General features: G+C 37.9%; 3 protein-coding genes across 3 annotated transcripts; all 3 read left to right on the top strand.

Moving 5' to 3' along the window:
- Positions 1–39853: 39853 nt before the first annotated feature.
- Positions 39854–78541, top strand: LOC122042406 (serine/threonine-protein kinase PBL34-like). Its single transcript, XM_042602516.1, has 5 exons — positions 39854–40265; positions 63093–63412; positions 63486–63621; positions 77920–78267; positions 78345–78541. Exons 1-5 carry the CDS (start codon positions 40136–40138, stop codon positions 78359–78361), a joined length of 951 nt encoding a protein of 316 aa, XP_042458450.1. The 5' UTR covers positions 39854–40135; the 3' UTR covers positions 78362–78541.
- A 1483-nt stretch (positions 78542–80024) lies between these two features.
- LOC122044021 (glycine-rich cell wall structural protein-like) lies at positions 80025–89141 on the top strand. Its single transcript, XM_042604569.1, has 2 exons — positions 80025–80305; positions 88667–89141. The coding sequence occupies exons 1-2, from the start codon at positions 80025–80027 to the stop codon at positions 89139–89141; spliced, it is 756 nt and encodes a 251-aa protein (XP_042460503.1).
- A 43-nt stretch (positions 89142–89184) lies between these two features.
- LOC122044022 lies at positions 89185–91114 on the top strand. Its single transcript, XM_042604570.1, has 2 exons — positions 89185–89208; positions 90797–91114. The coding sequence occupies exons 1-2, from the start codon at positions 89185–89187 to the stop codon at positions 91112–91114; spliced, it is 342 nt and encodes a 113-aa protein (XP_042460504.1).
- Positions 91115–144179: the final 53065 nt, after the last annotated feature.

The raw sequence follows: 144179 nt of genomic DNA on the forward strand, positions 1-144179 counted from the left end.
TAGTATGATGGACAATGGGTTGAAAGTCATCCTAAGAATCACAAATAACTTTTGGTCAGAACTCTAAATTTAGAATAATATTGATTCATCAAACAATACTATTTTAAATTAACCAACACCTCGAAACACCATGAATTTTGTATGCCACGATAGTGTGGACGTATACAAATTCAACATTTGTAAAATGAGGGTTTTAACCCATTAATTTTATTATCTTGTCAACCTAACTTTTTGACAAATAAAATTAATTGTTGGTATCCTTTGGTCACACGAATAATAGCAGTGACTCCGATGGGGAGGATACTATTAAACGTGCCTAAGTGTATACCATTACTTGATACTAAGTCCATTAATAAGATTGTGCCCCTTCCAATGGGGAAGATCACACGCTCTTAATTAACTTCCTATAGTCATCCAAAATGGAAGTTTGTTCTAGTGATCCACAAACAAGCTCATCCGATATGGAGGAAGGCACTCAGAGCCAACGCACAAGCTTGTTTGCATCACTTACAAACCAGTAATGGAGACCGTGGAATTTATTTAAAATCCCTCTCCCAGTTAGTTATTTATAAATGAGGAATTTTAACTATGCTTGCCTACTAAAACTGTATACTAACATACACACACAGCACAATATAAAAGCAATAAATAGAAAATCTAATTTTAAACTATTATGGCTTTTATCTATGGTTGTCCTCCGTGTGTTGTCATCCCAAGCTGCTGCCATATTTGGCCGCCACCACCGGGTCTAGATGTCGCATCCATCTTGCTCCTTGTTCCGCTGCGCCTCTGGTCCTCAAAAGGTTCCACGCCTTGCAAGATTCGATTCGCGATATAAATAGAATTTTACATTTTTCGATCCTATATTCCTCGAAGGAATGCACATGTAAACTAGATCGAACATAAAATAAAAATTTACATCCATCGATCCTATATTCCATAAAAGGAATGTACATGTAACTAGATCAAAAATAAAATCCTAATAAAAACTAAATACAACTCCTGCTGTATTTTATAATACAATCATGCACACACATATAAATTCCCTTGACATGTCTAAGGGTCCAATCACACACATAAAAAACTATAAGCCATAATAGTTGGATCCTGCATCCATAAAGTTAGCATATCCTACTATTAACCTGCCTAAATTATGTATGTTATGTGCATAATTAAACTAATACCAAATACACAGAGGCAAAAACCCTAGCTCTTATATCAATTGTTGGTTGCTACTCGGAAAACTTAATGGTTCCACTGTACAAAAATTTTGTACAAAGGTCTGAACCTTTTTCCTAGCTACCATGTGTTCTTTTAAATTAAACTTGGATCGCCTGCGGAACATAACACGTTTGATCCAAATTTAATCTATTTGATCTTTTAGGTTTTGACTTGGATCTCCTGCGGAACTTAACACGTTCGATCCAAATCACCTAGGTTATTAATTCCATTAAATATTAATTTCCAAAATTGGTTTCCAGTATTAACGTGACGAGGCACATGGCCTTCTTAGATATGGGAGCAGCCACCACCGACTAGACAAAACCTTTTAAGGAAAACTAATATTTAATTTCCTAAAATAACTTTAGGTCAACCGAAAAGAACAATCAAATCACAAGGAAAAGAAAAACAAAAGAACATTACATCGAAAACAAATTCGAAACACTAAAATCGTATGCCTCTTGTATTTGATATTATTTCCAAAAATAACTAGTATGATGCGGAAAAGAAAAATACTAGTTATACCTTCTAGAAAGACCTCTTGATCTTCTACCGTATTCCCCTTCTAACCTCGGACGTTGTGTGGGCAACGATCTCCCAAGATGAGGACCACCAAAACACCTTCTTCTCCTCCTTGCTAGGTTTGGCCAAATCAAAAGCTTCACCAAGGATGAAGAAAAACACCAACCAAAACCCAATGGATGAAAGCTTTCTCTCCTTCTTCTTCTTCTTCTCCAAGTAGTATCCGGCCACCACAAGAGCTCCAAGCAAGAGAGGGTTTCGGCCACCACAAAGAGGAAGAGATGAAGAGAGGATGACCGGCCACAACACCAAGGAAAAGAGGGAGAGAATAATAGAGGTTGTGTCACATGAAGGCACCCCAACCCCCTCTTTTATATTCCTTAGCTTTGGTAAATAAGGAAATTTAATTACAATAAAATTTCCTTAATTTTCCTTGACAATAATTAATTAAGAAAAATTAAATAAAATTTCCTAATCAATTTATCATGGCCGGACACATCAACAAGATCAAACAAGACAATTTCAATCAACAATTAAAATTCCTTATTTGTCTTTGGAAATTTTAAAAAATAAAATTTCCCTTTAAAATCCCTTCATGGTTGATAAAAGAAATTTCTATAATTTTAATTTTTCAACATGTGAATAATTTTTAAAGAGAAAAAATAAAATATCTTTCCTATCTACAAATAAGGAAAGAGATCTAATCTCTTTTCTTAATTTTTTGTAAAAGAGATATTTTAATTTTAATTCTCTTCAATAAATTATATCTTCCACATAAGAAAAATTTAAAATTAAAATTCTTTTAAATTTAATGGGGGCCGGCCACCTAAGCTTGGGTTCAAGCTAGGGTCGGCCACCCATGAACCAAGGCTTGGCCGGCCTTAGCTTGAACCATAATCTAGCTTGGCCGACCCCTTTATCATGGGTATGAAGGTGGGTATAGGTGGGTATAGTACTCTATAAATAAGAGGTTACGATAGGGACCGAGAGGAGGAATTGGTTTTGATCTCCCGATAAAATTAAGCATCCCGTGTTCGCCCCGAACACACAACTTAATTTTATCAATAATAATTCATTACACTAGAGAACTATTATTGAACTACCGCACCAATCCCAAATTACATTTTTGGGCTCCTTCTTATTATGAGTGTGTTAGTCTCCCTGTGTTTAAGATGTCGAATGCCCACTAATTAAGTGAGTTACTAACAACTCATTTAATTAATATCTTAATCCAAGAATAGTACTACTCAACCTTATCGTCATGTCGGAATAAGTCCACCTGCAGGGTTTAACATGATAATCTTTATGAGCTCATCTTGGGGACATTATTGTTAGGACCTTCGGATGCGGCTAGAGAGGGGGGGTGTAAATAGCCGACTCCAAATTTTCGTTTCTTCCTACAATTTAGGTTAGCGCAGCGGAAATACAATGTAGAAACGAAAGTGGAGAAGATCAAACCTCAAACACGATGATGTAACGAGGTTCGGAGATGATACTCCTACTCCTCGGCGTGTCCGTAAGGTGGACGAATCCTATCAATCCGTCGGTGGATGAGACCCCGGATAACCGGCTAATATGAACTCCTTCTGGGTGGAGAAACATCGCCACAATCTCTCTTGCAACAGCAAGAATGGAGTACAACCAATAGAGAAAGAAAACAAGAACAATATAAATGTAAAAACACTTTGCTTGCCTTCTCGTCGACTGGAGTTCGATGAAGCAGCAACTTCACGATGTCATCAGCAGCTGATCACCCAGTCGAGGGAAGCTCACACGAAGCTTCAGGAATAGGGAGCTCAGCAAAGCTCAGATCGCAAGAGTGAGGAACAAGAAGAAGAGTTTCGAGAGAGATCTTTCTTCTCTTGTAGCAGCCTTATATCCTGCACCTGTGAAGAAGACAAAGAGCAACACAGAAATCTAGCCGTTGTGTCGCAACGGCTAGGCCTGGACCGATCAGGCTCCAACCTGATCGGTCTGGGAGACTCCTGATCGGTCTGTGGACCGATCAGGCCCTAGGCTGATCGGTCCCCAGACCGATCAACCAACTCTCACAGAGAGTTGGCTTCGAAGTCTGATCGGTCTGTGGACCGATCAGACTATAGGTGGATCGGTCCACAGACCGATCCCCTCCTATCGCTCTCTGAAGTCCATCGCTTCCTGATCGGTCTACAGACCGATCAGTTAACCCACAGAAACATTCTGTTTGGTTACTGATCGGTCACCAGACCGATCCAGACAATCAGAGTATCACTGGATCGGTCACCAGACCGATCCAATGCCTTAGAGCTTCCCAGCCCTAAACCCTAAAGTCTTCCCGGTCTAGAGAACGAGCTACCGAGCCCTCTCTGACCTAGTCCGGAGAACGAGCTACCGAGCCCTCTCCGACTTCCACGTTAGGTCCAGAGAACGAGCTATCGAGCCCTCTCTGACTTAGTCCGGAGAACGAGCTACCGAGCCCTCTCCGACTTCATCCGGTCCAGAGAACGAGCTCCCGAGCCCTCTCCGACCTAGTCCGGAGAACGAGCTACCGAGCCCTCCGACTTCCTCCGGTCCGCAGAACGAGCTCCCGAGCCCTCTCGACCTAGTCCCGAGAACGAGCTACCGAGCCCTCTCGACTTCCACTTGCCAAGCCAAAACGAACCCTCTCGACCTAGTCCGAGAACGAGCTACCGAGCCCTCTCCGACTTCATCTCCGACTTAGTCCGGAGAACGAGCTACCGAGCCCTCTCCGACTTCATCCGGTCCAGAGAACGAGCTCCCGAGCCCTCTCCGACCTAGTCCGGAGAATGAGCTACCGAGCCCTCTCCGACTTCCTCCGGTCCAGAGAACGAGCTCCCGAGCCCTCTCTGACCTAGTCCGGAGAACGAGCTACCGAGCCCTCTCCGACTTCGTCCGGTCCAGAGAACGAGCTACCGAGCCCTCCCTGACCTAGTCCGGAGAACGAGCTACCGAGCCCTCCCTGACCTAGTCCGGAGAACGAGCTACCGAGCCCTCTCCGACTTCCTCATCTAGTCCAGAGAACGAGCTCCCGAGCCCTCTCTGACCTAGTTCGGAGAACGAGCTGCCGAGCCCTCTCCGACTTTGTCTGGTCCAGAGAACGAGCTCCCGAGCCCTCTCTGACCTGGTCCGGAGAACGAGCTGTCGATCCCTCTCCGACTTCCCATGCCAAGCTTCCATACTTTGGACTTTTCCCGTGCCAAGCTCCCTGCTTGGACTTTTCCGTGCCAAGTCTCCATACTTGGACTTTTCCCGTGCCAAGCTCCCTGTTTGGACTTTTCCGTGCCAAGTCTCCATACTTGGACTTTACCCGAATCAGGTCAACTCAAGTCGGGTCAACCAGGTCAACCTTGACCAAAGGTTGCACCCACAATCTCCCAAGTTTGTATTCTTGTCAAAACATCAAGATACAACTTTTCTCTTCTCGTCAAACATCAAAATACAACTCGAGTCAGGTCAACTCGAGTCGGGTCAACCAGGTCATCCTTGACCTAAGGTTGCACCAACAATCTCCCCCTTTTTGATGTTTGACAAAAACCATAATCAAGTTAGGTTAACCCGATAACCTAACTTAGGTTTTCCAATAGTTCTCCAATCAATGTTCTTCCTTGAACATTCTCCTCAAACTCCAATGTTCTTCCTTGAACATTCTCTAGACATTTCTCTCCCTTTTTGACACACATCAAAAAGAGTGAATCAAGGTTAAGAGTTTCTTCCTAATGAAAGTCCCATACCTTTCATTGAAACCCTTAATTTCCCCCTTGATACTAAAGACAATAATCAACTTAGTGATAATCCCATATCACTCATCCTCAGAAATCGAGTAAAAACTCCCCCTAAAAGTCAACTCCCCTTTGACCAATAGGTAAAACTCCCCCTAAAGGTCAACTCCCCCTTGACCATTGCACCAACAATGTCTTGGAGAGTTTCAATCCTTTAGAAATCTAAAATACCAACTTCCAGCTAAAATTTCAGACAATCAGTCGAAAATCAGCATTTTGGCACGCTCAGCCTTTTACTGGATCGGTCACCAGACCGATCCACACTTCCCTGGACCGATCAGAATCTTCTCTGATCGGTCCACAATTCTCTGATAAGAATTTCTAATTTTTCTCCCGAAATTCAGAAACCCCTAAAAATTACAGAAAATTCCAAAAATTATAAAATTTTGAGGATATATTCCTCATAACATATATTATCATGGAAAAATAGTTTTCTATGAAAATAACTTCCATTTTTAAATCTTGATACAAAGTTCGAAAGACTTTGAAATAGTTCAAGGTTAATCCATCTTTGTATCAACTTGCTCAATGATGAATGCTATCACTAGAAAAGCTTCATCAAGGTTTTTCAAGTCAATTTTGAAATGATTTTAAACCATTCAATTTAGGATCACAATCTTAGGGCTAAATGTACATGACTTGTACACAAGCTTTCCCTATGATCCTCAATTTAGAATTAGGCTCATCTAGGTACAAGAGCTATGCACCTTGATCCTAACTCATAATCCTAATATCTCACACACATCTAAGGTGTATCAAACACATCCAAGTCAATTTTGATGTGAGATATGGGTTTAGGTCATCTTAAGCTAAGTTCTCATGCATTTTCTAGACAACAATTTGATTTCCATATCAAATTGAGTTTTTATCCTTAAATCAATTTAATTAATCATAAATGCAAGAGATGATGACATGGCATAAAATAATATCATAAGTGGAAACATGTGCCAATGTCATGATGTCATGGCATAAAGTATGAAACTTAAATAAGGCATGACATATAACTAACATAAGCATTATCATGACATTTCAAATGATAGTAAATTAGATATGATGTCATGACATGGCATATGGCAAACAATATATGGCAAGTAACATATAAAGGCATAGAAAATACCTAATTCTAGCTTTAGTTGCCATTTTTGATAATTTTGATCATTTTGCCATAAATTCTATATTCCTAAGTGTAATAGATCTAAAATCATATACTAAAGATTTTTAGATCACTATGTGCCAATTAGATTGACCCTAGAAAATTTCTCAAGTGTGGTTGGCACATCCTAATCACCTTAGGAATAATTTTTAATTTCATTTTCAAGGCTTGGTTTACCTTGAAACTTCCTAAAATGCCACCTTTTGTTGGATCGAGACGCGCTAGAGGGGGCGGTGGCTATTTTCAACGATTATCGGAATCGTAAGAGTTAAAACGCAGCGGAATAAAGAAAACAAGCACACAAAGACAGGATAATTTACTTCGTTCGGAGCCTTGATCGACTCCTACTCGAAGGCCCGCGATCCTTGATCGCTTTCCGTGGGCAACAACTATAAGCTCGCAAAAACTATTACAAACTAATTACAATTCTAAGCAGTAAAAGATTATACCGACACCAAAAGACTAAATCTGAAGCTCCGGGGTGTCGAGGTGTCGTTGCAGCACTTCGGGATCGTCTCGTAGGCAGTTTGTAGCAAACAGTTCACTTGGAAGAAGATATTTCAAGCTGCTGGTCGAGATGTCCTTTTATTGGACGTTCAAGGCGCCTCCAGTGCCAGTCAAGGCGCCTTGAACCCCAAAACTTATCCCTGTTCCTGCGCTGTGATAACCTCCGTTGACTGTTTGCTTATCCCAACCTGAAGGCGCCTTCATCAAGGCTCCAAGGCGCCTTCAATGGTCCAAGGCGCCTTCAATACCTATGAAGGCGCCTCCAGCTCCACTTCGCAGCAAACTTCAAGTTTTGCACCCGAGGCGCCTCCAAGCTCCATGGAGGCGCCTCGGTACTGTTCATCCGAGGTTAATCTTTGCACTTTGGTCCCTGCAAGATATATTAATCCCAAATATACCCTGCAGCACAAAGTTAGCAGATAAAACATAATAGAAATATGATAAATATGAAGTTTGACAGTCAACGGACTGTCCGAGTCTGACTTCGGGTTTCCAACCGGAAACCCTAGGTCGACCCGACGCCTACTGTTCCCTCTACGGGGAACGCGTCCTCACCTACTCCCCTCAGGAGAGATTACCTGTTGCCAGTACGATCCTCCAGATCGACTGGACTTTTGCTCAGCACTCGACGCTTCCGGACTTTCTGCTGGACATCCCGGCTAGTCCAGTCTTTCACCTGATTCGCGACACCGGGACTTTTCACCTAGGGTTACCACCCCCTAGGACTTTTGCCTGAAGCCATCGACCGCCAAGACTTTCCGCATAGGGTTACCACCCCTATGACCTAGGGTTACCACCCCTAGGGTTTTCACCTGCCTAACCAAGCTAGGACTTTTGCCTAAGTATCACTTAGGACTTTCCTGCAAGCTCCATGAGCTGTTAGATACACCACCACTTAACTTTGAGCCCTTTGCCATAATCAAAACTCGGGTTCGATTATCTGGTCACTGCACCAACAATCTCCCCCTTTTTGATTATGACAATCTTGGTTCAAAGTTAAGTAAAACATAACTTTTAAATAAAGGAATAAATAATGAAAGTTAACCAGAAGCATCAATGCATAAAAAATTTAAAGTTTATGCTCCTCCTTTCATTCTTGATTTCTTAACTTTGACTTTTCTCTCCCCCTTTGACATAAATCAAAAAGAATTAAGAAGAGAGAAATAGTCTAGTTAATTGAAGCTCCCCCTAAAGGGTAGCATAGTTAAGTACTCAGACTTTTAAAAAAAATTTAGGTGAAGTACTTAGCTCAATTCATAAGGTGTTTGAAAAGAATTGTTGCATAGATAATTTAAATTTTAAATTAATGCCTTAATGAATTCTTTGAGTTTATGTGTCCAAGCATGAGTTAAATTAAATTATTTAACTTGATTGGGTATCAGAGCCCTAAAGGAATTTGTTTAGACTTAAAGTACTAGCATGACTCTGTTCATTCCCCCTTAATTGATGTCTTAATGAATTCTTTGGGTCTTAGAGTACAAACATAAGAAGAACTTTATTTTATCCTAATTCCAGCTCATCCATTCTAAATTATCAAACATGTGCAGCTTATTAAACATGTGCAGATTCTAAATTATCAAATATTTTTAAATTCTTTTAAATATTTTGACAGTAATTGAATTAATTTTAAAAGATTTTGAAAAGAATTTTCAAAAGATTTTTGAAATGAATTTTCAAAGGATGTTTAAATAAGTTTTTCAAAGATTTTTCAAATAATTTTTAAATAAGTTTTTCAAAGATTTTTCAAAGGATTTTTAGAATTAAGTTTAAAATGATTTTTCAAAGGATTTTTCAAGTCTTTTGAAATTAAGTTTAAAATGATTTTCAAAGGATTTTGAGATAAAAGATTTTTGAAATAATTTTTAAAAGATTTTTGAAATGATTTTGAAAGGAATTTTAAAAGACTTTTAAAATGATTTTTAAAGGATTTTTGAAATAATTTTAAAAGATTTTTGAAATAATTTTTAAAAGATTTTCAAATAATTTTTTAAAAGATTTTTGAAATGAAGTTTTATAAAATAATTTTGAAAGGAATTTTAAAAGACTTAAAATGATTTTTTAAAGGATTTTTGAAATAATTTTAAAAGATTTTTGAAATAATTTTAAAAGATTTTTGAAATAATTTTTAAAAGATTTTCAAATAATTTTTTAAAAGATTTTTGAAATGAAGTTTTATAAAATAATTTTGAAAGGAATTTTAAAAGACTTTTAAAATGATTTTTAAAGGATTTTTGAAATAATTTTAAAAGATTTTTGAAATAATTTTTAAAAGTTTTTTGAAATGATTTTGAAAGGAATTTTAAAAGACTTTTAAAATGATTTTTAAAGGATTTTTGAAATAATTTTAAAAGATTTTTGAAATAATTTTTAAAAGATTTTTGAAATGAAGTTTTAAAAGATTTTTGAAATGATTTTGAAAGGAATTTTAAAAGACTTTTAAAATGATTTTTAAAGGATTGTTGAAATAATTTTAAAAGATTTTTGAAATAATTTTTAAAAGATTTTTGAAATGAAGTTTTATAAAATAATTTTGAATTAACTTGATTTAAGTTAATTTTAGTTTTAATTTCTTAGTCATCTCACCCGATCTAAATTTTCAATCAGGTAGTCCTATAATTGTTGTGAGATGAATTGAGGTTCAGTTTAAGGGGTTGATTTAACTTTGTGTTAGATTCAGGTTTAGCTTTGGGTTCAACAAGTAAGCATTCTTTGGATAAACTTCTGGGCCATGGTGAGTCACAAGGAACTCATTAAAGTAACCATGCCTTCGAGGTTTTCCAAATAGTCCTACCCATTGAACTTAATACTAAAACTTGGTCTAACTAGTTAGGATCCATTTAAGGGTAGCTTCGGTCAGTTCCACTTGGCCAAATGCACCAGGTCGAAGCCATATCTTCCTAGACATGCGATGCCCAAGCTTCCCTAACGTACTATCATCCAAAAACTTCACCAGTGCTGTTAGTAAAGTTAAACCTAGCCTATTTTATCTAACCTTAATTACCCTGCCGGGTTGTCTACTCTTGTTTACCCATTTCGGGTAGATTAAGTTCGGTTACCCAGTCGGGTAGTTTAGTTGGGAGTGCCAGCTATTCTGGATCCTCCTTCTATTGAATTTAGAATTTTAAATTTTAAATTTTGAATTTTGAATTTAATTTCGAATTTTGAATTTTTGAATTTTTAATTTAATTTCGAATTTATAGTTTGAATTTTGAATTTTAATTTAATTTTGAATTTTAATTTGTAATTTGAATTTTGAATTTGATTTCGAATTTTGAATTTGTAATTTGTAATTTGTATTTTGAATTTAATTTCAAATTTTAATTTATAATTTGAATTTAATTTATTAAAATTGTTTTCCTTCTTGCTCCCCCTGGATCATAGCCTCGATATGGTCTATCGAGGTAGTGGACCTGATCCTTGGGGACCCAATATTGTCCAAGTCCAACTTGATTAACGAGGTTGGACTTGGGGACCCATGCTTGAATTATGTTCCTTTTATTTCTATTTACCAACGACAGATATGATCTATATTTAGTTTTGGGCTTGAATCCAAGTCCGGATTTGTTGTAAACGGCACGCTGTTTTCCAAGAATCAGATCCAAATTCTTGGAACCCAACGTGAAACGTTCTAACGTATCCTTGAGTTCTTTAATTTGAGTTTTCAAATTGGAATTTTCTTCCTCAAGTTGTTGGACTTGAGTTGAACTTCCAACTTGAACTGACTCAGTTAAAGAACTCGAGTCAGTCGCTTCCTTAAGGGCTATTACTTCCTTTTGGAGCGACTTAACTCGGATGTTGGATTTAGCCAATTTTTTAAGCAAATAAGGAACTAAATTTCTTAAGTCATCTATTTTAGTTTCGGCGAGAAAAGAACTTACAGTGGGGATCGGGCCTTCGGAAACGGATGCGGATCCGTGGCTTTGCTCGGACTCTGTTTCTGACTCGTTCTCGGCTTCGGACTCGAGTTCGGACTCGACTTCGTCAATTATGTTAGCCTGCGCCGGTAACGCGAGAAAGCTCGTTGGTTCTTCTTCCTTGTCAGTCTCGGATTCGTCTGACGACTCAGACCAGGTTGCTTTCAATGCCTTTCTTCTTTTCTTCTTGTTTGGGCAATCTGGCTTGTAGCGACCTTTTTGGTTACAGCCGTAGCAGGTGACATCTGATCTGTCCTTTGTGTTCATTTGAGTTGCCTTCTTCTACTTGCACATCTTCCGTACGAGTTTTATCAACTTGGAAATAACTTCGTCTTCATCTTCTGCGTCTGATTCATCGTCTTCGTCCTCTGATATTTTGGATTTGCGCCTTGACGTCGGTTCACGCGTTCTGCTAGTACCTGCAACCAAAGCAACACCTTTCTCGACCGGGCGTGCATTAGTGCAATTCTAATTCAGAAAACAATTCATCTAGTTTTATTGAGGATAAATCCTTGGAAACTTTGTAAGCATCAACCATGGATGCCCACAAAGTGTTCCTCGGAAAAGCACTTAGCGCGTACCTTATTACGTCGCGGTTTTCCACCTTTTGGCCAATCGCATGAAGCCCGTTGAGTAGGTCCCGGATGCGTGCGTGAAGCTGGTTCGCCGTCTCACCTTCCTGCATTTTAATATTATATAATTTATTTAAAATTAAATCACGCTTACTTACTTTAGCGTCTGACGTGCCCTCGTGCAGCTCGATTAGTTTGTTCCACAGCTCCTTCGCACTTGAAAATGGTCCAACTCTATTCAGTTCTTCTTTTGTCAACCCGCATTGCAACATACAGGTTGCTTTGGCATCAGCTTCGACCTTCTTTCTTATGCTGGTGTCCCAGTTAGTGCCGTCAAGTGGTAGCTCGAGACCGGTCTGGATGATGATCCACATCTCGACTTGCGTCTTGAGATGGTAGATCATCCGGTTCTTCCAATAGGTAAAGTCTTCGCCGGAGAAGAGCGGGGGGCGAGAAGTGCTAAAGCCTTCTTGGAATGCCATTTTAAAAGAACCTTGCACAAAAAAAATAGCAAACAAAATGTACCAGGACTTGATCCTGGATTAGCAGTGTGGTATGGAAGGATAGAAATAGAAGTTCACCAGTTTCGAGAAAAAATAATAAAATAATAATAAAATATTATTAAAAATATTTAAAAAATATTATTTCAAATTTCGCCAAATTCAATATTTTATCAATACTAATAAACCGTGAAAAGATGAAAATGAATTTTTTGAAAATAATTTTGGAGGAAAACGAAAGGCGTAAGGTTTATTTTTAACCTATAAACACGACAAAGCCACGAAAAATGCTTGAATGGTGGTTGCACCAGTTCAAAGCGACCCCGCTCTGATACCAATTGTTGGATCGAGATCGCGCTAGAGGGGGGGTGAATAGCGCTCGCGACTATTTCGTTCAATTATCAGAATCGTAAGGGTTAAAACGCAGCGGAATAAAGAAAACAAGCACACAGAGACATGTGAATTTACTTCGTTCGGAGCCTAAGGCGACTCCTACTCGAAGGCCCGCGATCCTTGATCGCTTTCCGTGGGCAACAACTATAAGCTCGTAAAACTATTACAAACTAATTACAATTCAAAGTAGTAAAAAGATTATACCGACAACAAAAGACTAAATCTGAAGCTCCGGGTTGTCGGGGTGTCGTTGCAGCACTTCGGGATCGTCTCGTAGGCAGCTTGTAGCAGAAAGTTCACTTGGAAGACGATCTCTCAAGCTGCTGGTCGAGATGTCCTTTTATTGGACGTTCAAGGCGCCTCCATTGCCAGTCAAGGCGCCTTGAACCCCAAAACTTATCCCTGTTCCTGTGCTGTGATAACCTCCGCTAACTGTTGCTTATCCCAACCTGAAGGCGCCTTCATCAAAGCTCCAAGGCGCCTTTAATGGTCCAAGGCGCCTTCAATCCCTATGAAGGCGCCTCCAGCTCCACTTCGCAGCCAGCTTCAGGTTTTGCACCCGAGGCGCCTCCAAGCTTCATGGAGGCGCCTCGGACACTGTTCATCCGAGTTTAATCTTTGCACTTTGGTCCCTGCAAGATACATTAATCCCAAATATACCCTGCAGCACAAAGTTAGCACATAAAACATAATAAAAGTGATAATGACAGTCTCCGGACTGTCCGAGTCTGACTTCGGGTTTCCAACCGGAAACCCTAGGTCGACGCCTACTGTTCCCTCTACGGGGAACGCGTCCTCACCTACTCCCCTCAGGAGAGATTACCTGTTGCCAGTACGATCCTCCAGATCGACTGGACTTTTGCTCAGCACTCGACGCTTCCGGACTTTCTGCTGGACATCCGCTTCCCGGCTAGTCCAGTCTTTCACCTGGTTCGCGACACCAGGACTTTTCACCTAGGGTTACCACCCCCTAGGACTTTTGCCTGAAGCCATCGACCTGCCAAGACTTTCCGCATAGGGTTACCACCCCCTATGACCTAGGGTTACCACCCCCTAGGGTTTTCACCTGCCTAACCGCAGCTAGGACTTTTGCCTAAGTATCACTTAGGACTTTCCTGCAAGCTCCATGAGCTTTGTTAGATAACACCACCACTTAACTTTGAGCCCTTTGCCATAATCAAAACTCAGGTTCGATTATCTGGTACTCACTGCACCAACACCTTTTGCCATGATTAGGTTAACTACCTATCCAACTAAGGTTGGCACACCCTAACCCATCTAGCATGATGGAATCACGCTCCTAGGAACCCAAAACTTATTCGAGCTCATTGGGTTCACTAAATATCCACTAGGGATGACTTCCCTAGCAACCCTCCTAATGACCCTCCTAGGCTTTAAAGCCTTGGTCATTTGGGACTCATCAAGATCAACTCTAGGGGTGACTCCCCTTGTGACCTTGGTGATGGTCTTCCTAGCCCTAGGTCTTGTTCCATAATCGAATGGAACATTATGATAAGTGGGCTTGACCACTTGAGACTTAGGTTTGTGACTCAAACCTCTCATGTCCTTGGGCTTTTGTTTTTGACCCTTAGACCCTAGAGTTGACTTCTCCAAATTCTTAAGGGCCTTTTCTAAAGTGTCAAGTCTTGACCTCAAGACTTGATTTTCCTTCTCTAATACCTCAAGTTTTAATTTGTCATTTTTCTTTGAGGTATTCCTAGGCATATGTCTAGTTGTTTTGGGATTCCTATCTAGGTTTTCCTTAACCTTAGATGAGTTAACTCTAGGGTTGGCATTTCTAGCATTGTCCTTATCTAGGCTAACATGTTTGGCACCTAAGGACATGTATCGGTTTCTATGGTTATCATGCTTATCATCATTGGCAATTGCAATAAAGCTACTAGCATGTTTCCTATTAGAATTGCAATAATATGCCTTAAAGGGTACCTTAGGGTTTGCCTTAGCTCCCCCCATAGATGTGCTTGGTCTCTTGTCCTTGTGAGGTTGCCTCCCCCTCGGACATTGGCTCCTATAATGTCCCCTTTGCTTGCATTGGAAGCACACCACGTGCTCCTTGCCCTTGCGTCTCGGGACTCCGGCTTCCTTGACCTTTGGCGCCGGTGGAGTCTTCCTAATCCTCTTTGGACATTTACTCTTGTAATGCCCATATTCCCTACACTCAAAGCACATTATATGTAATTTATTTGAAATTAAGTTGCTTGAGTTACCTAGGGTTGAGGATGGATATACGCTCTCTTCTTCATCCCTTCCGGAGGTGGAGGTTTCTTCTTGCACCAATCTTGATGAAGAACTCTCCTCCTCTTCTTCCTTAGATGTTGAGTAGCCCTCAACTTCTAATTCCATACCTCCATGATGTGAGCTACTTGGCTCACTTGACTCCTCTTCATGACTTGAATTGGAGCTCTCCTCATGGAACTTAGCCAAGTTGTTCCACAACTCCTTGGTATCGTTGTATCCACTTATCTTACACAAGATATCATTAGGTAATGAAAATTCAAGGATTTTCGTTACCTCGTCGTTGATTGTGGATTGGTGGATTTGTACTTTCGTCCACTTCTTCTTCTCGAGAGGTTCTCCCTTTTTATCCACCGGAGGAGTAAAACCTACTCATACACAATTCCAATTCACTAGGTTAGTCATAAGAAAATGCTTCATCCTTACCTTCCAATACACGAAGTCGTCGCGAACGTAGAAGGGTGGAATCGTGATGTCTTCTCCAAGTCGATCCATTCTCTAGCTTGTGCTCCCCCGGGTGTTAATCCGACGAAGAGCAACCTTGCTCTGATACCACTTGTTAGGACCTTCGGATGCGGCTAGAGAGGGGGGGTGTGAATAGCCGACCCCAAATTTTCGTTTCTTCCTACAATTTAGGTTAGCGTAGCGGAAATACAATGTAGAAACGAAAGTGGAGAAGATCAAACCTCAAACACGATGATGTAACGAGGTTCGGAGATGATACTCCTACTCCTCGGCGTGTCCGTAAGGTGGACGAATCCTATCAATCCGTCGGTGGATGAGACTCCGGATAACCGGCTAATATGAACTCCTTCTGGGTGGAGAAACCTCGCCACAATCTCTCTTGCAACAGCAAGAATGGAGTACAACCAATAGAGAAAGAAAACAAGAACAATATAAATGTAAAAACACTTTGCTTGCCTTCTCGTCGACTGGAGTTCGATGAAGCAGCAACTTCACAATGTCAACAGCAGCTGATCACCCAGTCGAGGGAAGCTCACACGAAGCTTCAGGAATAGGGAGCTCAGCAAAGCTCAGATCGCAAGAGTGAGGAAGAAGAACAACTGTTACTGTAGAGGCCCTCGACCTTGATATATATCCTGCACCTGCTGCACCTGTGAAGAAGACAAAGAGCAACATAGAAATCTAGCCGTTGTGTCGCAACGGCTAGGCCTGGACCGATCAGGCTCCAACCTGATCGGTCTGGGAGACTCCTGATCTGTCTGTGGACCGATCAAGCACTAGGCTGATCGGTCCCCAGACTGATCAACCAACTCTCACATAGAGTTGGCTTCAAAGTCTGATCGGTCTGTGGACCGATCAGACTATAGGTGGATCGGTCCACAGACCGATCCCCTCCTATCGCTCTCTGAAGTCCATCGCTTCCTGATCAGTCTACAGACCGATCAGTTAACCCACAGAAACATTCTGTTTGGTTACTGATCGGTCACTAGACCGATCCAGACAATCAGAGTATCACTGGATCGATCACCAGACCGATCCAATGCCTTAGAGCTTCCCAGCCCTAAACCCTAAAGTCTTCCCGGTCTAGAGAACGAGCTACCGAGCCCTCTCTGACCTAGTCTGGAGAACGAGCTACCGAGCCCTCTCCGACTTCCACGTTAGGTCCAGAGAACGAGCTACCGAGCCCTCTCTGACTTAGTCTGGAGAACAAGCTACCGAGCCCTCTCCGACTTCATCCGGTCCAGAGAACGAGCTCCCGACCCCTCTCCGACCTAGTCCAGAGAACGAGCTACCGAGCCCTCTCCGACTTCCTCCGGTTCAGAGAACGAGCTCCCGAGCCCTCTCTGACCTAGTCCGGAGAACGAGCTACCGAGCCCTCTCCGGTCCAGAGAACGAGCTCCCGAGCCCTCTCTGACCTAGTCCGGAGAACGAGCTACCGAGCCCTCTCCGACTTCGTCCGGTCCAGAGAACGAGCTACCGAGCCCTCTCTGACTTAGTCCGGAGAACGAGCTACCGAGCCCTCTCCGACTTCATCCGGTCCAGAGAACGAGCTCCCAAGCCCTCTCCGACCTAGTCCAGAGAACGAGCTATCGAGCCCTCTCCGACTTCCTCCGTTCCAGAGAACGAGCTCCCGAGCCCTCTCTGACCTAGTCCAGAAAACGAGCTACCGAGCCCTCTCTGACCTAGTCCGGAGAACGAGCTACCGAGCCCTCTCCGACTTCCTCATCTGGTTCAGAGAACGAGCTCCCGAGCCCTCTCTGACCTAGTTCAGAGAACGAGTTGCCGAGCCCTCTCCGACTTTATCTGGTCCAGAGAACGAGCTCCCGAGCCCTCTCTGACCTAGTCTGGAGAACGAGCTGCCGAGCCCTCTCCGACTTCCCATGCCAAGCTTCCATACTTTGGACTTTTCCCGTGCCAAGCTCCCTGCTTGGACTTTTCCGTGCCAAGTCTCCATACTTGGACTTTACCCGAATCAGGTCAACTCAAGTCGGGTCAACCTAGTCAACCTTGACCAAAAGTTGCACCCACAATCTCCCAAGTTTGTATTCTTGTCAAAACATCAAGATACAACTTTTCTCTTCTCGTCAAACATCAAAATACAACTCGAGTCAGGTCAACTCGAGTCGAGTCAACCAAGTCAACCTTGACCTAAGGTTTCACCAACAATTATCAACCTAGATTACTAGGACACAGTTTCCTTTTATAATCAACAACACACACTATAAGTGATATCATTTCCCAACTTATCAGGCTTATTGATTCATCGAACTAAATCTCACCCATTGATAAATTAAAGAAATAAATATCAAATATATGTGCTTGTTATTATATTAGGATTAAGAGCATACATTTCCATAATAACTGAGGTATTTGTTCCCTTATAAAGTTAGTATAAAAGAAACAACCTCAAATGGTCCTACTCAATACACTCTGAGTGTACTAGTGTAATTATATAGTTAAGATAAACTAATTCCTAATTACACTACGACCTTCCAATGGTTTGTTCCTTTCCATTTTAGTTGTGAGCTACTGTTTATAATTTATAAGGTACTGATAACATCCTCTTCTATATGTGACACCACATACTATGTTATCTACAATATAAATTAATTGAACAACTACAACTAAATGTAGACAATTTGATCAAATGTGATTCTTTATTTAAAATAAATGTTTATAAAAGCTTAGGTTTTCAGTATACACTCTAACAAAAAGGACTTATTCTAAGTCAATCCTATTATGTGGATAAGATTGTTAAAAAAATTCACTAAGGGTGATATTGCATTGACATGAACTTTGATAGATATAAGTCAATATCTATTGAAAAATTGAGAAAGAGTATCTCTCAGATATGATATTTTAGAGTGGTTGGAAAGTCTGATATACTCAATAAATTGTACATGATCAAATTTAGCTTATGTAGTAAGTAAACTAAGTAGATACACGAGTAATCTTGGCATGAATAACTAAAAAGGAATAACAAGAGTACTGAGGTACTTCAAGTGTACTCGTGATTATAGACTATATTATATGAGATATCTTATTATGATCGAAGGATACAACAATATAAATTAGATATCAAACATGAAAGACTTTAAATCTATGAGTGGATATTTATTCATTTTGGGAAGTGCATTTATTTCATGGAAATGTTTTAAGAAACTTATAATAATCAGATCTACGATAGAATTTGAATTTGTAGCCTTTGACAAATATGGAGAAAAAGATGAATGACTACGATAATTCTTAGATGACTAAAACTTATAATGACAAATTGTATAGATTACGATAGCTAATCGACAATTGGATGAGTACCAAATCATCTATATAATGGTAAGTCTAAACACATACATCATAAACATAATATCATTAGACAACTACTCTTAATATAACGACACAAATTTTCTCAATTAGAGTCCTAAAAGTAATTTAAAATATTTAAAAATGCTTTAGAAAAATTCTAGAGATTTTTAGAAATTTTTAGAGTATTTTTATGTAATTTTTGGAGGTCGTTTGGTATATTTACTAAACGAAAGAAGTTTTGACAAAAAAATGTCCAAGCCGAGATTTGAACCCGTGACCTCCGGCCGAACCAAGCTTTAAGCGGATCCGGCTGACCAAGTGGGCAAGCAGTTGTTACTTGATCAAATAAAGGAAGAATTTTATTTAAGAAGTAGAAGTTAATAAGGGGAAATAATAGGAAGAAAATGGTTGCAGCCGAGATTCGAACCCACGAGCCAAGTCCTAAGCAACGCGCGGCCGACCAAGTGTTCACGCGGCCGGATCTGTTTAGAAAAGATAGGAAAATTTACTTAAGGAAGATAACAGAATATTGGATTATAAAAGGGATGATTTAATGTTGGATTTGCCGTGACCTAGTTTTTCCCTCTCTTCTCCTTCTTCTCGCTCACGACAGCAGAATCCGGGCAGAACGGCAGAAAGCTAGGGTTTCTCGTCTCCGGTGCCGACCGAAGATCAATCCAAGGTTCCTTGTGGTCTCAAGACCCTCTCGTCAAGGAGAGCTCGTGGGCGCAAGGAAGAGCTGGGATCTCGAGCTCGCCGAAACTCTGGAAGTGGTTTTCGGTTGTGAGTCAAAGAACAAGAGGTAAGCGCTTCCTCACCTGCAGAAGAGTAGTTCGAATTCAGGTAGCTTCTTGTTTGGATTTCGAAGTATGTTTTAAGGAACTTTTATTTTTCGTGCTGGCTGCCATGAACCCTAAAGAAAGAAGGAGAATTTGTATAGGTTAGGCATGCAATTTAGATCCTTCTGCCTTATGATTGCATTTCAGATTTAGACGTTTCCTTTGCTTCTGATCAGTTTGTATTCGGCCTTCTGGATCTGGATTATTTTCTGTGTGACCATGATAAGCATGCTCAGATCAATAGGGAGTTTAAGGTCTTCGAATTTTGTTGCTCTATTAGAACATCAGCTGTGAACAAGTTACCATAGGTTTTTTTTTTGTTTTGTTGATGCCGTGGCACTGGGTGTGGGCAACAAATATGGTTTCAGCTTTCCAGTAGCCAAATCTTTGTTCTCTTTTATTGTCGTGGCACCTAGTATGAAGAACAATTAGGGTTTGAATTTATAGTAGCGACTTTCCATCAGATTTGTTGCTGGTGACTTGATGGGCATGCTCGGGTTGAATGGAAGCTAGCAAATCTTGTGTTTTCTTTTGTTGCCGTGGCACATAGCAGGGGGAACAATTACTACAGTGCAGTTTTGTTTTGTTATCATTTGTTTAACATGTTGTTAGATCCTTTTTGGCATTAGTTCTCTAACTGTAGTTTTGGTTCTTTTTAAGTTTTGTAGGTTAGCAATTCAGTACAATGTAAAGATTATATGTTCAGTGTAGATTTTCTTAAGTGTCTAGTTTCCTTAGAAGTGCAGAATTTTAGACTCCTTAAAGCATACCATCACCCTCACGTATCAGTTTCTTTTATAGTAGTAGCATCCTTTCCTTATGTGTTGCTGTGTTGGAAACAATTCAGGATGTATAGATTTATTAAGTGCATGTTTAAGTATGTCATCATTTTCATGTATCAACCCTTTGATAGCGGCGTCACCCCTTTCTTTGATACCATTCATTCTAGGATGCAGATTTGAGTTTCTTTATTCTAGCATGAGATTAGATATGTTTCCCTGCTACCATTTAAATAAGCGTATAGATTTAATTTCCTTGTTATCTCAATATGCATGAACGGTTTTATTTATAAGCATGCAGTTTTATTTAGCATCTCAGCGCAGTTTTATTAAGCATTTCAGCTCTAGATTTTGAGTTCCCTATCAGTATTTTGAGTTTAAGAAAGGTATAAGAAAGATAAAGAAAAGAAAGAAAAAGGCCAAGGCCTTAAGTAGATCCCAAAGTCAAGACTTTAGGGATTTTTGTCACGCGAGGTGCTTGTTAAAATGTCGAAGCATTATATATTAGAAATATTAAAAGATAACAAGTATTTTACTTTTATCAGTGGCACTGTGCTAGACTCTCAGTTGTCCTTGAGTTGGGCTCCCATAGTCGTCCCTAGGTTTAGATAACCTAGTATGCTGGACTCTCAGTTGTCCTTGGGTTGGGCTCCCATAGTCGTCCTTAGGTTTAGATAACCTAGTAAACCCTACTAGATTCGGGACCAGCTATCTCGGGTCTAGTTAGGGATGTGCGCATAGCAAGTACAGTTGTCTGACCCAAGAAGCAAGTTGATTATTATTTTGAAGTATTATAAGTATAAGCTTTTGAACAAGTAAAATAAGTTTTACATAGGTATAAAAGTATGAAAGAATAAGTTTATAAGAAAACGAAATAAGTTTCAAAAAGTGTTTGGAATTCAGCAAGTTTTAGTTTTCCTTCTGCTAGCATGTTATTCTAATTAGCTTTACATGTTTAGCATTCCAGTATGCATTATTCTTTTGCTATTGGATGAGCATGTGTAGTAGTTTCCTTAGAGTTTTCAGTTCTTGGATTTCAGTATGTTTACATGCATATTCGAGATTTTTGTGAGTTAGATAACGCTTACTAAGCATTTTGCTTATAGATTGCATTTCCTCTTACTGCAGATAAAGGAAGGCGACAAGGAGGTGCGGATGGTGTGTGATGCCAGGACTATGGGAGATGCTTGGGCATTTTTAAGTTTTCGCATTTTAGTGATTAATAAATATTTGAGATTGTATCTTATATTTCTTGTCATTGGAGATTATTTTATTTTAGATTGTATGCTGAGATCAGTTTGACACTTATTTAACTGTGTGGTTGTTTGATATATGTTCCAGCCGCCTGTGGCTGGAGTATACTATGTATGTATCTCATTTTATGGTCACCGGTACAGGGGAGATGCTGCCGAAATTTTTCGGTAGAGACTCCTCGTGGTTTCAATCATACCGGTTAAGTAGAGTTAGTAGTTAAGTAACGGTCATCCTTAGAGAGTAGTATAGTAAGAAGGGTGGTCGTTACACTTAACAGGAATTATCACTGTTGACTATATAAAGTCAAAAAATAACCTAGAATATTGGCTAACCAAAGGATTAAATAAAGTGATAGTTGACAACCTAACTATACCAACTAAGTAGATAACTATGGGAAACTACCCAATGGACCAGTGATATCTATAAAGGATGGAGAGTAAACCTACAACTTTTAATAATTTAATTGAGTAATGTGGATTATTTTTAAGTGATCACCTGTGCGAGAAAAAAAAATAAGATTATTTCAAAAGGAATTGAAAGACATAATTCTTAGAACTTCTAACATAACTAGGTGCATTTATGACCAAAAACAAATACATCTATGAGAATTGAGTTATATCAAAGAGAGTCCTGAGTGAGATATGTAAACACTTATACAAATAGTAGAACAGTTTAAGGACATCACATCTACTGGTCAACTAGTAAGTAAACATGTTTTATAAGAGAATGTTCAAAGGGTAAAATATACATGTTCTATACAAGACTCAACTATTGAATGTTATTAGACACTCTTTTTCCATTCATATAAGGGATTGTTGAAAATGTGAATGTAAATAAGAGAGGTGGATAGAAAGGTTTCCCATGTGCACGAGAGTTTAGTCTCACATGGGGAACTTCTAACCATTGAAGTTGTGAACATGTATGGGGAGAGACTCTCTTTCACTTGTGGGCCCGTAAGAGATGCAAATTCATGGCCCGAATTGCATTGAACTAAGGTGACATGTGTGTGAGAATGACCTGCGCGTGTCAAATGTTGAACCGATCAGGGTAAAATTTGACCAAGTGAATTAGCCAACGTTTTGTCACTCGAATCCTCCATTTTGCTACCTACTCATGTGTATAATAGATGCATTAATGTGTTAGAGTTGAAATGGTCAGATGTTAATGGTGAATTTATAACCACTTGGGCAGTATAATTATGGTCAACGACTGTCATTATGCCTTAGGCATTGAATAGTCTACTCGACCTTTCAATGTTGCTGAGGGTGAGAGCATCTATATATGGAGGCTACGACCTTGAGCAGAAGTAGTAGACGTATAAGAAAAAGAAACTTCATCTACCTTCATTTCCCTAGTTTCTTTCTCTTTGTCTTGCACATTGCTTGACAGTTTTTCTCATGATAACGTTTGGGTATTCACTCGGTTCACGACGAACAACCAGTGCTTAGTTGTGTTGGACCCCATGGTTGTTTTGATGTGATCAACCAAATTAGGTTGTGTCATGTTTAGTTTTGATCCTTGTGTCTAAGTGTGTAGGAGCTTAGGATCACAAGAAGCCGAGTGGAAGACGCAATTAGCAAGAAGAATAGTACGGGAAGGGAGCTGACGGGCTCAGTGCATCCGAGGGACGAAAGAGTTGCGGAAGAGTACACCGATGGATGAGAAGAATGTACACAACATTCAAGGGATGAGAAGCCGGAGCAGAAGCCTACTCGAGGAGAAGACCAGCAATTGAGTTCGAGTGAGCCCTATTTCGATTAGCCACAATCACCCAAGCGAACGGAGCAGTGGAAGATCCAAAGGAAGACTGGAACTATTTATACACTACAGGTGGAGGGTGCCCTCCATGAGGTATAGGAGGTACCCTCCATGAGGTATAGGAGGCGCCCTCCATAAGGTATAGGAGGCGCCCTCCATGCTTATGGAGGGCATCCTCGACCCAGTCTTTGTAGCCGTTTGGCAACAGATAAAACTTTATCTGCTGCCTCGCTGGAGGCACCCTCTAAGCCCCTTGGAGGCACCCTCAAGCAGTAAATAAAATTTTCCAGGGGCTATAAAAGGACCCCTGGACTTAGGAAAGATACAACAACTTTAGAACAACTAATGTAATCATTTCCTAGAGATTTTCTGAGCTTTTCAAAGAGTGAAGAGGCTTCTCCGCCTACAGAGAAGGAGATTTTTCTAGTAAAGCTTTGCAACCGCCTTGGATTAACAACCATGTAACCAAGTCAAATCTGTTTACCTCTTTTCTTTTTAATTAGTTGTTCATTTCAGTTTATTTTAATTGCGATATTGCTACTAATCTTGGTTGGAAAGAAAGGAAAGATTTTATTTTTTTTTCAGATGTTGCACCCTCTCACCGGCCCCGTCGCTGCGCCAACAAGTGGTATCAGAACCCAACCGCCTCAGAAGGACTAACCGCCGATTGAAGCATCAAGATCAAGACGATGGCCAGTACAAGCATTCATCCACCAAAGTTCGAGGGAGACTTCGCACAATGGAAATGATGGATGAAGGTATTCTTTAAAACAAATTTCGAAATTCTTTTAACAATGAAATATGGTTTTATAGTTTCAAAAGGCAAAGAAGAATATCAGTTGACAAAGAAGGAGCAAGCCGATTTCGTGGCGAATGGTAAAGCAGAATTCCATCTGCTCAACGTTCTTCCGCCCCAAGAGGTTAATCGAATCGGCAGTTATGCCTCAACAAAGGAATTTTGGGAGAAGTTCTTGGAACTGCACGAAGGAACTTCCGAAATGAAGCTTGCGAGACAGGACGTGCTCCGGAATCAACTGACGAACCTCCGGATGGAAGAAGGAGAGTCAGTAGCACAACTACACGGAAGAATCAAGGAGTTGATCACCGAACTAACAAACCTCAGAGAAACGGTAATGAATAGGGACGCACAAAGGTATGTGTTAAATGCGTTCCCAAGAACACCCGAACGGACAACTATAGTAGACTCCTACTATATCCAAGGATCTTGAGGTAAGTACTTTAGAAAGTCTTTTCTCTACTTTCGAATTACACGAATCTCAATGCACAGGATAAAAAAAAGGATCGAGTTAGAACGTTGCCCTGAAGGCAAGAACCAATGATTCAAACTCCGAAGAATCAATTGATAAAAATGAAGCAACGCTAATGGTAAGGAAGTTCAATAAATTTATTAAATATAATTAATTTAAATCACAGATGAGAAAGCAGTATCGAAAACAAAAGGACCGTCCAATTCTACAATTGCAATGAAGAAGGGCACACCAAAGATGACTGCCCAAAACTGAAGAACAAAGGCAAAGAAATGAATAAGAAGCCAGCTCGATCCAAACATAACCTCAAAGCAACGTGGGACGAGTCGTCATCCTCCGAATCTAAAATTGAAGCATACCTCGGACTAGCCCTAACGAAAATCCATCAAGAAGAAGATGAGACCAACTCAGAGATGAGCATAGATGAAGGGGGATAATCATTGGAAGAAAGCAACGATGAAGGGGAGCATCAGAAATTGAGGTAAGTGAGGTGCGTGCTCTATCTCCCAAATAGTCCTTTAAATTTATTAAAAGTTTTACTAAAGATCTAGTTAAACTAGAAAAGGAAAATGCTGAATTAAAATTGAATTTAGCAAAAGCATGTCCTCTACAATTGTATAATACTCTAAAATTAGAAAATGAAAAATTGAAATAGAAATCAAAAAATTGAAAATGATCATGCATGCTTGAATAACTTTCAAAAATCAAAACTTAGAATTTATGGTAAATTAAATTGGTATATTAGACATCACCAAGGTCAACTTAGAGAAATTTCCAGAGAATATGTACCTCCCCAAATTCTTAGTTAACCCAATAGGAAGGAACCTATATTGGGTTCCAAAGTCTTACTTAGATTAAACACTTTTCTAAGGCTTTCAGAAAAGATTAAATGTTTAAATTCTCTAAAAGGCTTTATTTAGAAGTGGTTGATGATCCAATAACCATGAAGGTTTAGTGCCTCGTCATAGCCTGGAAGTCGATTATTTTAATTGACAAACTGATAAGCTTGTGAAATTAAGATAATTGCTTTCAATGTTTGTCAATTTTTGAAAAACTCCATAAGTTAGAAATTGTTTTAAATTTCTTTTACTTGTTTTTATTGAATTAAGTTTTTTTTTTAAATCTCCATATTTTTTTGATGTGATTAAAGGAGGAGAAATAGGTACAAGTTTAGGAGGAGTTAGAATTTTTTTTTTCAAATTCTAAATTCAAATCAGTTTATTTTATACTTGGTGTTGCAATTTCTTTTATTGTAAACTTTATACTTAAAATGTTTTTTTACTACTTGTTTGCTATTACCCTAACTTGAACTTGGGTTGATGCACATCAAAAAGGGGGAGATTGTTGGACCCAATGGTTGTTTTGATGTGATCAACCAAGTTAGGTTGGGTCCTGTTTAGTTTTGATCCCTGTGTCTAAGTGTGCAGGAGATTAGGAGTACAAGAAGTCGAGTGGAAGATGCAGATAGCGAGAAGGATGACACGGGAAGGGAGTCGATGGGCTCGGTGCATCCAAGGGACGAAAGGACTGTGGAAAAGTACACCAGTGGACGAGAAGAATGTATGCAACGTTCGAAGGATGAGAAGCTGGAGCGGATGCCTGCTCGAGGAGAAGACTAGAAATTGGGTTCGGGTGAGCCCTATTTCGATTAGCTGCAATCACCTAAGCAAACAGAGCAGCGGAAGATCCAAAAGAAGGCTGGAACTATTTATACATTACAGGTGGAGGGCACCCTCCATGAGGGTATAGGAGGTGCCCTCCATGATGTATAGGAGGCACCCTCTATAAGGTATAGGAGGCGCCGTCCATAAGGTATGGGAGGCACCCTCCATGCTTATAGAGGGCGTCGTCGACCCAGTCTTTGTAGCTGTTTGATAGCGGATAAAGCTTTATCTGCTGCCTCACTGGAGGCACCCTCCAAGCCCCTTGGAGGCACCCTCAAGTAGTAGATAAGATTTTCCAGGAGCTATAAAAGAATCCCTAGACCTAAGAAAGATACAACAACTACTGTAATCATTTCCTAGAGATTTTTTGAGCTTTTCAAAGAGTGTAAGAGGTTTCTCCGCCTATAGAAAAAGAGATTTTTCTAGTAGAGGTTTGCAATCGCCTTGGATTAACAACCACCTAGGATATAACCAAGTCAAATCCGTTTGCCTCTTTTCTTTTTAATTAGTTGCTCATTTCAGTTTATTTTAATTGTGATATTTCTACTAATCTTGATTGGAAAGAATAGAAAGGTTTTATTTTTTTTTAGACGCTGCGCCCTCTCACCGGCCCCGCCACTATGCCAACAAGTTGTTTACATGGTCTTCCCATTATATCCTGGAAAATAAATGTCCAACATGGCCTCGAAGTACAATTAGAGAGAACAAATCTGTTTTAAAGAAAACTACGTCAAACACAAGCCTCAGTATCGTTCTCTCTTGACTCAGCGGTTAAGCAACGACAACCCACTCGACCGACTTGGTAGTCGGGCGATGCAACTACTCAACGTACACTCAGGAGCACTCACCCACTTGACAAAGTCGTATTAGGTGACTTGGCAACTCAGCAAGTTCGACATTCAGAACTCAACCATGTTAAACTCGACCAACTTGGACTCAACCAACTTGGCCAACTCGACACTTGGTAGCTTGGCTAACTTCGCACTCAGTAGCTTGGCCGACTTGACACTCGGTGACTCGACGCTAGGCTAGCTAGGGAAACTTGGAAGCTCAGCTAGCTCGGCACTCTTTGTGTAGTGCTAAAAAATTTCACTACTAACTCATATGCTCTAGTATTATGGTTAGTAGTAGTATTATGAATTTTATTCCATTATCATATTATTTAATTCATTTAAATTGTTTAATGATGAGTTCTTTTAGAATTTTAGTTTTGATGTTACGAGGCTTGAAATGAGAGGATCGGAACACCGGGTTAAACCTTAAGAAATTTTAAAAGTAGTGGGGATAAAATTAAAAAAGATCTTAAAACTTATTTCACAAATTAATGCTTAGAAGGGAGGATTATGAGAATTTGTAAAATTCAATAGCACTTTTATTAAAAAGTAACAACTTAGTCTCCTCCTTTACAAAGTTAACTAGTTGGCCAATTCACGAATGAATACAAAAGGGGAATAAGAAGCCAATCCTAGAACCCTTGGCCGCCCCCCCCCCCCCCCCCCTAAGTTTGTTTTCCCCATCAAATTTCAAGCTTCTAATTCAGAGATTCAGTGGTGTCTATGTATTCCCCAGCCTCCTTTGCCGCCTCGTGACTTCGTGGTTGTAAGTTATCTAAATAAAGGCAAGTACAAAGTTTTCTCTAGGCATTATTCATCCATATGTATTGAATGTTATGATTTATCCATTTTTCCTTCGTTTTAGACATAATATAATGTTAAACTTAATGTTTCATGATATTCCTTTCATGTCATGGCTGCTTAGGGTCCCCAAAAAGATGCTGGATTGCTGGTTTGCTGCTTGTGCATGACTAGTGAGTTTGTTTGAGTCATACATGCTACTTTCTTGGGTCTGCATGGTTAGGATCAAGTCCAGGTGATAGCCCTTTGAGTTAGGATCGTGTGGATTCAAACAGGGAGTGATTTGGCATAGAAATGAATAAGTTATGAATTTTATGGTGAGACCACTCAAACTACGTACGTCTTGTCAGGGCAGAATTGAGCAAGTCGAGTTTTTTGGGTTCCTAGGGGCAGCCGATTGACTTGGAATGATTATTTTGATTTTTAAGCATATTTTTATAATGTTCCAGTAATTATTTCAAAAATTTAGTTTGAAGTAAAAAAAGAGTTTTGAGATTTGAGGCGAGGAAAAATATTTTTGATAAGGAGACTTGAATGTAGTATTCTTTGACGGATATGGGGTCGAGAGTCGTCTCGTTTGGCCATATCAAATTGATGCGTAGTGGACTTCGGATAAGCACCAAGGTACCCTGCACTTGACAGGTATGGATTCTAGATGAGTACTGAGATGCCATACCAGCCTGGTACCATGGTTTGACAGATCTTGATCAAGCGACATGAGGTTGAGTAGTAAAAATCTGGGAGTTGATTTCATAAGAAATTTAGTTGAGAAAGTTCATTCATGCCTTCCAGTTCATAAACATTTACTTCAGTTCGTTTAGTTTAAAATAACATGTGATTGTATATTTAGTACTAGATATTTACGAATTTTGTACTTGTTGAGTCTTTAGACTCACTACGGTTGATTGGTGCAAGAGAGCACGAGCCAGAGGCAGAGGGGCAAGATTCTTGAGAGGACTGTATTATAGCAAGACACTCGACCCAGTGACCCTTACGTTTTCCGCATGATTTTCTTTTGGAGTTGTTGAGGGAGGTTAAAATAAAAAGAAATGTTTCCTTTTTTTTCTTTACGGTTGTCGCAATAATTTGGGTTTTGACTATTTCTTCATTAGGTTCAGATATTTATAGACTAAATAAATTATTTTATAAATTGTTTCAATTTCTGATATTTGTTTATGATGTGATGAAAATTAATATTCTATTTTCGTCCAAATCACTGTTTGCGTGAATAGTGATGTGATCAGTAACGTTTTAAAAAAAATATTTATTCATTTAAAACTTTAGGGCTTTACAGTTTGACTCGCTCGACTCGCCACTTGATAGCTGGGCTTAGCTTAGCTCGCCCATACAAGGCAGCTTAGCATCCTAGATAGTTTATCCTTCCCTACTTGACAACTTGATATTCTTAGCCCAAGTCATCTCGAAAGATAAATTTAAATTTAATTTCTATAATTTAAATTTGATAAATTCCCCATATCTCGACAATATCACCAACATGGCAAAGGGGAGAAGAAAAGTTAAGTTAGATAAAGGTGATACACTAAGGGGTAGGTATAGAATCTAAATTTAAGGAGGAGTTATCATATACTTCTTTTTTGTTCATTTTTCATCATCTAACTTAAATAGATTGTTAAATATAAAAAATAGAAAGATTGTTAGTGCAATTAGTTTTGATATTTTGGTAAAGACCTAAGTTAGATCATGTGTTTGATTATTTATATTAAGTGTGCAAGTGCAAAACACATGATGAAAGTGTTGTAGGTGTTATAAAGGAAGTTCCATTAGATCAAGGTTGATTGGATGTTTAGTAAATCAAAGTTTTGACATATCAAGATTGATTGGATGCTTGAAAAATTAATGAAAATTCTAATAGATCAAGGTTGACAAGATGCTTGATAGAAGAGGAAGATCCGAAAGCAACTCAAAGTCCTAGAGAAAGGCATGCTTCTATAAGTTTGATAGACTTCTTTTGTGCAAAGATGAGTGTGTGAGAGCACATATATCTACAGACTAATTGAGGGTTAGCTTATGTTGGTGCAGGAAGCATCCGACGATCGAACCTTAGTTTTGATAATGGCAAAGGATTCAAAGTTAAGTTAGTGTGTGATCTAACATGTTTGAATAAGTGTTTCAGGAAAGTCCTAGCTGCGGTTAGGCAAAGGGAAAATCCTAAGGGGTGGTAACCTTAGGTCCTAGGGGGCGGTAACCCTAGGTGAGGGAAAACCCTAAGGGGCGGCAACCTTAGGTCCTAGGGGGCGGTAACCCTAGGTGGAGGAAAACCCTAAGGGGCGGTAACCTTAGGTCCTAGGGGGCGGTAACCCTAGGTGGAGAAAAACCCTAGGGGGTGGTAACCCTAGGTCCTAGGGGGTGGTAACCCTAGGCGGTAAGTCCAGTTGGTCTGGAGGATCGGACTGGCATCAGGTAATCTCTCCTGAGGGGAGTAGGTGAGGACGCGTTCCCCGTAGAGGGAACAGTAGGCGTCGGGTCGACCTAGGGTTTCCGGTTGAAAATCCGAAGTCAGACTCGGACAGTCCGAAGACTGTCAGTTATTCCTTACTTTGTTTTATCAGATTCTAACACTGTCTTACAGGGTATTTTGCTCGGACTAACCTTTGTTTGCAGGTGAGGAACCTGCTGGAAAAAGGTGGTCCGGGCGCCCGGAACAGGTCCGGGCGCCCAGGATCAAATTTTATCCCTGCCGCGACTTCGTCACGTGGAGCATCCTGGTTGGTTGGACACGTCACACTCCAGGCGCCCGGAAAGGATCCAGGCGCCCTGAATGTCATATAAAAAGAGGGTTGAGGTGCAACTTCAAAACAACAATTGAACAAGCCTTCCTTCTGCTGTGTGCTGCTCAAGAAACGACTCTAAAGTGCTATTACAGTCGCCGACGACCTAAAGCTTCAGTTATTATTTTGTTGTCGGTATTATTTCAATTCCAGTTGTACTTATTTCCGTATACTTATTCACGATATTATAGTTGTTGCCCACCGGAAGTGATCAAGGATCGCGGGCCTTCGAGTAGGAGTCGCCTTAGGCTCCGAACGAAGTAATTCCCTGTGTCTCTGTGTTTGACTGTCTTTATTCCGCTGCTTATTACTCTATTAGTTTCACGTACGATTTACGATTTCGAAAAATGAAATAGCCACGAGCGCTATTCACCCCCCCTCTAGCGCTTTCGATCCATCAATTGGTATCAGAGCGGGGTCATTTTGAATCGGTGCAACCACCATTCAAAATATTTTTTTTGTGGTATTTTTTTTATTTTCGGAGTCGATTAGAATTTAGCCTCATAGCTATATTCTAATTCTTTTTTTTTCCTCGAATCGGTTTTTTCTCGGAATTGGTGCAACACCACCTGAGTTCGTGATCCATTCTTTTTCCCTACCGCACTACTAAGCCAGGACCAAGTCCTGGGATAATTTTTTGGTTGTTTTTCGCTTTAGGTAAAACTGAAATGGCCCTTCAAGAAGGCTACAGTACTACCCGCCCTCCGCTATTCACCGGAGACGACTTCGGATACTGGAAAGGTCGGATGGAGGCATATCTCCAGACTCACTTTGAAGTCTGGATGATTGTCAAAACCGGATTCGAGCGACCATCTGACAGCGCCGGCAAACCACTACCATACGAGGACTGGGATGCATCTTCGATCAAGAAAGTGGAAGCTAATGCCAAGGCAACCTGCACTCTCCAGTGTGGCCTATCAAAAGAAGAACTCAACCGCGTCGGCCCCTTCAACAGTGCCAAAGAGTTGTGGGAGAAACTAATTTAACTTCACGAAGGGACATCCGACACCAAAGTAAGTAAAAGAGACCTAATTTTTAATAAATTATTTAACATCAAATTGCAGGAAGGTGAAACAGCTGCCCAACTCCATGCCCGGATTCAAGATCTGCTCAATGGTCTTCATGCGATTGGACAAAAGGTAGACAACCGGGACATCATAAGGTATTCTCTAAATGCCTTTCCAAGGAACACCTTGTGGGCATCCATGGTAGATGCCTACAAGGTCTCCAAGGACTTGTCTACCATTAAATTAGATGAACTGTTTGCAGAATTCGAACTTCACGAACAGACTAATGCACGCCCGACCGAGAAAGGGTTGGCTTTGGTTGCAGGAACAGGGAGATCGTGTGAGTCAAAGGTCAAGCGAAGAACCAAACCTGAGTCAGAAGAAGAACCAGACTCAGAAGACGACGATGAACTCACAATCGAAATAGTCAGCTTAGTAAAGAAGCTCTGCAAAAAGAAGGGCTTCAACAAAAAGGATCTCAGAAAGACCATTCAGTCTAAAGAAGCCCAACCAAGCTCGAAGGTCAAATTCGAAGTGACATGCTACGGGTGCAATCAGAAGGGTCACATCAAGACGAATTGCCCGAACCAGAAGGATCCAAAGAAACCCAAAAGAAAGAAGGCATTGAAGGCAACATAGGACGAGTCTTCTTCCGAGGAATCCGACGACGAAGAACAAGAACAGACGAACTTTCTTGCCTTGACAGCCCGGGACTTCACCAACGGATCCAGAAGTGAGGACGAATCGGAAGCCGAGTCCGAGAGAAGCCACGGATCCGCATCCGTTTCCGAAGGGCCGAACCCCTCTGTAAGTAAAAGTCGGTTATATAGTTTAATTAATTATTTAATGCATAAAGTAGCTAAGTCTAAGATTCGAATTAAAGCGCTTCTAAAGGAGGTAACACTCCTTAAAGAAACGCCTAACAACGAATCCTTAACTGATCAAGTTCAGACTGGAACCTCAACTCAAGTTCAAAAACTTGAGGAAGAGAATTCCAATCTGAAAAGTCAAGTCAAGGATTTGAAAACAACTCTAGAGCGATTTTCCTTGGGATCCAAGAATCTTGACTTAATTCTTGGAACTCAAAGGGCAATCTACAATCGAACTGGACTAGGATATAAAAAGAAGTATAAATCTTACCTATCCTTAATAAAACCAAATAGAAAAATGGTCCAAGCATGGGTTGCCAAGTCCAACCTGATCAATCAAGTTGGACTTGGATATTATTGGGTTCCTAAGGATCAAATACATTACCTCAATAAACCTTATCGAGGCTATGATCCAGAGGGAGCTAAAACAATAAAAATCCGAAATTAATCAAAAACTCAAAATTCAAAATTCGAAAATTCGAAAACTCAAAAACTCAAAATCCGAAATTAATCTAAAAATTAAAAATTCGAAATTAATCTAAAAATTTGAAATTAATCTAAAAACTCAAAATTTAAAAATTTAAAATTAATTATTGAAATTCAAAATTCAAATTCGAAATTAATTATTCATTCAAATTCGAAATTAATCTAAAAATTAAACATTCGAAATTAATCTAAAAACTCAAAATTTAAAAATTTGAAATTAATTATTAAAATTTAAGATTCAAATTCGAAATTAATTATTAAAATTTAAAATTCATATTCGAAATTAATTATTAAAATTCAAAATTCAAAATTCGAAATTAATCATTCAAAATTCAAAATCAATTATTAAAATTCAATTTTAAAAATCCGAAATTAATCCAAAAAAATCAAAATAGAAGGAGGGTCCAGAATAGCTGGCAACTCCGAAATCTATTTACCCGACTGGGTAACTGAACCTAATCTACCCGAAATGGGTGAAACAAGAGTAGATTACCCGGCAGGGTAATTAAGGTTAGATCTAAATGGGCTAGGTTTAACTTGACCCACAGTACTGGTGAAGTTTTTGGATGATAGTACGTTAGGGAAGCTTGGGCATCGCATGTCTAGGAAGATATGGCTTCGACCTGGTGCATTTGGCCAAGTGGAACTGACCGAAGCTACCCTTAAATGGATCCTAACTAGTTAGACCAAGGTTTATTATTAAGCTCAATGGGTAGGACTATTTGGGAAACCTCGAAGGCATGATTACTTTAATGAGTACCTTATGACTCACCATAGCCTAGAAGTTTATCCAAAAAATGCTTACTTGTTGAACCCAAAGCTAAACATGAATCTAACATAAAGTTAAACCAGACCCTTAAATTCAACCATAATTCATCTCACAACAATTATAGGGTTCCCTGATTGAAAATTTAGATCGAGTGAGATGACTAGTTAATTCAACTAAATAATTATTTGAAAAATCTTTTCAAAATCAGTTCAAAATCTTTTAAAACTTCATTTCAAAATTATTTGAAAAAATCTTTTTAAAATCAGTTCAAAATCTTTTAAAACTTCATTTCAAAATTATTTGAAAAATCTTTTCAAAATCAGTTCAAAATTAATTTCAAAATTCTTTTAAAAATTACTTGAAAAATCTTTTCAAAATCAGTTCAAAATCTTTAAAAATTAATTTCAAAATTATTTTAAAAATTACTTGAAAAATCTTTTCAAAATCAGTTCAAAATCTTTTAAAACTTCATTTCAAAATTATTTGAAAAATCTTTTCAAAATCATTTCAAAATCTTTTAAAATTCTTTCAAAATTATTTGAAAAATCTTTTCAAAATCATTTTAAAATTATTTTAAAACTTAATTTCAAAACTTAATCATTTCAAAATTATTTTAAAACTTAATTTGAAAAATGATCATTTCAAAATCTTTTGAAAAATCATTTGAAAAATCCCTTAAAAAATTAATTTCAAAATTATTTCAAAAATTATTTGAAAAATCATTTGAAATATCCTCTGAAAAATTAATTTCAAAACCCTTTTCAGAAGTTATTAAATTCTTTGAAATTCTAAACTCAATTAATTTTTAAATCTTCAAAATAATGGTCACCTATTTGGAATTCTAACTGATATTTTCAATGTTGTAAATTAAACTCCATCTCACACTCACTCATATGCTAAACATGCTTGTTAATCTAGAATGAGTAAGATGACAAATTAGAAAAATAATTTTTTAACCTCTCATGCTTGAACTCCTGAACTCAAAAATTTATTAAGGCATTAATTAAGGGGGAGTGATTTTGAGTCGGTTTTAAAATTAGTTTTTCTTTAAAAATTTTGACTTGACCTCAAAATTAAAAACTATTTTTGGCATATATTCGAAAATTCAAGCTATTTTTTAGCTTTAAAATTAAAATTATTTATGACCTGACCTTCAAATTATAACTCCTCTATAAGCTAAATGTTTTCAAAGCTAAGTACTTAATTAAGTTTTCTCTAACTAAACTTAGTTAAATTATTTTCTAAACTTAGCTAATTGGCAAGATGTTCTCTAGAGGCAATATTAAAGTTTAAGCATGTCTGTACTTAAGGGATCTGACACCTGATCAAAACAAATCTTGACTCATGCTTGGTCTTTAGGGCTCTGATACCTTACTAAAACAAAATGGCAAGCTATTAAACATTAAGGTTATCGCTTCTCCTTTGCCTTAAGTATTCTTGAAATTCATTTCAAAAACGTGCCTTAAAACAACTTTTCAAAAACTTCTTCAAATTTAAAACTTTCAAGTGTCCTCTAGTTTGAAATTTTTTTTGGAATTTTGTTAGAAAATTATTTAAGCTGAAACTCTTTCGAAAATCCATTAAGTTAAAAAATTTTTTCCTTAAGTTAGGAAATCTTTAAAGTTTGAAAAATTTTGTTAAGCTGCAATTAACTTCTTTAAGTTGAAAATTTTCCTTGGAAACTTTCCTTAAAAAACCTGAATATTTTTTTTTCCGAAAAAATTTCTGAAGTTGAAAATTTTTGTTTAAAAACTTTTCTGTGCAAATTTTGGAAGCTCCTCAAAATCACTAAGTTAAAAAGAACTCCTTGTTGCTAATCTCTTCAAAAAAAATCAATTGATAAAATTTTGAAAAATATTGCTATTTTGCCTTTCACATGCTCCTTGCCTAAGTTAAAATGGTTTCTGCTAAATTTTGTCTTAAAAAATTAAGTTTTTCAAAACTAGCTCATTTTTGATATATGGCAAAGGGGGAGAGTAGAGAAATTCAAAGAAAGAAATAGAAATTCAAATTCAAAGAAAGAGTAGAGAAATTCAAAGAAAATAGTTTAAAGGGAGCTTGTATTAAGGGGGAGCTATGTTTATCTTGCTATTACGCTTATCTTGCTTATCTTGTTTCTTGTGCTTATACATAACTGCATATTTTTTACTTAACATTGAATTTCGGTTGCTATTATCAAAAAGGGGGAGATTGTTGGTGTAGGAAGCATCCGACGATCGAACCTTAGTTTTGATAATGGCAAAGGATTCAAAGATAAGTTAGTGTGTGATCTAACATATTTGAATAAGTGTTTCAGGAAAGTCCTAGCTGCGGTTAGGCAAAGGGAAAATCCTAAGGGGTGGTAACCCTAGGTCCTAGGGGGCGGTAACCCTAGGTGAGGGAAAACCCTAAGGGGCGGTAACCCTAGGTGGAGGAAAACCCTAAGGGGCGGTAACCTTAGGTCCTAGGGGGCGGTAACCCTAGGTGGAGGAAAACCCTAAGGGGCGGTAACCTTAGGTCCTAGGGGGCGGTAACCCTAGGTGGAGAAAAACCCTAAGGGGTGGTAACCCTAGGTCCTAGGGGGTGGTAACCCTAGGCGGTAAGTCCAGTTGGTCTGGAGGATCGGACTGGCATCAGGTAATCTCTCCTGAGGGGAGTAGGTGAGGACGCGTTCCCCGTAGAGGGAACAGTAGGCGTCGGGTCGACCTAGGGTTTCCGGTTGGAAATCCGAAGTCAGACTACTGTCAGTTATTCCTTACTTTGTTTTATCAGATTCTAACACTGTCTTGCAGGGTATTTTGCTCGGACTAACCTTTGTTTGCAGGTGAGGAACCTGCTGGAAAAAGGTGGTCCGGGCGCCCGGAACAGGTCCGGGCGCCCGAGATCAAATTTTATCCCTGCCGCGACTTCGCCACGTGGAGCATCCTGGTTGGTTGGACACGTCACACTCCAGGCGCCCGGAAAGGATCCAGGTGCCCTGAATGTCATATAAAAAGAGGGTTGAGGTGCAACTTCAAAACAACAATTGAACAAGCCTTCCTTCTGCTGTGTGCTGCTCAAGAAACGACTCTAAAGTGCTGTTACAGTCGCCGACGACCTAAAGCTTCAGTTATTATTTTGTTGTCGGTGTTATTTCAATTCCAGTTGTACTTATTTCCGTATACTTATTCACGATATTATAGTTGTTGCCCACCGGAAGCGATCAAGGATCGCGGGCCTTCGAGTAGGAGTCGCCTTAGGCTCCGAACGAAGTAATTCCCTGTGTCTCTGTGTTTGACTGTCTTTATTCCGCTGCTTATTACTCTATTAGTTTCACGTACGATTTACGATTTCGAAAAACGAAATAGCCACGAGCGCTATTCACCCCCCCCTCTAGCGCTTTCGATCCATCAACTTAGGCTTAGACTAAGGCTTAGAAATGGTCTTAATCAATCATCAGTCAATTGAATTTGAAATTCATTCGATTGATACTTGAATCGGCTTGTTAGTCAATTCATGGTAATTAAACAAAAAAGGGAAATAAAAGCTTATTGATCGGCTCTGCTCATGCGGTATCTTAAGTCAACTAAAATAAAGGTTGCTTGTTATAATAGAATGATTAATTTATTGAGTAATCTAATGATGAGATCTTGAGATTGATAGAGCATTAAACGATTGCAATGGAATTGTTAGCTGATACAAAGGTAGAATCCAAGAGCTTCACTAAAGAGCAATCAATTAATGATGATAGACAATCAACTAAAGTAATCGATAAGTAGTCACATGGCAAAGACCAGTCGAATAATTCAAAATTGAACAAGATATTTTGGAGGTAGCTTGAAGACTTGGGTGACAGCTAAAAAGATAGCGATAGTCTATGTGTTTTACAACACTTCTAAAGCATTTGTTATTTTTCCATTTTTTCAAGTCTCCAAACCCTCTTCATTCAATTGTAATTCTCTTTTTGTTTTAAATACTATACTTGTAAAAAAAAAATAATTATAAGGGTTTCTTTACCTTCGAAGGGTTTCTTCACCTTTGAGTGGACTGTCACCTGTCCAAAGGTTACGAGTCATGGAGTAAAAATTTAAGGCTGCTTAACCATGTAAATTTCTAAGGGATAGGCTATCATTTCAATTTGTATTGTGCTTTGATTTTTTTCTTTTGGCTATATTTTTATTTTGCTAACATTTATTTTCTAAGCTAATCTCTGTTAACAGTTTAAGAAATATTATTCACCCCTCTTGCCTTCCCTCTTTGATCCAACACCTTGGCTATGACACTTTGTATTACGAGTGATAAGTTTTACTGACTTCGCATCCTACTTCTGTAAAGTTAGTAACATACCTAATGACAACTACGCATGCATCCATTTTAAGCATCATCAAAGTTCTCTTGGATGATTTAATGACTAGCGTATTAGATGCAAATTGATGGGAGTGTTGGAACGGACGTTCGTCTTTAATTTACCATCATTTTAAGGACCATCACCTTTTGCTACAATTTTTCAAGGACCATCACATTATATTAAAAGAGTGATTTTAATAAATTTTATTATTTCAGTGCATAGTGAGTGTCCATCCATATATGTTTGCTTCTGTAGCACCTTCATTAAAACATTTTACTTAGATCAACACATTAGACTAGCCAAGATTAGCAAATTGAGTTAAGGCACTTAGTTTGACTTGTTGAGTTACCAAATTCAACCACCAAATGATTTGCCAATTTTGTCAATTCGTATAATTGGCCCTTTTTTGATTGATTGATTAGCTTAATTAAGCCTTGTAGAATTATTAATTAAAACAAACATGCATACCTAGATAGTTCGTTGGATTAACCATTGCAATTCATTTTTTTTTGTTTTTTTTATAATATTAACCAAACCAACTCCGATGGACCAATTGAGTTAGATTCAGATTGCAATTAATTAATCATGATGGTCAAACTTAATTGGCTTGACTTTAATCAAATATTAATCCCTTATGATTTTGGTTGGTCCTTCCCACTAGCTAGATCCATCCTTTTAACTACCATAAATTAAGTGATCAATTAACTAATCTTGATTCAATTAGCTTATATTAACTCGGTCAACATTGAATTGTAGCATACAAATGGTTACATTTATTTTAAATATTTCTCATATTCCGTTTCATATGATATGAAAGAAAATAAATTATATTAGATTCGAAATTACCTGTCAGTGCGCAAATGCCCAAATGGGATCCAATTGGACATATTTTTTTAAAAGCCTCGTGCCAATACAAAGCAGAAGGGGAAGAAGAACTCAGATATTTTTAAAGGCTCCGTGCCAACTCAGATTCAATTGGATTTCTTATTCAAACAATGCAGCCCCAAATGTCGTTTGTTAGTGTCCAAATCCAACGGAAGTGGGTCGAGTAGGACGGTGCCAAGAAAGTCAAACGAACTATATATCCATACACCTTTATGAAATAAAAGATTTCCCATCCCATGTGCCAATGATATGATGTGATATTTGATTTGATGTAGGAGGCTGTTCTATAGACTCAATTTATTATTATATTTAGGTACCACAATCAAAATCAAAATAGTTTTGAACTTATAAACGTTCCTATTACGCTCATCAAGATATTAGTTGCGAGCTGTTTCTGGTGAGCTGGGAATTGGATTAAATAAAGAATACGAAGGCGGGCGGATAGGGGAGGGTAGGGGTGTCAATTCGGGTGGGTCGGGTCGGGTTGGGTCGGGTTGAGTTTTTTTTTTTTTTTTTTAACCCAACCCGAACCCGAGTTCAACCGAAAACACCTCAACCCGAACCCGAACCCGACCAACCCGATCAACCCGAACCCGACCCATATAACCCGAAAATCCGATTCAAAACGACTTTTTTGGGCTATTTTCCCTATAATTCTTCACTTTTATCTCAATATTCCATCATTATCATACAAACATGATATTAATATACATAAAAACATCTAAATTTTTAAAATAAAATTTGATTTAACTCTAAAAAAACCCACAAAACCCTATATTTAAGCCAACCCGGGTCAACCCGGGTCAATACGCCCATCAAGATATTAGTTCCGAGCTGTTTCTGCTGAGCTGGGAATTGGATTAAATAAAGAATACGAAGGCGGGCGGATAGGGGAGGGGAGGAGTCAGAGTGCGCACGAATTGACTAATCTCCATAGACCACCTTCTATTTTCCTTTTTTCTTTTCTTCTTGAAAATCAAATAAGGAAGAAAAACAAAGAGAGGAGCAAATAGACGAAAAGCCGCTTTCGTTTCGCATATACCTCGATGATGGTGGTGGCGACCGACGACGACTTCACCTTTCCTATCAATTCTTTTTACCAATTCGCTTGCTTATCTTCGTCGTTGCCTCTGCTTCTCCTTTCTTCCTCTTCGACATGGAATCGTCGCGTTCTGCTTCGCTCGTTTTGATTTCCTTCCGATAGATAGTCGTGTCCGCTGCGTTCCTGGAGGAGGCGGCGGTGATGGGGCAGAGCTGCGGCTGCTGGTCAGCCATCGCTGGTGGGTTTCGGGGAGATTGTGGAACGTCGGAGGCCGCGGCCAGCGCATCGCCTAACGCGATCCAGCTCAAGACTAGTGTGGTCTACGACGCAGGTGCTCTCTTCTCTCTCTCTCTCTCTCTCTTTGAATTTTCAGAGTCAAGTTGGGGTTTATTTGATTCACTTACTCCCGCGTCATGATGGTTTCGACACGAAAAGAGGGATCTCTGTAGCTCTATTTATGGGATAGATCAGATCCTGTTCCTTTCGGAATTTGTATTTTAATTGAGCTATTCGGTTCACTCTTCATCACTCTGATGCAATAGTCAATTGAAAGGGATGAATGTTGTGAAGCCAAAAGGTAATCCAGAAAGTTGAATTTATGGCGATTGCCATTGCTTTTGTTAGATAATTCTTACTAAAGATTTACGAATAAATACAGACATGTTTGGTTGGTTTTAGTTAACGGATAAGAATGTTGGGATCACAAGTGCTTCTGGTAATACTATATGAGAATGAAGACCTGACTAGAAGTCTCTCAATTTCACTATCTCAAACCATACACTTGTAGATTGAAATCCAATGCCACTAAAATATAAAATAACTCCTACCACTAGACCACGTAATGGAATCTTTATTTCCCTTGGTGGATTAACGCAAATACATAAAGCAAACCGAATAGTTAATTTGGTTCTGCAAAGGCCTATATCTACAAAGGCAATCCCAAGTCCGTATAATGTGGGAGCAAGAGCATACTAAAAAATTCGACAATCTTGTTATTCACAAATTGAACAAAAGACTCCTTCATCCTACTCTTGTCTTAAAACCAATGAAAAAGGTGGAAAGTCTCACCTCAAGCACTTAAAGGGTATTAAAATACTTACTGAAAAAACTCTTGTTTCCTACAAGAAACATATTATCTGACAACCTTCAAATGACTTCAAGGTATTTTTTGGCTTTAGAACTCTCCAACAATGTAAATTTTACATTTGCCTTATTCTGGACGTCACAATGCTAAATAATGAAACCAATCTTAAATAAATGCTAATGTAAGGTCTATTTGGCACTATTGGGCTCGCCGGATTCAACACTTGGTTGCTACCGATGAGGTACTTCACTACTATATCTGGATGTCAAGATGATTCGGTATAGCGATTCTACTTCTCTTGACCTGCACCAATAGTATGCATGCTTAAGTTATTTTATCCATGTCTTTGAATCCATCTTCATTAACCTTATGTGCAATTGATCTGGTCAATGACGTTGCTAATATGGAGGGAGATTCTTGGATCTCTCAATCTACAATTTCCTATTTAGTGCCCTGAGATGTATTACGCGACTTGACTCCTTTGTATATGCTAAGTATCTCATTTTTCCTAAGGATCTCTTTAGATTATATAAACATTCCTATAGCAGTCCTCTCATGTGGCTCTATTACCTTAAAACTCCACTAGCTGTCCGTTGTAGTGCCATTTTTGAATTTAATTGACTCAGTGAAATTAGATTTCTTATGAGATGAAAGCCTCTTGCACTAAGATATGTTCCTCATGTATTGAGTTTGATTTTACCAACTCCCTAGACCTCCACCATTGCACCATTTCCTAAACTCATTGCCTTATTCACACTTGTATGAATGTCTGAAACAACTCTTTGGTACAAACATGCATTGCACAAGTTAAATCGAATACTCGACTTCTCCCAAGGATATAGGCCTAGATCTAGATCTATGCTGTTGAAATGTTTGCCCTTATGTCCATCCTTCCATTTTCTCGTTTTGCATAATTAGTGCATTCCAAATTCAACTTTGAAATGATAGTTTTCTTATTCCTTTAAACAACATATACATTGACTTCAATCGTCATCTCTTGTAGAGTCACCTTGCTTCTTTTGCCAACTAACCATCTCCATAAAAGGATCAAATGAATTAGATAGTAAAGTAATGAATATTTGTACGAAATCATAATCTTAGATCTTCTGCCTTACATTGGTCCACTGATTTATAAGGTATGGAATGCATTTAGATGCTTTATTAAAGTCCTTGTCATTTGCCATTTATAACATGTGCAGTGCAATTGCCTTTTGAGATGGACCTGAATAATGATGTTTCCCAACATGATAACATCCCTCCAATCTCTACATAAGCCCTTATGCTATAGTCTGATTGACCATCACATGAACAACACCATCTACATGACATGATGCCATTGACTTTTTTTTTCGTTTCCATCATCTCTTGATTGCTTTTGTCACACCTTGCACTAGCTAGGCATGCTGTGAAGCTAGTTTCATTTACTGTACATAAACTGCAATAATGTCAGAGCAAGAGTATACACAACCTAACCAAACTAACTAAATTAATATATTTGAAGAAATTCCATTGGTACTGTTCCGCTGAGTTAAAGCAAACCCTAATTTCATAAGAAACCCTAATTTTTCTGCCGTCATCCCTGTTCCCTTTCTCCTGCGCGTCTGTGGCGCTGCTCCATTGTGCAGACCGACCGACGCTGCCGCAACGCGAGCTGCCGATGCTGTGTCCTCTCATTTCCGCCACCTCCAAGGAGATCCAGGAAATCCACCCTTCTTCACGCGCCACCTCCGCCGCCCGCTAGCTTGGCGAGATCCTCTGCCTCGGCGTCGCCTTCGTGCTCTAGTTCGCGATTCTCCTTGCCACAGCCGCTCGCTCGCGATTCTCCTCGCCGCGCTCTCCACCACCTCCAAGATCGCGCCCCGCAGCCCCTTTCCGGGTCAACGCAGAATCTCCCTCCCTTGTCGCGCCTCCCTTGCCGTGACAAGCTCTCACAGGTGTCGTCGAATCTAGCTAGGGTTCGCAACGGTCCGCAGAATCTTCTTGCCCTTTCTTGCCACAATCTCGCAATCTTCCTCCTCTCCTGGACCCACCGCGCTGCACGGCGCACCTTGCATTCCAGCCTACTCTCCGGCATCCATCAGTGTCGTCCACCCGTGCTGGTCCTGCAAGTTCATCAGCGTCGTCCGAAGTCCTCAGCCTTTCTTCGCAGTTCTTAATACCTGGGCGACTCTCCTCCGTCCAAAGTCTTGACGATGCCTCCTTCTTTTCCTGTTGACTCGTCAGCTTTGGTCTCTCGACACAACAATATACCTCCACCTTACAAGGGTGGCAAAAGACGTCCTTGGTGTGATCATTGATCGAGACACACGATTGATAAGTGCCGGAGTCTACATGGTCGACCTCCTCGCGCTGCTTAGATCGTTCAGAGTTCTGTTGCTTCTTCAGCTTTTGCTTCACAGTTAACACCGACGCCGATCCCACTACCTTCCTATAATGACTTTCTGAAATGGTTTGAGGATTGCCAGACTTCTGATTCCACTGCTACTATTGCACATGCTGGTAATTCCTTTGTTGGCATATCTCGTTCTTCAGGTCCTTGGGTTCTTGATTCTGGGGCCACCGATCATATCACTGGTAATAAATCCCTATTTTCTTCTCTCACTACTTCCGGTTATTTACCAATGGTCACCATGGCCAATGGTTGCCAAACTCAGTCCCAGGGTATTGGTATTGTTCATCCATCTCCGTCTCTTTCCATTCATAATGTTCTTTATGTTCCCGGAGCTTCCTTTAATTTATTGTCAATAAGTCAACTTACTCGGTCTCTTGATTGTGTCGTTTCTTTTACTAAAACGTTTGTTTCCTTATAGGACCAGAGTACAGGGAGGATGATTGGCTTCGGATGTGAGTCTCATGGTCTATATCGGCTTTAACAACCCTCTCTTGTTGGTTCGGCGGCGGCATCTCCACTTCTTATTCATGCTTAGTTGGGACATCCAGGTCTTGATAAGTTGAAACAATTATATCCTAGTCTTTCTCAGAGTTTTTGTCTTGTGAGTCGTGTCAGTTAGGTAAGCATGTTCATAGTTCTTTTTCTCCTCGCATTGAGAGTCGAGCTACGTCTTCTTTTGCTTTGGTTCATTTTGATGTTTAGGGTCCGAGTCATGTTTCTTCTACGTTGGAGTCAAGGTATTCTGTTACTTTTATAGACGATTTTTCCCATTGTACATGGTTATATCTGATGAAAAATCGTTCAGAATTATTTTCTATTTTTGAATCTTTTTTTTTCATGAAATAAAAACTCAATTTGGTACTTCCCTTCGAACTTTGCAAAGTGATAATGCATGCGAGTATTTATCTACTCAGTTCTGTACCTTCTTGGCATCTCATGGTGTGTTGCATCATACGTCTTGCCCTCATACCTCTCAACAAAATGGGGTCATATAACCTAAGAATCGTCATCTCCTTGAGACCATCCGGACTCTTCTTCTCCATTCTCATGTTCCTCTTCAGTTTTAGGGTGACGTCGTACTTACTGCATGTTATCTCATCAATCGCATGCCTTCCTCCACTCTCCAGGGTAAAATACCTCATCATGTACTTTATCCTCATCAGTCTCTTCATCCTTTACCACCTAGGGTCTTTAGTTCTATATGTTTTGCTCATGTTCTTGATCCCGACATTGACAAACTCTCTCCCCGGTCTCATAAGTGTGTCTTCCTTGGGTATCCACGGTCTCAGAAAAGGTACAAGTGTTATTCCCCTACTCTCCGTCAGTACTTTATCTTTGCTGATGTCACGTTTTTTGACTTGGTCCCATTTTTTGGGCCTCACGCATCTCCATCCGAGTTTTCTCCTTCTCCAACTGTACCAGTGACTATCTTTTGTCCTCCGGAGGAGTCTCTATCAGCTCCGGCCTTGTCTCCTCCTTTGCAGGTTTATCAGCGTCGTCCTCGTCCTATTTTGCCTCCGCCCTGCAATGACACTACCGAAAACACATCTTTGGAGTCAAGTTCTTTGCCTCTTCTTCCGATCCTATTCTGAGTTTGATATTCCCATTGTACTTCGAAAAGGTATACGTTCCACTCGTAATCCTTCTCCTCATTATGTTTCTTTGAGCTATCATCGTCTTTCTCCTTCCAATTATTCTTGTCTTTCTTCCATGTCGTCTGTTTCTCTTCCAAAGACTGCAGGTGATGCCTTTGTCCATCCAGGATAGAAACAGGCTATGCTTGATGAAATGAGTGTCTTACAGAGCAGTGAGACTTAGAACCTCGTTCCTCTACCACCTGGGAAGTCAGTAGTTGGTTGTCGATGGATGTTTACGGTGAAAGTTGGTACAGACGGCACGGTTGATCGACTTAAGGCTCGTCTCATCGCTAAAGGCTATACTCAGGTATTTGGATTGGATTATGGGGACACTTTTTCTCCTATTGCCAAGATGTCTTTTGTGCGTCTATTCCTGTCCATTGCTGCAATTCACCATTGACCCCTTTATCAGTTAGACATAAAAAATGCATTCTTACATGGTGACCTGCTCGAGAAAGTCTACATGGAGCAACCTCCCTGTTTGGTTGCTCAGGGGGAAGTCTTCTGGTCTTGTATGTCGCTTGCGGAAATCTTTATATGGTCTCAAGCAGTCACCCAGAGCATGGTTCAGTAGATTTAGTACTGTAATTCAACAGTTTGGCATGACTCGAAGCGAGGCTGATCATTTTGTCTTTTATCGCCACTCATCTACTGGTTGCTTGTACATAGTGGTTTATGTTGATGATATTGTCATCACAACTAGTGATCATCTCGGGATTTCACAAGTGAAACAACATCTTTTCAAACATTTCTAGATAAAGGATCTCGGCAAACTCAAATATTTTCTAGGGATAGAAGTAGCACAGTCTAAAGATGGGATCATCATATCCTAAAGGAAGTATGCAATGGATATTCTGGAAGAAACAGAAATGTTAAACTCAAAGACAGTTGACAATCCCATGGATCCTAATGTCAAGCTCCTGCCAAATCAAGGTCAGATCCTGAACGGTACAGGCGATTAGTAGGGAAACTAAGCTATCTTACTGTCACTCGTCCGGATATCTTATTTGCAGTAAGTGTAGTAAGTCAATTTCTCAACTCTCCGTGCAAAGAACATTGGGATGTCGTGACTCGCATTATTCGATATATCAGGGGTGCACCAGGAAAGGGTCTTCTATATGAAGACAAAGGACAAACTCGAGTTGTGGGATATTCTGATGCAGATTAGGCAAGATCTCTCTCTGATAGAAGATCTACTTTTGGATTTTGTATATTTGTCGGAGGTAACCTTGTTTTTTGGAAAAGCAAAAAGCAGAATGTTGTGGCAAGATCCAATGCAGAGGCAGAATATCGAGCTATGGTTATAGCCAGTCAAGAACTTATATGGCTAAAATAGTTGCTTCAGGAACTAAGGTTTGGAGAGGTTATACAAATGTCACTCATATGTGACAACCATGCTGCTATGCATATTGTCTCAAATCCAGTTTTCCATGAGAGGACAAAGCATATTGAAGTTGACTATCACTTTGCCACAGAGAAAGTCATATCTGCTAGTTTTGTCAACTCACATGATCAGCTAGCAGATATATTCACTAAGTCACTGAGAGGTCCCCGAATTGACTACATATGTAACAAGCTTGGTTCATATGATCTATATTCTCCGAGGGGGAGTATTAGAATATGTAAATATATAGGGGTATTTCTATAATTATGTTGTATATCTTCTTTCCTATAAAAAGCCTAACTCGTGGTATCCAAGACACGAGATTTTGTTTTCCTTTTAACAGATACCATGCACACATCTTAGTAAATAACTTGGAGGTTAAAAACTCTAGAATGTGAGCGTAAAAAACAAAGTGAGTATAAGAGAGAAGTCCATGGTGTGAAATAGTATATTTCACAACAGAATCCATTCAACAATCATCATTTTTTGCACTTGACCTCATTAATCTTTTTTTATAATTTTTTCTTAAATTCTCATAAATGTTTTTATCATTTCTCGTATTTCCTCTCTTATACTCTTACAAGTATTCCATTTTATATTTATGAGGGGATATGTTATTCACATTACATAGGGCAAACAACTTACAATTTGCCTAGTAGAATATGCATTGCATATAGAGATGAACGATCCGTAATTCACTTGGAATGAAGTGCATAAAAAATATAGATAAGTATAAATAGGTCGAATGACTTGCAATCCACTCGATATAGATGCATCGATATAGATGCATTGTATATATATAAGGTGAACAACCCACAATCCACCCTCCCGATACAAGAATACATCATATATAAATATAAAATATAGAGTGAATAACTTGCAATCCACTCAAAATGCACCTTACAAAAGGAAAGGGTGCACAACTAGTAATCCACCTAGTGACAACAACTTTTCATATAAAATGATAGAAATCTACAAATGTGTGAAAGACCCAAGTGCCCTTTTTTACTGCGAAACCAATACTCTATAATATTAACAATTTATTTGTTTTATTAATTCAATAAACAGTCACATTGCTCCTTTAAAGTGCGGAGGTGAAATTCTAAGATATAAGGGTTGCATTCATTATGCCATTAATTTAGTAAAAATAATCACATAGTTCTTTTAGTACACAAAATCAAAGCTCTATGATACATATAGTGCACTGTATTCATTGATTTGCTAATTTACTATAACTAATTTAGTCACATAATCCTTTGAGAGTGAAGTTGAAGATCTGCATAATCAATGTTGCATTCATTTTATTGTTAATTGAGTATAAGTAATGATGCAACTCCTTTAGAGTGCACAGCTGAAGCTCTATGCTAAAGGTGGTTCATTTATGGATTTTTTTCTTTAATATAAATAGTCACAGAACTTGTTTCAGAGCATTGAGCCGAAGCTCTATGATAACAGTAATGGATTCATTGTTTTATTGTTTGGTAGGCAAAGTTATGCTTTAATCCATAAATTTACTGTGTACATATTATCTCTTATTAATTAACTTATCATCAACAGTTGTCATCAAAACATGCCAATATGGATAGTCAATTATGAATATCAAAAAAATTAAGTAATGTGGAAGCACATATCAAGCAATAAGAGTAGAGACAATTACTGAAATAATTCTCTTTTCCAAAAAATTTAGAATTATATTATCTACTTTCATAAATTTAATCATTCACAAGGTAAATGTAATGAAATAAGCAAATTTTGCCACCTTATGGAAGAACCTTCTAAAGTGACACTAGCATGACAACACAATGCATCACTGCTCAAATCTATAAGATATAAATGAGAACATCAATTTTATATAACTTTACAACATGACATGGTGAATAAGCTTACTTTATGACTACGCCTCTAGGAGAGGTAATCAAATGCTTTCTCTAATCCTTGAAACTCATGTCATATTCTCCCTGAAAGCCAATATGAAATCAAGTTTGATTCTTGCCATATGGCTTCTTAACGCTCAATCACTACAAAAATTGTTGCTCACAAAGGAGTCAATTTAGGGTTGTGATTGTTGATGTGAATGGAGATGGCAGGTCCTTTTTTAGTCCAAGATAGTGCCTATTGCTATGGTTTGAAATTTTGTACCGTGCTTGGTGAAGCAGTCAAAACGTATCATTTTGGTAAATCATCGAAACACGATACCACTTGGCACTAAGATTTACAATCTTGAAATTGTGCTGACGTTCCGATGTATGATGCTGGTGACAGATTAGGTTGAAGGAGGAAGGAGATGAAGCAAAGGAAGGGGATATTGTTTGTGTTGAGTGAGATTGAATTTTGATAATTTATCAGAATGATATGTTTTGACTATTTCTCTTGGTATGGTATAAGATTTAAAACCATATTCTACACATATAGTGTCTCCTTCCTATGCTTCATCTCCTTCCTTCAATAACTCTAATTCATTATCAACACCGTGCATCAACTCATCGATACGATATCGAAACAATATCATTCAGTTAAAGATCAAAACTTTGGCACAACTTAGATTTTGAACCTTGATTGCTACAATTGGTAGCTATGAAAAAGAGGAACAAACATGGAAGCTTTTGTCAGAAAATTCACTCTACACATAGTAGAGCTAATAGAGGACAAAGAAGAGGTTGAGGGAGGAGGCAGAATCAACAATGATTATGGTAACCAACAACAAAATCATTATCAAGAGAGTTTTTTTTTTTTTTTTTCAGTTGACACTAGGTATTCACCTTATGCCAACTAATCTTGGGTGACCGGTCCAATGGAAATTTTCTACTACCATCGGGGTAAATCGGGAAGCGCTCGCAGTGGGCGGCCCATTAGCCCAATGTTCTTAGTTCAACTGCCCATTAAGGGAAATTCATCCATTAATTCGTCGAGGCTGAGACTCGGTTCTTAGATGTCTGGGAAACTGAGAAAGCGCCGCACCATTTCCTCGGGGGCACGAGAGTTATTTTCAAAGAAGAGATAGAGGACATATAGGTCGCCATTTAATAACTTATAAAACAAAGTCAGTGGACTTGTTGAATGTATGCATATCATAGTAAAGTGGAGATCAAACTAACTTTGTAGAAAAAGAAAAAAGAAGTGTCTTTTCATGGTGTGTCATCCAAATGAAAGAGAATTCCACCTATTCTATTGCTATTGTTCTTTTCGTGCTTGAGTTAAAGACCAATTTGCTTTGTGTGGGCCAATTACAAGAAAAAGGTAAAGGTAAGGGAATTTTTTTTTAATCAAATATGGAGTATGTTTAATTCAAGATGCAAAGTTGAGCTTAATAACTCAAGTTAACACATAGTTATTTAAGGTATGAAGTGCCCAAAAACGCATAGGTGATATGGGGCTTGAGGTGCACGCCTTACTGAAGTAAGGCCTTTGGGTATAAATTTATACAATTCAAACTTATATAGACAATTTTTGCCAACATATTTCACTAACAAAGTTATAATTCATAAACTATTAAATAATAATGTAAATATAAAATTTACTAACATTCAAATATTGAAATGGTTTATCTTCATAATCAAAATCAAACTTCAAATATTGAGGAGCCATGCAGAGAGAAATAAGTTTGCAAGGGAAGTTGACGTTCATTTTCTAGGGGAGAGGAAGAGTCACTCAAGAAAAATGTGTAGTATGCATGCAACCTAATTAAAGGTTGATGTTCATTTTCTAGGGAGAGGAAGAGTCATGTTAGAAAAATGTGTCACATGCATATAACCTAATTAATTTAAAGGGTAATTAAAGGTATCGGTTGGGCTTTAAATTTTTTTTCACTTCAATAAGGCGAGGGAAATTTCACCTTAAGCGCGCCTTAACCTCTCGAAAGGCACGCCCTTAAGCGCGCTTCTTTCAAGTATTGCGCCTAGGTTACTACCCAGGCGCAAATGCACTTTTCACAACTATGAGGTAACATAATAAAAAATTTTATATTCCTACTTTATCTCTACACTACATCTCATTTATGTTTTTCACCAAAATTAGAGGATAAGACATGACTTTGACACTTCAACTATGATTATCTAAATTTTGGTGAATTGAAAATGTTGCAACAAAAGAACATGGTGATTGGTGTTCCTCAAATTGCAATTCCTTCTCAAATTTGTGAAGAATATATTGTTAGCAAATAACATTGTAATCAATTCTCATAAGAAAATATCTTGGAAAGTGAAGGCGACATTGGAGTTGTCCTTTTCGATATTTGTAGGACAATAACACCACGTTATAATGGAGGCAAAGAATATATTATTATGATTGTAGTTGCAAAATTTTTGTGCAAGAAAAATTTGAAGCTTTTGAAGCATTTAAAAGCTATAAAGTACTTGTTGAGAAAGAAGTTAACAACCTATTAAAGTTCTTTGTATAGATTGTGGTGGAGAATACAACTCACAATAATATATAAGTTTTTGAGAAAATTATGGAATCAAAAGATAGCTTACAACACACTATACACCACAACTGATTGATATATGCGAGAGGAAAAATTACACTATCATGAATATGGTGAAAAACCTTTTGACAACAAGTAGTTTTCCAAAAGGTTTTTGGCTAGAAGTGTTGGGTGCTACTTGAAATACCGTTCTGTTTCCCTATAAAAAAAATTTATACAAGCACAGAACTTTTCCTAGCAACCCATGTGCTCTTCAGAAGTTAAACTTGGATTGGAAACGAAACTTAACATTTTTACTCCAAGTTCGTTCTTCAAAGTTAAACTTGGAATGGAAACGAAACTTAACATTTTTACTCTAAGTTCAACCCTTGTGTTCTTCAGAAGTTAAACCATATTACAGAAGTTGATTAAATATCTATTTCAAGGATTGACTTCCAGGTCGTTGGCGAGACACTAGGCCTTCTTGGTTATGAGATCATCCACCACTTCCTAGACAAAGTCTCTCAAAGAAATTGAATATTTAAACTTCTCACAGTAACCTTAGGTTTAACTACAGAGACCTCAATCAAAGCACAAGATCGAAACACAAAATCGAAGCACAAAAACGAAAATACGAAATCGCTAGCCTCTTGTGTTGGTATTTCAGGATCCATACAAAGAAAACAAAACTAGTTGTGCTGCGGAATAAATAACTAGTTGTATCTTTCTTCGTAGACAAAGACCTCTTGATCTTTTGTCGTATTCCTCACCTCTTCTTAGACATCGTGTGGGCAACGATCTGCCAAGACAAAAACACCCGAACCCTTTTTGTTTCCAAGCCGCCTACCACAAAAGGATGCAAAGAAAGGAACGCCTCCTTCTTCTTCTTCGCCTCCAAATCGCTGGCCACCAAGGTGCTTCGTCTCTTTGTTTTCTTTTCCTCCAAGCTCCGGCCACCAAGAGAAGATGGGGCGCCGACCCTAGAGGGAAGAAAAGGGAAGAAGAAAAGAAGTGGGGCGCCGACCCTAGAGGAAAGAAAAGAAAGAATCGGGTGCCGACCTTAAGGGAAAGGAGAGAGTTTTTGGTTGTGGAGAAAACTTATCAATTCTTAATTGATTGATTTTTGTGGCATAACCTCCTCTCCTTTTATAACCCTTTGCCCCAGATAAAAAAGGAGAAATAGTAATAGATTTTTGTTTAGAAAAAATCTTTAGAAAAGAATTAACATAATTCTTTTTAGAAAAATTTCTTAAGAAAGAATTAGTATAATTCTTTTTAGAAAATTTCTAAGAAAGAATCAACATAATTCTTTTTAGAAAAATCTTTAGGAAAGAATTAACATAATTCTTTTTAAAAAATTTCTTAGGAAAGAATTAATGTAATTCTTTTTAGAAAATTTCTAAGAAAGAATCAACGTAATTCTTTTTAAAAAAATCTCTAATTCTGTTGAGAAAAAAATCTCCTCCTTTTTTTTTCTTTTGGTTTGGTCGGACCCTTGCTTGCACCAAGCAGGCTTGGTCGGCCCCTCTTGGGTAAGCAAGGCTTGCCGGCCCCCTTGCTCCAAGCAAGGATGTGGCCGACCCATTCTTGGGTAATAAGTAAACTGGGTGAATGCGAGGCTTTATAGAGGCTATAACAGGGACCAAGAGGAGGAATTTGTTTTGGCCTCCCGATGGACTTGAGCTTCCGTGTTCGCTCGAACACCCAACTCAAGTTCATCAATAATAACTCATACCACTAAAGAGTTATTATTGAACTACCGCACCAATCTCATATTACAATATGAGCTCCTTCTTATCATGAGTGTGTTAGTCTCCCTGTATTTAAGATATCGTATGCCCGTTAATTAAATGAGTTACTGACAACTCACTTAATTAACATCTAGCTCCAAGAGTAGTACCACTCAACCTTATTATCATGTCGGACTAAGTCTACCTGTAGGGTTTACATGATAATCCTTATGAGCTCCTCAAGGGGACATCATCAACCTAGATTACTAGGACACAGTTTCCTTTTATAATCAACAACACACCATATAAATAATATTATTTCCCAACTTATCGGGCCTATTGATTTAACTGAATAAATCTCACCCTTTGATAAATTAAAGAAATAAATACTAAGTATATGTGTTTGTTATTATATCGGGATTAAGAGTACGCACATCCATAATAACAGAGGTTTTGTTCTTTTATGCAATCAGTATAAAAAGAAACAACATCAAATGGTCCTACTCAATACACACATAGTGTACTAGTGTAATTTTATAGTCAAGATAAATTAATATCAAATTACACTACAACCATTCCAATGGTTTGTCCCTATCCATCTTGGTCGTGAGCTACTATTTATAATTTATAAGGAACTGATAACATGATCTTCTGTGTGGCTCCACACACCATGTTATCTGCAATATAAATTAAATGGACAACTGCATTTAACTAAATGTAGACATTTGACCATTGTGATTCTCATTTCAAAATAAATGTTCATAAAAAAGCTAGACTTTTAGTATACATCCTAACAAGAAGTAGTTAATTGGAGCATTCATGTATTATATAGAAGTCACACTTTCTATCCAAAATATGACACTAGTGGAAGCATGGAGTGGAAGAAAACCTTTGGTTGGTTATTTTCAGATTTTTAAGTGCATTGCCTATTCCCATATTTCAATGAAAAGAGAAAGAAGCTACACAATAAAGGTGAAAAATGCATTTTCTTTGTTATAGTAATACGTAAAAAGCTTATCAATTATATTATTCTACCACCATGAAATTTTTTATTAGCTGTGATGTAGTATTTGATGAAAAAGCTAGTTGGTTATGGAATTCAAATGATGTTAAAGAAAATATTTCTGTAGGTTTTGATGATGATGAGAAAGAGAAGCAACTTACAAAAATGAGCAAAAAGAGGAAGCCACTTGAATATTCCAATAATTGATCAAAATCTACTTGCAATTGAATCACAAAGGTCACCACATGTTCAAAGAGGAAGAACAACATAGATGCCCTCGGGCAGGGTTGAGTTGGCTAGTGTGAGACATAGTTGTTAGTGTTAGAATAAGTAAAAGGGTATTTGTGTCTTTTGGTGTATATCTTCTTTTCTATATAAAGGCATAACACGAGATTTTAGGTTTTGCTTTGAACATGGTATCAGAGCCAAAACCCTAATTTCTTTTTCTCTTCCCCGCGCCGAATTCCTGTGCCCTAGTTTTCCTGTTCTCTCGTGCTTAGTCGGTACGACCAATACCTCCCGACGCCTTCTTCTCGCGTCGACCACACCTTCTTACCGCACGGAGTTCGCGCCGCACCCACCTCCAAGAGAATCTCTTCTTTGACGGAGCCGCCGCACCCACTCTCCCTCCGCCTCTGTTGCTGCCCTCGTCGGTGGAGTTAGCCGCGTTGAGGAGGACGAGGAGAACATCGACCCGGCCCTCGGGCGCGCCTGCGCTGCTGACCACGCCCTCTTCTCAGGTACGGCTGTTCTGAATACCTCTGGTGGTCGAGTCGTTGAGGATCCCTAGCCAGTGACGTGGTCTTCCTCCGCGTCACTGCCGCCGCTGCTGCGATCTCGATCTCTTCGCCTCAAGTGCACCATCTGTATCTCCTTCCGCTTCTTTGCGCTGTACCCAGTGACCAGAAGAAGCACCTCCTGCTTCTCAAGTGCCAGCATGCCGGCTGGAATCCAACTCCAGCTGCCCTCTTCGCCGACGCCACGCTGATTTCCTCTGCGTCACCAACAACCCCTCTCTTCTAGCATAAGCAGGCTCACTTCGTATATTCCAACAGCCGGGTTCACAGTTCTATTCATGACTACATCTGGTGCCCCAAAACCAGATACCTCAATCTTTACCAACCATATCACTGCACCTCTCTCTCCCGAGCAGTTGGATGGTAAAAATTATATCTCTTGGGCATCTCACATTGAGTTTTGGCTTGTTGGACAGGGTTATGAGACACATCTCACTCAAATTGAAGAAGATGTTCAAGACGTCGATCATCCTCTGTGGAAGAAGGTCGACGCTCAATTATGTTGTATTATCCGAGCCACCATCCATCCATCTCTTAGGAATGTCTTCCGTACTCACAAAACCTGCAAAGCTGTTGGACACAAGCTCAACAACTCTTTACAAACACCTCTCGACGACTCTATCAAGTTTGTGAAGATCTCATGACCATCCTCAGCGCCAATCAGATTAAGGATTCAATGTCAACTTATCTAGGTTCAGTTTCTAGCCTTCTTTGTGACTTCAATGAACTGCTCCCACCTGCGACCGATCCTGTTGAAGAGCTTGACGATGTCTTTGGCTTTATATTGACTCGTCGGCATTATTCTCTCGACGTGATCAGATCTTGGGCAGTCCCACGAAGCTACCATGGAAAATACCGGGCGACTCTTCTCCGTGTCCCGACCAAAGTCTTGACGATGCCTTCTTCCGTTCCTGCTGACTCGTCAGCTTTGGTCTCTCGACACAAAGGACCTCCACCTCGCAAGGGTGGCAAAGGACGTCCTTGGTGTGATCATTGCCACCGACCGGGACACACGATTGATAAATGCCGGAGTCTACATGGTCGCCCTCCTCGCGCTGCTCAATCGTTCGAGTTCGTTACTTCTTCAGCTTCCACTTCACGGTTAACACCGATTCGACTTCAACACCTTCTTATAACGACTTTTGAAATGGTTTGAGGATCGACAGGCTTCTGGTTCCACTGCTACCATTGCAGACGCTGGTACTTCCTTTCTGGCATATCTCGTTCTTTGGATCCTTGGGTTCTTGATTCTGGGGCCACTGATCATATCACTGGTAATAAATCCCTTTTTTCTTCTCTCACTACTTCCGGTTATTTACCAATGGTCACCATGGCCAATGGTTCCCAAACTCAGTCTCAGGGTATTGGTATTGTTCATCCTTCTCCGTCTCTTTCCATTCATAATGTTCTTTATGTTCCCGGAGCTTCCTTTAATTTATTGTCGATAAGTCAACTTACTCGGTCTCTTGATTGTGTTGTTTCTTTTACTAAAACGTTTGTTTCCTTACAGGACCGGAGTACGGGGAGGATGATTGGCTTCGGATGTGAATCTCATGGTCTATATCGGCTTCAACAACCCTCTTTTGTTAGTTCGGCGGCGGCATCTCCACTTCTTATTCATGCTCAGTTGGGACATCCAGGTCTTAATAAGTTGAAACAGTTACATCCTAGTCTTTCTCACTTAGAGTCTTTATCTTGTGCGTCGTGTCAATTAGGTAAGCATGTTCGTAGTTCTTTTTCTCCTTGTATTGAGAGTCAGGCTATGTCTCCTTTTGCTTTGGTTCATTCTGATGTTTGGGGTCCGAGTCGTGTTTCTTCTACAATGGGGTCAAGGTATTTTGTTACTTTTATAAACGATTTTTCCCGTTGTACATGGTTATATCTAATGAAGGATCGTTCAGAATTGTTTTCTATTTTTGAATCCTTTTTCCTTGAAATAAAAACTCAATTTGGTACTTCCCTTCGAACTTTACAAAGTGATAATGCACGCGAGTATTTGTCTACTTAGTTTCGTATCTTCTTGACATCTCATGGTGTGTTGTATCGCACGTCTTGCCCTCATACCCCTCAACAGAATGGGGTTGCAGAACGCAAGAATCGTCACCTCCTTGAGACCACTCGGACTCTTCTTCTCCATTCTCATGTCCCTCATCAGTTTTGGGGTGATGTCGTACTTACTGCGTGTTATCTCATCAATTGCATGCCTTCATCCACTCTCCAGGGTAAAATACCTCATCAGGTACTTTATCCACAACAGTCCCTTCATCCTCTACCACCTCGGGTCTTTGGTTCTATTTGTTTTGCTCATGCACTTGATCCCGGCATTGACAAACTATTTCCTCGGTCTCATAAGTGTGTCTTCTTTGGGTACCCATGGTCTCAGAAAGGGTACAAGTGTTATTCCCCTACTCTTCGTCGGTACTTCATCTCTGTTGATGTCACATTCTTTGAGTCGGTTTCTTTTTTCGGTCCTTCCGCTTCACAGGCCGAGGTTTCCCCCCTCTCCACCTGCACTAGTGACTATCTTTTATCCTCCGGAGGCGCCTCTATCACCTCCAACCTCGTCTCCTTCTTTGCAGGTTTATTAGCGTCGTCCTCGTTCTGCTTTGCCGGCGACCAACACTGACACTGCTGTGGGCACATCTTTGGAGCCAAGTCCTTCGTCGTTTCCTCTGGTCCCATCTCTTGACTCTGATGTTCCTATTGCACTTCGAAAGGGTATGCGTTCCACTCGTAATCCTTCTCCTCACTATGTTTCTTTAAGCTATCATCGTCTTTCCCCATCCTATTATTATTGTCTGTCTTCCTTGTCGTTTGTTTCTGTTCCAAAGACTGCAGGTGATGCCTTTGCCCATCCAGGATGGAAACAGGCTATGCTTGATGAAATGAGTGCCCTAGAGCAGTGAGACTTGGGACCTCATTCCTCTACCTCCTGGGAAGTCAGTGGTTGGTTGTCGATGGGTGTTTACGGTGAAAGTTGGTGTAGACGGCACGATTGATCGGCTTAAGGCTCGTCTTGTCGCTAAAGGCTATACTCAGGTATTTGGATTGGATTATGGCGACACCTTTTCTCCTGTTGCCAAGATGTCCTCTGTGCGTCTTTTTCTGTCTATTGGAAGGCAATTGTGCTTAGACATAGAGCCTTAAAAGAATAATACTTGGAAGATGTTACACTGCCAACAGGGAAAAGGACTGTGGGATTAAGTGGGTTTTCACCATGGAAATCTTTATACGGTCTCAAGCAATCACCGAGAGCTTGGTTTGAGAAATTTACTCAATCAGTCAAGAAGCCAAGAGAGGCTGATCATTCTGTTTTTTATCGCCACTCATCTACTGGTTGCATCTATGTAGTGGTTTATGTTGATGATATTTTTTGTAATGATCATCTTGGAATTTCACAAGTAAAACAACATCTTTTCAAACATTTCCAGATCAAAGATCTCGGCAAACTCAAATATTTTCTAGGGATAGAAGTGACACAGTCTAAAGATGGGATCATTATATCCCAAAGGAAGTATGCAATGGATATTCTGGAAGAAACAGGAATGTTAAACTCAAACAATTGACAATCCCATGGATCCTAATGTCAAGCTCCTACCAAATCGTGGGGAGCTCTTTCAGATCCCGAACTGACAAAGCGATTGGTAGGGAAATTAAGCTACCCATCACACTGCTCGGATATCTCATTCGCAGTGAGTGTAGTAAGTCGCTTTAGCTCTCCATGCAAAGAACATTGGGATGCAGTGACTCGCATTGTTCGATATATCAGGGGTGCACCAGGAAAGGGTCTTTTATATTAAGACAAAGGACATACTCAAGTCGTAGGGTATTCTGATGCAGATTGGGCAGGATCTCCCTCTGATAGAAGGTCTACTTCTGGATTTTGTATATTTGTCGGAGGTGACCTTATTTCTTGGAAAAGCAAAAAACAGAATGAGAGGCAAGATATCGAGCTATGGCTATTGCTAGTCAAGAACTTATATGGTTAAAACAGTTGCTTCAGGAACTAAGGTTTGAAGAGATTACACAAATGTCACTCATATGTGACAACCAAGCCGCTATGCATATTGCCTCAAATCCGTTCTTCCATGAGAGAACAAAGCATATTGAAGTTGACTGTCACTTTGTCAGAGAGAAAGTCATATCTAGAGAAATATCTACTAGTTTTGTCAACTCAAATGATCAACTAGCAGATATATTCACTAAATCACTTAGAGGTCCCTGGATTGACTACATATGTAACAAGCTTGGTGTATATGATCTATATTCTTAAGCTTGAGGGGGAGTGTTAGAATAAGTAAAAGGATATTTGTGTCTTTTGGTGTATATCTTCTTTTCTATATAAAGGCCTAACTCGTGGGGTTCCTATAACACGAGATTTTAGGTTTTGCTTTGAACAATTAGCATAGGGTAAGGGTTTGAATCTCGACAAAATCGAAGAAAAAAATCCCTCCCCACACTAGCCAAAGTTTCCCGATTTACCTCCTCACAGATGGTCGTGGGGTCGACCGTGTGGGGTCGCTGGGGTGACAGATTCCACCTTTTGTTACCAAAAAGAACAACATAGATGACTAATTATGAGTTGACTAGAATTAACCAAGATGATAATTCACTTACACATTTTACTTTGTTTCTAGAGTATGACACTAAATTTAACAATCTATCTTTCAGTTGGATGTCAACATTCCTTTATGGAGATTTAAAAGAAGAGGTATTTATCGATTAACCCCTAGTTATGTGAAACTTGTTAATGAGCATAAAGTCTATAAGTTAAAGAAAACTCTATTTGGATTAAAACAAGCCCAGTGAGCTTGGTATAATTGTAAAGAATCTTATTTTTTGAAGGACGGATTTCAAAAATGCCCTTATCAACATACCCTTTTCACATTGAAAATGAAGGGAAGTGGCTAATAGTTTGTTTATATGTAGATACTTAATCTACACAGGAAATAATACATGTATATTTGAAAATTTAAAAAAAATCACGATGACTGAATTTGAGATGTTAGATCTTGGTATAGTGCATTACTTCCTTGGCATTGAAGTGGTGCAAGTTTCTCTGCAGATAAATTTTTCTCTCAAAAAAGGTGTGTGTAAGAAATCTTGGATAGGATTCAGATGACTTAGATGACTTGTAAGGACTCCATTTGAATTTGGAGTAAAGCTCAACAAAGATATTGTAGGAAAGATGGTTGACGACACTTTTTACAAAGTGGAGAGTTTAATGTACTTAACAACAAGATACATGTTGTAAGTATTAGTAGGCACATAGATTGTCTAAGATTCATCTCTTGGTTGCAAAAAGAATTTTAAGTACTTGCAAGGTACTAAGGAGTTTTGATTGTTCTACAAGAAAAGAGAAAAGACAATCTCAAATAGTGATTCTGCATGAGATTTAGATGATCGAAAAAGCACATCTGGGTCATCTAGGTATGCCTTCATGTTGAGGACTAGAGCTATTTCATGGTCATCAAAGACACAATCTATTATTGCTTATCAATTGAAATTGAAATTGAATTTGTTAGTGCAACACCTTGTGCCTACCAAGCTATTTGGCTAAAGAAAATCCTTAAAGAATTGTATTTTTAAGAGGATGGATCTACTCAGATTTATTGTGACAATAGTTCAACAAATAAAGCTATAAAAAAATCTAGTGTTACATAGTCGAAGTAAACACATAAGTAAACACATAGATGTCAAATATCATTTTTTGAGGAATCTCACAAATAATGAAGTCATTAATCTTATTTAATGTAGAAGTGAGATCAAATTGTTGAGATACTAACAAAGCCTCTGAATTTTCTTGCATTTCAGAAGCTTAGAAAGTTGGTGTTTTTGCATGGAGTTTCAAAGTTTAACTCATATTAGACTGTCATATGAGGTATTGTTGATAAAATATAATATATAGATGTAGATGTTGACTTGGTCATGGAGTTAATGTGTTCATGATTAAAGGTTAGTGGATGTTAACGTTTGTATGGAGTTAGTGGATTAATATTTGTATTATGGATAAGAGGGTTAATGTTTATATTATGAAGTTAATGGGTTAATGTATGTATTATGGAGTTAATGGTTAGTGGATGAGGAGTTAGTAGGTCAATTGATGTTTATGATTGAAGAGTTAGTGGGGTAATGGTTAAGTTGTTTTAAGATATGCATTAGCCCATAAATAGGTTGTTTGTTCATCAATAAAAAACAATGAGAAAATTTACTCTTGTGCCTTCTCTCTAACCTCAACCATCTACTATTGTTGTGCATTTATGCAAAACTCTTTCATTCTTTCTTAACATTTTTATGTATCACGACAGTAGTCAGAGCTAATTTTACTTGTTACCTACATTACTACTGTCAGAGCTAATTTTACTTGTTACCTATATTACTACTGTCAGGGCTAATTTTACTCGTTACCTACATTACTCAAACTCAGGACAGAGTATCCATATCCATGTTGAATACAAAATTTAGATGTGTGACTTTTTAAAAATAAGGACATGAAGACTCACTAAAAAAGTTCTAAATTTAGGACATGAGTTTGGAGGCACAATTATAATAAAAATTTAAATACTAATATTTGATCAAATATTAGAAAAACTAACTTTCATATGCTATTATGTTTATTATAACTTCTAATATAATCAATAGTTTATTTAATTATATAACTCTTTATTTATTGAACACATATGAATTGTGTTTTCTAACTTATTTAATTCTTTTTTTTTTGAAATAACTTACTACCTTTTAAATTGCATAAAATATGTAAGTGATAACTTATATAAGTTTATAAGTTATATTTATATATAAAGTATATAACATATCAATGTATATTCAATATACCCTACATAACTAATTAATTTATAACCTTTATTTCTCAATGCCCCAACCCTAATCCCACCTCTCACTTTGCTGCTTGTGCTCTTCCTTCCTCTTGATGTGAGCTAAGTTCACCACGTAGTGTCATGAGCATTAAACTTCACCATTGCATTTGACACCATTAAACTCTGAAAATCTCCTTAGTGCAAGTGACATAATTGTATTCTTCTCCTAGACTTGTGTGACGCCATTTAACTCCACTTCTTCCCAGCACAACACGAGAACATGAGTCATAGGTAGGTAATTTTCTTTCATTTTTTTCTTCTTCCGCTTGCTTTCACAGGCGAGTCTCAGTCTCTTATTGCATATCTGCATTTGTGTTATGTTGTATCGACATGGGTATGGTGTGTGTGAATGCTGTGTTCAAGTATCACAACTCATGATGCCCCTCTTCTTCTCGATGCCATTTGCACCATATTGGGCTCCTAGTTGCGACATCTCCAACTCTTGGCAGTGAAGATCCACTGCCTCTTTCCTTCAGTTTATCATGTCACACCTAGCTTGGTCTTCTGCTTCTCCCTTAGATCCACCCTCACAGACTGCTTGTTGCTGCCACGAGTGCTGCTTTATTTGTGTGCTTCTCTGTTGGATTTATTGTTGTTTTTTCTCACTGATGGATGTTCTGTTGTCTTTTACTGTCTAGTATTTTCTCTAGCCCGAATCAGATCCGATTCTACTATAAAGAGCCCTTCTGGGGTAACCAAGTGTCACCTTGTCTTCCCTTGGGGGGTCCAATAGAAACATCTGCTCATCCAACATATCTATTGCATCTAATTAGACTCGTGTATTCCTTAAGAAATTCATATATCTTTGTTCTCAAATTCCTCTCACAACAATTTCTTCTTGTTTCCTTATTTCTTCAGCGGAATTCTCTCCTCCTAGCATCCTCTCTCTCCAATGTCATGTCTTTTTCCTTTTCATTCAGATCTACTCATCTTCATTCCCAACTTTTATATTTGCATGCTATTGTATATGCCACAATGACCCCATGATCCTCATTGATCATTTCCTCTCCACTTTCATCTATTTTGACTGTGCAGTTGTATACAATGCTACTGTGAGAAGTCCACTTGAGATACTTGTTCTCTGGTCTTTTCTCATTTTCTTTCTCATCCTTAGGTTCCCAGTCTAATGGTTTTCCTTCCTTTTCTTCTGCATACCATATGTTATATGTGCTGCTTTAAGGAGAAGCCCGCCTGAGAGTGATTCCTGAGATCTCTTTCTATCATTCTCTTTCTGTTGATGTACTGGCTAGTTAGAGGTGAAGGAATACTTTTTTGTGTGTGAACCTTTCTAATATCATATAACCAATTGACATGTATAGTACTGATGCTCCAACTTTGAGTGCTAGAGGTATTATGCTAATAGACTTATTAATGCAGTGAATTTAGTCCCACTTTAGGTGTTTTATATTTAGAATTATCATATAATGGATACATTCTATATACTACAATATCAATTCAATTTCCCTAACTTCTATAATAAAGAAGAAATGAAGTAAGTAACCTTAGCCAGATAAGAGATTGTGCCAAGATAGTCAAGTTTTGCAATTATCCAAACTTTAAGTTTGTCTATTGCGTGATCAGGAAATATATTAACCGTGAACACCCACTTGAAACTAATTATAGACTTGTCAGAACTCAGAAAGAAGAGTGATTAGTTCTGATTCCAAAACAAGCTTATGATAACATTATTTCATTATCATATACAAATTTGTATTATTCTTTTTCAATTTCCTTTGCTATTTTGAAGATTTTGAGAGAGATGAGTGCTATTGCTCTATATTTGTTTCTTTGATTGTGATATGAAGCTTGAACATCTAAGCACAGACTAAATGTTTCAAATTTGTTTCTTGTGTGCAGCAACTGAGACAAGATATTTAAATGCTAGCAACCGTGAACTTGCCTCTTCTCATGAGTCTGCTTTCTCGAAGGAAAATAATCAAGATGCAACATCTGAGGACAAAACATCTCATAAATTACTTCAATTTACTTTCCAGGAGCTGAAATCTGCTACAGGTAATTTTCGACCAGACAGTATTCTTGGGGAGGGTGGATTTGGATATGTTTTCAAAGGATGGATAGAGGAGAATGGCACAACTCCTGCAAAACCAGGCACAGGTCTTACTGTTGCTGTCAAGAGTCTGAAGCCTGATGCACTCCAGGGTCATAGGGAGTGGGTTGTAAGTACTCTCTTTTCCAAGCATTTACAATAAACTAGGAAATCTCTCACTGACCGAAATTCATGCAATGCAGGCTGAGATTAACTTCCTTGGACAATTACATCATCCTAACCTTGTAAAGCTGATAGGTTATTGCATTGAAGATGATCAGAGACTTCTTGTCTATGAATTCATGTCTAGAGGAAGTCTTGAAAACCACCTTTTCCGGAGTGAGTAGAAGTTTATCAATTTAATTTTAATTTATTCTTCCCTATAATATTATGTCCATTCTAGTCATTTTTTTTAGGGGTGCACTTGAGTATTGAAGAACAGGTCAACCTGCCATAATAAAATGGGTTATTGTATTGGTGAATAAGTGTACCAGTATTGAAAAACGGGTGCACTTGAGTGCCTTTCATGGAGGGGAGAGTTCTGTGAAGGGAGTTTCACATAAGTTTGTTCATATTTGATTAGAAAAAAATTAGCTAAAATTAAATTAAATTTCACAAAATATGTATATAATATAAATAACTCTCCAACCTGTATGATATTAACACAAACATCTTGACTATGTGCATCGACTAGATCTGCTCAAGGCAAGGAAGAAGAAACACTTATCAGTTAAGTTCTTGCTGCAGAATTAGGGATTGTAGAAAAAGTGATGAACAACCACATATAAAATCATCCTTTTATGATCATGACCTGCTGACGAATAAAAGTGGGGAGCCATCAAATCATGGATTGGATAACACTTTTCTTATCACCCTACCTATTTATATTTGGTTATCCTTTATCTAATAACATTTTTTCCCTTTTATATTTCTCTCATAATCCTCGCTTTGAATATATTACTTAATAGCTATGTGTACAATTCAGATGTGTTACTTTTTAAATGATTGCACAATGTTATTGTGAACTTTCATGTTAAAATGAAGGTATACGTTATTCAATAGTATTAGTTTATTATGCTTGGAGGTATTAAGAAGCATAAGCAAAGAATAGCGGTTGAGGCATCACATAATGCATTTACAACATGTGGTCTCATATATAAGTAGACATGCATTCTGAATTCAAAGATATAATATCGATCATAAAAACAATGATACTAACATTATGTTATTTCATCTACCACATAATATTTGTTAGACATTCCATAACTAGGCTAGTTTATGCTAGGATATTTTTACCATTTCTACATTATTTTTAAACTTTTCTATTTATAGGAGGATTATGCTAGGCTAGTTTATGCTAGGATATTTAAACTTTTCTACAATAAACAAAATATTTTCAAAAAATTAAAAATAAATATTTTTTTTTTAAATGCTATTAATGAAATATCAAATATCAAAATAATCATCTTCATTATCCAAATTTATGTCATCAGCTCCATCGCTTGATTTGTATCCATCGGTATCTTCTTCTTTAGTTTCTTCATCATCGAGGTTGATCTCTTCTTCATCTACTAGATTAGTTCGAGCTGAAGATTGCTTTCTTTTTGCTAGAGTAGATAATGATGCTCCTTTTGAAGTAGACTCATTTGTAGATCAAAAGCCATACACAATTACACACCAATGCAAATCTTCACCTTCATAGACAAAATCATTATTATCGTCTTTATTGTATATTATATTTTTCCCTCAAAGCTCTATTGTATTTGATATATACCAAATCATTCAATCGTTGTTGAGACAACCTATTTTAGAATGTATCTACCAAAAAATTAAAAAGTTAGAAGTTAAGTCCATAATATAAATTTTAATATGTATTTAAAAACTCCAAGTTAAATGTTCAAAAACACTCCAATTATGTTCACAACTTGAAGAAGAGCATTTGAGGTTCAAAATCTTCATTGCAAATATTTTTAATTCTGATGTTGATGCACCATAAGAAGACCACCAATCAGCTTGAAACACAAAAACATATAAGATTAATTTTATTACCATCTAATATTGATTGCACAATATATTATTTATGGATTTACTTGATGATTTTGAAGTTCTTTATCTAATAGCCATTGGAAAACCAAAAAATCCAACTTTTTGTATTTTTCTAATTGATTCATGATCTTATCTTGTGAATCCTCACCTCTCATTGATCTAGATATGCACATGTGCAAACCCTTCATCACTTCTGCATTATTTTCTATGTTAGGGTTTGAGTAAAAAAAACTCTGGATTCAAGAAATATCCGGTCGTGCAAAGGTAGATAGAGTTGAACGCTCTATCTTTTATCAATGAATTAAAAAACGTTACAATATTTCTCTTCATTATTGTTAAATGATGCAGCGATAGCTTCTTTGACGATCTCCATTAACTCATCAATATAACCCATAGGAGACTTCTACCAGTCACAATACTTTCACTAATGGGCTACCAACTTTTAATGCAAAACTCATATTTTTCCAAAAAGTAGGCATCAATATCACTTCTGCTACACGCTTTCCAGCGGCCCTTTAGAAAATCGATTATTTGTCCACTTTTAAGATGTAAACATTTTTCTCAGATTTGCTTGTGGTATGCGAAACCACTTTAAAGTCAAAAAAGTGGTTGCAAAATGTGTCTTGGCGGTTCTTTCCATATCTCTCTGTCCCATAAACACCCTCATCATGCTTAATATTTGTGGTCTGTTGTAAATATAATCATTCACCATCAATGTCCTTCATGCAATTTTTTGAGATGAGGAATTTTGAATATATCCTTGAGTAACAAATCTAAACAATAAGCTGCACAGAGAGTTCAATACAAGTGTGAAAATCGGTTTTCCAAAAGATGACCTGAAAAAACAAAGTAAATATAGTCTAAAAATTAAAAATATGATCCAATTCTTAATTGAAAGTAACATAAATTTAAAATATTACCTGCACTAACATTGCAGCTTGCATTATCTATTACAATTTGAACCACATTCTTTTCTCCAATGCGATACACAAATTTAGAAAGTAACTCAAACATCTTGTAAGTTGCGTGAGAATAGCCTAAAAAGCATAAGCTAATTCAACAAATACGCTTCTTTTAAGACCATTTACCATAAACTTTATAAGACTCCTACCCTTGTTATGGGTCCATCCAAACTTAGCATGATCTTCTTGGGATTTGAGAAGCGAGTTTGTATTTGCCAACTCCTTTAGATACTTAACTCTCACTTCATGATATGATGGAGGTTTCATCCCCGATCCAAATTGCCCAATTGTTTTAATACAAGGCTTAAAAAATCATATTTAATGGCTTTGAAAGGAATTCTGGCATCATAAATCCATGTAGCAAATTTCTCCACCACAATTTCTTGTAACTTTGTTTTTTATTTTATCAAATTGCCCTTTATTTTTTTGCAGGTCTTTGTCTAACAATTTCATCAACATTTTTCATAAAATAAAGATTAATAGTCGAGTTTGTTTACATTTTTTATCTTGGACCGTAAGATGGATGTCTTCTATAATACGCCGGACATTTCTGACAAACTTTCACATTTTATCGCCCCAATTAAATGTAGCTTGTGTCAATAAATCCCGCCATTTGTCATTTTACCACAAAAATATAACCGATAATATTCGAACTTTTAAGATCTGAATATGTTATATAATTCCAAGCAATACCTTTCGAGTCACGGAGTTATTGTATTTGGAGGTGGTTAAGATAAATCTAGCAATACGTAACTGGAACGAATCAAACTGTACCGTCAAGTTTTGATGAGTTCCACATTACTCACATCACTATATCAAAATGAAATCCATATGATTGAGTCATGTTGGGCATTTGCGTTGTGTTGAAACTAGGCGTTCCACACTTTGTCTCTCATAGATGTGTGGTGGTCCTCGGTCTTCTTATATTGAAAAAATTTTCCCCAGCTAGTGGTTAGCAATTTTGGGGCTGAACATGTTCCACTCTTTCTCCAACATACAAGAACAACCAATTCATTAGCAGAGATCATTCAGAATATGGTGAAGATAAACCAAACCTGATATACAAAACTAAAAGAACTGGTTATTTTTCATTTAATTGCAATGATGAAAAGAATGCCAGAATAATATTTTATTTGCAGAATCACTGATGATTGGAAAAAGATTTGTTTTCTGTTGGGTGAAAATAATGGAAAGTAATGGTAAAAAATGATCCAACTTCATTTTTACAAGGGATAACCTAATTCAATTAACATATATGCACTTCAACTAGGATGAGATGAAAACACCAAATCTAGATTTTGGGACGGCCTAGATAAGATATTACAAAACATTCCTCCAACCGAATTGATTTTGATGTAAGGAGATTTAAATGAACATGTAGGAGTGAAAAATGGGGAATAAGGAATATGATAGGGTGTATGAGGGTTATGAGTTTGGAACAGGAAATGAAGAAGGAAAAATTATACTAGGTTTTGTGATAGCATATGACTTTATATTAACTAATATCAAGAAAAGAGAACATTTGGTCATGTTCAATAATGCAAATAATAAATTGCAAATTAACTTCTTGATTGTTAGAAAGAATGATAAAAAATTTGTAAAAATTGTAAGGTCATCTCTCGAAAACTTAATTACCCAATTTAGATTAGTAGTGTTGGATGGTGGAAGTTAAAGGATAGGAAACAATACATATTTAAGGAGAGGATAGGAGTATAAGTATTAGGAGAAATACTCGGCGACTCGAATACGACGTGAGAGAATATAACTTAAAGTGCACTCGGTAAGTTAAAGGGATTAGCACCACTAACTAAAGAATCTTGGTAGTAGAATGAGAAAGTATAGAAGAAAGTGAAGGGAAAACAAACAGTTTATAAAATATTATACACTTGTGAGAACCAAGGAATCAAATGGCGTTCCGTGCTGCCCGGCACGGCGATTTTTATCGTTCTGCTTGGTGGCAGAAATCGGCACAAGAGGCGTCCCTGTCTTGAGGAGTCATAGACGCCTCCGGCGGCGTCGGAGGAGACGCGAGACGTCTCCGGCGGCGCTGGAGGAATCGCGGGACGCCTCTGGTGGCTCCGGAAGTGTCTCGCGACGCATTCAGTATCGAAGGCGTCGAGCGAAGTCTTCTGCGACACCGAAGGCATCACCGGAAGACCCTGTCGGCGCCGCCGGATGCGTCCGACGATGTTTTCGGCGCCGTCGGACGCCCCTTGCGGCGATCGTGGGTGAGCGATCACGATCGCGTTTTTTTTTCGGATAAATAATTATTTTATTTAATTAATTTAAATAATTTCTAAGGATGTGTGATATTTCGAACATGCTTTAATAAACCCTAATTAAATTATCCTAATAAAATATATAAAAAATATATTTAAAATTAAAATAAATTTAATAAATTTTATTAATTAATATTCTGATTTTTTTTAATGTTTTAAATTTCATTTAAAATTTTCTAATATTTTTTTAATATTTTATATTATTTTAAATTTCATTTAAAATTAAAAAAATTCTTTAAAAATTCTATTTTTTTTAAAAAAATCTAATAAATAATATTTATATTCTGATTTTTTTTATTATTTTATATTTCTGTACTTGATATTTTTTACTATTTAAAATATATATTATTTAATAAATAAATAAATAGTTAATTTATATAATTATTATTATATATAAAGTAATATCTTATATTAATTTATATACTTATTATTATAAATAGATCCATTTTAATTCGAGTTATTGATATATCAATTTTATTTAAATAAAACTATTTTTAATTATTTTTTCTAACAATGTTAAATTGTTCAAAATTTATACAAAATCAATATATAACTTATTTTTATATATACCATAAACATATTTTTATTATAATTATTATATATAAATAAAAAAATACCAAAACTATATCAACACGGCATGATACGATACCGAAACCGTATCGTTCCAGTTTGAGATCGAAATCTCGGCACGGGTCGAAATTTTAAACCTTGGTGAGAATAATTTTTTTTTTTTTAAAAAGTATACAATAGTCAAGAAAGAGGTCAAGAAAACAGTGAATAAAGCTAAGAATGAAACTTTTGAACATTTATATCGAAAATTGGACACAAAAGGAGGAGGAAAAGACATTTACAAAATAGCTAAAGCGAGAGAGAAGAGATTTTATCTGAATAAGATATATTAAAGATGAATTCAATAGGTTATTATTAAATTATGAGGAAATAAAAAAGTCATGGAAAAGATATTTTCATAAACTTTTTAATAAATGTGTGATCAACTTAATTTAGGTAATTTATATAGATTAATTGAGTATAAAAATTTAATTTTTTGTCGTGGAATTCAAAACTTTAGAAGTAAATTAAGTTTTAAATGAGATATACAATGGAAAAGTAGTTGAACCAGATGATATTTCGATAGAGGTATGAAAGTGCCTAGAGAAACATGGTATTGTATGACTCGTAAAATCATTTAACCTAATATTGAAAATGAAAAAATGTCCTAAAGGGCAAGTACTCTTGTTCCCTTATATAAGAACTAAGGGGACATATAAAATTGTGCAAACTATCTGGGCATTAAATTAATGAGTCATACCAAGAAGCTTTGCGAAAGTGTAATAGAAAAAAGATTAAGGAAGGAGACCACGGTAATTGAAAATCAATTTGGATTTATGTCTGTTGACAACAGAAGCTATACATCTTCTCATACAACTAATTAAAAAGTATCGAGAACAGAAGTAAGACTTAGGCATGATATTCATCAACCAAAAAAAGCTTATGATAGAGTGTTGAGGTAAATTTTATAGAGAATTCTAGAAAAGCAAGATGTTAGTATAGTGTATATTGAACTAATTAAGAATATGTACAAGGACGCAATGATAAGAATGGCGACCTCAGGTGAATTAATCGAAATGTTTTTCATAAAGTTAGGATTACATCAAAGATCATCTCTAGGTTCTTATCTTTTTATATTAATCATGGATGAACTCACTAAACACATACATGATATGAATGCACATTGTTTGCAGATTATATTGTTTTGGTAGATGAGACACGTGAAGGAATAAATACTAAACTCAAATCTTGGTGGGAAACGTTAGAAGTGAAAAGTTTTAGGCTTAGAAGAGTAAAAGTAAAATATATAAAATTTAAGTTTAGTAATATTAGATGTAATGAAATAATTGTTAAGAGAGGAGATAGCGAGTTGTCAGTTAGAGCTTTAACTATTTATGATCATTTTTACAAAAGAATGGAATGATTGAGGGAAATATCTTTATATATAATACAAGTAGGTTAGTTGAAATGGAAGAGAGAGTTAGGTATTCTATGGTCAGAAAAATATTTACTAGAAGAAAGAACAACTTCACAAAAAGGGACCTACAAAAGGTGATCAAATCAAATGACGCAAAGGCGAAAGTCTCATGCTACGGGTGCACCAAGAAAGGACACTACAAGCATGAATGTCCAAAAATCAAAGACGACAAACCCAAAAGAAAGAAGACATTCAAGGCGACTTGGGACGAATCATCCTCAGAAGAATCGGACGTCGAAGATCAGAAGCACCACAACTATCTCGCGCTAATAACATCCGGACCGGAACTAGAAAGCGAGACAGAACAAGACGAGAAGTCCGAATACGAATCAAGCCACGAGTCCGCACTCGTTCCGAAGGTTCGAACGAGGTATCTTCTATCTTAACCTCTAAATTTTTTAGAATAATTACTTGTTTGAATAAGAAATTAATAAAATTTAAAAAACAAACTGAAACACTTCTTGAGGAAAATCAACAACTCAAGGAACAAATTAAAAATAAAAATACAAATCAAGAAATAAAACTTGAGGAGGAAAATACAATCTTAAAAAGTGAAATTAACAAACTCAAAGGATTATTAGAAATTTTTACGACAAGATCAAAAAATTTGGACTTAATTCTTAAAACACAAAAAGTCGTATATAATAAGTCAGGTTTGGATATAAATCTAGCTCTATAAATAGAACCTTTATTTCTCTAATAAGTCAAAACAAGAAACTTACCAAAGCATAGGCTCCAAAAGCGTGTATAACCACGGAAGTAGGACTCAATTAATTCTATATACCCAAAAATGAAATTCATTGCCTAAAAACAAATTCATCTAAACCAGTTAACCCAAAGCTAAAATGTAAAAATAAGCCAAATTCAAATCGAAAAAATAAATTTAAATTAAAAACTAAGTTAAACTCAAATTACCATCAAAGTTATTATAACTACAAAAATAATCGATATAAACCTAAAACCTAAATCTAAAAGCTTAATAATTCAGGGGAGGCTCCAAATTAGTTGGCACCTCTAAAACAATAGTTTACCTGGGTAATTAGGATTAGGTTAAAAGGATAAAAGTTTAACTTGAAAAACAACACTAGAGAAGTTTTGGATGATAGTAGGTTAAGGAAACTATGTCTATGCATGTTTAGGAAGATATAACTTTGACCTGGTGCATTTAGCTTAGGAACTAACTAAAACTACCCCTTACCAATTCTAGATGGTTAGACCAAAGTTTTGTTATTAAGTTCAGTGGGTAGGATTATTTTGAAAATTTCGAAGACATGGTTACTCTAATGATATCCAGGTGACTCTCCACAGCTTAGAAATTTATCTAAAGAATACCTTTGAACCCAAAGCTAAACTTGAATCTAACAAGTTAAACCAAACCCTAAAATTCAATCTAACTCATCTCATAAAAACATAAGATCCCTTTTTGTATGAAAATTTAGACTGGTGAGATTAATAAGGCTAAATTAAATTAGATAAAATTAAATCACGATTAATTATGATTAATCAATTCCTTTAAACTTATCATACAATTTTTGCATGAACCTTAAATTAAGGGGGAGAATATTTATACAACTAATTTTTAAATTCTAGAAAAACTATTTACTTTTTCCAAAAACCTCCCATTTCTCTAGTGTTACAAAAATTGTTTTGGCCTTAATCTAGATCGAACTCATAGAAAGCATGATCCTATAGATCTAAGATTCAAGCATCTCACAAATACACTAGGTTTACCTTGATTGTGCATTCACCAACATAGAATGACGTGAGATGCGTAGGCCTTTTGCCTGGACTTCAGATGCTTATATCATCAACATAAATCTGGACGAAAAATACAACAGTACATTGATCAAGTTAAACAGTCTTTTTTTAGCAAAGTCTAACGGGACATTAATACTTAACTTGACTAACCAGGTGAACATCATCATCTTTTGGTAGTCAGTTAGTAACTAAATGTTAGATATTTAAGGACCAATTTTAGATGAGTACTTTTAAACTAAGTTTACTTTGTACATTAAATTGTTCATTAATTTTAACTTAAAATTTTTAAACAATTAATTTTTAACATAAATTAATCTTTTTTAAACAATTAATTTTTAACACAAATTAATCTTTTTTAACAATTAAGTTTTAACTTAAAACTAATTTTTCTCATTACTTAAATTAATATTTTCAACAATTAATTTTTAAAACAACTCAATTTTTTTTTCCACTTAATTATTAAACAACTCAATTAATCCTTACCATAAATTAATTCTTAACATAAATTAATCTTTAATTAACTTAATTATTAAATAATCTAACTAATTTAATTACTTATTAAACAACTTAATTAATCATTACCATAAATTAATTCTTAACTTAAATTAATTTCTTAATTTAATCAATTAAAATTAATTTAATTTTTTTACTTAAGTTAACCTCTTAACTAAAATTAATTTCTTAACTTGCAATTAATGTTTAACTTGTAACTTAAACTAATTTGTCTAACTTAAATTCTTAAACAACTTATTTAATTAACTTAAATAAATTTTTCAATAATTAATTTTTTACTTAAATAAATTTCTTTCTTAGCTTAAATAAACTTGTAACTTAAATTAATTTTTCAACAATCAGTTTTTTTTTTCTTAAATTAATTTTTGAACAACTAAAATTAATTTCTCTCTTAACTTAAACTTAAATTTTCAATAACTTAATTAATTTTTAAATAATCTAATTTTCAACTTAATTAATGTTTTACTTAAATTAATTTTTCATCAATTCAATTAAATATTAACTTAAATTAATTACAATAAAAAAATAGGGGCCCAAACTAGGGGCAAGCACCCTGGTATAAGGCTCCAGGCACCCGGAAGAGGGATCCGGGCGCCCCGCCTCTCCCGGGTCCAGACTCTCGGGCATCCGAACCAACCTATATAAGGGGGCCAACGAGCGCCTCCTCACCGGGCTTTATGGGCAAACGAAAGAAAAGGAAAAATAATTTTTTTCCCAATTTCTCAAACTTTTTTCCTCCGATTCTTGAGCCGCGTTGATGGAGTTCAACCGAGGTCGTCAGTTTTTTTACAAATATTCACGATGCGTCGGTAATATTTTAATCTTAAACTTTTTTTTTTGTTTCATTTTCAAATTTAATTTTTAGGATGTTGTTTGTTAATTAGAAAACGGCCAAATCCTGGTGCTGGTCCCTCGATTGCCAGTACGGACTTTAGGTTTCCTACCGATGAACTTAGGATTAAATTTTCCTCCACTATATATGTTCCTTTACTTTCTAGATATCTAGATAGGCATTTCTTCATGCGATCATGCATTCCCATTGTCAAGGTTATTGATTATCATAGCTTGCAGCGTTTAATATATTGTTCTAGTTCAGTTAACATAGGTCTATGCATTGAATTCTATAATAACTTAGTTAGAGTTAACATTCTTACCTATTTCATTAGGATAGTCGGTACGGATGTTACGTTATCCCCTATTATCATTCGTGACTTTTTAAGATTACGACCATCTGTATGCCCTTTCCAGTGCTACCCCCTTGGGATCCACCATTTGGTGATCCCTACTCGCATATCAAACTTGATACGATATATTCGTGGTTTTTTTAGGTCGGTGTGCACCGACTGTGACCCTGTTTAGATTTGTCACCCTTAGGATTATGTTCTGTATAGGGTCTTAGTTACATGCATTCTACCTCTGACTACCCGAAACGTAGATATGATGTGTCTGTTCCATTCATTTCTTCTTTATGCATTATGTCAGAGGTTAGATGTAGATATCAGTTTGCATATCTTTCATACCATCATCTATTCATCAGGTATTACCACTAGCCGGCGGGTTCATATGCCTTAGTGTCATATTTTGACTGCCTATATAGCCTCATTGGGTATTGATGTCACCACGGGTGATGTTAGAGCCCTAAATGAGTTTGATATAGTAGGTGCTAGGAACTTCTCCTTAGCTAGTGTACATATAGATGATGAGGGTGTTCGGTCCTGGAGGAAAGAGGCCCAGCAACCCAGCCGCCACCTGACTCGGCAGCCCAGCCCTAGCTTGACCCCACGACCTAGGCTCACCCTAATCCAGGTCTAGGAGAGGAGGCAAAGATACGTGAGTTCATGGCTAATCTTTTTGGGTTGCTCGCGCCTCCAATCCCTCGTACTTTAGACGACAGAGTTACTGGCCTTGAGACATCCATGATGAGTCTTCGAAAAGAGGTCTCCGATCTTCGACAGGAGGTCTCCGGTCTTTAACAAGATATTTCCGGTTTTTGAGAGGTAGACCAGACTCATCATACTGAGTTGATGGACATGTTACAATCTTGGGGTTCTAACCCCTCTTCTTCATCCTCTCAATAGTTTATTTTTCTACTACATTTTCCTAACTTGATATTATTTGATCTATACTTTGGTTAGTAGATGTTTTCTGTTACTTCAGCTAGTATGCGTGACTATTTTTATCGCATTATGCTTGCTATCGTTTACTTCAGTTTGTTTGTATGTATTCTATACCGTTTGCATTTTTAATATTGTCTTTTCAATATTTGAAAATTGTTTTTAAAAGTATCATCTTTTCAATATTTTTTGCTATGTTTTTTAAACTAATGCAAAATATTTTAAAATTTAGTTTTTTCTTTCAAATTGTTTGCAAAATATTTTTTGAAAAATTTAAACATTTGAAAAATATTTGCAAAATTTTGAAACTCTTTTCAAATTTTCCCTGGTAATTCCTTTCACAATATTTTTGCAAAGTCATTATATAAAATAGTTTGAATACTATTGTATAAATTGTTTTATCAAATTATTTGAAAAGCCTTGCAAAATTTCCTTGAAAACATTTATTCCTCCCCAACATGACCCTGAGTTTCTACCTTTGCAGCATTTTTATTTGAAAACATTACTTGCAAAAATAGAACTTTCTATTTGAAATAGTTAGTTTTCAAAACCTTCTTTAAAATACTTGCCATAATTGTTTGAAAACTTGCTTGAAAAACTAAGTTTGTAAAGTCCTTTTTGCTAAACATTTATTTAATTATGCTTTGTGTATTATTTTTTGATGTATGCCAAAGGAGGAGGATAGTGGGTTAGGTTAGAAAAATCATCAAATCATGTTAACTCACCTTACTCAATTTTTAATGTTTGCTTAATTACATTTTTTTTTCTAACTTTAACTTAGGTTATCATTACATCAAAAAGGGGAAGATTGTTGGTGCAGGTTGCATTAATAATCTGATTTTGATTTATAACAAATAGGTTAAAGTTAGATGTGTTGTTTGTCTAACCTTTCTACCAAGTGTGCAAAAGTTGACTGCACTAGGGTGAAATCCAGCTAGGTCTGCAGGACCCAATATCTAGCGAGAAGTCCGGTTGGGTCCGCGGGACCTGACAACCGGCCGAAGTCCAATTGGGTCTGCGGATTTGACAACTGGCAGGAAGACCTGGTGGGTCAAAGGCAAGTCAAGCTACTACCATTGGTAAGTGGAGGTAAGCAACTGAAGAAGAGACGTGTTCCTCGTTGAGAGAACTGTAGGCATCGGTCCAGCTTAGGTCCATTTGGAAAACCTAAGCTGAGACCTTGACTAGATCTTGGTCTTGGGAAGACAAAATCTAATTACTACTCCTGTTTTATTATGTTGTGCTAACTCTGTTTTACAGGACAGATATATTTTTACTTGCCTAGACTAACTTCTTTTTACAGGAATTCAATCTGACAAGAAAAGGAGTCTGGGCGCTCGCCTGGAGTCCGGGCGGAGCTGGTCCGGGCACCCGGAGCTGGTGCCGTAGGCACCTAGACGATTCGGGCGCTCGGAATTGGTCCAAGTGCCTGGACCACAAAAGTTATCCCGAAGCTGAGTTGGAGTGCGACGACTAGCCGAACTCACGTCAACGGTCCAGGTACCCGGAAGTGGATAAACTTCGCGGATGAAGTTTTGACGAGAGATCGCCATGTCAGCAACGGTCTAAGCGCCCGGAGGGGCTCCATGCGCCCGGAATGGGCCTATATAAGGGCCTTCGACCAGCAGCTTCAGAGCATCATCTTCTATGACTTTTATTCCTAGCTCTGGAAAAGCTCCTACGATGTTGTAAAGCTTCTCTGATAACCGGCGATCAAGATCTTCTTATTTTCTATGTTGTCGGTAACATTGTTTTTAGTTCTTGTACAGTTGTACTTAACTTTTATACTCATTCGAGCTATTAGTGGATTGCCCAACGAAAGCACTCGACTAGTGCGTGCCTTGGAGTAGGGCTCCGAACTAAGTAAAAACTACTTATGTTAGCGTGTGATTGTCTTTTTCCTTCTAGCTTTTTCTTTTATTATTCTGCTGTGTAATTCGCTCTCGATTTTCAAAAATTGTTATTCACCACTCCCCCTCTAGTGTATTTACGGTCCTACACATTGCTTGTTTTGGTGTTGAGATCGCATTATGAAATAGGTCTGAGCTTAACATCATGCGCAATGACAAAGCAACAATGTACACCTAGAGGATTTCAAGATACCATACAGTAGGAAAAACAAGTTTATTACCTTATTCCCCTTAAAGTCTGTATATGCATTACTATTATTCTACATGTATATCCTATGTACTTCTATATTTATTAATGGATCACCAACAAGAAGCTTAGATGGACAAGCTGCTATTAACTTGGATATAAGGATTTCAGTGTTGTGCTTGAGCTAGATAAGTTAATGAGTTAGCTTTTTTTTCCATCTGGATAGGTTGTGATAACTGGTGCCAGAGCATATACCTAATTTATAATTAGATACAATGAGGTATGAAAGGGCTATTTGTGTGTTGCTAAACCACCATTCAGTCTCTTATATTGCTGATTAGGATGGTGTTGAACCTCAGGTTGAGATTTGTCTTAATAAGGCAATCAAATATTAAGTAGGGAAGATAAGGATATTTTTTTTTAGTTCCATATTGAGAGTTCTTAATAAAGCTTTATAAGTTGAGATGGGTAAACTAATATTAACTTAAACATTTTGGGTATGTGGTTGAGTCTAACAACTTAAAAGGTCAGTGCTCTCATTTTGGTGGGTTGTGATATACAAAGTTGTAGTGCCTTTAAATACTAATATACTGTTGCATCGTGCTGCTTCTACATTTCACAGTTTTAAATTCACATAAAGCCTGACTTTCAAGAAAATATAAACTTTGATTTTTGGAATCTAAGATATAGTATCTATCTGGAATCAATAACTCATTACGTTCCTGGATGTTTTGTTCATTTAGGTATTTGTTAAGCCACGTTGTTCTAATTGTGCATAAGCTGATTATTCATTGAATCAGCTAAACACTGATTAACGAGGGTTGCACAAAATTTAAATACAGGACACTTGACATCAAAGAGCGACGTCTATAGTTTTGGAGTTGTGTTGCTTGAAATTTTAACTGGTCGAAGATCCATGGACAAGAATCGGCCTAGTGGGGAGCAAAATCTAGTGGCATGGGCAAAAATGTACTTAGGCGATAGGCGAAGGCTTTATCAAATTATAGATCCTCGTTTGGAGTTCAACTACTCGATTAAAGGAGTACAGAAGGTTGCTAAGATAGCGTACTGCTGCCTCAGCAGGGATTCCAAAGTTCGTCCTTCGATGGAAGAAATTGTAAAGAATCTCATCCCACTCCAAGACCTCAAAGACATGGCTTCATTATACTTTCACTCTCGAACATCCCGAGGTAACCAAGATATACAGGCAAGATTGTGATTTTTCCCCCTACATAAAAAAGGCCCCTGACAACTTTTTTGTGCACAGGTAAACCTTCTCGTTAACAAATATTTTGCTGCGATACTGGGAGGCTAATGTTGTGATTGTATTTCTTCAACCAAATAATGTTTGTGGGTTCTAATCACCGTTTCTACCTAAAATCTGAATGAGTTAACTTCTGTGTTGTCAATATAGGCCATAAATGATTCCATATGCTTGTTTTAATTTGGATGACCCCTATATCATTGTATCCAATGCAATGGCCCACATGCCCACTAGTAGGGATAGAATTGCTCACGTTTGTAAATCATAATGACTAGATTAGATGTGAGCAATCACCCATGCGTTCATTCCTGTTCTTGCTTGTCATTTCTTGGGTCAGGTTAGAGTTTGATTATAGGTTTCATGTATGAGGCTGTTCGTCTTCTTGAAAACGTTTTGTAGAGTTAATCCCATAGTTTGATGGTTACATAATTTGATTTGGCGTGTTGACATAAAATTGTCAACTATGTTCAGTATCTTGCTAGTCTTCATCCACACCATAGAGATACTCTGTGAATGCGTGCTTCGCGGTTGGGCATGATATTCTACTACGTTATTGGCTTGATTCATGGATATCTTGGAGCTATTATTATGAATTCACGCATTTATTTAATAACTGTGGATGGTGCGTGCCCAACTTCCTGTTGCCATATTGGCGCTGGAATTGAGTTAAGAAACACTTATTCCTTTTAGATATCTTCCTTTTTCTCTGTCACAAAGCATGGCTTACTGTCCTCATCGAATGGATGTGAAATCATTGAACAATTAATTAGTCGTTGAACCATTGTATTATTGTTGGATGAGCTGATTACAGTAATTTATCACCTTCTAAATTGTGTGGGCCGTCTTCGAGGGGCCATTAAAGTGATGCTTCTTTTGCCACCACAGATGAGCTGATTACTATTGATTAGTATTCCATGTTTTTGTTGTTACGTTTTTTCTCTCATTCCAGTTATACTTTTGGTTAGTTTCCTAGTGTACGATTTGACGAGATGATAGTACATACTCCTACAATTGTTCGCAAACTATTGAACGTGATATATTCGATTAACTTTGTAAGATGCAGCTTCAGCAACTAGAATGTCTGGTTCAGAACAGGTGAAGTTAGAAAGAACGCAAACAGTCAGCTAGATGTTCAGTGATTTTAGCAGTTTGTGCAGAAGGATGCTATTATTGATTTCTTTATGCTCCATGTCATGGTTTCTAGATGATTTTGAACATGAAAAATACATTAAATAGATAACACTATGAACATTAAATCAAATAATTAAGACAATTAGTTTGCAAGTTTTTTTCCACTGCATTTTATTATTTCACGCACAAAAGATTTATATGACACTCAAAATGCTCATCACACTTTGAAATTTATTAAAAGAAAATTATACTTTCTCAAAGTGGAATTGAAAAAATATCTTATTTTATTTTGATAATATAGGTGTTAAATTCTTGATCAGATTGATTTCATAGAAATTTTCCACTAGTTTTTAAGGAAATCAGGAAACGCAGTGGGATCTTGGTGGATAGTTCATTGTTATAAGCTTTTCAAACTTCCTAAGGATAATGGACTTTAAGTGAGATTTAAATCCTTGTTGACTAGGAAATTGTTCTACCTCTTACCATACAGGGATGGAGTAACCAAGGGAATGTCATGAGCTATGTAACTCAGTCCTCCTATTTTAATACCAAATGGATTCCATCCCCCATCCTCTGTCGGTGTCGATTTTGTCCGAAGCTTCTTCCAATCCCCCCTCGGAGTTAGAGTTGCACAAGCTAAGAAAAACCCATTTAAAATTGATCTCGCTGAGGTTCCATGACGGAGGTCTCGCCAAAAACTTGGGAGTCAAGGGTATCGCGAGGGGAGGAGGTGGTCGATGGCAACAAGAGGTTCTTGATCCAGAGGATCTTGATGCTCTTGGTGCCCTGGAGAGCAGGAGGAGGAACCGATGCCATCGAGGAAAAGGAGGAAAGTGAAATGGATAGGAGGACTTGTGGAGGAGTCTGAGGTTGAAGTCCAGAGGAGGCACGACGATCGTGTAGTCTCACAAATCGTGGAGAATTCCCATTCGCAAATCAATTATTGTTATAACTAAGTAGTGTCAGTCATAAATAGCATAACATTCCCTAATCCATTACATCAAGTGGATGGATATATATCACTTCTCTCCTGGACCACACTTACTTGTCTTATGCCCTTTCCCTATTGTCGCTTGTAGCTATGGCCACTCCCTCCGTAGCAGGCCCTCACCCATGGGAGTAGTCATCGACATGGTCCCTTGACCATGGTTATCACGATCGGATTGACATGTCCTTCATGTTGACATACCCTTCAGTCGACGTCGGAGGCAAGCAAACTGTTGATTCCTATATGAGGGAGTTATATGTGAGGAGAGACCACAGCGGGTGGAGTCATGTAGTAGAACATGAGAACTGTATGTGGGAGAGCATGTAGGGGATGAGGGTAATGTATGGGTGAATAGATCCACCTTATAAAGGGTTAGACAAATAATCTGCCGGAGATTTTAGGGGTATTAGCTGAATTCAAATAGCACTGTTTTAAATTCAACTTACAGTAGAGATGACCTGAGCGGATAATCTCAGGCTGCCAGCAGGGGCTGGTTTCTGCTCCGAGCCGAAAAATTGCCGAGCAAGAAGATCGGCTGAGCCACTAGTGTGAGTTGCCGAGCGGGCGGATCGGCCGAGCAGAGGGCAGATCGAGATGAGGTCGGTCGGTTAGCCGGGTTGGTTGGTCGGTCGGGCGGGTCGGCGGGTCGGTCGGGTCGGTTGGTCGGCCGGGTTGGTGGGTCGGTCGGTTGGTCGGTCGGCCGGGTCGGCGGGTCGGTCGGTCGGCCGGGTCGGCGGGTCGGTCGGTCGGCCGGCCAGGTCGGCGTGCAGCAGAACAGGTCTTGCCAGAAAGGAAGACTAGGTCTGTTTAGAGTAGAATGACCAGGTCTGTTCAGAACAGATCTGCAGAACAAAGACCAGGTCTGCAGAGCAGTCTCGACAGAGCAGTAAGGTCGGGCAAAATCCCGACCGGGCAAGCCGACCGAGGCCTGCAAGTAGCAGTTTTCTTGAAACAGATTCGCCCCCACCTCCGGCTGTGCTTCGAGGCTTATTTGGGAGGTCTGTTTCCTAGGATACAACGGTCTGACCGTGAACTCTACCAAGCACCGGTGGTCGCGGCAAACTGAGTGGTACTTGAAAGCTACCGCGGGCAATCTGTCGAGCAGGAGTTGCACGACAGAGAAGGGGAATGAGGAGAGATTTTCTTGCTTTTGCTGTGTTATCTGCGTAACCTTTTGCCTAAGGTCGCAACCTCCTTATATAGGAGCTCATGACCAAAGGACACTATTAATGATCATTACTCAACGCCAAGCAACAAAAAGATATATGTGGCAAAATGTTGGTTGTTCCGCTTGGGTAAATTTTTGCCCCGACCGGTCCGGCATTCGTGTGCGCAGGTTGCGCTCGCGCACGAGTCAACTTAGTTCAATGCAATCCGGGCCCTGGATTTGCACCCCCCCTGCGCACCCACGCGTGAGAGAGCCTCTCCCCATGCATTTGTTCACATCCTCAATGCATGTGAATCAATATAAACCAACAAACTTGCCTTGAAACTTCCAATATGGGACTAAAGTCCCATTCACAATGGAGCTTCTTCTCTTCCACCTCTTCTCCATTCACACTTATTCAACATAAAGATCTATCTAGTCCATAGCAAATGACTAGGGGTAAAAATATATCAAATCCATTTATGGTTGTAGCTTTGCCAAAAAGTCCAAGAGGATGAATAGGCCCACCATAAAAGTCTATCTAGTTTGTTGCAAATGACTTACAGTAAGGATAACATCAAATCTGTTTATAGCTGGGATTAGCAAACAGCTCGCGGTAAAGGCATGTTAAATCCATTAATATTTGGTCACTTGCTCAAAGTGATTTCATGGGCCTTGGCCCGTAACATAGGAGGAGATGTATCGAGATGATGTGATCACTGATGACTCACAGACACATGGGAGATGTGAGAGACATGGAGGAGGTGCGAGGCACCTGCTTGCAGAGGACACAGGGCATAGTGCAGACACTGATGATATGGGTACATGAGCAACATGGACAGAGATCGCAAGTAGTACTGGATGATACCTCAGCTTCAGCCCCTAGTATTGAGGATGAGCTTGAAACCAGCATGTGCAGAGAGATAGTGATAGATAGTACATGAGTTGGCATATGTACACAATCATGATTCTCTTTCCAGATCTAACACATCGTCAAACATGACATAAGGGCAGGATCACTTTTGTATGAATGTGTATTTTGATGATACATATATTTACTTTTTCATCAAAAAAAATAAAAAATGAGACGCTTGAGCATAACCTTGCATCACATTCGTATACTGACTATCTCTATCTCACCGTCGGTAGCACGCTCTCTAACACCGTTGTCAATGGCCAGGTCTTCCATCACGACCTCCAAATTTTTATCATTACATGTAATTTAACTTAACAATTTCATAAATAATAAAAAAAATATCCAAGAAAATTTTAAAATTTGGTAAAATATAGAAAAATATGAGTTGGTAACATGCTTGCACAAAGTAAACTCGAACCTCTGCCAACTCAAGATCAACCCATCTATTTCAAATTTCTAAATCCGTCCTTACTCGTGCACCCTTAATAATAATTATATATTAATAAAAAATATACCTATAAATCAAAATAGGCATGCGGCTCAAAGGTAAAGGACTCCACTCTCTTTGTATCCTTCGGCGGGCTCTAGTAATTAAAAATCTAATCTTCTTCAGCATATATGCATCCCATTTAATCTGATCCGTTGGATTAATCGGCATTAGTTGGTGGTAAGTAGTAGGTAATTAAGCGCATCGAGCCAGATGTCGGAAAATAAGCCTCTCATAGTGCATTGTGGGCCATTCATGTTCTCGATCGTCTCTTCAATAATTAAAGCATTCCCGTAGTCCAAGAAAATCCAATTATATACAGCCTTTCCCAATAAATTAATAGCTTTCTCTCCAAGTAAGGATGTTATGGTCTGGTTTTTTCTGATCTCTCCTTATCTGTTCTGTAATTATAATCAGATTCTAATTAGAATCCCGTCATAATTAACTATGATTATGAATTCGTATTCTTATTCAAATGATAATTTAAGTTAGGACAGACAACCGAAGACCGTTCAGAGGCCGTCGGCCATTTGGAGGCCGCCAACTATAGATGAGATATCGGGTTATCGAGTTCCAAGCGGAGGGTAGTTTCCGACTGTCTTATCCAATCCAAACTACAACCTGGATGATAATATAAACCCAGGGAGGAATCATATCAATTACGGTAGGATTCCGACCAGAATCTGACCGTAATTACGGATCGAACCAAGACAGGACCAGGAAAAAATGGACCAGAAGATTTGCTCTCCTCTCTCCCCTGCTTCATATATATATATATATATATATATATATATATATATATATATATATATATATATATATATATATATATATATATATATATATATATATATATATATATATATATATATATATATATATATATATATAATTGGACCCCGTGGGTCATCCGAGATGGTATGGGGCGGAGGTTGCTGCAATGAGGCTGCCGGGTCGAAACTCAGTGGCAACAGGGGAATAAATCTCCTATCCCTGTATCCCACCCGGTCCGTCCCATGCTAGCTCGGGTGCTGCGATTTACCTCCCTCATGATGACCGTGGGTCCGATCGGTGGGGGCCCTGGGGGCGAGGGTTTCGCCTTTTTGCTGCAATATATATATATATATATATAATCATCATGTCCCCTCATGGCGGTACGGTGACTGAAGCATAGGTATTACTCTTTATATATATATATATATATATATATATATATATATATATATATATATCATGTCCCCTCAGGGCTGTACGGTGACTAAAGCATGGGTATTACTAAAAGAGTTAAAATAGAATTATCAAAATTGACCGGATCAAATTACCAAATCAAATCATATTAGTATTTGGATTATTCTAATAATTCTATTATAATTATTCTCAGAATTATTCTTAGAATAATTTTGTTATTTATTAATTAGTTAATTGACCAAGTACTTTTTGAACATTATATATTGTATTATCTTTAGGGCAAATATCAAAGAACAATAGATTTTATTGCTCTCATATTATTTCTTGCTCTCTTCCTATTCTTCTTCTTACATGGTATCAGAGCCATATCATTTTTATCTTCCCTCAATTCCTTGAGGCGGAGATCCTATAAACGACGAATTTTAAATTTTTCCCTCATGCCTCTTCTTTTCTCCTACATGATTTAATTTTCTTATTCTTCTCTATTTTTCAAAACAAACGAAAAATACTTATTTTCTTCCGCTGCCAACCCTTTTGCTTCTCTTTCCTCTTCCTTAATCTCTATTTTTTCCGTCTCCGTGGTTTTTCTCCACTGCCACCGGACAAGTTATTTTTTATTTTAGATCTCAAATACTTAAAGAGGTCAAAAGAAAAGTTCAAACTGATGTCAGATTTGTCACATCGTTGGTCATACTGGAAATATATGCCCTAAAAGACTTGATTGGTTTCGGATAAAATATCAAATTTATCTTGGAATTGGACATTTTGGTATTCAATGTTCTAGTCCATTTGACTCAAATATCATTGGTGGTCCTACAACCTCAAGACAACCAGCTATTTCACAAGTATATCCTAAAGTTCTTTCGTCTGTGCCTACTTGTGGTAAAACCTCAAAGTTTTCATCTACTGATTAGTATATTGATAATGGAGCAACTCATCATATCACATCAAATTATAATATCCTTACAGACGTAATGTCATATTATGGCTCAGATACGGTGCAAGTAGGCGATGGTTCAGGTTTGCAAATTACTAATCTTGGAAACATATATGTTCATTTATCTAATCAAACTTTTCACATGCACAATGTCTTTCATGTTCCATCTATCACTAAAAATTTACTTTCTACACGTTAATTTTGTCTTGATAACAATGTCATTTTTGAGTTTCATTATAATCATTATCTTATAAAGGATAGAGGAACAAATGCTATTGTGTTTTATGGGAGAATCAAAAATGTCCTCTATTGTCTTCAGAGTTCTTCAATCAAAGCTTTTATTGGTGAACGTACAAAAAAACAAGCTTGCCATGCTTGACTTGGTCATCATTCCCTTCGTATTATTCAGTCAATCATCAATAGGTATGGGTTACCTACTTCTATTACCTCCTCTCCATCTCATTCATGTACGACCTGCATGGAATCTAAAAGTCATAAGTTACCTTTCTCTTCATCTGCTCATGTTTCGAATTTTCAATTTTTCACTTGAAATAATCCATTCTGATGTTTGGGGCCCTGTACCTATTTTGTCTAATCAAGGTTTCCAATATTATGTTACATTCATTGATCATTTTAGTAAATATACTTGGCTTTATCCTATGAGAAGGAAATCTGATTTATTTGATATATTTTGTAATTTTCAAATTCAAGTTGAACGATCTTTTAATCGTAAAATACTCTCTTTTCATTCTGATTGGGGAGGTGAATATCAAGCTCTCCATCGTCATCTTGTCTCTTGTGAAATTGTTCATCGAGTTTCTTGTCTTCACACTCCAAAACAAAATGGCTCTGCTGAGAGAAAACATAGACATATAGTTGAAACTACCTTAGCTCTTCTTCATTATGCATCGGTTCCGCGCAAATTTTGGGATGAAGCTATTAGCACTGCACTATATCTCATAAATCGACTTCCTACTCCATTGCTCAATCATAAATGTCCTTTTGAAAAACCTTATAATCAAACCCCTGATTATACTTTCCTTCGAATTTTTGGTTGCGCATGTTATCCATGGTTATGCTCCTATTCTAAACATAAACTTGACTCTCGTTCACTACAATGTATTTTTCTTGATTATAGTAATTTGCACCATGATTATCGTTGCTTGCATATACCAACAGGACGAATTTATATTTCACGACATGTTACTTTTGATGAGTCTCTATTCCCTTTTTCGGTAGCTTCTTCAATCTCTCCTCCAGATACAAGTGGCACCTTTTTAATGCCACCTAATATTATCAGAAGTGATGACATCCTAGGTCCTGCTCCGGAGCTCTCTAATAACTCTCATATACCATCAGAATTACCTCAGGTTGTTACTCCAATCTTAGAAGCCTCGTCGATCGAAGATAATATCTTCGTCGCATGCTTCCCATTAGTGATATTTATGAGCATTGCCCACCAAATACAACTCGATATTCCCTTCCACAAGCTCTAGTGGTCTCTTCAAAATCTATTGAACCAACCTATTTTACACAAGTAAACAAGGATCCAAACTGACATAGTGCAATGACTACAGAATTTGATGCACTTCTTCACAATGGAACATGGACTCTAGTTCCGCGCACTCCCTCAATGAATGTTGTGGGCTCTAAATGGGTATTCCATCTTAAGCATCGAGTTGATGATTCTCTTGAAAGATACAAAGCTCGACTTGTAGCTAAAGGATTTAGTCAACAATCAGGTATTGACTTTAATGACACTTTTAGTCCGGTCATCAAAAATACATCTGTCAGACTATTATTATAAATAACTGTTAATTCTAATTGGCTTGTACGACAATTGGACATTTCAAATGCATTTCTCCATGGTCATCTTGAGGAAACTGTATTTATGGAGCAACCATCTAGGTTCATTAATCCACAATTTTCATCTCATGTTTGCCAACTCAAGAAATCCTTATATGGTATTCGACAAGCTCCTCGTGCATGGTTTCATCGACTATCTAATTGGTTACAAGCTCAAGGATTTTCTGGATCAAAGACCGACTCGTCTCTATTTCACAAATATAATGATGGATATATGAAATTTTTTCTTATTTATGTGGATGACATTCTGATAACCGACAATAATCACAAGGGTATCACAACTTTATTAAGTCTTCTCAATCAAGACTTTCCTACTCGAGATTTGGGTATTGCTCATTTTTTTCTTGGTATTGAGCTTATTCCACATGAGGATGGTTATCTTCTCTCTCAGATTAAATACATTACTGGACTTCTTCAAAGAGCCAAAATGGATGGAGCACGCCCGGTCTCTACACCAATTATTATAAACAACTCTCCAACTTCATCCTCTCTTACTCTATCTGATCCACAGATTTATCGAAGTATTGTTGGAGCCTTACAATATGTCACTATCACACGCCCTGATATTACTTTTGTGGTAAATCGTGCTTGTCAATTTATGCATGCTCCAACTGAACAAAATTGGGATAATGTAAAAAAGAATACTTCGCTATCTCAAAGGTATTATTCTACATGGTCTTCTTTTATATATATCGCCAATCGTCTCGAGATTTACATGCATATAATGATGCAGATTGAGCAAGTTCTCCTGAAGATAGATGCTCTACTAGTGGATATACAATATTTCTTGGACGAAATCTTTTCTCATGGAATTCGAAAAAGCAACCTACAGTATCTCGTTCAAGCACTGAGGCAGAATATAAAGATATAGCAAATACAACATCAGAAATTATTTGGCTTCAATCACTTCTCTCTGAACTTCATTTTGCATCAAATATTGCACCAAAAATTTGGTGTGACAATATTGGAGCAACATAACTTACAGCAAATCTAATCTTTCATGCCCGTACAAAACATGTGGAAATTGATTTTTATTTTGTTTGTGAACGTGTGACAACTCAACAGTTATCCGTCTCTTATATTTCTGCTGAAGATCAAATCACTGACATCTTTACTAAGTCACTATCTAGACAACGTTTCAACAAGTTAGCAAGAAAATTTAACATCAGAGATCTCCCGTTGAGTTTGTTGAGGGGTAAAAGAGATAAAACAGAATTATCAAAATTGACCGGATCAAATTACCAAATCAAATCATATTAGTATTTAGATTATTATAATAATTCTGTTATAATTATTCTCAGAATTATTCTTAGAATAATTCTGTTATTTATTAATTAGTTAATTGACCAAGTATTTTTTGAACATTATATATTGTATTGTCCTTAGGGCAAATATCAATGAACAATAAATTTTATTGCTCTCATATTATTTCTTGCTCTCTCCTTATTCTTCTTCTTACAATTACCACATGAGGTTTGAGGATCAAAACTCGACACGTCTGAGTATGTTCTCTCTCATGCCTTGCCCACTTACAATAATGGAGACGGATTGATGGAGACGTGTATATATATATATATATATATATATATATATATATATATATATATATATATATATATATATATATATATTCGCCCTTTGACCTTCCAGCTCGTTGGCAACTAGATCGCTCACCGAGGCCGCTGCAGGAGGCGGCGGTGGAGGTCGAGGATCTGGCCGTGGGCCCGGATATGGATCTGGCTCCAATTCTGGATATGGTGAGGGTGTCGGTGGCGGAAGCGCTGGAGGGTACTGTAGAGGAGGCAAAGGCAGTGGCGGAAGAGAACGAGGCAGCGATAGCTCTGGCTCCGGGTCCAGCAGCTGTTATGGATTGGGATACGGTGAGGGCACTGGAGGAGGAAACGCTGGAGGGTATGGGAAAGGTGGCGACTGTGGAGGCCGTGGCGGTGGGGGAGAAGTGGGAGTTGTAGGCTCCATCTCGGGTTACCTTACGGTGAGGGGTGGTGTGGCTGGTAATGTCGGAGGATATGGAAGGGTCGCGGCGGTGGAGGTGGTGGCGGCGGAGGAGAGGGAGGCAGTAATGGGTCAGGAGGATCCGGATCCGGGCAAGGGTATGGATCCGGCTATGGCTTTGGCGTAGGTGATGGATACGGTCATGAATGAGCTAGGCAGTGGATAGGATCATGGAGGAGGCGGCGGAGGCGAAGGTAGTAATGGGATCGAGCGGCAGCACTGGTTCTGGATACGATGACGGTGACAACGACAACAATTAGAATTCATTAGATTATAGAAGAAGAAGTTGTAAGTTCTATTAACGTGGATAAAATAATGTGGAACTCACGTTAGAGAGGGTGAAACCTTCTTAAGTTTTGACTCCAAGACCACTACAATTTTATCCACTGAATTAAACCCCTGATGACCGTTCTATTAATGTGGATGATATGACGTAATGTGGTATTAGTGTAACACCATTCTAAACAATGAATAAATGCAATCACGTATAAAGTTATATTTTATAAATATTTTGTTTATATTTATAAACAAGCAACCAAGTGTCACTTGGATAGTCTGAGCAGGGAGAAGAAATGATATATAATTTTTAAATAGTAAATAAATACACCTTAAAAAAATTACACCCTGATATGATATGAAATTGTTGCATAATAGTTTTATTATCAATTTCATTAAAGAAATCTTTCCCAATGTACTAAACCATACCAACATTAACTCAATCATCTTCTGTTAAGTTGCACAGTCAATTTTTCATGATCTTCCTGGTGGAAAATACTTTCTCTATACTCACAGTATGACAAAGTCAATACTAAAATAACAAGCATATAAATCATTTACTCTGTACTCACAGTAAGAACTGACAAAGTCAACTTTTTTACTCTGTGTTTATCCCATCCTCCAAAATAAGTGCTAGAAAAATATAAATGGAAATATAACTGATGGATAATTAGTTTCACATTAGTTGAATGATATTGCTGATCAATTATACAGATGGGTGTGAATCTAGGATTCAAATTATAGTAACTCAAAAGATTCTTTTATAAATATCACTGTATATAAAGGATCGCATTCAGGACACAATGTCCATGTGAAGCAGTCATAAGTTGCAAACTCTATTTTGTGTGCTCAGTTTGCATGGAACTCGGCCAATACGTGTCACACTTCTCTCATATAGGCATACAGACGTGTCGCATAAAGGACACACCATATAACATGCCTTTGGTTGAGTATACACAATACCTGGACTTTGTGTTAAATGTGCTTGTCTTTGTTGGGCTTGCCACGGACATTGTTTCATGTTTCTTTTGTTGGGCTTGCCACGTGTATTGATCTACAAGTGTTAATTATATGGTAGCAAAAGTAACTATGCTCGGCTCATGCTCTCGTTAAGTCATTTCAGAGTAATACGAAGGAGATAATGGATGACTACTAATCTTTAAAATAATGACTGATGTATTAGAATTGCGTTGCTTGAACAGGATCTATAAATGCTATATGAATGCACACCACTTAGGTTGCATTGTTGCACGCCATGAGTGTTTGCGTGCTGAACATACGACACATGCATAATGTCACTTGTTTACTTAGGCTATATTTGATAGGATATAATCTGTGTTATAATATAATTTTTTATTTGGTACAGTTTTAAAGGTGTAATAAAAAAATAATCTGGATTATAAAAGATAATAAAGTTTTATAATATGGATTACAAGACACCATGTAATCTGATTACATTATAAGATCATCGTTTAGTTAAATTTTAAATGTCAAATATATCCCTAGTTCATTTTCGACATTAATCGGTCACCAATGTCACTTTCGCCGTTGTCGTCGGCTACCACCTTTGAGTGTTGCCGCTGCCTGTCGCTGCCGGCCGCCGATCGCTGCCTCCAGGTGCCGCAGCCACCTCCCCCAGCCACCGCCTCCGGGCACCGTCAGCCGCCCCCAGCAACCACCTTCGAGCACCGTCACCACCTTTGGGCGCCGCCGTTAGCGGTCACCGAGGTCGCTGTCGCCACTAGCAGCCACCTTCGGGCACCGTCAACCACTGTTGCCGGCCACCACCATCGGCCATTGCCACCAACCCCCGCCTCCGGTTGAGGTGCAGCAGCAACCGCCACTGGCCATCGCCTCCGACAGAAGTCGCAGGATATTTTTATCATTTTATAATAATACAAATTACATTCGTTATAAAAAGTATTAGACATCAAACAAAAGAATGTGATCACCCTTGTAACCAAGATTACATTGTATTACAAATTTGATTACATTATAAGCTAAATTACATTATGCCTAATTAAACGCAACCTTAAGGTTGATAGGCAATCCTTATAAGAGGAGGCATATGCCAAACTTGAAGAAGCAGGGAAAAATATGTGAGCAACCGAAAATGAAAGAGAGCCAGCTAGTGAAATTAATAGAGAAGGTGTTGAAAGAGAATCTCGTAATCCCTTTTGTTTCTCCCTCTTATTATTCTGGCATACAATTCTTCACTCGACAGACACTCATGATAGCGTTCAGGTATACGCTCAGTTCACCATGTCAATCTGTGTTAGGTTGTGTCATGGTTTCACCATTTTATCTTGAGAAACATACGTCCAAGTGTGACCTCTTAGCACTGTCGGAGGGGATGAATCTATTTTAAGGAGACTGCCTTGCTGCAGGACTCTACGTCTTTGTTCCTCGGGGGATGCTCCTCACACAACTCAAACACAGGCTCCGTATTTGTTCAGTGTCAGTCTCGAGCCATTGGCATTAGTGTCCTCGACTCGACACTCGGAAAACTCACCGACATAACAACTTGATGATCGACCTACTCAGCCAGGTCGACATCTTAAGATTATCAGCTCAAGTCAGCTTAACAGATAATTAAGTATTATCCCTCCAGCAACTTGTGGATAAAGGATCAATAATAAGTTCAAATACTTCAATTACAGATGAAAACATGGAAGTGAACCTAACTAAAGTACCATAATATGAATCCCAACGAATATCACTGGCTCGTTACAAGTTAGTTTCTTAATTCAATCCACGTCCGCTAAGAATCTCCCCTTTCCTTAGCATTTTTATAACTTTTTTCATGTTGTTTGGCTCTAAGAATATCTTACCTCTTACAAGATGCTCCAACAACATTCATAACCTTCGATGTGATCTCAAAAAGATATTGAACTTGAAAATGATACTTTGCGACATCTACTAAACTCAATTAGATTTGATGAGCGAAACAATAAACATAAAAGGAACATGTTTTTTTTTTTTTTTTTACAATTTGTAAAATAAGAGTTTTCAAGCATTTAAGCTCACCTTGCATATTGCTCCTTTCATCATAACCTTGACCACGTAAACTTGAGATGCTTAAACCATGACGAGGGATAATTGATCAATGACATGATCCTTAAGTGAAGTTGTAGTACTAGGAAATATTCAATACCAAGAAAATGTTCTAATATCTTTCCCTCTTTATTCATGTATCTTAAAACAACTGTCATTTTTCTTTTTCATTGATACATCACGAGAATCATCAACCAAGATAGTAGAATATTGTTAGGACCGGTTGAGCTAGGGGAGGGGGGGGGGGGGGGGGGGGTAATGGTTCACTTTGATTCTTAGTGAACTTCATGTTGCACAGCGAAAACTTGAAGGATATGCTAACTTCTTGTATTTACTTGGTATTCGCCTCCTTGGGGTGACTAATCCAAGGGTCCACACCATGGTTACACTTTTATACTATGAAACTTCTCCTTCTCGGATCAACACCGAAGGTGGAGAAACCTTATACAATGATCTACAAATATTCCTCTCCACAGAACACCTCATAAGGAAGAAGAAGACAAAAGATTAGGGTTTTAAGTACACCTTCTTCTTCTTTGAGTGGCTTGAGATTGTAGCACTAGTGAGAGCTTGAGCTTGAGCATTGGAGAAAAATTGATCGCAATGGAACAGTGTATGAAAAACAAGCTCCATGAGCGTTCTTAAACTCTGTGAAAAGGAGCCATTTTTCTTATCATTTTGTGAGTCTCAATCGATTAAGAAGTAATCTTAATCGATTACCCAGTGTTAATCAATTAGAGTAGTCAATTTGGTGCGTGTTTCATTTACACGACTCCTCTAAATTGCCTACCCTAATCGATTAAGATTAGGGTAATCGACTAGATCAATCGATTAGAGATTATTCTGTTTCAACCATAATGTCTCGTAAGCGATTGAGCAAATAACTTAAGCTTTGAATAGAAGCCTTCTATTCGAAGTAAAAAGGCATTGTAGGCGATTGATCCAATCATTTACAGTGCCCTAATCGATTACCGTAATCGATTAAGAAACCTTTTGTTTCAAACACAAGGTTTGTTAAGCAAATGACTCAATCGCTTAACCCCCTCTTAATCGATTAAGCATTTTTATTAATCAATCAACACGCTTTGCTTGTGGTAATTATCAATTACCCCACCAAGAATCTTGTTCTCGACCTCTCTGGACTTCTTTTGTCTTACATCAGGTTCCAACATGTAAGGGCTTCTTCTGTGCTAAATATTTGGTCCCTTGACCTCCTTGAACTTCTCTTGCCTTGCATCCGATCTTCCAACCTACAAGGGCTTTTCTTGCTAGGAATTCGGTCCTCAACCTTCTTGGTCTTGCAAACTCGAACTCATATTAAATACAATGTATTAGCTTAAACTTAAATAGTCATCAATCATCAAAATTTCTTCCTTAGGGCATGATTGCACTAATAATCTCACTCTCTTTGATGTTTGACAGTGTATTTAAGTTTAGACTAATTTTCAGTATAACATAAGTATAAACAATATCATGTAGCATAGTAAACTTTTTGCAATAGCATGAAACTATGTAAACTATATTTGTAAACTAGCAAAATGTATAGTAAGGTGTTATGCAATAACATGAAATTTAAATGTAATATTTTCTCCCCCTTGGCAAATATAAAAAAGAATGACATACAAGAATAGAAACTAAAGAAAGAAGTGAAACTCCTCCTAAAGCGATGCATATAATCCATATCACCAAAGCATGTGCTCCTTTTAAACAAATACAAGGAACATAAATATAGTAGGGGCACTCCCCCTAAGCATATGTAATATGAGAAAAATATAACCATATAAACATATAGATATAATAGGGGCACCCCCTCCAAAACTCCATAGATAAGTCAAATTGTTCATACAAATAGTCATGACCCAAAAGAACGTATCTAAGTACACTATAGATATTCTCTAGTCTCTGGTGAATGGTATATAAAAATTCATCATGTCAGTAGCACCAACAACATCATCGCTAACTGCAGGAGGAACGACATCTCCGGAGGTGCTAGCATCAGTAGTAGAGTCACCACCAACATGAAGAGGAGGGCAAAATGATGGCCCGATAGTCCAGGAGTGGACTAGCTTGTGTAATAAGGCAATATCAGATCAAATATTAGCAAGAGTCATCTGAGTACCTACCTGGCCTTGTGTAAGAGTAGCAAGCCACCCATGAATCTATGCTATCTCTAGATTACTATCCAAGTGTAACTCCTCAAATCAGGTGTCCATGGTCTCCTCAAATCGAAGAAGCTAAGCCTGGACATCAGCCTCAGACTCAGATGTGTCAGATTCAACCTCTGCCTCAGCATTAGCTTCGACAACCTCGGCTGCCTGCTACCTCGGTTGTTGCGCATCCCAACGAAGATGATCACCCTCGACACAATGTGAGCCAAGGAGAAGGAGCTCATAGAGATCCCTGAATACTTTCATGACATCAAATGTTGACAACCATGTGTCACGTCAATCCCCACGACTCCAACCACTCAATAATGAAATGGTCAAACGACATGTGTATCATCCCATGAACTGGCTCAGTGAAATGAATGATATATTGGAATATGTTTAATGCAATGTTGATGTCAAGGGACTGGATGAGAGCATATAATATGAACATATGCATGGGTCTGATGGAAGCAAGGGCCCGAGTGACAATGAGTAAAATGTAGTTGACTATGATCTTAAACAAGGCATAATCAGCTAGAGAGAGCTCCATAGAAGAATATATGGTGATAAAAGCTAGGGGTCCATCAGGATGAGGTCGGCCATAAAAATGTTGATGCATGCTATCAAGAGAAATATGATAAAATGGTGGAGGTAGAAGCTCTGACAATGTAGGGTAGAAAATAAAAGTATCAATGGACGACCAACACACTAAAAATGACGGTAAAATAGAAGGAGAAAAATCTAAAGTGTGTTTAGCAATGCAAGTTTGATATTGGTATTCTTCACCATGAGGATGGAGGTTATTATAAAATTGGGATACATAATTCTCATGGATCCCATGCTCAGGATATACTAGCTTGTCTAACTGATAGTGGCGTAGAACTCTCACTACATTAGAGCAATGGTCATGAGCAAACTTTTGATCTATGGATCGAGTAGAAATCAACTTGAACTTATGGGTGTTAAATTTATGTTGTAATGATGCATTGGGAAACCTAGAATCTATAGGTGGCTGAGGGGATTGAGAAGAACCCTCACCTACAACAATTGATTTTTGTCTAATAATGATGAAACACAAACAATGCTCAACATGTGAATGATGTACCAACAATAAAGGTTATACACAAAGCGTGAATGCAAATGAGATGATGCATAAAGACATCAGAAACAACCGATTTGCAATGGGCATAGAGCAACAAAAAAAAAAAAACTAAAAATCAAGTTCTGGGGTTTAGGAATTACTTAGTTTTCAGAGGCATGGCTGAGGAGGAAGATGGCGCTGAAGTGTACTATTGAAGGACAGAACTTGCCGATGGTGAGGAAGCATTGGCTAGGGCACTTGATCGACAGCAAGAGAGGCAAGGAAAATGTCGTCGGCTAGGGCAGAGACACGAAACGAGAGGTTTTTAAAAGGGGAAAGTGGGTAGGTGACTTATTTATGACGCAGGATTGTAATCGGAATTGATTATGAAATATCTTAGTCACTTAGAATGACGATAAGCGATAAGAACAAGCACTTCAGATAAATTTTATGCGTCCTGAGAATGTGCAGTAAGTGACTACCTTAATCGATTAAGGAGTCTGAATCAATCACTGTGATCGATTCAGAAAGTCGATCAGGTGAATTTAACCGAATCAATTACCGTAATCGATTCAACACACTTTTGGCATAGACTATGGTTCCAAATTGATTGATCCAATCGATTTGGGTTGTCCTAATCGATTTTCTTAATCAATTCCAACCTGAATAGTGACTAAGTGTTGAGTTCTTAAGTGATTGATAACTGATATCAATCGCTTAAGGTTCTGATAACTCCATAGCTGTCAAATTCCTATCGAATTGTTACCAACTTGAGCCCCCTGGATTTAAAGATTGTAAGAGTATCACTAAAAAGAGGAAAGTGATTTAATTTGACTAGGATTGTTGGTAGGTTTAAAATGTCTAATCATGATCTTTGGACCAAATATACATTAATTATGTATTGATCTTCCCCATGATTAATCAAATAAATGATCAATAGAAAAAAAATCAATCTTCTTGATTAAAGTAATGCATCGTAACAAGCATTATGACCAAGATAATTGTCCCTAACCTCTCACTTCCATCTAAACATATCAAAAGGACAAACAAGGGAAATCTTATGTTTTTGTGAGAGGCAAAACAAAGGTTAAGGAAACTTCAAGAATTTTATCTTTAAAATGATCATGGCGAATTGTGGTCTTGTCAATACAACACATTCTCAATTCCCTTCGAAGAAAACTAAAATCAACTTCGAGAAGAGGTTTAGTGAAAATATCGGCTAAGTTTGATTTTGACTCAATATAATTTAGAACGATATCACCTCGAGTCACATAATCACGAATAAATGATGCTTGACCTCTATCTATTATGTTCTTGAATGATGGATGAGATTTTTTTATCAAATTTATCATACTCATATTATCACAAAGAACTTAGACATTTTTATAAGTGAGTTTACAGTCTTCTAGAGTATGGGTCATCCATAATAATTGTGATACACATTCTCGCATAGGAATATATTTCGCTTGGATTGTGGAGAGAGCTACACAATGTTGTTTCCTACTTGACCAACTTACTAGAGAAGACTTTAGAAATTGACATTCACCACTAGTACTTTTATGATCCAATTTGCATCTGACATAATCAGAATCAATATATCCCACTAGATCAAAAGTTTTGATTCGAGGGTACCAAAGGCCTACATTTTGGGTTCCCTTGAGATATCGCATAATTCATTTAATGACACTCAAATGTGACTCCTTGGCACATGATTGATACCTTGCACACATATCCACAGCAAATAGTATGTCGAGTCTACTCGTCATGAGATAAAGAAGACTCCCTATAGTACTACGATATATGTTATAGTCAACCTCTTTTCCTTCAAGATCGTTATCTAATTTAGTGCTACTGACCATGGGAGTAGATATATCTTTGGCATTTTCCATTCTAAATTTCTTAAATAATTCTTTGGCATATTTAGATTGATGAATATAAATGTTCTCTTTTGTTTGTTTAATTTGTAAACCTAGGAAAAATGTTAACTTACTGACCAAACTCATTCTCCATGTAATTGATAAACTCATTTAAGAAATCTTTATTTGTGAAACCACAAATAATGTCATCTACATAGACTTGGGTCATAAAGATATCATTACCACTATTTTTTAAGAACAAGGTAGGATCAATCTTTCCTCTATGAAATCCTTTTGATACTAAAAATGTTGACAATCGTTCATACCAAGCATGTGGAGTCTGTTTTAGCCCATATAAGGCTTTTTTTTTTAAGTTTATACACATGATTTGGAGATTCTAAATATTCAAACCCTGGTGGTTGCTCAACATATACCTCTTTCTTTATAAAACCATTTAAAAATATTGATTTTACATCCATTTGATATAATTTAAATCCTTTATGAGTAGCAAATACTAACATCATCCTAATAGACTCTAATCTAGCTACGGGTGCATAAGTTTCATCATAATCCAATCATTCTACTTGATTAAAGCCTCTAGTAACCAATCTAGCTTTGTTTCTTACAACTACTCTCTTATCATCAAGTTTGTTCCTAAAGACTCATTTTGTATCAATAATTGATTTTTCTTTAGGCCTAAGAACTATATCCCAAACTTGACTTCTCTTAAATTGAGATAATTCATCTTGCATTGCTAAAATCCAATCCGGATCAAGCAAAGCATCATCAATGGTTTTTAGTTTAATTTAAGAGATTAGGGCTACTTGACTTTATTTCTAAAATAAGATCGAGTTCCCATTCCTTGTGTGGTATCTCCTACTACTTGATCTAAGGGATGATTTACATGAATTCTAGTAAGTCTTGATTTTTTGATTTGTTGTAATTTCAGGTTCAAGTGGTAAGGTTTCAATTTTCTCACTATCACTCTCTTGGTGTTCTCCCCCTTGATCATTACCTTTGTTTAATGTTAATTTCTCTAACTCAAATTGTAATTCTTCATCATTTGTTCTAGTAGAATTTGATGGAAGATTTTCTTCAAACACAATATTTAATGATACTTCAACTAATTTAGATCTTTTATTGTAAATTCGATATGCTTTTCTATGACTTGAGTAACCTACGAGAGTATCCTCATCCGCTTTAGCGGAGAATTTTCCTAATTGATCTTTGGTGTTTAGAGTATAAATCTTACATCCAAATACTCTAAGATGTTTAATTGTAGGTGGTTTACCAAACCACAACTCATAAGGTGTTTTCCCTAGAAACCTATGTATTAATGTTCAATTTTGAATATAACAAACCATATTAATTGCTTTGACCCATTGGTAGCTATGAAGTGAATATTCATTTAGCATGCTCCTAGCGGCCTCTTGCAAAACCTTATTTTTCCTCTCAACAACTCCATTTTGTTGAGGAGTACAAGGGGTGGAAAATTCATGTTTATAACCTTTTTCCATGCAAAAACTTGTGAATCTGTTATTTTAAAATTCACCTCCATGATCACTTCTTATTTTATTTATCTTGTGATTCTTTTCATTTTCTACCCTTTTACAAAAAGTAATTAAGTTATCTAAAGTTTGATCCTTATGTTTCAAGAAAATACCCATCTATATCTAGTGTAATCATCTATAATCATAAAGTAATACCTACTACCATTTAAAGAAATATATCTACTACTATCAAACAAATCCATGTGAATGAGTTCCAATGCATTTGAAGTACTTGCAATATTTTTACCTTTATGGGTAGCTTTGATTTGCTTACCCATTTGACATGCATCACATATTTTATCCTTTTAAAAATTTAACTTTGGTAATCCTTGCACCAACTCTTTCTTTGAAAGCCTTTTGATATTCCTAATATTGGTGTGAGCAAGTCTCCGGTACCAAAGCCAAGTTTCCTCTTCTTTATACATGAGACACTTAGCAAACACATTAGTAGCATCAAATAATTCAACTTGATAAATATTTTCTTTTCTATGGCCTATGAGTATAATGGTGTTTAGTTCACTATGCTTGATTAGGCATTGAGATGAGTTAAACTCAACTCTATAACTCGAATCATATAGTTAACTAACACATAGAAGATTAAAAGTCATGCCCTTCACTAATAAAACATTTTTTATCACAAATTTTTTAGAAATTCTAATATCTCCAATTCCTATGACTTTTAATTCACTACTTTTGTGTCTAAATGATGAAAATTTTGATGAATCTCCCGTCATGTGCCTAGAGCATCCACTATCTATAAACTATATTGTTGGATGCTCCCCCTCATCATATGTCTGTTCAAACACAATAAACTAAATATTTTGGTATCCAAATTTTGGGTTTGGTAGCATTAACAAAAAATTACTTGGGTAACCAAACTTGCACAATCTTTACCTTTGAAGTATGATTTCTACTAACTAAAGACATGAATTTGATTTCTTTATGTTGTGATTTAAACCTTAAACCCGCTTTCTTGTAAAAACACCTTTGAGTCTCTAGAATCATATCCAAATATTTAGAACTTGAAGTAAACTTTTCTAAAGCACCTCTAAGATCATCAACTTGAAATTTAAAAGATGCATTCTCATTCTTAAGGTCATCAAATTTAATTATATCATTTTTATGACTCATGCAAATTTCACATGGTGCAATTTCATTCTTAAATAATCTCAATTTATTTTGTAACTTTCTAACCTTATCTTTTGATTTTACTAGAGCATTAGTTAAACATGCAATGGTATAGCATACATCTTATCAAGCTTGGGAGAAATTACCTCGTCATTACTAGATGATGACTCACTTGAAGATTCCTTATTTTTCCCATGACTATCTTCACCTTCGCTATCTTTCACATGGCTTAAGGCCATGAGTGTCACATGCCTTGAGCTCTTTCTTTCATCTTCTTCCAATGAGCTTGAAGATGATTCATCCCATATGACTTTCAAGGCCTTCTTCTTCTTCTTCTTAATATTTTCTTCTTACTTCTTCAATTTTGGACACTCCATTTTGTAGTGCCTCTTTTTCTTACATTCATAACAAATGACATCAGTTTTAGACTTTAAATCCACAAGAGATTTACCTTTACTTTTGTCATCATTGAAGATCTTCTTGACATCTTTCTTATCAAATTTCGTTGAGTGCCTCATCATTCTTCGAACAAAATTTGGCATTTCACTTGATGATAACTCTTTATCACTATCACTATCACTATCACTATCTTGCTCAGATTCTGAAAATGACTCCTCCTTCTTCTCCTTCTTCTCTTTGTGCTTCTTCCTACTCTTTTCACATGCAACCAATGTTATACCTTTCTCTTTATGACTTGTGTTAGCTTGCTCATGCAATTCAAGTTCACAAAATAATTCATCTAACTTTACTGTTGACAAGTCCCTTGAAACTTTATAGGCATCCACCATGGATGACCATAATGAGTTTCTATGGAAGGATTTTAGTGGATACCTTATGAGATCTCGATATTAGTGCGGGAAGCATCCGACGATCAAACCTAAGTTTTGATTATGTCAAAGGGTCCAAAGTTAAGTTGCATTATTATGTAAAAAGGTTAATTGAGCTTGCAAAAAAGTCCTAAGTTATCTTAGATAAAAGTCCTAGTGGATTCTAGGCAGGTAGAAAGCCCTAGGGAGCGGTAACCCTATGTCCTAGGGGATGGTAACCCTAGGTGATGGAAAGTCCTAGCTACGGTTTGATAGGTGGAAAACCCTAGGGGGTGGTAACCCTAGGAAGAAAGTTTAGTCGATCTGGAGGACCGATCTGGCAACAGATAAACTCTCCTGAGAGGAGTAGGTGAGGACGCGCTCCCCGGTGAGGGAATAGTAGGCGTCGGTTCGACCTAGGATTTTCGGAGGAGAAACTCGAAGTCAGAACCGAACAGTCCGGTGACTATCAAATACTTGTATATATTTGTTATATTTTATTGTTCTAACTTTGTTTTGCAAGGTATACTTTGTTTGTGGACTAATATATCTTGTAGGAATGAAGTTGCACAAGGATATGCTCGGATGAACAGTGTCTGAGGCCCCTCTAGGGTTGCTGGAGGCACCTCAAGCGCCTTGGTTGGAGCTGCGTAGGAAGTAGGCAGAGGGCACCCTCCAAGGCTGCTGAAGGCGCCTTCGATGATGGATGGGAGGCGCCCTCCATGGAGCTTGGAGGCACCTTCTGTTGGTGCAATTGACCTCTAAGGTTTTAATGTCAGACAAATATGTTTAAGTATGCTTAAGTATGTTTAAGTATGGAGTTTGATCTAGGGAAGTCCTAGTTGGAGACTAGGCAAGGAGAGAAATCTCGGTATATCGTGGAAGCCAGGTGGATAGATTTGGAGGACTTGATCCCTGGGTAGCCGAATACTGAGTCCTAGTTATAGGCTAGGTAAGAGAAATCTCGGTATGTCGTGGAAGTCAGGTGGATAGGTCTGGAGGACTTGATCCATGGGTAGCCGAATACTGAGTCCTGGTGAGTGAAGCCAGGTTGAGAAAACCCTATGGGGTAGTAACCTTAGGTAACGAGAAGTCTTGGATGAGTGAACTCCAAGCAAGGTTGATCGGATGATTTTCGATCGACCGCGCGCGGTCGATCGGACCAGCGGATCTCGGTAAATCTAGGTTTAGGTTTACCATTGTTTTCTGTATTACTATTATTGCTGTTGGCTAATATGGTATTGCAGGAAAAGTCTTAGTGGATTAGGCGATCAGACACTGAGTAGACAAAAGACCAAACATATATGGAGGATCATGTTTGGCAGGTAAGTTGAGGTATGCAACTGGAAGAGCAACAGTGAGGTCGGGTTCCTAAAGGGAACAGCTTAAGGTCGCTGATCCAACTAAAGAAACCGGAAAGGTTTCCAAGTTGAGATCAAGACAGTCCTAATTGTCATACTTATGCATTATATATTACTGTGATAACCTTTGTGTTATAGGGATACTTTGCTTAATACTGTGTTGCAGGTTTGGCCGGATCAGTCGACCAAATCAGAGGATCGGTCGATCGAACCAAGATGACTCAGCACAGATCAGTTTGATCAGCAACGATCAGATGCAGAAGGAAACTACACTGATCGGTCGACCGAACCATCAATATTAAAGGCGTAGTAAATGCAGATCACGGCAAATCTCGACGAACAGGAAAGGAGCATGTTCGGTCGACCGAATCTTTGAAGTCCAGTTAATGCAGAATATCGAGCCAGCGTCAGACTCCAGTTGGAAGGAATCGGAGTTGGTTCGGTCGACCGAATAGAGGGATCGGTCGACCGAACAGCCATCATACCTATAAATTGAGGCTCGAAGTCAGAGGCCAAGAATAACTTTTCTGATCAAAATTCCTGCTCTGCAATCATCTCGTCTTCATCTGTGCAGCAAGCTACATCATCCAGAAGTGCCGACCTAAGCTACATCTCTATTTTATGTGTCGGTAAAATTTATTTTAAGCTTGTATTTGTAATTCATTTAAGCAAGATAGTAGGGTGTTACTATCTTGCTCCATTGTACGATCTGCTTCTTTCCGAAGAATTTCAGAAAGAAGAGTTATAGTGGTTTGCTCACCAGTGCGGTCAAGGACCGCGAGCTTTCGAGTAGGAGTCGAGTTAGGCTCCGAACGAAGTAAACAATCTGTCTCTTTTTACTTTCCGTTGTGCACGACTTTGATATATAAAAAAAGAATAGTTTTAAATAGTGCAATATTCACCCCCCCTCTAGTACTCCAAACGATCTATCACCTTCGAGTGGATAAGCAGCGCAGGAAGCGGAGTTTATCGGCACCGACGCGGAGGGGATAGAAATACCTGCTGGAGGCGCCTCCTATGGATGTTGGAGGGGCCCTTAATGGGCTATTTGAAGTTGGTTCAAGCAACAGCAGAAACAAAACAACAACTTGCAATCTTTCTACCGCGCACTGCTCAAAAGATGATCCGATAAAGTCGTAACGCGACTCCGACAACCAGAAGTCTAAAATTCTCTATTCTTAGTTGTCGGTATAATTTCCATTACTACATTTAATCATTGTACTTTAATTTGTAATATTGTGAATTGATAGTAATTGCCCAAAGTAAACATTCAACGAGTATGGGAGTCGCCACAGACTCCGAACCAAGTAAAAATCTTGGAGTTTATGTTTTATTCTTATTATTCTGCTGTGTATCTTTGATCGATTATTTTAAAACGAAAGTGAAAGTCACGAGTGCTATTCACCCCCCTCCTCTAGTGTTTTTCGATCCTACACTCGGTTCTCCGCACTTTCTCCAACTAAATGGAGATCATTTAGGAGCTCCTTGAATCTCCCATATAGTGAACTTACCATTTCTCCATCATTCATTATGAAATTCTGAAGTTGATTTATTAGGAGATCTCTCTTTGAAATTCTTGAATCCTTGGTGCCTTCATTTAGCTCAATGAGCTTATCCCACAAATCCTTGGCACTCTTGAAGGGTCCAACATTGTCGAGTTGCTCTAAGCTCAACACACATTGAAGAGTCACGATCGACTTAGCATTTGCTTGAGCCTTTATCTTTTGTTCAACATCCCATTTTGATGATTCAAGCACTTTTCCATCCTCAATTGGCACCGTGAATTCCTCCGTGATTGAAAATCACATGTCAATTTCAGTCATGAGATAGTGCTCCATGCGACTCTTCCAATAAGCAAAGTTGTTGCCTTCATAGAATGGTGGTCGTGAAGTGTTGTGTCCCTCTTTCAATGACATCTTGTAGCTCTAAACTTGTGCTTCCTTGGAGGTGAATCCTCAAAAGCCAACGTTGCTCTGATACTACTTGTTCGGTTGACTTAGAAGGGGGGAGGGGGTGAATGACTCACTTCGATTTCTTGGTTATCTTGATGTTGCACAACGAAAACTTGAAGGCGATGCTAACTCATTGTATTTACTTGGTATTCACCTCTTTGGGGTGATTAATCTAAGGGTCCACACCACGGTCACACTTTTATACTATGAAACTTCTCCTTCTCGGATCAACACCGAAGGTGGAGAAACCTTATACAATGATCTACAAATATTCCTCTCCACAGAACACCTCATAAGGAAGAAGAAGACAAAAGATTAGGGTTTTAAGTACACCTTCTTCTTCTTTGAGTGGCTTGAGATTGTAGCACTAGTGAGAGCTTGAGCTTGAGCATTGGAGAAAATTTGATCACAATGGAACAGTGTCTGAAAAACAAGATCCGTGAACGTTCTTAAACTCTACAAGGAGTCATTTTTCTTATCGTTTTGTGAGTCTTAATCGATTAAGAAGTGATCTTATCGATTACCCGATATTAATCGATTAGAGTAGTCAATTTGGTACGTGTTTCATTTATGTGACTCCTCTAAATCGCCTATCCTAATTGATTAAGATTAGCGTAATCGACTAGATCAGTCGATTAGGGATTATTCTGTTTCAAGCAAAATATCCTGTAAGAGACTAAGCTAATTACTTAAGCTCCGAACAGAAGCATTTTGTTCAAAGCAAAAAGACACCGTAAGCGATTGATCCAATCGCTTACGGTGCCCTAATCGATTATCGTAATCGATTAGGAAACCTTCAGTTTCAAACAAAAGATTTGTTAAGCGATTGACCCAATCACTTAACCCCCTCTTAATCGATTAAGTATTTTTCTTAATCGATTAACACACTTTGATTGTGCTGATTATCAATTACCCCGCCAAGAATTTTGTTCTCGACCTCCCTGGACTTCTTTTACCTTACATCCGGTCTTTCAACTTGTAAAGGCTTCTCCTGTGCCAAAGATCTAGTCCCCTGACCTCCTTAGACTTCTCTTGCCTTGCATCCGGTTTTCCGACCTGCAAGGACTTCTCTTGCCAGGAATCTGATCCTCAACTTTCTTAGTCCTGCAAACTCAAACTCATATTAGATCCAATGTATTAGCCTAAACTTAAATAATCGTCAATTATCGAAATTTCTTCCTTTGGCATGATTACATCAACAAATATATCTTACCAATATCTTTGATAAAAGCATAAGTAATTTTAGCAGCAACAACACAAATATCCTTCTGAATATTAGATAAGTCAATTGACAATTTTAAGGAGCATTTTGAAATGAAACTTTCTACATAAGTTCATTGTATTCAGCAAGTCAATAAAAAAGTTCCAAATAATTACCTCTATTTGTTGATAAATTAGATTCAACATAATCACGAAATGATAATCCCTGTCTCAATAGAAAATGAGCACAGCCAATAGTTGCATTCAACCGTGTTCGATATTCAACTCTATCTTTATTTAGCTTTCTATTAAATAAAGCAGGAACACTCCAATAAGATTTTAATTTGTTCGATCATTGCATTTCAATTTTTATATATTGTGAAAACTATTATACTTACCAACATGTTAATCAAACTTCTCTTTCTTTCTCTAATTTTTAAATCCATCGCCAATAAATGAATCTTTCTCACCTTGGTTACTTGGAGTTCTAAAAAGATAACAACTTAAACAATATGCACTATTTTTGGATATGATATACTCCAACCAATGCAGATATTTTTAAAATCAATTTATAACAAATCTTCTTTTTACACTTCCTAATTCAGTTTGTCGAAAGTCATGAAGAATAAGTTGACAAGGACTCTTTAATAAATGCCATTCATACTCGATCTCTCTATCATTAGCATCATAACTCCATATTGATGGTCATTGTCCAGGGTCTACTAGAAGGTTTTTAAAATCAATAACCCTATTTTGATTAGGGGTGCGAAGATTCAATTGTTATAGATTTTCTTTTGAAAAATTTCTCTATATATAATACTATTCTTCAACTCATTAATAATCAAACCTAAATTACAATTTACAACTAAATGTAAATAGATAAAAACTTCAATTGAATTTAAAAGAGTCAAGAAAAAAAAAATCTTACCGATAGGGAGTTGGGAGAGCAATTTCACATAAAAAGAAAAAAATCTTCCCTTTTGCCATTTTTCGTCGGCTACCCATCCCCTCACATCTTCATCGTGTGTGTATCTTTCAAATAAAAAGAAGACAAGTACAACTTCTCGTGTAAGCCTCCTCTTATTTAATTGAGTTTTTTTTTCTTTTATTATGAGTCTACTTTTCTTTTCACAAAATGGATGATACTTTGATTAAATATTGAAAATAAAATAAATTTCACTTAAAAATTAAAATGTACCCAAAAGAAAATAAATTATTGAACTAGGGGTCAGAAGGGGGCAAATTACATAAATAAGGGGGTAAAATTATAAACTATAATCATCCTAATAAATTAAAAAAAAAAATCTAGGGGGAATGTATGAAGATTCGCCCTTGATCCCGAAGAGCGTTTTCTCCCTACTGAATTTTGATCATGCATGGTGAAAATCTTAAAGTTTAATTAAAACCAATTTAATTATTTCATATGCCATCGTAAATAAAAGGCAATTAAGCTTCATTTAGGTCTTTTTAGTTTTATGAATCTTAGAAATCTTTTTAATTTTAATTTCACATGTCTTAATATTTATTTATATTCAAGTTAGGACTCAGATGTTCATGAATATGGGTGGATACTTCTTATATATGCCCTTTCCAAAAAAACTAAACTAAATTATATATTTCGTAGTTTAATTTCTCCAATCACTTAATATTCACAAATTTTAGTTTACCTTTGGTTGTTGGCAAGGGCGGATCATTTGATTACTTAATTAGAAACACTGATGATCAACGTAGTAAAAATAATAATAATAACATGTCCTCCAATCCAGTGGGGGGCTTTAGCTCCTATGCGTCTGTCGGAACTGTCTAGTATGACGGATCTTGATTGTGGGGCTGCCTTTTAGCCCCATTCTTTTTGTCCGACAGCTCGATTTTATCCTTCTTTCATAATATTGATTTCCCAAACAAAAATTTACTCACGGCCTGTGATAGCTCATGACAGCAACGACGTCTTCTCCGGCGACAACTCACTATAGCGGCATGATGTCTTCTCCGGCAACAACTCACGGCGACGGCGGCGTCGCGTGCAGGAGACGTACAAAGCAGAGGGGAAGTGTTTGGTGAGTGTGCATGCGTGCAAAGAGAGCAAAGAGAGGAAGTCAGCGTAGGAATAATAAAAGTTAAGGAATTAATTGAAATCTAGGTTAATTAGTCAATAAATTTTTAATTTAAATATGCTTTAATTAAATTTTAAGAGAATTATCCTCTAAAAATATTATATACAATCTATTTTAAATTCTGAAAATTACTAAATAAATTTTATATATTTAAATTTATTTATTTTTCATATCATTAACTAATTATTATTATTATTAATCAAATTATTAATATTATTAATTTAATTACTAAATTCATTCTAAAAAAATTAAATGAATAATTATATTTGTTAAAAGGTAAGGATAATTTTATATATTTAATATTCATTATCCTCCCTTTCATCCTAAACAAAGTAATATATTAGGTTAATAAATTTTTCCTCTCTCCCAAATAAAGGAAAGATAAATACTTACTTCCCTCTAAACCCTAACCAGTAACTACCTAGCCTTCAAAAAAAAAAATATTATATATATTTATTTAACCATAAAAAAAACATTATCAGTAAAATTCAGCCCCTTGAAATATTTTTCTCATTCCGCCCCATCTAATAAAATAAAGAATTCCTTCCATCTTAAATAAAAGTCTTTGATAAAAAAAATGATGATATGACATTTGCCTAAAAGAGAGCTCATACTTAAATAAATTCATGTAATAAATTTAATTAAAAATTGTTGTGTAAATTGTAAATTTTAAAATATCAAAATGACACAAAAACTAATGAATAACAAGTGATATAAATTCTTGCTACATTAATTATACTTTTCAAAAGTATATATAGCTCTACTGCCGATCGCCTCGTAGATTTGTGCGTGTCCTAAATCAAGACGCCTCTAATGTATTAGAGGCATCTTCATCAACTCTTTTTTTTCTTCTTTTTTTTAGTTTTTGAAGGAGTTAAAAGAGTTAAGGTACTTGGATCAAATTCAAACACCTCAATTTATTATTATTTTTAATCAACATTACCTTAAAGAAGAACATTATATATGTGAACATCTAAAATTTTTAATCTTGAATATTATTGTTGGAGTAATCTGGGTACCCTAAGTTTTGATGTTTGAGCAAAGGTTTAGGTTAGATTTATTGTTGTATTTGATATGCATTGTGAATGTGCAGGATACAGGTACAACAAGGAAAGTCCAAGTGTGATCTTGATAAAGGAGGAAACTCCAAGGATGAGTCTTGGCAGTGTAAGTCCAAGCATGTATAGTCTTGGCAACGTAAGTCCAAGTGTGACTTGGCAATAGACGAAGTCCCAGAGGTACGACCTCTTGGCAAAGGAAGACTTGCACTACAACAAAAACTACAAACGACAACACCCCTACGACAACGATTTTAAGAGAAAGCATTGCGTATTTGCTCTAAGACAACGGTTTTTGCCAAAACCGTTGTTTTTGAACTCCCCATTAAATATAAAAGACAACGGTTTTGGCAAAACTGTTGTCATTGAGCGATTTTTTTTTAAAACGACAACACTTTTTACAACGGTTTTATAAATCGTTGTCTTTATTCGCGTTTTTAGCGGCTACGACAACAGTTTTGAAAAAACCGTTGTAATTGAATTTGGTCATTTTCCCCCCCCCTCGCTGTTTTCCTTTCCATCGCTGTTTTCTTTTCGGCGCTATGTTTTTCCTTCGCGCTCCCGAACCTAAGGCAATTTTCTTTCCCTCTCCTCATACAATCTCTTCACGCCTCCCTTGGATCTTCCTCCACGACGGTGTGCTCCTCTCGTTCCCTGGTGAGCGGGTTTCTGAGTTCGACGAGGCCCTTTGACCTTCCATTGCTGCTTCTTTCGCTCGTGGAACCTTTTGATCGGACGAGGTGTATTTCTTTGGCAAAGGTGGCACTCCTAGTCCGTCGATTCATAACCTAGGTCTTGTCTTCTTTGGATTTGTGCTAGAGCTATAGTCAAGGTAGATCCATAACCTAGGTCTTGTCTTCGTTCATAAATTTTGTCTCAAAAAACAAAACCTACTTTTGATTCCACTATGCTTGTATTTGCAAGCTCAACATTCTCTTTTCTTCTTATTTTTAGCTTTTGATTTGTTTCATCATGCCATTTGCCTGCTCATATGTCAAAGTTTGTGGTGTTTGATCTCTGAAGGTGTTGATTTTAAGCATCAATTTCTGTTTGTTATTCACTTTTATTGGTCGAAATAGTGTGTTCGGATAGGTTTCCTAGGTCTTGCACGGCTTGCCACTTGATGGACGGAGATGGAACTTGGGGGAACAGAAAATTGGTAGAAGGGAAATGAAGAAAGTCCTTCCTTTTTGTTTTGATTACTGATTGAAGTTTATAGTTGTTTCACACATTGCCTGTTTGATTGTTCTTCCCATTTCCATGAGCTTCTTGGCTTTTTGTTCTGTTCCATGTGAACGGAGTCGGTTTCTTGTGGTAATTGCTCAATACACATTTAATTTTGTTTCCTTTGGCTCTTTAGACATATGTTGACACTTTTGTACGTTCATGCTCATTTTTAGTTTTTTTTTTCTTATCTAGTGCAAGTTTAGGCTTTTTACATCCTTTACAACTGCACATTGAATTATAGCTTGTTCTCTTATTGAATTTCATAATCTGAAGTTCATTATTTTTTGCTCATTATTTTAATAATTAATTAATGCCATCTTTATTATTTATGCTCATTTAATTTTATTAAGGAATATTTTTTTTTAAAAAAATAATTAGATTAGATCAAGACACATGTATTTTTTAACATAAATGCAAACATTAGATTAGATCAAGAGTTGAGATAATAACATGAACAAATAAGTTGAGAGGCATTGTAACAACTAGGGTGAGGGTTTGTTAGCCAATAATCTTTCCAATTGATCCTCTTGTATATATGTATACCCAAGATTTGTTAATATCACCATTTATTTATTAATTAGTTCTCACAAAATCACACAACACATTTCTGTCCGGTTGGTTTATGTTGAGTATTACTCTATTACCTTGAATGTTTTATTATAGTATTTGGTACTTGAGATTGTGTTTTGAACTTGTTGTATGATGTATAGTTTTTTGAAGGTAGGTTTTGACATGTTTCAGGCTGATAGTTATAAAAAATGGACAAAGATTGGATGTCAAAGAATATGTTATCACATGAATATGAGGTTGGGGTAGAGTCTTTCTTGCAATTTGCATTACGAAATGCTACTGATCCGAATGAAATACCTTGCCCATGTTCAAGATGTGGTAATCTGCAGAAGAGAAATGTTGACATTATAAGGGCACATTTGTGTTGTAATGGTATAGATTTAACATACCATAAATGGATTTGGCATGGTGAAAAGACTGAATACAATAATTCAATGAAAGATGAACAGAAATCTTTTGGCGAGGAACCTATTGATATGGTACATGCTGCATTTGATAGTTATGCAGAGAATCCAAACCAATTTCATAAGCTACTTGAAGATGCTGATAAACCTTTATATCCGGGGTGTGCCAAATTTATAAAGTTATATGCACTTGTGAAATTGTATAACTTGAAGGCAAAATATAGTTGGAGTGACAAAAGTTTCACAGATTTACTAAGTTTGTTTGGAGAAATGCTTCCTGATGATAATGAATTGCCTTCATCATTTTATGATGCAAAGAAAAGCTTATGTGCATTAGGGATGAATTATGTGAAAATTCATGCTTGCCCTAATGATTGTATCTTATACCAGAAGGAGCATGAGAATTTGACTAATTGTCCTGTATGTGGGATGTCTAGGTGGAAGTTGGGTAAAAAAGGTACGATAAATGGAGTTCCTGCAAAGGTCCTTTGGTACTTCCCACCTATTCCAAGATTTCAAAGATTATTTCGGAACAAGGAGATATGTAAGGAGTTAACTTGACATGATGATAAAAGAGTACTTGACGGTTACTTGCGTCATCTGGCTGATGCGCCCGCTTGGAAAGTAGTGGATCACAAGTGGCCAGATTTTGCTGCTGAACCTAGAAATCTTAGATTGGCCTTATCAGCAGATGAGATCAATCCCCATAGTTTGATGAGTTCTGCATATAGTTGTTGGCCAGTTGTGATGATCACTTACAACCTTCCTCCATGGTTGTGTATGAAGAGAAAATTTATGATGATGCCTTTGTTGATTTCAGGTCCCAAACAACCGGGAAATGATATTGACGTTTACTTAGCACCTTTGATCGATGACTTAAAAAGATTATGGGATATAGGTGTTGATGCATATGATGGATGTCGAGAAGAGAATTTCTTGCTTAGGGCTGTCTTACTATGGACAATCAATGATTTTCCTACATATGAGAACATGTTAGGTTGTGTTGTGAAAGGATATTGTGCATGCCCTATTTGTGGTGAAGAAACATATTTGACAAGGTTGAAGCATAGTAGAAAAATGAGTTATACAGGCCATAGAAGATTTCTTCCTACAAATCATCCTTATCGAAGGCAAAAAAAAAAAAAAAGCATTTAATGGGAACCCAGAGCTTAACCCCGCACCGAAACCATTAATTGGGTATGAAATTTTGGATCGAGTTGAAAGAATTAATTATCATTCGGGAAAAGCAAATGGGAAGTTTCAGTTAAAGCAAGGTGAAACTGTATCATGCTGGAAAAAGAAATCTATATTCTTTGAACTTGATTATTGGAAACATCTACATGTTCGGCATGTTCTTGATGTAATGCATATTGAAAAAAAATGTGTGTGAAAGTTTGATCGGTACTTTGCTTGACATTCCTGGAAAATCAAAGGATGGAGTAGCTGCAAGACTAGACCTTGTGGAGATGAATTTGAGGATTGATTTGGCACCAAAGATGGGGGAGAAGAGAACCTTTTTGCCAGCGGCTTGTTATACACTAAGTAAGGATGAGAAACAAAAACTTTACAAATCTTTGTTTGGAATAAAGGTCCCCACAGGATTCATCCAATGTTAAAAATCTGGTGTCGATGAAACACTTGAAACTTATTGGCCTTAAGTCACACGACTATCACACTTTGATGCAACAATTACTTTCAGTCGCCATCCGTGATGTCTTGCCTAAACATGTTAGAGACACTTTCACTCGATTTTGTGGCTTATTCAACATGCTATGTAATAAAGTGATATATGTCTCGAAGTTGAATGATTTGCAAAGAGAGATTGTGACAGTGTTGTGTTTGCTTGAAAAATATTTTCCCCCATCTTTTTTTGATATAATGATTTATTTAACCGTTCATCTTGTACGGGAGGTCAAATTGTGTGGACCGGTTTGGTATAGGCAAATGTACCCATTTGAAAGATTCATGAAGATCTTGAAAGGGTATGTGAGAAATCACAATCGTCCTGAAGAGTGTATAGCCAAATGTTATATTGCTGAAGAGGCAGTGGAATTTTGCTCGGATTACATGTCTAGTGTGCATACAATTGGGATCCCATCAAGGTATCGACAAGTACAACTTACTAGGCCTCTATCTAGCTCAATATTACACTCAACTTGTCATGATGAGTTGCATCAAGCACATCGTTATGTCTTGGAAAATGATGTTGACGTTGATCCTTATATCGAGTAATTCTCTTACTTATTAATATTTATTGCACTGTTCTTACATTCTACTAATTAACTTATTAGTATTCCATTAGTTAACTTATCCCTAATATGTCATTAGGGAGCACCTGGAATTTTTGAACTCAAGCTTTCCTTATAAAGCCAAATCCAAAAAGTGGCTACAAGATGAGCATAACCGGACGTTTATTGGTTGGTTACGTGATCGTGTGAGAGCAGTTGGCAATTCCAGCTCTCAAATATCAGAAAGATTGAAATGGATAGCGCGCAGACCTAGCAATCAAGTGTTGAAGTACTCTAGTTATTTGATTGATAGAGTTACGTATCATACAAAAGAGCGCGATGATACACGAGCTGTTCAAAACTCCGGAGTAAGCTTAGTTGCACAGACAATGCAAGTTGCTAATGCGAAGGACAAAAATCCAATTGTGTCAGACATGACTTTCTATGGAGCTATTCAAGAAATTTGGGAACTCGATTATCACAATTTTCAAGTTCCGATGTTTAAATGTAATTGGGTTGAGAATAATACCGGTATTAAAGTTGATGACCTTGGTTTCACGTTGGTAAACCTCAACAGAATTGGATTTAAATCTGACTCTTTTATCTTGGGGAGTCAAGCAAAACAGATATTCTACATTGAAGATCCTCAAGATCCTGCATGGCATGTTGTACTTGCCACTTCTACTAGGGATCACATGGAATACATAAATGGTGATGAGTTGGAAAATGCTACAATCCACTATCCAAGTTTCACAGGAGGGTTTATATCAATGGAATCAATGGACGTTGATGGCATAGATGAAAATGAACCATCATGCGTTCGTGAAGACTGTGATGGGACATAGATTGACAATAATTAAGTGTAATATATTGTTTAACCTGTGTGTAAATTTTGTTTGTTGATCTATTTTGTTAACATATTTATTCTTATTGTAATATAACTGTCATTTGTCTTCATTCTTACTTTATTTTCTCTATAATTTAAATGCCTAACAGGTTGCTGCCTTTTGCAGGAAATAGGGTTCTCATCAGAATTTGGATGTGGACACTATGGCAGCTAATGCAAAGAGATTACTGAGGATTCAGAAGGCTAAAGAAAGTTCTTCATATTCTGGCACTAACAATAGTTGTGAGGGTCAAACTTCAATGAAATCTATAGAAACAGAGTCAACAAGAACATCGAGGGGGCGTACACGTTTGGATAGGCTTGTTAGGCTAAGGGTCCAAGGAATTAAAAAGGATGTTAGCTTCAATAAAATTGGACAGCCAGTTGAAGAATTTGCGGGTGAAATGTAAAGCTACATTGGCATTCTCGTTCGAGAAAAGATCTTAATAACTTACAAATCATGGAAGCAGGTGCCAAATGATGTTAAAGAGTTAATATGGGAATCAGTGAATGTAAGTTACGCCTTTGAACTTGGTTGAACCTCTTGGACTGGATCACCTTCTTGATGTCCTTTTTATTGAAGTCCTTCTTCTTTTTGTAGAGCTTTCTTACCAAGTTGATGAGTTCAGCTGTGATCTCATCGTTGTCATCGTCTGAGTCTAGTTCTTCTTCTGACTCTAGTTCGGTTCTGCGTCTTGCTTTTGGTTCGCGCACTCTGCTTGTACCTGCAATCAAAGCTATACCCTTCTCGGATGATTGAGCATTAATTTGCTCATATAACTCAAATTCAGATCATTAATTTGCTCATATAACTCAAATTCAGAAAATAATTCATCAAGTTTAATTAAAGATAAATCCTTGGATACCTTGTAAGCATCTACCATGGATACCCACAAGGTATTCCTCGAAAAGGCATTTAGGGTGTACCTTAGAACGTCGCGGTTCTCCACTTTCTGTCTGATTGCGTGGAGTCCGTTGAGCAGATCTTGTATACGGGCATGAAGCTGGCTAGTCGTCTCACCTTCCTGCATTTTAATGGCTAACTGATTAGAAGCTATACATCTCCTTAGACAATTAATTGAAAAATATCGGGAGCAAAAACAAGATCTACACATGGTATTCATTGACTTAGAAAAAGCTTATGATAGAGTCCCAAGAGAACTTATATGGAGAATTTTAGAAAAGAGAGGTGTTAGCGTAATATATATTGAACTAATTAAGGATATGTATAAGGATGTAATGACCAGAGAAAAGACTTCAGGCGGAGTAACTGAAACATTTCCAATAAAGATAGAGTTATATCAAGGATCAACCCTAAGTCCCTATCTTTTTACACTAATTATGGACGAACTCACTGCGCACATTCAAGACACAGTACCGTGGTGCATGTTGTTTGCAGATGATATTATTTTGGTAGATGAGACACGTGAAGGAGTAAATGCTAAGCTAGAATTTTGGAGGAAAACACTAGAAGGGAAAGGTTTTAAGCTTAGTAGATTAAAGACAGAATATATGGAATTTAAGTTTAGCAATATTAGAAGTAATGAAACAATTGTTAAGATACGAGAGGACGAGTTGACCGGAACCGAGAGATTTAAATATTTAGGATCATTTTTACAAAATGATGGAGGGATTGAGAAAGATGTCTTACATAGAATACAAGCAGGATGGGTGAAATGGAGGGGAGCGTCAGGTGTTTTATGTGACCATAAAGTACCTCTTAAACTTAAAGGTAAGTTCTATAAAACCACAGTTAAACCTGCTATGTTATATGGAGCTGAATGCTGGGCTATGACTTGAGCACATGAGCAGAAGATAAGAGTTGCAGAGATGAGGATGTTAAGATGGATGTGTGGACATACGAAGATGGACAAAATAAGAAATGAGAGCATTAGAGAGAAAGTCGGAGTTGCGTCTATTGAGGACAAACTCTGAGAGACATATTTAAGATGGTACAGACATGTACTTAGATGACCAATAAATGCTCCAGTTAGGCGATGTGAAACTATGATAAACATGCATATCAAACGAGGAAGAGGAAGACCAAAAAAAACTTGGTTAGCAACAATAAAACAAGATAAAATTTATTTAAATATAGATGATGATATAATAGGAGATAGAGCTCAAAGGCGTAAAAGGATTCATACAGCCGACCCCACCTAGTGGGAAAAGGCTTGATTGTTGTTGTATAGTTTATTAAACAGTAAGTCACGCTTACTTACCTTTGTGTCGGACGTGCCCCTGTGCAACTCGATCAACTTTTCCCACAATTCTTTAGCGCTCGAGAACGGGCCGACATGGTTCATCTCCTCCTTCGTTAATCCACATTAGAGGGTGCAGGTCGCTTTGGCGTTGACTTTGACCTTTTTTATTACACTTGTGTCCCAGTTTTCGCATGAAACTGGTTTTCCTGAGCCGTCGAGTGGAAGCGAGATCTCAGTCTTAATGATCATCCACATCTCGAACTGGGTTTGGAGGTATGATTCCATTCGACCTTTCCAGTAGCCGAAATCTTCACCGGTGAAGAGCGGAGGGCGGGCTGTGCTGTAGCCTTCTTGATGGGCCATTTGAAAAATGAATCTTACACATAGAAAAAATAAACAACAAAGGTTCCAAGACTAGGTCTTGGATTTAGTAGTGCGGGTTAAAAAAAAATAAACACGCGAACTCGAGTGGTGTTGCACCAACTTCGAGGAAAAAAATTTGATTACGAAAAAACTAGATCAGACGGCGGTAATAACACTGATTCTGATTGACTCTGAAAAGCTGAAAATCACTACACAAAATGCTTGATTGGTGGTTGCACCAAATCGAAGCAACCCCACTCTGATCCCAATTGTTAGATCAAGACGCGCTAGAGGGGGGTAAATAGCGCTTGTGGCTTTCACTTTTTGAATTAAAACTTATCGAATAACACAGCGGAATAATAAAGAAACAATGCACAGAAGGACACCAGCAAACATAGGGATTTACTTGGTTCGGAGTCTATGATGACTCCTACTCCAAGGCCTATGCTCGTTGAGTGTTTACTTTGGGCAACAACTATAATTGCGTAAAAGGTTACAAGAGATTATTAAAAGACTGTACTGAAAAAGCTATACCGACAACAAGGAATTGAAACTTCGCAGCTTTGGGTCGTCGGGGTCTTGTTGTAACTCAGTTGGATCGTCTCGTTAGCAGTGCACAGCTGAAGGATTGCTTGGAATGTGTTGTATGAAGCTGCTGGTTGAGACTGGCTGATATAGGCCATTGAGGGCGCCTTCAAGGCCCTTGAGGGTGCCTCCATCACCGACGGATTCGCAGTGTGGATAAGATTTGCATCTCCCATAGTTTATCCTCTTGAGGGTGCCTCCGATGTCCTTGAGGGCTCCTCCAAGTCGTCCGAGGCGCCTCCAGCTCCTTTGGAGGGTACCTCCAGCTTCGCTGTGCAGACTCCTCAGCCCTTTCACCCGAGGCACCTCCAAGCTCCATGGAGGGTGCCTCGGGTACTGTTCATTCGAGGCAAAACTTGCTCTTTTATCCCTGCAAGATATGTTAGTCCCAAAATACCAAGCATACCCTGCAACACAAAGTTAGCACATAATAAAACATAAACATAAATGTCTGACAGTCACCATACTATCCGGTTCTGACTTCGGATTTCCATCCGAAAATCCTAGGTCAAACCGACGTCTACTATTCCCTCAGCGGGGAACACATCCTCACCTACTCCACTCAGGAGAATATAACTATTGCCAGTTTGATCCTCCAGATTGGCTGGGCTTTTGCTCAACGCCCGAGTATTCAGGTCTTTCTGCTGGACGCTCACTCCACGACCCGCCCAAACTTCCCACCCGATCTGCGACATCGGGATTTTCACCTAGAGTTTCCGATTCTAGGACTTTTGCCCAAGATCTCGACTTGCCAAGGCTTTTCGCCTAGGGTTATCACCCCCTAGGGTTTTCTGCCTGCCTAATCGAAGTTAGGAATTTTGCCTAAGATACCTTAGGACTTTCCTGCAAACTCATTCAAGCACATTAGATCACAGATAACTTTAACTTTAAATCCTTTGCCATTATCAAAACTCAAGTTGGATCGTCAGATGCTTCCCGCACTAATATATATTCTATTGTCTAGAAGTCTTCATATAGGATATTAGCCTTCAGTATAGAGTATAGGATTTGACAATGACACTCATTTGTGCAAATAGCTAGAGTATTGTATTGTGGATAAGTATGCTGAAATCTTCATTGATAATTGTATTATGTGTTATAATAAACATATATGCTAGAAATGTCTTGAATTTCTCCTTTATGCACAAGCTCCACAAATTTAGAAAGTATTAGAAATTGTTGTAAAGAAGAATCATTGGGTTTATTGCTAATAGTTGTAAGAGCCAGTTGACTAGTAGCAGTTGAAGTTTTGCATACAGTCATATGTTCCCTAGATATTTCTTTGGTCTAGTTTTCCATATTCTGAAAGAAATGAGGCTTTGGACTTAAAATGTCCTTGAAGGATAAGTTTTGTTGGATAACAGTTCGATAAGGCCTTGTTGTAAGAGAAGTACTAGTGAAAAAATTAGGTCCACAACAAACCTTAACAGATTCAATGCTTCCTGCAAATTATAGAATATTTTGGATGGATTTGTTAAGTTTTGGATTATAAGTTTTGTTTCTTCTTAAGTGCCATAGACACCTTATTGTAATCCAGAATAAACTGTATAACATAAGAACTTCTTGCTTGTAGATTTTTGTACTGTAGTTAACAAATAGTTTGTCAAGGCATCGATGATAACTATTTTGGAATTGGCTATTCCTAGTGAAATGGGTATATTTTTTATATTGTCAAGACATTGTTTGATCTCTTACCGTCTTAATCATTGATTTAAGTGAAATTGGTCTTCTTTATATAATTATTAAAGTTTCTGGTTGCCAAACATCATAGTTTTTAAAGAAGTAAAAGTTCCTACATTATGTTGCTTTACCATAGTTAAATCCGAATTATTTCTTCTTGTTCGCTTTATCTTGCTTTAAAAAGAAAATGAGAATAGAATAATAATCTTGAAAGTTTATCTGCCAGAGAGTTGTCAGAATCTTTAATATGTTTTTATTAAATTTTAAGGCCTCTATCAATAGTATGATCGGAAAACTTAATCCATTTTTGGTTGAAAATCTTTTTCTAGTTCATTTTATCTACTGACTATATTACACTATAACTTCACAATATGTTCTTATTGTAATTTTTGCTTTGCTTTATATAAAGATCATGAATACTTTGAGACAATACATAACTACTAAAATTTCAGATGACCTTTTTCTTTTATATTTTCCAGATGCATGTTACTGATGGATTCTGAATTTTTAGGATCATATTTAATTTTTTTTTTAAATAATGCTCCTCCCATCCTAATTTACAGTCATTTGTTTCAATTATTAGATAGTCAAAATCTAGAGGTAGGAGGGTAAGCAAGCACTATGAGATATATATATATATATATATATATATATATATATATATATATATATATCCAGTAGATGAGGTTTTATTATATAGAGGACTGATATCTTTTTTAATATTTTTAAAATATGATTTTACATAATTTAGAAGTCCCAGGAATGGTCTCACTATAGGTTAACCGGTCACCACTCGATCGAGGGATCACCAGCTCGCCCGTATAGAATTCAGTCAACAACTTGTTCTTCACTCGGCTCTTCATTTTATCGAGGAGGCGTAATATGTCCGATCAATCCCTATGTCTGATCGGATAGGACGGTGAGCTGGGTAAATTAATACTCATCTTCAAATCTTGTCTGCAAGTTGTGAAGGGTGCCCGCTCTGAAGGTCTAGTCGTCCCTTCACGTCCGACCAATAATACGAGGTCCGCTCGACTAATATAGCCCTCGACTAATATAGCCTGATCGACAATTGTAGGTCTGTCTGATCATATAATTTTGACCGTTTGAATTTGACCTCGATATCAGCTGATCCTTTATTCTTTGAATTATTTTTTGAGGGGTCATTTTTATAACCGTATTATGAAAAAATATATCACCTTTAATTATCAATTGTCAAATGAATTAGGGAGTGAGAATTTTTTTTTTCTTGAAGACCTACACCTATGTATAGTTATAAGCATCTACGTCAAAAAGGCAAATGGACGGGAAAAAAACATAAATGGTTTTTCGATGTGCATGCATCCTTTGCATCAATCAGTTGAAGCTTCCATGGCCTATCGCTATTGGATGAAGGTTCGTAACTTGTCTGTGTGGGTCGGCGATATTGAATCATTTGGGAGAGAAATCGGATTCTTTGGATCACTTTTTACGATTTAAAGGATAATCCCTTTTTATATATTGGTGGAGATGAATAGTCTCTACCTATTTTATGAGTAAGGATCATCTATTCCACTAATACATACAATGAGACCATTCCTTGGACCGCAAAAAGCGGTCCAGAGGATCTGCTCTCTTTGGGACGGGACCGGATCCACTGGACCGCTTTTTGCGGTCCAGATGATGGTCCCTTTGCATGCATTGGTAGAGATGAATGATCTCCACCTATTTTATGAGTGGGGGCTATCTATTCCACCAATGCATGCAAAGGGACCATTCCCTGGACCGCAAAAAACGGTTTAGAGGATCTGCTCTCTTTGGGAGGGGGCCGGTTCCTCTGAACCACTTTTTGCGGTCAAGAGGATGGACCTTTGCATGCATTGGTTGAGATGAATGATCTCCACCTATTTTATGAGTGCGGGCCATCTATTCCACCAATGCATGTAAAGGGACCATCTCCTGGACCGCAAAAAGCGATCAAAAGGATCTCCTCTCTTTGGGAGGGAACCAGATCCTCTGGACCGCTTTTTGTGATCCAGGAGATGGTCCCTTTGCATGCATTGGTGGAGATAAATGGTCTCCATCTATTTTATGAGTTGGGGTCATATATTCCACCAATATATACAAAGGGACCATCCCTTGGACCGTAAAAAGTGGTCCAGAGGATCTGCTCTCTTTGGGAGGGGGCCGGATCCTCTGGACCACCTTTTGTGGTCTAGAGGATTGAAAGCATCTAGAGGTATTGATCTAAATCATTGTTTCTTGTTTACTCCTAAAGATTATAGTTGTAAGAAATTATAAAACAAATAGTTTCTTTAGCTTTGGTAGGCTTTAGTAAGGTCGTTATTAAAAAAGGGAAAGACCTGGAACTTGGTACCATAGTTAACATAAAAACAAATTAGCTATTTCGATTTACAATTTCATACTAACTATGTCTGAAAGGTTTGAACAGGCAATAAGAGATTGGTATCAAAACTCGAGAACCACTGATCTAGAGTACATAAATCTTGCAACTAAGGTAAATCTCAAAAGTATCTCCAATAATATAGACGTTCTTTATGATTGCCTACTTTTGCACTCCAAGGTTTCAGTAAAGGAATATTATACTTTACTCAATATTATCAAGGAGAATCATTATGAACTGACAAAATCCTTGGCTGAATCTATTATAATTCAGCAAAAACTACAAAAGGCTGTATTTGAATTGCAAATAGAACTCTTAGCTTATCAACCTCTTACAACCAGGGATGTGAAGGAGCTAGTAGTCGAAATTACAAAGCAACCAAAGCTGATTGAAGAACAAGCAGTACTCCTTCTGAAGGAACTCCAAAAGCAAATAAAACAAATCCAAGAAGTAGTACGTGATATAAAGAAGCATTTTGTATGAGCCTCCCAACTTCCTCTACTTCAAAAGAATATCTTGAAGCACTTGAGAATACTGAAGTTATCAGTAATCCTGTTATTGGTTTTATTTTTGCAAAAGATGCTGGAGTCAAAGACATCAATAGAATAACATGATCATAGAATTATTGCTATCTATTAATGCAAAACTTGATCTTCTAATCAAAAAACCTATTGATCCTAACAATCAAGTTGCAGATCTTGCTAAACAGTTGGAAGGACTAAATCTTGGAAAAGCAAGAACAAAGAAGCCAAAACCTTTCTTCATTTATAAAGACCCTTTAAAAATTCTCAAAGAAGAAAAGGAAAAGCTCAAGAAGGACGAACCCAAGGATATTCCGCAAGAATCCAATGCCGAGTAGCACAAGGCCCACTATTACTGAAACAGAAGTTGATACACAACCAGCTGCATCATCTCAAGAGGATTAAGTTTGAAGCTACCAAATAATGGCAAGGTTAAGATATGAAGTACAAAGAAGGCTTTCAGGAAGAAGAAATAATACACAACCAGCTGCATCATCTCAAGAGGATTAAGTTCGAAGCTACCGAATAATGACAAGGTTAAGATATGAAGTACAAAGAAGGCTTTCAGGAAGAAGAAATAATTCTAGAACTTTGGAAAGCCAACTAAATCCTGAGGCAGAACTAGAATTATCCCAACAAAGAAGAGCATCACTGGTGTTAGAGTGTATACTAAAAGTCTAGCTTTTTGTAAACATTTATTTTTGAAATAAAAGAATCACATTGGTCAAATATCTACATTTTATTTGATAAGTGTAGTTGTTCAATTAATTTATATTGTAGATAACATGGTGTGTGGTGTCACACATAGAAGATCATGTTATCAGTTCTTTATAAATTATAAACAGTTACTCACGACTAAGATGGAAAGGAACAAACCATTGGAATAGTCGTAGTGTAATTAGGCATTAGTTTATCTTGACTAATAAATTACACTAGTACACTCTAAGTGTATTGAGTAGGACCATTTTAGGTAAGTTCTTTTTATACTGACTTAATAAAAGAACTAGACCTTAGTTATTATGGAAGTGTGTGCTCTTAATCCTAATATAATAACAAGCACATATATTTAGTATTTATTTCTTTAACTTATCAAAGGGTGAGATTTAGCTTTATAAATCAATAGGTCCGATAAGTTGGGAAATGATATTACTTATAGTGTGTTGTTGATTATAGAAGGAAATTGTGTCCTAGTAAATCTAGGTTGAGAATGCCCCCAAGAGGAGCTCATAAGGATTGCAATGTTAAACCCTGTAGGTTGACTTAGTCCGACATGACAATGAGGTTGAGTGGTACTACTCTTGGGCTTAGATATTAATTAAGTGAGTTGTCAGTAACTTACTTAATTAGTGAACATTCGTTATCTTAAACATAGGGAGACTAACACACTCATGATAAGAAGGAGCCCATAATGTAATTTGAGATTGGTACGGTAGTGCAATAATAACTCTCTAGTGGAATGAGTTATTATTGATGAACTTAAGTTGTGTGTTCGGGGCGAACACGGGATACTTAAGCTCATCGAAAGGCCAAAACCAATTTCTCCTCTAAGTCCCTGTCGTAGCCTCATTAAAGCCACAAGTCCACACATATAAAACCCTTCTTAGAGGCCGACCCATGGCTTGGTGACCAAGCCAAAGGGGCCGGCCAATCTCCTTCACAAAGGGGTCAACCCTTTGCTTGGTGTCCAAGCAAAGAGGGGCTGGCCATGATATGTCAAATTAGGAGGGGTGTTTTGAAATTTTAAAATCTTCTCTTTGTAGAAAGCTATAAGTTTTAAAAGAGAGTTTTTAAAATATAAAACTTTCCTTATTTGAATAAGGCACATGGTTTAAAAGAAAATTTAAAAGTTTTAAAACTTTCCTTTTTTAACCATCCTCATGGTTTTAGAAAAAAGGAAGAGAAGTTTTAAATTTTAAATCTTTTAAATTTCATAACCATGGTTAAAAAAGGAAATTTTGCGTAGAGAAGTTTTAAATTTTAAAATATGATTTTAATTTTTAAAACTTTCCTTTTTTTAATATTCACTTTAAGAAAGAGAGCTTGTAAAATTTTATAAGAGGATTTCTTCTTTATAAAATTTTATAAAAATTATTTTTTCCCTCTTAATGATGTGGTTGGCCACCCTTGCTTGGTGCCGAAGCAAGGGCCGGCCAATCAAACAAATCAAACCATGTTTGATGATTGATTCAATCAAGAGGAAAGAAAAGGAAAAATAAAAAGGAAAAAAGAAAAACAAGAGGAAGATTTTAATTTTTGTAAAAAGTCTTCCCTTATTTTCCTTGGGCAAGTAATATAAAAGAAGGGGAGGGGAGGCCTCATGAGATAACAATTCTTATTCTCTTATTGGTGCTTCTCTTTTGGCCGACCCTCTCCCCTCTTCCTTTCCCCTTGCTCTCTTGTTCCCTCGAGGTGGTGGTGGCTGAAACATAGAGAAGGAGAAGAAGGCTTTTGGGTGGAGTTCATCTTGGAGGATCGTCGCCCACACGACGTCCAAGGCGAGGCGAGGAATACGGCAGAAGATCTCGAGGTCATTAGCATACAAAGAGAAGGTATAACTAGTAATTTTCTTCCGCATCATGCTAGTTATTTTTTTTTTTGTATGAATTCCAAATACAAGAGGTAATAGATTCTAGTTATTTCAGATTTGTTATTCAAATTTATGTTTTTTGTTTTTCAAATTTGTGATTCGATTGTTCTTTTTGGTTAAACCTAAAGTTATATAAGGAAATTAAATATTAGCTTTCCTTAAAAGGCTTTGTCTAGGAAGTGCTGGTTGCTCCCATATCCAAGAAGGCCTAGTGCCTCTCCATGTTTAACCTAGAAGTCAATTTTAGAAATTAATATTTAATTGAATTTATAACGTAGGTGGATTTGGATCAATAGTGTTAAGTTCCGCTTGCGATCCAAGTATAAACCATTAAGAACAGATAAGTTAAATTTGGAATCAATAATGTTAAGTTCCGTTTGAGATTCCTAATTTAACTTCTAAAGAACACAATAGGTTATTTAGGAAAGGTTCGACACTTGTACAAAATTTTTGTACAGTGGAACCGGTACGATCTTCCTAGAATTAACCAACAATTGGTATCAGACCTAGGGTTTGCTTCTGTGTTTTGGTTTTCAAATTAATTATGCACATGTCATATATAATTTAGGCAGAATAATAGTAGGATGTGCTAACTTTGTGGTTGCAGGCTCCAACTATTATGGCATATAGATATTGTGTGTGATTGGACCCTTGGACATGTCAAGGGCATTATTTTGTGTGCATGATTGTATGTATCAAATACAGCAGGAGCTGTATTATTTTTAGAATTTTATTTTTGTTTGATCTAGAATACATGTATATTCCTTTATGGAATATATGATCGATATATGTAAAATTCTATATTTGTCACGGATCGTATCCTTGCGAGGTGTGGTGCTATTGGAGGACTAGAGGCACAGCGGAATAAGAAGCAAGATAGATGCGACAACTCGACCCGATGGCGGTGGCTAAAGATGGCAGCAACTAGGGTTGGAGCACACTGAGGACAGTGATGAAAATGTCATAATAGTTGGAAAATTAATTTCCAAATTTATTGCTTTTATTTACTGTGTGTGTGTGCATGTGTTATATGCTAGCATAGGTTAAAATTCCTCCCCTTAAATAACTAAGTGGGAGAGGGATTTTTAAATAAATTCCACGGTCTCCATTACTGGTTTGTAAGTGATGCAACAAGCTTGTGTGTTGGCTTTGAGTGCCTCCCTCCATAATGGATGGGTTTGTTTCGGATCACTAGATCAAACTTCCTTTATGGATGGCTATAGGAAATTATTTTGGAGTGTGTGATCTTCTCCAACTGAAGGGACACAATCCTATTTAATGGACTAAGTATCAAGTAATAGTATACACTTAGACGCATTCAATAGTATCCTCCCCAACAGAATCACTACTATTGTTTTGTGTGACCAAAAGAAAACCAACTATTAATTTTATTTGTCATAAATTTAGGATGACAAGATAATAAAATTAATGAGTCACACCCTCCTCTTATAAATGTTGAATTTGTATATGCCCACACTAATGTGGCATGCAATATTCACGGTATTTTGAGGTGTTGGTAAATTTGAAATAGTATTGTTTGAGGAATCAATATTATTCTAAATTTAGAGTCCTGAACAAAGTTTATTTGGTGATTCTTAGGATGACTTTCAACCCACTGTACAATATATTGAAAGAGAACAGACTTACTGGTCCCAACTATATAGATTGGAAAAGAAACCTGGATATTGTCTTAACTGCTGAAAGCTATAAGTTTGTACTGTCAGAGGTATGCCCAAAAACACCTAACAATTATTCTACCCCAGAAGAGATTGAGTATCATAAGAAATGGGTAAAGGCAGATAAGATGGCGCGGTGTTACATTTTGGCTTCAATGTCAAATGTATTGCAACATCAGCATCAGGACTTACCAACGACTTATGATATAATGAACAATATCAAAGAACTCTTTGGGAACCAGAGTCGGACTGCTTGGCAAGAGGCGATGAGAAAGTTAATGACAACCACCATGTCGAAGGGAACACCCGTTAGGGATCATATTCTCAAAATGATGGCTTATCTGAACGAAATACAAGTCCTTGGAGGTGAAATCGATGGGGAAACCTAGGTCGATATTATTCTTCAAACGCTTCCCAGAAGTTTTGAGCAGTTCCGCCTGAACTATAACATGAACAAAAGGGAGTATATGTTGGCGGAACTTCTGATAGAACTACAGGCAGCAGAAGGTATATTTCGTAACAGTGCTCAGATTTACTATGCTAAAAATGGTTCTACTTCTAAGTCGAAAGGTAAGAAGAAGAAGAAACAAGTTGTTTCAGCAAAGAAGTTGAATAAACCTCTAGGGATATGACCAAAAGCTGGAATGAAGAAGCCGAAGGGCAAGTGCTTCATCTATAAGTAGGCTGGACATTGGAAGGCAGACTGTCCTCGTAGGAATCAGATCAATAAAGGTATATCACTTTAGTAGTTGAAATATGTTTAGCGGTGTTATCTACCAGCACCTGGTATGTAGATATGGGAGCCACTGATCATGTCTGCAATTCTTTGCAGGGGTTCCAGGAAACCCAACGACTATTTAAAGGAGAGATAACCGTCTGCATGGGCAATGCTACTAAGGTGGCGGATGTTGCAGTGGGAGACGTCTACTTATCTTTTGATAGGAATAGAAGTTTGATTTCAAGAAATTGTCTTTATGTAACCAGTTTTAGAATGAATTTAATTTCAGTTTCTAAACTGTATTTGGATGGATATTCTGTTTCGTTTAGTAATAATGTGGTTATAAAAAGAAATAGGGTTTTTATCTGTTCTGGTGCATTGGTTGGTAATTTATATACTTTAAATCCAATTTCTCCCACAAAGCAACAAATGGAAATTAATAACACATCTTCTAACTCTAATAAGAGAAAAGAATCTTCGGAAATGAACCAAACGTATCTTTGAGATCTAAGCCTTGGTCATATTAACTTAAGTAGGATTCAAAGGCTTATAGCCGATGAACTCTTGGGTTCATTAGAGTTGGAAAACTTTCCAACCTGTGAATCTTGCTTGGAAGGTAAAATGACCAAGAGACCTTTTAAGGCCAAGGGGTATAGAGCTAAAGATGCGTTAGAACTGGTTCATTCTGATTTGTGTGGTCCTATGTCTATCCAGGTAAGAGGTGGTTATGAATACTTTGTCTCCTTTATAGATGATTATTCAAGATACGGATACATTTACCTGATGCGCCGCAAGTCTGAATGCTCTGATAAGTTCAAAGAATATAGGGTTGATGTGGAGAAATGTCTTGGTAAAAGTATCAAGACACTACGGTCAGACCGTGGTGGCGAATATCTCTTTGGAGAGTTTAGGAATTACCTATCAGAAGTCGGGATCCAATCCCAATTGTCTGCACCTGATACACCCCAACAGAATGATGTGGCAGAATGAAGGAATAGGTCTCTTATGGAAATGGTTAGATCGATGATGAGTTATTCAGAATTACCAAATTCGTTTTAGGGATATGCTCTGGAAACAGCAGTGTACATTCTGAATATGATACCTTCTAAAACAGTTCCTTCTACTCCCATGGAATTATGGAATGAGTGTAAGCCTAGTCTAAATCATATCCGGATATGGGGTAGTCCAGCACATGTGCTGAAGGGAGATACTGACAAGTTGGAATCACGTACAGAAGTGTGTCTGTTTGTGGGATATCCTAAGGGAACGAAAGGTGGTTTGTTTTACAATCCTAAAAATCAGAAGATCATTGTTAGCACCAATGCTCGATTTTTAGAAGAAGATTATGTAATGAACCATAAACCCATGAGTGAAATTGTTCTAGAATAAATAAGAGAGGATACGTTTACTTTAGTACCAACAGTACAAGATGAAGTACCACAAGAGACTACAACACGTGACACACATGATACACAACCAGAGACAGTGCCTCGTCGTAGTGGGAGAGTTGTAAGACAACCTAAAAGATTCATGTTTTTGGGAGAGTCTTCGGACTTGATCCCGGGTAAACATGAACCTGATCCCCGATCATATGACGAAGCACTCCAAGATATAGATGCAGCATCTTGGCAAAAAGCTATAAATTCTGAAATAGAATCCATGTATTCTAATAAGGTCTGGGAGCTTGTAGAATCACCTGATGGTGTAAAAGCCGTTGGATGCAAGTGGATCTACAAAAGGAAAAGAGGGACAGACGGGAAGGTAGAAACCTTCAAAGCAAGGCTTGTTGCGAAAGGGTATACTCAGAAAGAGGGAATCGATTATGAGAAAATTTTTTCGCCGGTAGCTATGCTAAAGTCTATCTGGATACTCTTATTCATTGCTGCTCATATAGATTATGAGATTGTTGGGTTATGGGGGCCGCGAAAACCGCGTTTTCGCGTCGCGGAAACCCCGAAAGCCTCAGCCACCGGATCTGTGCAAAGAAAAATAAAATAAAATACGAGTACGAGTTTACAAACTCTAGATCTATAGTAGATAAGAGTATTACCCTCGATGCGATGCCCTTCGCTATCCCGCTAGTCCAACGGCTTGCCGGATCTCAAGATTGTCAACGTAGACAATCCTCTATACGTATCCACACGAACACACTAGATGGAGAAGGACCAAACAAGGTGTGCTAGCACCTAGGGTGTTCGGCCAAGATAGGAGAGGGAGAGCAAGAAGAGAGAGCTCAAGGAGGAGGAAGAAGTGAATAGCCTTGAATGAGAAAAATGAATTTTCTTCACTATGTGTGGCCGGCCACAATTGTAACTCCTTTACAATTAATGTGGCCGACCACATTAAAAGGAAAGGAGGCTTGTAACCTCCATGATGTGGCACACACTTAAGTAACCATGATGATGTGGAGCATCATCATTGGTCCACATCTTGCCAACTCACCAATGAGGTGGCATAAAGTCAAGTCAAACTTGACTCTTCATCTTCCTCTCAAGTCAAGTCAAACTTGACTTAATCTCTCTCATGGTTGATCTAATCCAACCATTTAATTCAAGTCAATTTAATATAATGAATCTAATTCATTTAATTAAATTGATTCAATGAGTCATAATCTAAATTAGACTCATTGAACACATGAATTAACTTGAGTCCAACTCAATTAGCCCAATTAGGATTACTCTTAATCCAATTTGATTCATCAAATGAATCTAATCCTCTTGGTTCATCATATGAACCTAATCTCCATCTAATTGTCCTTAGTGTGTGAGCCTATAGGTTCTTGTAACGTTGGCAATGCCCCTAAACCCACTTAGGAGCATAAGTAATGAGCGGTATCTAGCAACACATCATTACTACCCAAGTTACAAGAATATTGAGATCCAACATCACCTTGTGACTACTAATTGTGACTCCTCACAATATATGACAAGTGTTCTTCTATCCTAGACATATAGATTGATCAATGTGAGGCATAGACCGTGTCATCCTCTAATCAATCTAAATCTTGAACTCCAAGTAGACTCACTAAATCAAATGAGTTCAATATCTCATATTGACTCATTTGGGCATGGCCATGCACTTCGTGGTCTCACTCTGTCAAGAATATCGATGTCACTCCCGTCATATAGGAGGGATAGATCCCATCTACATCACTCACATCCCTCTGCATAATTTGTTACATACCCAGTAATCGCCTTTATAGTCCACCCAGTTACGGGTGACGTTTGACGAAAGCAAAGTACATAACTCCTTATGTTGGGAACCATGGTGACTTCAGGTCTAAGGACTAGTAGTCATACTAATAGCCACATGAGAAAGTATATGACACTCATATAACGATCTATGATACTTTCTCATGGCGGGTCATTCAGTATACATTCTCCAATGCATACCCATGTGTCAACTTGATATCTCTATATCCATGACTTGTGAGATCAAGTCATCGAGTTGACCTACATGCTAGTCTTATTGCATTAACATTGTCCCTGAATGTTAATACTCGACTAGGAATGATTAAGAGTAGTGTTCCCTATATCATCTCACTATCGGTTCAACTAACCGATTGATATAGGTGAGAACCTTCTACTCAAGGACGCTATTATACTTAGTTTATTTGGCACTAATACAAGTAAGTATAATAACAAAAAACAAATGCCTTTATTTATATAAGAATATGATACAATAAGTCCATAATACAATCATCAAATGATTGGCTCTAGGGTTCTAACTAACAATCTCCCACTAGCACTAGTGCCAATCAGTGTAGGCTCTAAGTCCCAATGACCTAGTGTGACAATCATGCTTCCTTTGTGCCAAAGCCTTGGTCAAGGGATCTGTGATGTTAGCCTCTGTAGGTACTTTGCATATCTTCACATCTCCTCTCTCGATAATCTCTCGAATGAGATGGAAGCGCCGTAGTATGTGTTTGGTCCGCTGGTGTGAGCGAGGTTCCTTCGCCTGTGCTATAGCTCCATTGTTGTCACAATAGAGCTCAATAGGGTCAGCGATACTGGGAATCACCCCAAGTTCAGTGATGCCTCACTATATGTACTCTGACTTAGGCCAAGCAATCTCTTAGATCTATCTCTATAGATCTGTATCCCTAAAATGTGGGATGCCTCACCTAAGTCCTTTATTGAGAAGCAACTCCCTAGCCAGGTCTTGACAGATTGAAGCATAGGGATGTCCTTCCCAATGAATAGTATGTCATCCACATACAATATGAGGAAGACAACTATATCCCCTACAACCTTCTTGTAGACACAAGGCTCATCTTCGTTCTTGATGAAACCAAACTGTTTGATTACATCATCGAATCGAAGATTCCAGCTTCGAGAAGCTTGCTTTAGTCCATAAATGGACCTATGCAGCTTGCATACTCTGCTAGTATGCTGTGGATCTACAAAACCCTCAGGTTGTGTCATATACACATCCTCGAGTAGGTTTCCATTCAGAAACACGGTTTTGACATCCATCTGCCATATCTCATAGTCATGGTATGTTGCAATAGCAAGCATGATCCGAATGGACTTAAACATCGCTACTGGAGAAAAGGTTTCATCATAGTCAATACCATGAATCTGCTTGAAACCTTTAGCTACCAAGCGACCCTTATAGATAAGTCCATCCATGTCAGTTTTTCTCTTAAAGACCCACTTACACCCAATGGGTTTTACCCCTTCAGGTGGATCAACCAAAGTCCATACTTGGTTGGTGTACATAGATTCCATTTCGGATCTCATGGCCTCTAGCTATTTTTTGGAATCTGGTCTCATCACAGCTTCCTGATAGGTGGTAGGCTCATCCTCTATGAGCACAACGTCATCATGGTCAGACAAGAGAAATGAGTATCTCTCAGGCTAACGACGTACCCTATCAGACCTGCGAAGAGGTATGTCTACTTGAACTGGTTGTTGTTCCTTAACTCCTTGTGGAACAACATCATCCACAACACTTTGTGGTTCCAGTTCAACTTCCATCGAGGCTTCAGTGCTATTGTTCGCATCTTGAACTTCTTCAAGATCGAACCTGCTCCCACTAGTCTTTCTAGAAACAAAGTCCCTTTCTAGAAAGACCCCAGTCTTTGCCACAACTACCTTGTGCTGACTGGGAATGTAGAAGTAATATCCCTTAGTTTCCTTGGGGTATCCAATAAAATAGCACTTGTCAGATTTGGGTCCTAACTTGTCTGAGACTTGACGTCGAACGTAAGCCTCACAACCCCAAATCCTCATGAAAGATACTGGGCATCTCTCTCAGTCCATATCCTATATGGTGTCTTTATCACGGCCTTGGATGGAACTCGGTTGAGTATAAAAGCTGCCGTGTCTAGAGCATAGCCCCAAAGGTATGTCGGAAGATCTGTGTGACTCATCATAGATCGTACCATATCTAATAGGGTACAATTCCTCCTTTCGGATACACCATTCCACTGTGGTGTTCCAGGAGGAGTGAGTTGGGATAGAATCCCACACTCAGCTAGGTAGTCACAAAACTCATGGCTAAGGTATTCTCCACCTTGATCTGATCGAAGTATCTTAATACTCTTGCCAAGCTGGTTCTGTACTTCATTCTTGAATTCTTTGAACTTTTCAAAGGATTCTGACTTATGTGTCATCAAGTACACATAACCATATCTACTTAAGTCATCAGTAAATGTGATGAAATACCTATAACCGCCTCTAACAGCGACATTGAAAGGGCCACATACATCACTATGTATGAGTCCTAACAAATCAGTCGCTCTTTCGCTGTGACCACTAAAGGGAGTCTTGGTCATCTTGCCTAGTAGGCATGACTCGCACGTCTCATAAGATTCAAAATCAAATGAGTCCAGCAAACCATCCTTATGGAGCTGGGATAAGCGCTTGTCATTTATATGACCTAAGCGACAGTGCCAGAGATAGGTTTGGTTCAGGTCATTTGACTTGAACCTCTTGGTATTTATGTTATAGATAGGGCTTTCAAGATCTAGAATGTAGAGTCCGTTCATCAGAGGTGCACTACAATAGAACATATCTTTTAAATAAACAGAACAACATTTGTCCTTTATAATAAAAGAGAAACCTTTCTTATCCAAACAAGAAACTGAAATTATGTTCTTAGTTAATGCAGGCACATAACAACAATCATCCAACTCTAATACAAGCCCAGAGATAGAAAATAAATCCCTACAACAACAGCAGCAACCCGTGCTCCATTGCCTACTCGTAGGTCCACCTTGCCCTTCGCCAATGCCCTGCTATTTCTCAGCGCCTGCACATTAGTACAAATGTGAGATGCACATCCAGTATCTAATACTCATGATGAAGAAATAGATAGATTGACTTCTATAACATATATACCTGAAGTGGAAGTCTCACTTCGCTTCTTCTTAAGATCTTCCAGGTACACCTTGCAGTTCCTCTTCCAGTGCCTGGTCTGACCGCAGTGGAAGCAGGTAGCATCCTTGACTCCTCCTCCTTTAGGCTTCAGTGTCTTGCCTTTGCCCTTGGCTTGGGACTTTCCTTTGCCTTTGGGCTTGCCCTTGCCCTTGTGTTTCTGAACCATCAGAACAGAGTGGGGCTTTGCCTTCTTAAGGTTCAGCTCAGCAGTTCTTAACATGCTAAGCAGCTCGGGCAGTGGCTTGTCAATTTCGTTCATATTGGACTATAGCTATCCGGCAAGGATTGCAAGATCAGGTCAGTAGCCAGCTCTTGGCCAAGCGGGAATCCCAACCTCTGTAGGTTTTCTATGTACCCAATCATTTTGAGTACATATGGGCCTACGGGAGCCCCATCTGACATCTTGCACTGAAATAGTGCCCTTGAGATCTCAAATCTCTCATGCCGCGCTTGTCTTTGATACAGTTGACGAAGATGTTCAACCATATCGTAAGAGCCCATTAACTCGTGTTGCTTCTGAAGCTTAGAGTTCATGGTCGCGAGCATTAGACAAGACACATCTAATGCGTCATCTTGATGCTTCTTGTAAGCATCTTTGTCTGCTCACGTGGCATTGGCAGGAGGAGCCTCCGGAATGGGCTGCTCCAGAACGTACAGTTTACGTTCCTGGGTGAGAACTATTCTCAAGTTCCTGTACCAGTCCAGGAAATTTGCTCCATTGAGCTTGTCCTTCTTAAGGACAGAACGCAGAGAGAAGGTGTTCATATTCGATGTCATGGTTTATCTACAACAGAAAAATGCAGAAAATAAATATCATATTCTTTAAATCATTTAATTAGGTCTTTAACTAAATGATGCTCCCACTGAATTCTATAATTCATGTGGGACAAGATCCACATCATACTAACCCTTGAGTTAGTTTTGGCTAATACGCCCAAGACTTAGTATGATCGGTAGGTAACGATTTACCAATTACATCTCTATACAACTCTTGTTTATAGGATCATTATCCGCAGTTATATTAAAACTTGAGTTAGCTTTGGCTAATACGCCCAAGAATTAATATAAATGTGATTTATGTCCTATCTTTCCAACCATTGGAAGAATGCCTATAGTTGTACTCGATCCAACCGAGTAAACTAGGAATACTCAATCTAATTGAGTTTGTATTCGCCCATGCGTTGATAGGCGGGATCAAGATTGTCCCTCCGTACCCTACCAAGATAATATGTGTTGCTCTGCTTTGGCAAATTCAACAACACATGTGATCGAAGTAGTGATAGGTATCACGACACGGTAGGCATTAGAGTTGACATGATTTAGATCTAATCTAAACGATGATGCGTATCATATACTCGATAGATCTAATCTAATCGAAGGGTGCATCATGTGCACGACTTAGATCTAATCTAATCGTTAGGCACTAATTAATTACTTAATCATGCATCACATATACACAAGCAATTAATTGAATTAATTTGTGATTAGTCATGACCCTACTACGATCTTCTCAAGCCAATGAGAAGATCGGATGGTCAACCTAGGGTCAACAGCTTCTCAAGCTCCTCCCTTTGACCACCTTGTGTTGCACGCGCCCTCCTCGTAACTCCGTCTCGAGTGAACCTTCCACCGCTCCAATTTTGTACATTACAATTTTGAAACTCGAGTTACATTCGAGTCTAAACTAATTTACAACAAGAATATAAAATAGAAAAAGGCACGACGCGCAGGTCGCGAATAAAAATACAACACGCACATCACATCATGGCACGCAGGCCGTATTATGAATTACAACACATTTATTCCAATCCAATTGGGTCTTTTGGGCCATGACTATCACAAATTATACATAATTCTAAATTATGTATTTTCTATAATTTTCTGCAATTTTAATACCAATTTGTATAATTTTTATGAGTAAAAATTCCCGGTGGTCCCGTTTAGCGGTTTTCAGGCACAATCGCGGAACGAATCCCCTTGCGGGGCTAGGGGCAGCGGCCCTACCCGCGATCTAACCACTGCGAGGGTTCCTTAGCGATTCTACAGCGCCTTAGTCCGCTGTCCCAAAAAATTTTGGGGTGAAACCAAGCCGTTTTGGAAAAATCTTCCCGGTAGCCGAAGCCTACAAGTGCCGAAACACTTGTGCTTCGCTTCTACGAGAAAATTACCCATAAAAACCATAAAAAACCTAAATTTACAGAAAATCACAGAAGCTATATTTTTCATAAAATTCAAAAATAAACTCGTACAAGTCTTTACACGTTGCTCTGATACCACTATTAGGTTATGGGGGCCGCGAAAACCGCGTTTTCGCGTCGCAGAAACCCCGAAAGCCCAGCCACCGGATCCGTGCAAAGAAAAATAAAATAAAATACGAGTACGAGTTTACAAACTCTAGATCTATAGTAGATAAGAGTATTACCCTCGATGCGATGCCCTTCGCTATCCCGCTAGTCCAACGGCTTGCCGGATCTCAAGATTGTCAACGTAGACAATCCTCTATACATATCCACACGAACACACTAGATGGAGAAGGACCAAACAAGGTGTTCTAGAACCTAGGGAGTTCGGCCAAGATAGGAGAGGGAGAGCAAGAAGAGAGAGCTCAAGGAGGAGGAAGAAGTGAATAGCCTTGAATGAGAAAAAATGAATTTTCTTCACTATGTGTGGCCGACCACAATTGTAACTCCTTTACAATTAATGTGGCCGGCCACATTAAAAGGAAAGGAGGCTTGTAACCTCCATGATGTGGCACACACTTAAGTAACCATGATGATGTGGAGCATCATCATTGGTCCACATCTTGCCAACTCACCAATGAGGTGGTATAAAGTCAAGTCAAACTTGACTCTTCATCTTCCTCTAAAGTCAAGTCAAACTTGACTTAATGTCTCTCATGGTTGATCTAATCCAACCATTTAATTCAAGACAATTTAATATAATGAATCTAATTCATTTAATTAAATTGATTCAATGAGTCATAATCTAAATTAGACTCATTGAACACATGAATTAACTTGAGTCCAACTCAATTAGCCCAATTAGGATTACTCTTAATCAAATTTGATTCATCAAATGAATCTAATCCTCTTGGTTTATCATATGAATCTAATCTCCATCTAATTGTCCTTAGTGTATGACCCTATAAGTTCTTGTAACGTTGACAATGTCCCTAAACCCACTTAGGAGCATAAGTAATGAGCGGTATCTAGCAACACATCATTACTACCCAAGTTACAAGAATATTGAGATCCAACATCACCTTGTGACTACTAATTGTGACTCCTCACAATATATGACAAGTGTTCTTCTATCCTAGACATATAGATTGATCAATGTGAGGCATAGACCGTGTCATCCTCTAATCAATCTAAATCTTGAACTCCAAGTAGACTCACTAAATCAAATGAGCTCAATATCTCATAATGACTCATTTGGGCATGGACATGCACTTCGTGGTCTCACTCTATCAAGAATATCGATGTCACTTCCGTCATATAGGAGGGATAGATCCCATCTACATCACTCACATCCCTCTGTATAATTTGTTACATACCCAGTAATCGCCTTTATAGTCCACCCAGTTACGGGTGTCGTTTGACGAAAGCAAAGTACATAACTCCTTATGTAGGGAACCATGGTGACTTCAGGTCTAAGGACTAGTAGTCATACTAATAGCCACATGAGAAAGTATATGACACTCATATAACGATTCATGATGTTGGATCGAGAAAGCGCTAGAGGGGGGGTGAATAGCACTCGCGGCTATTCTTTCGATTCAACAATACTATCAGAGTAAAATACGCAGCGGAAATATAAATAAACACAAACACAGAGACACAGTCATTTACTTCGTTCGGAGCCTAGATCGACTCCTACTCGAAGGCACGCAATCCTTGATCGCTTTCCGTGGGCAACAACTAAAATATCGTGAATAAGTACAAGGAAATAAGTACAACTGGAATTGAAATAATACCGACAACAAAATAATAACTGAAGCTTCGGGTCGTCGGCGACTGCAACAGCACTTTAGAGTCGTTTCTTGAGCAGCACAAAGCAGAAGGAAAGCTTGTCAATTGTTGATCTTCACTGCTGCTCGAAGACCCCTTATAAAGGGCATCCAAGGCGCCTTGAAAGCCTCCGAAGGTGCCTCCATAGCTCCTTGTCCACCGTGCAGATGAGCGCTGACCATTCTGCGCTTATCACCTTGAAGGCGCCTTCATAGGTCTTCAAGGCACCTTCCAAGGCGCCTTCCAAGGCACCTCCATAGCCAACCGAGGTGCCTTCAGCCCTGTTTCACTGCCAGGTCAGCTTTTGCACCCGATGCGCCTCCAAGCTCCATGGAGGCGCCTCGGACACTGTTCATCCTAGGTTAACCTTTGCACTATGGTCCCTGCAAGATACATTAGTCCCAAATATACCCTGCAGCACAAAGTTAGGACATAAAACATAATAGATGTGATAATGACAGTCTTCGGACTGTCCGAGTCTGACTTCGGATTTCCGACCGGAAACCCTAGGTCGACCCGACGCCTACCGTTCCCTCTACGGGGAACCCATCCTCACCTACTCTACTCAGGAGATTTACCTGTTGCTAGTACGATCCTCCAGATCGACTGGACTTTTGCTCAGCACTCGACGCTTCCGGACTTTCTGTTGGACATCCGCTTCCCGGCTAGTCCAGTCTTTCACCTGGTTCGCGACACCAGGACTTTCCACCTAGGGTTACCACCCCCTAGGACTTTTGCCTAAAGCCATCGACCTGCCAAGACTTTACGCATAGGGTTACCACCCCCTATGACCTAGGGTTACCACCCCCTAGGGTTTTCCCTTTGCCTAACCGCAGCTAGGACTTTTCTCCACCTAGGGTTACCGCCCCCTAGGACCTAGGGTTACCACCCCCTAGGGTTTTCACCTGCCTAACCACAGTTAGGACTTTCCTGAAACACTCATTCAACATGTTAGATAACAACAAGACTTAACTTTGAACCCTTTGCCATTATCAAAACTTGGGTGCGATCGTCGGATGCTTCCCGCACCAACACATGATACTTTCTCATGGCGGGTCATTCAGTATACATTTTCCAATGGATACCCATGTGTCAACTTGATATCCCTATATCCATGACTTGTGAGATCAAGTCATCGAGTTGACCTACATGCTAGTCTTATTGCATTAACATTGTCCCTGAATGTTAATACTCGACTAGGAATGATTAAGAGTAGTGTTCCCTATATCATCTCACTATCGGCTCAACTAACCGATTGATATAGGTGAGAATCTTCTACTCAAGGATGCTATTATACTTGGTTTATTTGGCACCAATACAAGTAAGTATAATAACCAAAAATAAATGCCTTTATTTATATAAGAATATGATACAATAAGTCCATAATACAATCATCAAATGATTGGCTCTAGGGCTCTAACTAATAGAGATTTGGCAAATGGATGTCAAGACAGCTTTCCTTAACGGAAGTCTTGAAGAGAATATCCATATGAAGCAACCAGAGGAGTTCATTGAAAAGGGCAAAGAGCTTCTAGTGTGCAAGCTTAATCGGTCCATTTATGGACTGAAGCAAGCTCCAAGGTCTTGGAATATCCGGTTCAATGAAGTAATCCAGTCTTATGGATTTATTCAGTGTCTGGATGAGTCTTGTGTATGTTGGACCCCGTGGTAGTTTTGATGTGATCAACCAAGTTGGTTAGGTCCTACTGTGTTTGATCCCTGTGTTTGAGTGTGCTGGAGCTTAGGAGCACAGGAAGTCGAGCGAAAGACGCAGCTAGCGAGAACGACGGCATGGGAAGGGAGCCGACGGGCTAGGTGCGCCCGAAGGACGAGAGAGCTGTGAAAGAGTACTCCGGTGGGCGTGAAGAGCGTGCACGGCGTTCGAGGGACGTTAAGCCGGGACGGAAGGCTGCTCGAGGAGAAGGCCGGGAATTGGGTTCGGGTGATCCCTATTCCGGTTGGCCGCAATCACCCAAAAGAACGGAGCGTCGGAAGCTAAAGAAACCAGGCTGGAAAATGAGCTGCCAGCTTGGAGGCACCTCCAGCAGGCTTGGAGGCGCCTCCAGCTTGAAGGCGCCTTCAACCCTGTTGAAGGTGCCTTCAACAGGTCAATGTGACCGTTTCATGCGTGGATAAAGTTTTATCCACTCATCTCTTGGAGGCACCTTGGACCCTTATTGGAGGCGCCTTGGACCCTCGAGATAGACTTTCCAGGAGCTATAAAAAGGCCCCTGGAGCTTGGAATTCAACAACAACTCAAGCAATCAATCTGTAAGCAATTCCTAAGCAACTAGTGAGCTTCCAAAGTGTAAAAGGCTTCTCCGCCTTCAGAGAAGGAGATTTTTCTTACTGCGCTTTTTCTACTGTCCTGGATTAACAACCTCCTTGGTTGTAACCAGGTTAAATCCCTAAGTCTCTTCTGTTCCTGTTTCTTTTTCTATTTCCTTAAATTAGTTGCTATTATTTTATTACTGATTTAATTTCTAAGTTGAAATCCGAGGAGGGTATAGTTTATTTTTGTTTTCAGCAATTCACCCCCCTCTTGCCAGCCTCCGCTGCACTTGCAGTGTATATAAGAAGTGTAACGGAAACGTGGTGATATTTCTTGTATTATACGTAGATGATATTTTATTAATTGACAACAATGTCAAAGTGTTATCGAACGTAAGAGTATGATTATCCATTAATGGGGCATTAATGGGGAAAATTAATTACCCTTCAGCTCAAGGCACAACTCCTCAATTCACAGATAATGGGCCTTATAAGGGTAAATTCAAAGGAAAGGCACTAGACCACCAAGCATGGACACTCCCTTCTCCGCAATAAACTACTGGAGCTATACTGGTACTTCCAGAAGACATCGATCAGTATCATGATGTTATTTCTCGCTGGGAAGCAATTACTAATAATTTAGTTAATGAACGTACCTGGATTGATAATAAGCAAAAGGTGCAATTTATTGAAAATCTTCTCGGAGAAAATGAAAAAAAGATGTGGACTCAATGGCGAATGATTTACACACGAGAATATAAGGAACTTATTTAGATGGCAAGAGAAATCCAAAATGTGTTATCAGCTATTCGGAGATTTATTCTATTAGAAGATCCTTATCAAGGAACAACAGTTGAACATGATCAAGCATATATTGACCTTGAGAGACTTACCTGTTCTAATATGAAGGACATATTCAATTTTCTGAATGACTATAAAGTCTTAGCAGCAAAATCAGGAAGAATGTTCATCAGTCCGAAATTATCGGATAAATTATTTTGAAAAATTCCACCACTAATCGCAAATGATGTAGAAGCTTCTTTTTAAGGTACGTCACACAGGTAATCAAATTGGTGTAATGCCCAGAATACATTTTATTTATCAATATTTTGCAAAAATATGCAAAAAGGGAGCAATTCAACGAAGTGTTAAAGATTTGGATTTTTGTAGTAAAATACTTATTCCCGGTTACTATGAAGGAAAACAAAAGAAATATGGCTTAAGAAAGTCAAAAACATGCAAAGGAAAACCACATAATACACATGTACGTGTTTTCAAAAAGAAGAAGGTTGAGCAACAACACAAATGCAAATGCTTTATTTATGGAGAACCAGGAACTTTGCCAGAGAATGCAAAAGGAAAACTGGAAATATTACTAGAGTAGTTGTTATGGATCAACTTGATTTACCTTCCGATTATGATATATTATCAGTTGATTTAAATGAACCAAATTCAGATGCAATTTGCAGTCTTTCTGAAGGAGAAGTTGGACCCATTAATTATGCAAAATATGCCTTAGAAGATTTACAATGGGAAGGTGTATTTATGATGGGTGATGAAGAATGTGGATGGCGTTCTCAAGTGTATGTGGGTGATACTATGAAGAATTGTCCACATAAATGCGAGGAAAATCAAACAGTTTTTGAAACCAAATACCTCTACTGTACTTTCTGCAAATTGATTACAATTGACATTATGCGTATTCATTGTTTACAATGCAGAATGACTGCTTGCCCATCATGCAACAAAAATTACCTAGGGAAAGCCATCCCTTACAAGGAAACACAACTCATACCGCCTTATCAGAAGCAGGAAGAAATAAATCGAGAATTACTAGACTACACGTAACATTTGCAGTCCAGTCTTATTAAACAAAAGGGGAAGGCTATTATGATTGAAGAAAACGATGATGAAGATCAAGCTTCGGGATAAGGAATTTATGCCTTTTCTTCCGGGGAAAGAGGAAAGAGGAGGTGACAACAAAAGAGGTAACTTTTGAATTTCTTAAAATTCGAAGGATAACTGAAACGACAAAAATTCCTAAACGACAAACTAAAGGAGCGGCAAGATATGACCTTTTTCTTGATAAAGCAATACATATCCCTGCAAGAGATAGAAAGTTAGTAAAAACAGGAATAAGCCAGGAATTCCCTGAAGGACATTATGCAAGGTTGGCAACAAGATCAGGACCATCAGCACGACTTAAGTTAGATGTGGGAGCAGGAGTAATCGATGCAAATTATCGAGGTGAAATTCAAATCTTACTTATAAATAATTATAAAAGTATAATTTCACTCAAAGAAGGTGATAGCGTGGCACAATTTATTCTGGAAAAAATTATTACTCCTCAAATTGAAGAAGTTGTGACTTTGACTCCTACCCAAAGAGATGCAGGGTTATTCGGTTCCACAAATGACACCAGTAATGAGAAAGAAGTAGCATTCTCTGCTCCAACAAAATCACTACTCAATAGATTATATAATATGGAAATAATCTTCCATATTCCTGGCATTCCAGACACAAAGGTTGTCACGCCCCGGGGGAGTCACTATCCGAAGAAATTTCAGCAGTATCTCCCCTGTACGGCGGACAATCTGAAACTTTCTACATCACCATATACCTCAGCCACATGCAGCTGGAATAATAACAATAATAAACAAACAATAACACAGACATCCACACAGTTTATATCAATTTCAGCCTCTGGCTGACACAACCACGCAGTTAAATAGTAATGATAAGAAGATTCAAAATCCACCCTACTCAACTACACCCATAAAGCTCAAAACCGATGTCCTACTCCACTACACTCATAAAACATAAATCACAATGAACTTACCTCTTCTGCCCTCTAGGCAGGCATGTAGTAAAAACAAATCCAAATAAAAGTCATCCACAAGTAAAACAATCCATACAAGATCCAAAGTATCCAAAATGGAACAAGTCCAAACATAGTCTAGAAAAGAACACCAAAAGACAAATAACCATCCTCGTGGACTGCATGGGGACTAGTGACTGGAACTCTCTGGACAGCATCAACCTGAAAATAACAACAGAGGAGGGTGTGAGTCCAACACTCAGCGGGTATCAACTGATATCCATAATAAAGAATATAACAACTAGCACTAATCATGCGTACAGTCTCCTGATACAAAAAAGATAAATGCAATTGTGGAATACAGGAGAAAATTGTACTAACCAAGACCAAGGTATAAGTACAACAGGTCGTCAGACCGAGAGTGTCATAAATCCTGTATGCATGTCAATCATATGCATCCATATAAATGCAGCAAGTAAATGCAACAAACACTAGCAATAAATGCATCATGCATATGATGCAAATGTCATGGTCACCCTGACGCCAGTCAGCCATCTCACACACAATGGTGAGACCGAGTGGGTAGGGCTGTGACAACCGTGCACTCTGACATCACTACCCCTGATGAGTGACCGAGTGGACGAGATGCTGTCGGAGTACGCCTATCCTCCTACCCCAAATCATTAGTGGGGGAGCGCAATGCTCTCATCTCCCGGTACACAATGACGGAGAGGTATCTCTGCCTGCTACCACGCTGCGTCACACTACCCATGAGCGGACTAACGGAGCCAAACAGAGTCCAACCGCCTGCCGGCTACCACGCTGCTACACTAAACCAGCGGAGCCAAATAGAGCAGAACTGTCTGCCGGCTACCACGCTGAGTCACCAGACCAACGGAGCCAAACAGCAGAATTGTCACACACCTATCTGATCTACCACTAACCCATGAGTGGTGGTGTGTACGGATACATGTAACTGGCGATGTGCTCGACAATAATGGAGAAGACTATCGCACAACATGCAATCATGCGAATGGTGCATGATACTAAGCATGGCAAAATACTGAGCAACATAGCAATAATCCATATACATGTAAAATGTGTACCATCGGGAAGTGAATCAAATCAAAGTACACAGACTAGATAAGGTATAAAAACCCTAGGTCCTGAACATGATAAATAACATGGTTGTGTCACTACCTCTATAAATAGGCATAATCAGATATATACTAACATGATGAGCATAAATACAAACAAACAAGCATGCAATAGATCGGGTAGTGATCAACCGAAGCAAATGAAACATAATCATTGCTATATGTTAAAAACATTATTATGCATATCAAAAGACATAAGTCAAAGTACCCGCCTCCAAATAACAAGATCCAAATCGGTCCAAATCTGACGTCGAGATGCTCGTCTCGCGTCAAGGCCCTGTGTTACCAATTGAATATATTTTTATTTAGCTACATTTTTATAAATAGCTAAATAAACTCTCTAACCCTAAATTATGGCAAATCCCTAATCAACACATAAACCTAATTCAACCCATACATGATCAACAACATATATCAAATTCCTATGCCTTACCTTAAACTCACAGTCGTTTATCACTGTTGGAAGTAGGGTCATTTGCTGCTGGAATCTACCTGCTGCCAGAGATCAAACGATGCTGCAGGAAAACATTCACTACCACAGTGATCAGCCAAATCCGTTCAGCGCAAGACCCCAAATCAAAATCCAAATAACTAACAGTAAGATACCGTAAAAGTAAATAATAAATATTATTGGATGAAAAATTTTATAGGATTTTTCAAGAATTTTTAGAAATTTTTCGGGAATTAAATGGAGTCCGTATGACCCGTTTTGAGGGGATGGATTCGGGGTACAGTGGGGCCTATTTGGAACATCATTTAAGTGGGAGTTGATGAAGGAGAAAACTTTGAGTTTAATTAAATTAAACCTAAGTATTTAATTAAGCCCTAATTCCCCAATTTCCTCCTCCTCCTCCTTCGCGCGAGTTTCTTTTCTCCCGAGCCTCCCTCTCTCGATTCCTCCTCGCCCGATC

The sequence above is a fragment of the Zingiber officinale genome, chromosome 2A (assembly GCF_018446385.1).
Source record: "Zingiber officinale cultivar Zhangliang chromosome 2A, Zo_v1.1, whole genome shotgun sequence".
In the NCBI taxonomy this organism is placed as follows: domain Eukaryota; kingdom Viridiplantae; phylum Streptophyta; class Magnoliopsida; order Zingiberales; family Zingiberaceae; genus Zingiber; species Zingiber officinale.

Bases quoted from the DNA above. Each gene is read 5' to 3' on its own strand.
- LOC122042406 (XM_042602516.1), top strand. From the start codon at position 40,136: ATGGGGCAGAGCTGCGGCTGCTGGTCAGCCATCGCTGGTGGGTTTCGG. The intron at 40,266-63,092 runs GTGCTCTCTTCT...TCTTGTGTGCAG, and splicing joins TAGTGTGGTCTACGACGCAG to CAACTGAGACAAGATATTTA. The intron at 63,622-77,919 runs GTGAGTAGAAGT...ATTTAAATACAG, and splicing joins TGAAAACCACCTTTTCCGGA to GACACTTGACATCAAAGAGC.
- LOC122044021 (XM_042604569.1), top strand. From the start codon at position 80,025: ATGGATTCCATCCCCCATCCTCTGTCGGTGTCGATTTTGTCCGAAGCT. The intron at 80,306-88,666 runs GTGAAATGGATA...GTTGGCAACTAG, and splicing joins CATCGAGGAAAAGGAGGAAA to ATCGCTCACCGAGGCCGCTG.
- LOC122044022 (XM_042604570.1), top strand. From the start codon at position 89,185: ATGGAGGAGGCGGCGGAGGCGAAG. The intron at 89,209-90,796 runs GTAGTAATGGGA...ATATATCCCTAG, and splicing joins AGGAGGCGGCGGAGGCGAAG to TTCATTTTCGACATTAATCG.